Source organism: Oryza sativa, chromosome 6 (genome assembly GCF_034140825.1).
Source record: "Oryza sativa Japonica Group chromosome 6, ASM3414082v1".
Lineage (NCBI taxonomy): Eukaryota > Viridiplantae > Streptophyta > Magnoliopsida > Poales > Poaceae > Oryza > Oryza sativa.
In genome coordinates this window covers 6,667,591-6,811,391 of record NC_089040.1, presented here as the reverse complement: position 1 = coordinate 6,811,391, position 143,801 = coordinate 6,667,591, and the positions used below count along the sequence as shown (strand labels likewise).

Sequence of the window (143,801 nt, the reverse complement as noted above, 5' to 3'; positions counted from 1 at the left end):
TCCCATTGAGCATTAGAGAGAGAGGTAGAGATACTATGAAGAGATATGACACATGGGCCCATTAAATATTTTTATTATTTTTTTGTTGATCGGGTGCCATGTGTACGCTACTGAGATCTTAAACCACTCCAATCTATGTTAGGGGGTAACTTATCCGGTTTAGAAAGTTTGGGGTATGGAATATTCGGTTTTATAGTTCAGGGGTTAATTCGTACTGTCACGATAGTTTTTTTTAGGGGGGGAGTTAATTCGTACTTTTTTTCTTTTTGTTTCTACCTAAAACACAAAAAATTGGATAAGACTATAGCATCTCCACCAATTTCGTCGTCCTTTTGATTTTAATGACAATCAGGCTGGATGGCAATGGAGAGAGTCATAAGTTTCTCTCCTATTGTAACAAGTGCCCTTCACTGCAAACTTAAATTCAACTCCGCGTTAGCCAAAACCAAAGGTTTAATAGGTTGAGGGATAAAATGTAACTAATTAATTTGCAGAGGTGGATGATCAGTTCTAACGTGTTTGGAATTAATAACGAACAGAAAATTTTAACTCAAACAAAGTCATGGGATTTCTTTATACAAATCCTTCCTAGTAAATGTTTTGGCATAATCTAATTAAGCTATCCTCTATATCTTTTTTATCATCGTTAATATATAAGCTGGTATGAAGGAAAAAATTCCAGAAAAATCCTTATGCAACTATACAACTATGTTTTACATAGAAGAAATCACCACATGCACATTGATTATGTGTATCCTTGATTATTTAGTGCATAGTCCAAAGGTTATATTTTCTTTTATCATAAAACACCATTACACACATACACACATATGTTACAACCAGAGTTGCAAGCAGGGTTGTATCTTAAAATTTTGGGCCCCGGTGCAAAATAGACTTGTAGTTAAAAAATACGAGATAGAAGAGTAAATTTTATTTCGGGCTACTATATTATATATGTTCACCAAAGTTGCACAATAGATCATGCCAGACTCGCCAAGAAGAATTATATATGTCCTGACGTAATGATTTATTATTTTTAACTAGAAAAAGGAATCTATTAACTTATTAAAGGAATAGAAAAAGGAGCCTCCACGTTCGCTCTCACGGCCTAGAAATTCGCACATTAATCGGAGAAAAAGAAAAACAGAGTACATGTAGAAATACAATTTAGAAATAGTTGAAATTCGGAATTAAAAAAATAAGGAATATTAGAATAGGAGACTAGAGTCCATACAGAAATACAATTGAGAAACAATAGAAATTCGGAATTAAAAATAAGGAATATTAGAAGTAGAGTATAGAGTCCATATAGAAATACAATTAATAAATAATAGAAATTCTGAATTAAAAATAAGGAATATTAGAAGTAGGGTACAGTGTCCATGTAGTAATACAATTAAGAAATAATAGAAATTCGGAATTAAAAATAAGGAATATTAGAAGTAGGGTATAGAGTCCATGTAGAAATACAATTAAGAAATAATAGAAATTCAAAATTAAAAATAAGGAATATTAGAAGTAGAGTATAGAGTCTATATAGGAATTTAAAACTAACTAAAATTAGTAATAAATATAATAAAATTAAAAGTAGAGTTTAGAGTTTGTATAAAAATACAATTTACAAATAACTAAAATTAAAAATTTAAAAAAACATGGGAAGAAGAATCTAAAGTCAATACATAATACATGAATACAATTTAGAAGTTACTGAAATTTAAAATTAAAATTAAAGAATATTGAAAGATTAGTTTAGAGTCTACATAGAAATACAATTAGAAATAATAAAAATTCAGAATTAAAAATAAATAATATTGGAAGAAGAGCATAGAGTCCATATAGGAATATAATTTACAAATAATATTGAAAGACGAGTCTAGAGTCCATATAGGAATATAATTTATAAATAACTAAAATTTGATATTAAAAATAATTAGTAACTAAGACGTACTTCCTCCGTTTCATATTATAAGACTTTTTAGTATTGCCCACACTCATACAGATGCTATTTAGATTCATTAGCATCTGTATGAATGTGTGCAATGCTAAAAAGTCTTACATTGTGAAACGGAGGAAGTATATAAAATACAATATGAATATTACGCATTAGTAGTTTCATAAAGTTAGTACAAAATTTAAAATTATGTTGTCATTTTAATATATTTGAATAATACGTTGAGAAAACATATATGCTATTATATGAGAGAAAATATAATGATGCTAACCGCGCAATTTGTGCGGGCCACCATGCGACCATGTTAGTTCTTTAGTATTTTTAGTATTTTGAATGCACGTTCATATCATCATTATGAGCTACAGTTCTTTTTAGGTAGCCATATATATTACCATTGAACACTTATCAAAGGTGAAGAAAAGAAGCTTGTTTTAACCAAATCGGTAAGTAAGAGAGTGAAACTTTTTAAAATTAGAACGAGAGGCCTTTAAGCACGTTTGAACGCATTAGCATGGATTAAAATTTAAAAATACTGGAACCTTGTTCCGTCGTCCAACTCGCGCGCACGTGCTTATCCCCTCCCCTAGATGCAATATAATCGTGCATGCTTTTATCAGCTGACAATCCTATATATGATCGACACAAATCACACACACATATATATACTCGCAAAATTGAAACACTGGGCGAACGGAGAGGAAATATTTCTGGAAGACACAGTGGTAGGCGTTATAAGTTGGAGAGGAAAACGAAAGCGCATGACAATGCCACCACCACACGTGTACGGCATTTGTGATCAAGTCCACCCAATTAAAGAGCACGGCTTGTTGCTAACACTGCAGTGGCAACAAGTAGTCTTGGCCATGTTCTTTCCTCACCTTTCCCAACTCACCTCTGGTTTTCCACGCGCACGCTTCCCAAACTACTAAACGGCGTATATTTTTTTAAAAAAAATTATATATGAAAGTTGCTTTAAAAAATTATATTAATCTATTTTTTAAGTTTATTTTAGCTAATACTTAATAAATCATGCACTAATCGTTGCTCCGTTTTACGTATCGGGAATGAGGGTTCTGAACTTGGGGTGCTTGGATCGAGGGACTATACGTGTCCATGTCACATCGGATGTTTGGATAATAATTTGGAGTATTAAGCATAGACTACTTATAAAACTAATTAAATAAATGAAAGCTAATTCGCGTGACAAGTTTTTTAAATCTAATTAATCCATAATTAGCACATGTTTAGCCTAATTAATCTATAATTAGCGTATGTTTACTGTAGAATCACATAGGCTAATCATAGATTAATTAGGCTCAATAGATTCGTCTTACGAATTAGTCCATGTTTTGTCAATAGTCTACGTTTAATACTTCTAATTAGTGTCAAACATCCAATTTGACAGGGACTAAATATTGTCTCATCCAGCCAAGGTTTATTAGTGGGTACACCCAAAGCATTTTTTCCCCTACTGAGGTTGACCCAAAGCTGCTGAATAAAATATATGAGGAATTGTGTAGTGTACTTTGAAAGCACAGCGCTCAATCTTTTAACCGAATAAGATCGAGATAGATGCAGAAAATAAACTACTGAAAGTATAATTAAATATCATTGTTTTAAAAAAATATGTTTGTTATGACTTATGTTTAAATTAGGCACAATTAACGCTAGTTTGATATACACCAAACTCTAATAGTCAGATATAACACAACCTTCACTTCGAGACGTGCGTGCATGTACTATATCATTTTTCAATAAGGCGCCAGAAAATGGTTCCTAATGATCTAGTAGGAAGAAATACCACAATTATAAGTGGAAAAAAAGGAGAAAACTCCAAACAGTCCATCATAGCTGAATCAAATTAATTATAGCAGTATAACATTGATTTTTTTAAGTAGCAAAAATTAACATAGTTACATCTCTAGCCTTTGACTTCAAGCATGCAACCAATGATTCTATGTTAAAAGTTTAAAGAAAACATAACGAAATTCTAACTTCCTCTCACAAGCCAAAATAACGATAAAAAATCACAACTGCATATATAGCATGCTAAATACCAAATATTACCATCGTTATAAAATTTAGTAACCTAATATCAAATATGATATATCACAGTACTACAAATTTAGACAGAGACTGTACAAATTTATAGTTCTAATATATATCTCATTTAGTATTAGGTTATTATATTTTGAAATAGCTAGAGATGGTATAATTCTTTTTCAGGAAACCTCACACGATTATGTGTGGGAAATTCAACCATAAATATGTCCTCACAAGAAAAAGGGCATCCATATGGTGATCAACATCATCGAATTGAAGTATTTCCTGTTCCAGAGTTGACCGGCTAGTGCAGTCCAATAGTAAACACACATGCATATGCAGGTCGCACATATCTGCAGGTCCACATGAGGCAAAGGGACACCAAGACACAGGAAATCTCATTATCTAAAAAAAAAGACACAGGAAATCTTGCCCTCCACCTAAGCTGGGTTCCTTTTTGATAGGACTAAAAACCCTTCCTCTCTCGATATGTAAAACGAAATGACAACGTATGGTTAATTAAAATTTTTAAAAATAAATCAATACAATTTTCTAAAGCAATTTTTCTATATTATTTTAGAAAAACATATTGTTCAACCGTTTAAGAAAGATACAAGAAAGATAGTCCCTCCGTCCAAAAAAAGATAACGTTTGATGTCCGTCTTATATGAAATTTTTTTATAATTAGTATTTTCATTGTTGTTAGATGATAAAACATGATTAATACTTTATGCATGACTTGTCTTTTTAATTTTTTTATATTTTTTTCAAATAAGACGGACGGTCAAACGTTGAACACGGAAACACATGGTGTATTTTTTTTTTATGAAAGGAGTACGTGCAGAAAACAAGTGAGTAGAAATTGAGAAAGTGTCCCAACGAACACAGCTAGGCTCCCTCACAAGTCACAAATAGCTCCCACCTGCACCTGCACCTGCACCTGCAGTACTGGATGGCCCCATGCGTAGCCAACCATTCATCGTCCCAGACAAAGGAGCTAGCTATAGCCTATAGCTGACTGAGCTGAGCTGAGTGCGCCGAGGCGTCACACACCGCCATGCCGCGCGCGCGAGCGCGAGCGATCGATCAACCGAAGTGCGCCCGGCTGGGCGCCGACCCGCCCGAAACACTCGCTGTCACCGATCGCGCGCGCGCGCGCCGTCCCCACGCCGCCGGAGGGGGGGGGGGGGGGGGGCAATTCAATCATGCGCGCGCGCACGCACGAATGGACAGAAGAAGCAGCTGGATCGATCGAGCGAGCGAGCGACCTGCGAGCTAGCGCACATCATTCCTTTGCCCCCGGCCGGCTGCCAACATCACCGGGTTACGTCGCAGGAGGGATACAGGGTTTCTGGTCGGGGTTACAGTGACGGGGATGTCGAAATGTCCGCCCAATAATATCCACATTTTCGATTTCAGGATTTGCATGAAAACGGTCGGCACATGATTTTTTTTAATAATATTTAGTACAATAAGAAATGAAATTACTTCTGGCCTTTGCACATTAATGGTAAGGGATGCACACGACTTGGAAAAAAAATACTCCCTCTATTCCAAATTGATCTACATATAGTTTTTTTAGGTTATTCCTAAATGATCTATATATTTGTGTTCATTTATTAAGTCTATTCGTTATTTGTGTATTAGAGTAAATGGACATTGATGCATGCATCCATGCACACAACTATTTATAATCCACATGCAATATCTTGATTTGCTATTGGCTAGGAAATATTGGGGATGGTGAATGCATAGAGTTTGTTGATAGAGTAAATATAGTATGAGGGAGTTATTAACTTTTCTTGGTCTTGATGTACTTATGAAATATGTAGATCAATTTGAAATGAAGGGAGTAATAAATACAACGTGAATATATCATGTTGACTTATGCTCCTACATCCAGAACTATAACATAATGTCTATGACACTAAACAATACGGACTACTGCAGAAAAGGTCATAGGTGTTCGGAGACCCTCATAGGTGCCGGTTTCGGGTCCGACATCAATGACCCAAGTCATAATCGTCAGAACCAACTTAACGGTCACCACTAGATTTTCATCCATAGATTTCTATGTGGCAACACATTAAATAAAGAAATGACAAATGAACATCGATATGATATTGTCAGATCCAACTAACTGGATCAAAGTTACCAATAGAACACCATGCTAACGGCCACAACCATAAACATAAGTGGTAGTAATACCACCAGCGGTTGCCATCGACCAAGAAGCAAACATCCAAAATAACCAATGCATGATTATTTTAGCACCACCAAGACACCTTGAATTGTCGCTAAACAATTTTCCTGACCATAACAAAGGTCACTACCCATGTAGCATCCTCAGTCTGATCACCATTAGTTGAAACCCTAGCGGGACCAGAGACACCATCATCATCGGACGAATAGTTGACCTCTTCGATATGCCTCCACCATGTGGATGGATGGCGAAAGCCTTGTTGTCATGTATGTACGGAGCATATATACCATCGCCACCCATCTTGAAATCACAATCCTAGAGAAGGCCCTCTCTTTGAAGTTACAGAGCTATCGACGTCATGGAGTCTATGATCCACACTCGCAATTTTCTCTTGAAAAACGGAAGCTAGACGATGGTTTATCGCTCGCTAGTCACACACAAAGAGTGCATATGCATTAATTCTCCTACACCACTTGAACTCTCGTTCATATGACAGAAGCACCACTGTAGCAGGATGATGCATGCACGATCCATCAATCTAGGCTTGCAAACCATGTTGAGACTATGATAGGAGCGCCATCGCAACCACTTGATGTAGATATGTGCACAGTCCACGTGATGACATGAGCGCATCGCCAAATCTCCAATCCTCAATTGTCGATGAGTGCGTCTCTAGGTCACATACCATAGCTAGACAGCCCCCCCCCCGGGGGGGTGGTGGTCGGTCATTGTGTGATCCAACCCAAACTTCCAATCACCTTGTCGATCTATGTCCAGTTCTTTTTCCATCTATTTGGATCTTGCAAGTTGGTGGACAAGAGTTGCCGTGTCTATGAGAATGGCATTGGCAACGGTTAGGGGGAGGGAATATTGTGAGAGGCATCATTGGGGTTCCGTTATCACGTAGTGTTTGTTCTACATATTTTGGTCTAAATTTTACCAGTCTAAAACAATTATTTTATTAAGAGTTAGATGAATTCGATAGTAGTTTTTACAACATTGTACATATAGTCCACTATGACACATTCTTATTATTTTTTGTTTTCTTGGTTTAACAATCTCAGAAAGTTGATTAAATAAAATGCAAATATATGGTCTTAATTTTAGTTTTTTTATTGATTTAATAAATAATGTAGAATAGATGCAAAGTTACTATATTTTGGAGTCTTAGTTTAGTATTTCTATTATTTACTTATTTTTGATATTCAGAGTTAAAAAGTACCCAAGTGATATTGAATTTAAACTCTTCTGTTAATATGAACCATAGTCACGTTAAGATGGATTGATAAACGTTAAGATTCTTTTTCCTCATTCTACTAAGTATGAGTATGATGAGGACACAACTAGCTCAGATATGACCATGACTACCTCATGTATTCATCAACCAAAGGTGCATATGTTTTATATTAGATTCACTTGTTATATATTTGAACAACCGTTGCTACACAATGAGTTTCCTATGTTTTCTTTGCAGCGGTACATGCTTGGGTGATGAAAAAGAGACCAAGCATAAAGAATGCATGGATGATCAAAGAAGTTGATTGGGGACCAAATCAAGACCTTCTCCAAATCCACTTCTACCTCACCACGTCACTTTTGGTCCATAGAAAACAAGAGATAAAGTCCTACACGTTTTGGATTCGGATTCAGGCCTCCTAACAACATTAACTTCGAACGGATCTAACTGCTGATCTAGAATGAATTTCGGAGCCCATGAGTATTTGTTGGAAAGCTTATGGAGTATACTTTTAGATGGTTTTGGTCCACATCTAAATTCCTACCGAGCTGTTGGGAATATGAAAAATAAGCCACGTACCTCATCCAGTCTGAATCTGATTTGGGTCTTGAGCCTTGTAATTGTGTCGTGGGATAAGCCCAAAGGGGTGTGCGCCCTAAGGCAACCCTAGGACGTCTCTAATCATATTTATTCAGAAGTCGTCATCATTTAGAGTTGGGTTTTGCTTAGATTATTTTTGCCATTGCAGTTTCGCCGCTAGATCGGTTTGTGGAAGCCCAAATTCGAGTGCTTAATCGTTCATTTGCAATTGTGTTGCTATCTATCTTGTTATTGCTTGTGTTCTTTGATTTGCATGCAGTGATTAGCCTTATCGGTGAGGTCAACCGGGTTTCGGCATGGTTGATAACCAGAGGAAACGTGGTGCTGCGATTGCAGGGTTCGAATCGGGGTTGATCGGAAGCTGGATCATGTGTGTCAAGTTTCCACCAAATCGAGAGTTATCAATACCTATCGGAATATCAGGACCTAGTATTCTCATCAGGTATAGAACAGAGTTACAATTGAGGATCTTTTACCTTATAAGTTGTTGCCAAAACTTAATTTTAGAATTGATTTTGAGGCTTTTTTCATCATAATAGTGTTTTAATTAGTGCATGATACAAATATGATAGTTTTTTAACCACAAATTCTTATTTAGTTGCTTATATGTCGTTTTACAACTTATCAGCTGTAGACTAATGATCATGCTATAAGTACAAAGCAACACTATTATATAAAAAAGTACAAAGAACCATTGAATTTCAAACTAGTAATGGCGAGAAATATAGTTATTGCCTCCATCTTGTAGCTTAGAACTATCATGTATTATCTGGCATTCTGACGCTTGATCGATTATATTTCCATCGCACATAGGGAGAGTGTTATGTCGATCTCCACTATCTTTTTTTCGTGGATTAGTGGGCTCTTTCAGACCCCAATATTCTATTGTCCTTGCTCATCACCTTGATGAAAAAAAAGAACATAGGGCATATGCCCATGCAGTATAGTTTATAGATGTCCATCAGCCTCGTCAACCACATATAGCACATTCTATGGTCCAAGCTGACTCCTCAAAAAATCTCTTACAGTCGCAATTTAACCATTAACCCATATTTTTATTTTAATAATTGCCTCTTGGGTCGCCTTCCTGCGACTGTGGGACACGGGGAGGGGAGGGAGGAGTTACGATGGGGAGATTGCACTAGTTGTTCTAGACACTGCCGTCATTGGTTGTAGGTTCTCATCACCAAGTGGTAGATCAGTGCTTTGCCTTCATCGCCTGGTATGACCATGCCTATTGTAACGTCTCGCCTCCCGCCTCTCCCAGGCGGGCCCGCTTACATCTGATAGCTTTCATAAGTCATAGGTTGCCCTCACAGACCAACACAAGTCTTTTCTGCACACTTTGTCCTCACTCGTGCGCACCCGGGAAGAATTTCCCGATCGGTCACCCATCCCTAAATTGCTCCAAGCCAAGCACGCTTAACCCTGGAGTTCTTTGGAGATCGGCTTCCGGAAAAAAGTTGCAACTTGTTGATATGAGTATTCTATTAATCCTATTAAGCCCTAGGCTGGGATGTCACATCCTCACCCCCTTAGAAGATCGACGTCCTCGTCGATCAACCCCAGGCCAGGAACGTCCCCTCTTAGCCACGTCCGACGTCCTCGTCGATCAACCCCAGGCCAGGAACGTCCCCTCTTAGCCACGTCCGTGTGTCCAGTGCCAGCGCATGTGCCATGCTCTGATACCACTTTGTAACGTCCCACCTCTCCCAGGCGGGCCCGCTTACATATGATAGCTTTCATAGGTCATAGGCTGCCCTCATAGACCAACACAAGTCTTTTCTACACACTTTGTCCTCACTCGTGAGCACCCGGGAAGAATTTCCCGATCTGTCACCCATCCCTAAATTGTTCCAGGCCAAGCACGCTTAACCCTGGAGTTCTTTAGAGATCGGCTTCCGGAAAAAAAAGTTGCATGTTGATATGAGTATTCTATTAATCCTATTAAGCCCTAGGCTGGGATGTCACACCTATTGACCAAGGCAGCTATTGGAAGAGGGACAAATTAAACTAGTGGGAGGAATGCACAATTTTGTAGACTGGTGTTGTGGTGCGGAGGCGCTTCACCATAATCCAAACGAGGTTGGTTAGCCTGGTCAATGATGGAGAATGCTCCTCATAAATCAATGAATGACTTTCTTTGATTCTCCAAAACTAGGAGTTTGCCTTTCCTAAATCAAAAAAAATAGGACCTTGTCCTATATGACAAGGTTATCCTATTTGCCCAAATGGAGACAAATAGAGAAGACTGGTGTTTTATCCATGGTCTTTGCACATTGTTACTGATTTGTGTTTGTTATTGGTGATTAGATAAGGGATGATGACTTCCCTTTTAATCAGGAAGATTGGTTAGTGACAGCCGAAGTTGTTTCAGCGGCTAAGATCGATCGTGTCCATGTAAACCTTTTTCGAGATAGTTTTGGCGGGCAACAATCGATATATATGGACATTTGTTTTTTCTGACTTGCTAGCTTTAAGTAGCTGGACGGTAGCATGGAGTACTAGACGATGGCTCTAGGGTGAAAACACTGATATAGTTCATCTAGCATATTTGATAATGTCAATGCTTTTCTAGTCGGCTCCTTTGTTGAAGGTGACATCTCGTACTTTGGATGGAAAGCTAGTCCACTGTTAGAGGATAGTAGCAGACAAGTGTTGGGTCATTCTTTAAAGTGTTGTTCTATAGTAAACGTCTAGTTAGTATTTTTTATGTTTTGTCTTAGTTTTATGAGTGAATTGATGTAAGACAATATGATATGTTTGTGTTTATCTTAGTTTTTTTTCCCCTTTTCCTTTCTAGTTTGTGTACATTCATGGTAGATAATACAGAGGTAGGTTATAATTTCATTTTAGTGAAATTCTTTCATTGTATAAAAATGTATTAATATGCTTAGACACCCAATAACTTTAGTTGTAGATTCGCCACTGGCATTAGCCTAAGTTGATATGACAACCCATTTTCCTTGTACCAACACGCACTTCCATCCTACCCTTCAACTAGCACATATAATACACACACATAGAGAAAGAGATCACAATAATGCATATATTTATAGAGAAAGCACAACTTTTGACCTCTATGCCAACTAAGGATCCATACATCTCTATTTGTGAACACATTCTTACGTACGTATCTTTCTTTGGCCTGTTTGGGGAAGTTTAAGATTCTGAGAAGCAGCTAGTTGGTAGCCAGCTTCTGAGAATCTAGTAAATTTTGATCAAAAGCTGAATTATTTGGAGAGCTTCTGATTCTGGAAGAAACTGTTGCAGCGAGAAGCTACCCCAAACAAGCCCTTTATATTCCGATGAACATTACGGTTTGAATAGTAGAGCCATGCACCCGTACACCCACTACTCCACTCTCACACTATATTGCTTCCCTGATAATGCAGATAGATGATAGAGGAATATGCTAATGCCCATGCAATTAATCACTACATATATCCATATAGTATCTAAAATATTTGTGCACGTTGTTGTTTGATTGAGTCTCACATCGGGTATCCCCGGCCGTCCCATGCGCTGCCGGCCGGCAGGAGGGGGGTCCGCGGCCATGAGCCCATAACTAACGCATATATATGCAACTGCCAATATATCCACCGTCCGTCGTCGTCGTGGTCGTCGCCCTCAGATTTGAGGTCACGGTGGCGCGCGGGGCGCCATTTGCATATGGTCGATCGCGTCGTCGCCGCCAATGGTGGTCGACCGACCGGCGGTCGGATCGACAGACCAAATACCAACAGTCGCCATGACAGGGAGATGGTGCATGCATATCGGATTAGGATTAATCGATCTAGCTAGATGACACTTCTACAAAACGATTTTCCAAACGGAGAAAACTCATTTTTCCAAACCGTTGGGCCTCTCGTCTGTCCGAAAAGATCTGCAAAAACAGTGATTATTTTTTCATGCAGGTGACGCACCCGTATGTAAAAATCGGAAGTTTATGTACGGAACTCGATTCAGACACAATCAGCTATGATCCGTTTACAATATAAAAGGAGTCTTATCCAGAAAGAAATTCTTTTTTAGTAGTGCGATAAAATGCAATGCTGCACAGTGGCCATTGTTGTGTAGAACAGTAGTGCCTAGTCTTTTGGGACGCATGCAGTGCCGTCCATTATTAGCTAGTCGGGCGTGTGGTACTACGAGTTTGGAATAATTAACAGTAGTGTGTGTGCCACTAATTAATCCCTGTTCTGATTCTGACGATCGATCGATATATATCGATCCTTAGCTGGTGCATGCATGTACGACTGACTGGTCATGATCGATCGGGGTTTAATTTTCTCTTCCCAGCAAACCATCATTATTCCCTCGGAGAAAATTGGTCTATAGACTTTAGATTCCCCACGTTTTTTTATTTTTTTTCTTTCTTGTTATATTTTGAAAAGTAGTCATGTTGACATTGACTATATTCAAGTATATATATGTCTATAGAAGAAACATGAGTGTTACTCTCTTCCAAAAAGAATAAATCTAATACGAGATTTGACATATTCTAATACTGATATATCACAATTTGCACTAGGTGTATTTCTTATAGGACGGATGAAGTATACATACTCATGTGAGAAGCACTTGCTAGGGCAGTAGTAGGGGTGCTTGGATTTAATTTCAATGGAAGTGTCGTGTGTTCGACTCCGTGGACTTACCGGTGTCTATGTGTTTCCTCAATATTTTTTGAGAATACGTCAACTTAATCTAGTTCCTCTAGGGCACTATGTTTTTTCCCAAAAGACACTCCAAATTTAATTAAACATATTAGCTCAATTTAAATATTTTTAAAATATGTTTATTTTCATAATTTAAACATTTTTTGAATTTAAAAAAAAATATGTTGAAATTCAACAAATATTTGTTTAATTTAAATCTTACATGGTGGCCTAAGGGTAAATTCATCTTTTATAAAGTTTTATCTATCTAATAGAAGAAGATATATTATAATTAATAATGGTAAGAGTGTTTTTTCTTTAGCAAAGAACCATAAAACTAAAGTTTCCTTGAACAAAGATACAAAATTGTAGTGTCTTAGAGCATATAACGAAATTTAGAATCCCTATAGCAAATGTTGCTAGAAAATTAAAAAGTACTCTCTCTCTCTCTCTCTCTCTCTCTCTCTCTCCGTGGCTTTTTCTGGAATAGAAGAATTTTTCAAGATTTTTAATGAATTTAATTTAATCATAAAATACCCCTGTTTTACAGGAGCCCTAAGAATTTTTAATGTAAAATGTTAGCAATTATCTGTCCAATTATGAAGACAAATTACCTAAGCAATTTTTACACTCTCTCTTTTTTAAGAAACACGGGATAAACGCAAGCACCTATACACACGCTCGCGTATATTCACCCCATATGATAACCTCCAAGAGACTGGATCAATATATTTTAAAAGTTCTATAGTTGCCGCACTATCGATGTGGATATCAACTAGTATAGAAATTAATTACGAGTACATATGATAGGCTTAGGATTTGGACTCGAATGGATAGGTTCATATGTATGATAAACAAACCATGCAGCTCACTTCGCGTGGCATTCCCTCTTTCGTTATGAAGTCAAATCAATACTCACTTCGTATTGCATTCTCTTTTGTTATGAGGTCAAATCATCTCAATTACTTTTACCTTTGTATGATGGATTACGCATTTACGGGTGCGAAAATGTATAAAGCGCATAAAGTAAAACTGTCTGACTGTAAAAGTTAATCCGCTTTGCAAATCATATATTAACATTTTTGTCTTGCATTCTTGTTGGGCAATATATATATATATATATTGGCGGGGTTTCATCTGATATGACCCTCGATTGTCTCTCCCGTTGAGGGGGATCAAACCCCACTATATATGCTTCACTGTGATTTGTTATGTCGCATTTGCCAAAGCAAATCAAAATAGCCCTGTCCTGCAACGTGAATATAAATGGAGACGTACACTTTTTTTCTTTCATTGCTTGTAGGCAACGCATTTCAGATCAGGATCAACTGGCCATCATATCTCTTGCAAATTTTCCATCATTCAGGTATGGTCATATCTGAATGCAATGAGCTATAATTCAGTGCAATTACCCCTTTGAACTTTCATGCAACAGAGTACTTAGTGCTCAATCATGCATTGCACAAAATGAATCACGCTGAGCTATGAAAAAGTACAATGCATATCTATCTCACCGCAGGAAATAAATACTCTGCCAGCTGCTGGCTGTCTTTGTGATACGGTGCAGAGTTGTCCTGTTAAATGTCTAGTTTGCCTTGTCGATTGGTCAGAAATGTGTATGTACCCAAAGTTGCACACACATAATATCGCATCTTGTAGGCAAAGTGCAATGCACACACACTTTCTTTCTCTTGCGTCTAGTATATTGCAACGCCAAAAGATGACGAGACTACTGGATGTTAAGCTTGTCTACTTGTATAATTTTAATCTATCCGTTCACTGTTCATTTTGAGAAAACATATCTAAATGTGTGTGTACACAAAATTAGCTAGCACTCTTCGATCTTTAGTTTCTTAATTTCTTTCTCTTTCCTTCTTTGTTTCTATCTGAAAGAAAAGGCTAGCTCGCACACCCCCCACCATGATAAACTCTTTGATCATGAACCTACCCACGTGCACCTAATCTTTTAAGAGTCTATTTGACTCACAAATACACTATTCCATCCAACTCGTGTAAGCCGTATACATGTATTCGTACATGTAAACAGGGAATTAAATTTGAAAAGATATTGTTCATTCAATTTCTTTTTAGAATATTCGGGATGTAAATTTTTTTCAGAAATATACCGTCGGTCTCGCCCAACCGTTGTGTGAAAATGACATGAGAGTGACGTTGCAGGCGGTATCGCGAGATGAAAGTGTGAGACCGCGTGGTCCCGCTGAAAGAGACAGCGACACCGTCCCAACGCTAAAACAGCGAACGCCGAAACAGTGACTAATGACCTAGTTAACTATTACTCCATGCGTCCTAAAATATAATTATTTTTGAACTGACACGGTCTCCGAGATGCTGCTTTGACCAACAATATCTATAAAAGTAAGATGTTTTAAATAAAAAATAGTTGCATATTATGATAGTTTGTTTAATGATAAATCTAGTAACATTAATTTTACATGATTGCTCTTTTTTATATTTTTGTTATTAATAGTCAAAATTTAAAATATTTGACTTGTCACTATGCTAAAAATGTTTATATTTTGGGACCGATGGAGTAACTAATAATAATTAGTGATTAATTATCATGATTACCGGTTAAATAATAATGGCTAATTATGATAATTAATCACTAATTAACTATTTTGAAATCCGGTATCGCTGATTGGTTCAGCAAGACCTCGCTCTTCCATTCCACGAGAGCACATGGTCTCGCACTTTCCCCGCGCGATACCGCCCACGACGTCACGCCACGTTATTTTCGCACAACCAGTATATTTGTGCAAAGAAAATTTAAATCCCGAATATTTCTAAAAAAAATGAATGAACAATATATTTTCAAATTTAATTCTGTAAACAGGAGAGTAGCTTGTTATTTTCTCAAAAAAATTATATTTTACTGCCTCGTACTATTTTAGCAGAGCACTTACCCAACCCACTAAATTACTTTTAAGTTCATTGTAGGTACACCAGGTTCGTTTTACTTCTAAATGGTATTTCTCTTCTCTCTCTCTGTGCGCGCATAAAATTGATGTTTTGCACTGAAATTCGGTAGAATGAAAAGACACATTACAACTTATGTCGTGGTATTTCTTTTTAGAATTTTTATTAGTGTTTGCATAGGTTGGAAACACCTCAGATTGATTTAACATCGAGATTTTAGCTTAAAATATTTTTAAATTTGATAATAGTCACATATGGCTCTAAAATATTTCAACTTAAAATACAATCATAAGAAATAAAAAAAATTATTAAGGAGTAAAGTGAATATTTTCAATAGTTTTGGGGTAAAATGAACAAAGCACGCACAGAACCGGAAGCACCCCTTGTTTCAAAGAGAGGAGGACGGGTTATTCACATTTAAATTGATGGTCAGAGGCGAATTGAAAGGTTAACCGATCCAGTAAAATAGTTCGAGTGGTTAAAATAAACTTATTTTTCTCTCATATACTCTCTCTGCCCCCAAAAATATAATTACTACGAGTTGTTCATGGAGATTTAATTAGGAGAGAAATGAAACCAAATGAGGAATGATTGTTATCGATTCAGATAAAATAGTAGATGAAGAAATTAAAATAAAGATGGTTGTTATTGGTTTAGATGAGAAAGTAGGTAGAGACATTGTTATTTTGAGACATTCTGAACGCTAGAAGTTAAATGTATTTTAGGGTGGAGGGAGTGATGGTTAATTTCCTAATCATCCGACGTGGATTCAATGGTCGAAACAAGCTCTAACCTTTCATGATCCTAATAAAACACATCCATGCACCTTTGACACACAGTCATCCTTCTCCTACATCCTCCGTCACATCCACCACCGCAATTTTCCGTAGCACACTTTCTTCACGTCTCCATCTCTAAATCCATATCACGGATGAGGCTCCTCTAACATAAGTAAGAGAGACATGTGTCTTTCACTTGTGCGCCCATGAGTACAGGCCCCACCTATGAAGGAGCTGCTTTCCTACCACACCATCTTCAACTTCCCAATATTAAAGAGTAGTACTAGCATGTGTCCTTATTGTGGCATCCTAACCATTGGAACTTCCTCAACCAAGCTATTATCTCTGGCCACCGCCTTTCCATAAATACTTATCTAGTAGCCACAACCGCAATGCTAAATAATAAGACGTCGCTAGTATGTGGATCTGAGGTGCTTGCAGTATTGTAGACTATAAATAGTTTTGAGTAAAGTACACGGGCGGTCCTTAAACTTGTAGAGGTGTGTTATTTAGGTCCCTAAACTCTCAAAATGCATATCCAATTCCGAGAACTTGTCATAGTGTGCCATCTAGGTTCCAAATCACCACAACCCCTTAAGGATCGTACATGTCGCTGATGTGACATGGCACACGAATATGACGTGACATCATTTTGACTTACAAATGGAACCCATTTAAAATTTTCATTTTTCTTCTTTTCTTCTCTTTTTTTCTCCTTCTTCTATTTTTTTTCTTTCTTCTCCTTTTTCTATGACCCGAGCAAAAGAAAGAGAAAAAAAGAAGAATGAGAAGAAAACGAAAAAGAAAAATAAAAGAAGAAAAAGAAAAAAAAGGACACGTCACGTCCATGTGGCATGCCACATCAGCGTCATGTAGGTTCCTCGAGGGGCTGTGTCGTTTTGGGACCTAAATGACACACTTTGATAAGTTCTGTGACCTGAATCTACATTTTGAGAGTTTGGGGACCTATATGACACAACCCTACAAGTTTAAAGACCGCCAATGCACTTTACTCAATAGTTTTTTAGTCTTTGACTCATTGCGGAAAGAATCAAAATGACCGCATGATAGAGATAAGCCTACTATTTTAGAGGGTTCTATGCCTTCAATCAACAAAAGTGTACTTCAGAACAATCAAAGACTCGTTCAAACCATATCAAACACCCCTTCGAACCATCGAACACATTGCACTTGTAGACCACTTCTTTGACCCACCAAAGATCCATATTCTACCATCCAATACCTCTCCAGCCAGCAAAAACCGCACGCCACGGATCATCATAGCCCTAAAAGAATCTCAAGTAGTGATCAATAGGCAAGGACCGTACCAAAAAGACTCCATGAATGTGGTCGTACTCCTAGAGGGCCTTTATTTGTGTTACACATTGTACATTTTTTTTTCTAAATTTTGGTACACATCCATTGAGAGCACTTTTCATTGTACTACTGTATCTTAACGGAGTAAGGCTCCGTTTGAAAGAACTGTTTGGCTTAGCTTTTTTTTTGGTACGCGAAACAAGAAATATCATTAGTGTATACTTAATTAAGTATTAAGTATTACAATTATGGAAAATGGGTTTGTTTGATTTTTTATTAAAAAAACTTCTATATAAAAAGTTTTGTGCAAAAATACATCATTTATATTAGCAGTTAGAAGCGTGCTCATGATAAACGAGAAAAAGTTGTATTGCAATAGCTAAATGAGCTTTCAAGCTGAGCCTAAAATACATGAATCATCTTGAAAGGCACATCCATATGATCACTTCGGCACGCCACGCCACGCATGTATAGTCTTCACCATAAACTCGATCAAATCGATTACATACATATATTCGTCCCCCGAAAGCTACATGCCACCATGGAGATCTATAGCTAATAAAAGCTATAGCAGTAGGCCTCTCGCGCATCACTAGCAACGCAAGCACACGCACTGCGCCCAAAAACTAAAGAAACCCACATGGAAAAAACACACACACACATCGATCGATGCATGTACAGTCACCGTCACGCTCGCCGGCCGGCATGCACACGCAGGCGATGATATGATCCGTCGCCGTCGTCTACCCGCCGGCCGCGCCGCATCGAACTAGCTAGAGCTATAGCTAGTGCAACCCCGTCCACCACCATGATCGATCGATCGAGCTGATCGATGAGAGCCCCGCTAAGACCAAGTTTAATAGTATAGCCAACTGCTAGCTCCAATTTATCTATAGTCAATTTAATAGCTCATTCACACAATAGTTGCATACTATACTATTAATACCTAGTCTCACCTATCATACACACATTGCGTCTTAGAATCCGTGCTACAGCTGGCTGCAAATCTGTAGCCCGCTGCTCTTCTCTCTCCTTATTTATCTCATTAAAATATGTTTGCAGCTAGCTTATAGCCTGCTATTGTACCTGCTCTAAGAGCAAGTTTAACAGTATAGCCCACTACTAGCTCCAATTCATCTATAGCCAATTCATACAATAGTTGCTTACTATACTATTAATATATGGTCTCACATGTCATACACACACTGTCTCTTGGAGTTCGTGCTGCAGCTAGCTACAGATTTGTAGCCCGCTGCTTTTCTTTTTCATCTTTTATATCATTAAAATATGTTTATAGCTGGCTAATAGTATGCTATTGTACCTGCTCTAATAGTGGTCACGATGTGTGTGTTGCACTTGGAAAGAATTATGTGGGCTCTTCGTCGATCGGTGTCCTGTTCAGGTGTTCGTGTGTCGCGTTTGTGTCTGCACTGTTGATGTGTGATCGATCACCGGCCGGGGCTGGACCCATGCACTCTCAACTGCAGATTGAGACTCTCGATCGGATGAGAGGTGTACTGTTGATGTGCGTGTGTGCGTGTGCTGCCGGATGGATGGATGATTGTGGTAGTATTGTGTACTGTGGTGGAATGCCATATTGAAAGGTTTACAATGGGTCCCAGCTTATTGGCAGGGGATGACCCCCACAACAAATGAGTGTATGTTAATTTATGAATTGGTATGAAGGAAAAAATATTTATGTTCCTATAGGGAATTCCTATGAGAATCTGTGTTTCAAGTGTACTAACCATGCATATCCACCGCATAAAAAGAGTTCAACCATAGATTTTGCTAAAGCATTTCATTGTATATGCATGGATTCTAAAAATATTTGTATTGTGGATGCATGGTTAGGGGGACTAAAGATTATAAGGCCATGTCTCGCAAATGATTTCACCGTACCAAGCAAGAAGAGAGATTGTGTTTTATCAATTCCAACCACTTGAGAAGGCGAAGCTAGCTAGGAGCAAAGATTTGAGAATCAACTTGCATCGGTTCCAAAGCCATTAAAAATGAGTGGGCCCACGTATAACCAATGGCTAGGGAGAAAAAAAAAAGTAGATGAGGCTGTTACACAGGTGGTGCTATGGCTACATAGCCCGCTGTGGTGCTTGCTTAACTGTTTTTGTTGATTGCGGCGCAGCCACCGTCCAGAAAGCTAAACAATCCATATATTGGTAGCTTTCTTGATTCTTTTTTTTTAATATCTCTCGTGCGTTTCATATTTTGGGGAGTGAAGTAGTGATGCTAACTAGGAGTACCATATGCTGTGTTTAATTCCTAAAAAAAATTAAAAGTTTGAGGAAAATTAGAAGTTTATATATGTAGAAAAGTTTTGGATGTGATGTGATGTGATGGAAAGTTAGAAGTTTAGGGTAGTTGAGGGTGAACTAAATACGGCCAGAGTAAGAATAAGAATTTACGGAGAATGATGTCATTGAAGTGGTTGTTTTATCTTTAACTATACTAGGCATGTGCCCTAATTAAGACTTTCCCCTATTCACACTTTATAGCATTTCATATAAAAATATCATAAATTAAATTTATTTTTAAATTTAATATACTAAAATTCTTATACAATGATGTTACTCAAATTTGTACTCCTTTAATTTCGCATAAACTTAACTTGCGTTCCATGGAATGTCATGGAATCACTGGTTAATCTATGTGCTAATTGCAGCATATATTGGTTGGTTGGACCTACATGTCAATGAGACGCATTAAGAAAATGCAGGTTAATTGTTTATCCATGTAGAATGGTTACTATAACAGATCGTATATATCCAGAAAATTTTGGCCTTGTGCTATTTCGGACCTTAGGATGTAAAGTCCAAATTAATGATTGATGCATGGATCACAAGCGCACTACTACAAACTCAGGTCTCCATCGGGTCATTTTCTATTAGGGATGTCTCATGTATATATAGTGCTTGTTTACTCATGGGATCACCTTTGTGATGTGTGTTCCAATGGAGGTCTCCTGAAGTGGTGTCTGGAATCTTGGAAATTTTTTTATCATTGATAGGTTTATTACTGCTGGTAAAAAATAATGTGAAAAGCAGGGAGCACACGCAGCTTCCTTCTGTCATTTTCCTTCACCACAATTAAGGTGACTTTGGAAAGTCAGGGTTCAGAGTTCAGACATGGTTTGACATAAGTAATAATATTTATGTTACTAATCAACCCAAGATAATTAAGTGAGATTAATTAGCTGATTAAGCCAAATGAAAGTAGGAGGAAAGAGGGTGGCATGGCAAGTCCAGTACAACTCTGCTGGATTTGATAGGGCATGGGTTAGTGCGTCTAGCTTTATAATTAGATGGAACAAAAAGATTGGAATATGCATTTTGGGCCTCATGTTTTGCTTCTCCAATTCATATGGAGGCAAGCATATACATTTAGCCCGTTTATTATTAGCCTCTAGTTCATACTGGCCGTTTTGTTTCCAGACTAAGAATCTCATAAAGTTTTTTTACCAGGATTTTTGTAGGTAAGCTTTTTAGCTGTACGAAATGGTGTGCACCTCACAAGCGAAAGATGCTCTGTTTTTTTAGTTAGGATGTCACATGTAACGGTTCAGGTATACTTTTTAATTTTCTTTATTTGATCAATGCGTGAGTTTCTTTTTTTCACCTTTTCATAGAAATTTCCAGCCTTTTATCTTTCAAAGATTAATGCGGAGACTTCTAGAAGAACATGTCAATATGTACTATATATAAAAAGAAGATTGTTGCAGTGTTTTCCCACAATTAAGAAAATGACATGAACTTTTGAAACACAAACTTAATGATTTCTCATATGCGTAAACTTTGTCTCTAAAGGTGCTACCATAATATTTTAATTGAACTGGCTGTTAGTCTAGCTTTGCTCTCTATTTATTTTTTGTAGGTAGGATATGATCTCGTCCACAGATCCAAATGTTCCCGGTTCCAACAGCAAGGAACTATAAGTGCGCCTCTCTTTTCCAAAGAAAGTAAAAAATTTAATATAGATTAACCATTGATGGGCTAAATTACCTGGTACTTGATACACTCTCTGGTCCACAGATGGAGACTGATTAATTCTAAGCCACTACTTTAGCTTGTCATGCGTTTGTGTGTAGGTGATTTATACTTCGGTAAAGCCCACTTAGCTCGAATCAGAAGCTGTCATCTTATTCGACACGCAGCTAGTATATATGGATGTATCTCCATGATACTGACCTGCATCTCCATTGTTGTTGCCATTTTCTGAAAGCAATCCCCATTACCATTTTCTTCTCTCCTGGTGTTGGTCTTAGCAGGCCAACAGCAAACTAACCGTGGAGTTTGTTCGTTTTGAGAAACCACGTACATATATATAAACTTTGTTCAAAGAAATTAGCCAATTTCTTTGCTAGTGGTGAGGATACTGTTTAGTTTCTACGCACTTTGGTAGCAAATTCTATGATCGATTTGGGTGCGTATGTGCCATTCGTGTAATCGTAAAAGAAAAACATATATGATTGACTCAGTATGGATGTGCAAACACATATAATTCAAGCCTTTCAATCCACTGGTAGTGATCAGGATATATACTATTTAGTTTCTACGTAGTTTGGTAGCAAATTCTACGACCGATTTGGATACGTATGTGCCTTTCGTGTAATCGTAAAAAAAACATATATGATTGACTCAGGATAGATGTGCAAGCACATACTTCCTTAGTTGATAGATGATGCCGTCTTTCGAATATATGTTTAACCATTCGTTTTATTCAAAAAATTTATATAAATGTATAAGATATATATCATGTTTAAAGTATTTTGAGTGCTAAAACAACTCACAACGGAATAAATTATAATTACATAATTTTTTTAATAACACAAATTGTCAAACGTGTGATAAAAAGTCAATGACGTCATCTATTAAAAAACAGATAGTATAATTCAAGCCATTCCACTGGTGGCGAGGATACTATTTAGTTTCTACGCACTTTGGTTGTAAATTCTATGATTGATGCATGTACGTTTGTGTTTTCTATTAGCCTCACCTGTTACACATGTTCCCTAATAAGCCAAAATAGCTTATTAGGAAATAAAAAATTAATTTGTATGTAAAACTTTTGTATATATGTTTTTAGTGATTTAAAAGCTAATATAAAAAAACTATGTTGAAATATCTTAAAATTAACTTCAAAATTAAGTTTAAAAATCAAATTTTGATTTTGGTTTTAGCTTATTAGGCCAAACGGTGGAGCCCTATGTAATCGAAAAAAAATCAATAATTGACTTGGATGCATGCATACATATATAACTAGCCAGATGGGACAAACCCCCAACTTATGCCGATGATATGATCTACTAAAATAATATTTTTTTCAAAATCACATAGATACTATCACGAAATTCTGTAGGTACTACGCCATCCAAACTGGAATAAAAGTTCCTTAACTACTAATTCCAAGCGTGTAGCACCATTGCGCATAGTATCCTGTTATTCCTGTGAAAGCATCATACACCAAGAGTGGAGCCAATTGGAACACATGAAGATAACTTGCATGATGTTAGGCATTTTTTTATGGTTAAAAACTATATCATTACGGCAACGCCAAATTGACCAACATAAAGCACTAGCTCCAAACAAAATCGTTTTTTTTTTTGTCTAGGCACTCCCCTTAACTGGTCACCAAAAATATCTTTTACATTGTGGGGAGGGGGATGTTGAAGGCAAAGAAGACACATCGCCAAGCAAAATGTGCAACATGACAGTCAAAAAAAAAATGTTGGATGGTCTCTTATGTATTAAAAAACAACATTGCTTGTTTCCCCTCCAATTTCTCTTTATAAGATTATCTTTCGTTAAGATTACTTTATATGGATATATACCTGAAATTGACGAATGAAAGAGGATACGGAGCAGCACGGACAGGGATCGAGCTAGTTGGACAACCGTTAGCAGCTAGCTGAGTGAAATTGGCCGGTTCAGTAAGAAAATTAAGTAGAGTATGTGGATTTGGAGACAGCAGTAACCTGCATGCATTCCCTGTCCGTGAGGAGAAGGAGTGCGTACCAGACGAAAGGCGGCGGCAGCTGCTGGATCGCCGAAGAGACGAGGGCGGCGGTCGGCTGCGGCGCTTGCCCGATGGCTCCGTGAGAAGGCAGATGCCGCCGGCTAGCTCCGTGGCGACGCTGGTCCGGCGAGGGCGGCGAAGATGGCGCCGCGATTTCCCTCGCTGGCTCGACAAGAAAGCGGCGACGCTGGCCGCAGGCTCCGCAAGAAGGCGGTGTCGGCGCCGACGAACCTCACGAGGAGGCGATGAAGATTTGGGGATTTTGGGACGATGGGTGCGCTGATTGGTTAGGAGCGATGACGGAGGGGATCGGGGTGATGCGGCTATGAGGCGTAGACGGATGGATCGATGAACCCGTGGACATCGTCCCGGACGGTGCATCAAGGGTGAGGTCCTGTAGTACTGTAGCAGGCTTTCTGGGCTGAGAATCGTCGATTCACTGTTGGTAGTGGGTCACAAAAACTAAAGATTTAATATGATATGATATGATTCAAGTCAATGGTTTTTTTTTTAAGAAGGGCAAGAGCTTTGAGGATCTGAAAAGCTTTCAAGTCAATGGTCTTTTGGTGAGCATACTTTTTAGTTTCTACACATTTCAGTTGCAAATTGTCCTATTGATTTGAGTGCACATAAGCCTTCCATTTCATAAAGAAAACATCTGCAAATGACTCGGATGATATGCAAACCCATATAATAATTCAAGCCATCATGCTGGGACTTGGATGTCAGCGACAACCACTGTATAGACAGTACTGCAAGACAGTCCCTATCCATGTGTGTTGGTACTTGTAATGAGGATACTATTCAGTTTCTACGCACTTTGTTTACAAATTCTATGATTGATTTGGATGCGCATGTGTTTATGTATGCGTTTTCCATATAATATAATCGGAAAAAAAAGTTCTACGATTGACTCGAGCCAATTTGATTCGAGCCAATTTCCTAGTGGGCAGGATACTGCTTAGTTTCACGGTTTGATTAATTGCAAATTCTATAAATGGCGCTTGTTCGTGTTCTTGTTCCATGTAATCGGAAAAAAGAATATGATTTGCACATATACATTGTAATGGATCAAGCTCATACAATTGAAGATTGACTGGGTGGGTGAATTAAGAATAAAACACTGCACGGGTCAGATATATATTTCGGGATTGGCTCGGTTTGTGGTTACCTAAGAAAAGTACCGGATGACACTTACGGTGGGAAAGGGGTGCAAGAGGATGACTCCGTTTTCAAAATAGTAGACAAATGATAGAAAAGGTTGTGTGTGTGTGTTTTGGGCTAGTTTACCACACAGAAATCAGAAATGTTAACTTTCGGCCTTGCTGCATGGCTGATGGCTAGTTGATACCCAGACTGCCCAGGCCGTCATCTTATCTGAAGCAATTGGCCCATATCACCACATGCATCGGCCGAAAGGGCCCGACGTCCAACAGGAACTCACTATTTTTGGCCCAATATTAAACACGAGAGTGGCGACTGGCTGCTTTGGGCCGGCTCTATGGGAAACAAAGGCCGTCTTCTAAGCCCACCACTTATTTAAAATTTATTTGCATCTGATTCATGATCAATTTAGGGTGTATAGGTATGCAACATTCTGCAATTTATTTGGTTAAAAAACTTTCAAATGCAATTATATTATAATAAAATGTGATCAGCAGCATATTTCTCTCAACTACCCCATTGATATCTTATTTGTTTCTTGCATGGCTGCATGTATTTTTTTTTAGAATTACACTGAACAATACAGACACTCACAACGCACGCACACTCACCCCTATGAATGCACGCGCGTAAATCCTACCCCTATAAACATTTTCGAAGACTGGGCCAGCAAATCCTGTATTGGACAGCTGTGGGAGTGCATGTAGGATCGAAGAACATGGAGCGGGAAGACCAATTACCAAAGCGACTCCAGGACTGAATATCGATGCAGAGTTATGAAGTTTGATCACGCCCGCGTTATTTTCGTAGTCTCGCTGCCCATAACAAATGTGACGATCAAAACCGAATGGAAAACTATTTGACAGCTTGGTTGCGCTAGCACTATGAGCTTATACTGAAATCAAGGGCATGTTTGGAAAACTTAAAATTCTAAGCAAGAACTGGTTGGTAGCCAGTTTCAGAGAATATAAAAAGGTTGGGTTTTCCAGCTTCTGGGTCTGGGTTCTAGTTCATTTTCTAGATTCTATAACTATGGATTCTTCGAATTTAGACCAAATGCTGAATTATTTGATGTAGCTTCTGATTTTACGAGAAGCTACAGCAGCTAGAAACTCTTCCAAATATGCAACAAATCGGATGGATAATCATCGAAACTAGAATAATAAATTTTATTGTTTGAAACTGAGATATTAGATCACCTTGGAACGCTGATCTGGAGGCAAGTCGGATGGATGGATTAGGGATCGACTTACCGCCGGTAACCGCGCGGTTACCGTGGTTACCGGGCTTACCGCGGGGGTACGGTAATATAAATACCGCGGTAACCTCCTTAAATTCAAATAAATTTAAAAAATAATTTATTTTTTTGATAAATTTTGCGCAGTTTCATACGGTTTTCACGGTTACCGCGGTTACCGCGCAGTAACCGTGCTTACCGCCGGGGCGCGGTAACCCCGGCTCCGGCGGTTTGGGAAACCCTGGATGGATATTCATCGAAACCGGAATAAACTTTATTTGGTGGATAGATATCCATCGTTCATTTTGAGTTTTTTTAAACATTTAAACTATTCGTCTTATTCAAAAGATTATAAAATTGTTATCTATTATATTATTAAAATGGCTTTGAAAGGAGGTACCACGTTCGTTGTGGGGGCTAGAAATTCTCACATTAATCGGAGAAAAAGAAAATGAGAGTCCAAGTAGAAATAAAATTTAAAAATAGCTGAAATTCAGAATTAAAAATAAGCAATATTGAGAGAAGAGTCCATATAAGAACCCAATACAAGATTAATCTAAATTCGAAATAAAAATAAAATAAAATCCGAAATTAGAAAAGAAAATGAGAGTCCAAGTAGGAATACAATTTTAAAATTACTGAAATTCGGAATTAAAAATAAGGAATATTGAGAGAAGAGTCGATATAAGAACACAACACGAGACTAATTAATATTCGGAATAAAAATAAAAATAAAATCCAAAATTGGAAAAAAGAAAACAAGAGTTCAAGTAGGAATACAATTTAAAATTAACTAAAATTCGGAATTAAAAATAAGCAATATTGAAAGAAGAATCCATATAAGAGCCCACTACGAGATTAATTAAAATTGAGAATGAAAATTAAAATAATATCCAAAATTAGAAAAATTATAAGAGGGTTCAAGTAGGTACAATTTTGAAACAACTTAAATTCAAAAATAAAAAAATAAATTATGAAATTAGAAAAATAAAAAAGATTTCAATTAGGAATACAATTTATAAATAACTAAAATTGGTGATAAAAAATAGACTATTGAAAAAAAAAAGACCATATAAAACACATGATGAGATAAAATAAGTAACAGATAGGGATAGCAATCGGGCGCGACGGGCACGGGTAGTGCCTACCCATACCTGTGCCCATGAGATTATTTGTGCCCGTGGGTATACCCATTACTACATGACGGGTAAGGATGATTGCCCATGCCCATTGCCAGCGGGCGCCTTGTGCCCACGGGCGTGTCCGTTTACCCGACACAACAAAAGCAGTGGAACAACAAGTCTACAAGCTTCTAAGTTCGAATCGAACTTAAAACATCAAATATTCTCCGTCTCAATGTGGTGTCTCTCCTCTGGCGGCGATAGAGTAAGGGGAAGAGAAATAATAAGGAAAATAAAAGGGAAACCGTAGAAAACAAAGAACATGGCTTATGTATTCTAGTGGATTTTGCTCCTCGCCTACATGTAAGTTAGACTTTACGGGTAAACGGGCAAAACGGGCATGGGTAGTGATTACCCATACACATACCCATTTACCTATCGGGCATAGCTTTTGACCCAATAAGATACCCATGGGTATAAAATGGAGAACAAACCCAACCCTAATAGAGTTTTTACCCACGGGTAAACGGGCAAACGGGCAGAATTGCCATCCCTAGTAACAGGCCTATAAAGGAGTAGTGTGGTGGCGGTTGATACAACATATAAAAACTGTTAATAAAACACCAAATAGAATCCTAATGACGATTAAAATGAGGAACGACAGGCAGGCTGTAAAGCTGACGGGCAAGACGGTTGCTTGAACTTCTAGAAAGTAAAAAAATTAAAAGAGAGTTCAAGTAGGAATACAATTTTGAAACAACTTAAATTCAAAAATAAAAAATAAATTCTGAAATTAGAAAAATAAAAAAGATTTCGATTAGGAATACAATTTATAAATAACTAAAATTGGTGATAAAAAATAGACTATTGAAAAAAAAGACCATCTAAAACACATGATGAGATAAAATAAATAACAGACCTATAAAGGAGTAGTGTGGTGGCGGTTGATACAACATATAAAAACTATTAATAAAACACCAAATAGAATCCTAATGACGATTAAAATGAGGAACGACAGGCAGGCCGTAAAGCTGACGGGCAAGACGGTTGCTGGAACTTCTAGAAAGTAAAAAAATTAAAAGAGAGTTCAAGTAGGAATACAATTTTGAAACAACTTAAATTCAAAAATAAAAAATAAATTCTGAAATTAGAAAAATAAAATAGATTTCAATTAGGAATACAATTTATAAATAACTAAAATTGGTGATAAGAAATAGACTATTGAAAAAAAAAGACCATCTAAAACACATGATGAGATAAAATAAGTAACAGGCCTATAAAGGAGTAGTGTGGTGGCGGTTGATACAACATATAAAAACTGTTAATAAAACATCAAATAGAATCCTAATGACGATTAAAATGAGGAACGACAGGCAGGCCGTAAAGCTGACGGGCAAGGCGGTTGCTGGAACTTCTAGAAAGTAAAAAAATAAATCCCATTGATAATTATAATTGATTTTTAAATTCTTAATGACAATAAAAAGGAGAAACAGAGCGTGGGGTGTATAGGAGTGTAGTTGCAGAGCCACTAATGGTTGGCAAGACTTCTAGAAAATAAAAAATGAATTCCAATGATAGATATGTTCGATTTTTAGAATCTCAATGATAATAAAGAGTAGGCGGCGGATGGGCTGTAGAGGAGTATACAGGCATCGTTTGACGGGACTTCTAAAAATTATAAAAAATGAAACCCAACAAGACAATAAACTCTAAAAACTACAAGGAGAAAATTTTTATATGTTCGGAACTTCTAAAAAGTAAAAAAAACCCAATGATAATCATGTTCGATTTTAAACTCTGTGACAATAAAATAGGGAGGTAGCGGGCGAGCCACAAAAGGAGTACAATGGCAAAGCCGCTGATGGTTTGGCTGGACTTCTATAAAGTAAAAAATGAACCCAAACAATAATTATGTTTGATTTTTAAAATCCCAATAACAATAAAGAGAAAAGACAGTGAACGGGTCGTAGAGAAGTATAATGACAGCGTTTGACGGGACTTATAGAAATTATAAAAACGAAACCCAACGAAACAATAAACTCTAAAAACTATAAGATTTAATTTTTAGAGGTTTCAAGGTGAATGAATAGAAATAGTGGTAGATCGAGCAAGCAAATAAAGAAGGATATGACAGAAGTAAGGGGTAGCAGCTGGCGTGACTTTTGAAAACTATATAATTAGAAATACAGGGATGGTAAGGTTTGGTCTTTCAAAATTTTAAGACAACGACATAGCTATTTAATAAATTTGAAGTAAAATCATACTGAAAAATATATGATTTTGTTTAGGTGCTAGCCGCGTAATTGCACGGGCCACCCAGCTAGTTTATTTTATTTGTGACTTGCTTTATTATTAAAAGTATATTAACTATGATTTATCTTTTTTATATTTATACTAATTTTTAAATAAGACGGATAATCCAACGTTATAACTAAAACAAATCAAAATGACGAATAATTTATGGCGGAAGGGGTACAAAGCATGCGTGTGCGTTCATCCTCATGTCGGTACACGAAGACGTTTTCACGCCGACGCCGACGCGGCGGCGCGCCGCCTCTCCTCCCTCTCGAGCAGCCGCGCGAGGAGGAGCTCGTGCGGCACGCTGGTCCCGAACCCTGCGACGCGCTCGTCGAACGCGGCCATGCTGGCGTGCACGTGCGGCAGCGCGTCCGGCTCCACGACCTCCTCGCCGGCCATGGCGGAGATCGCCCTCGTCCCGGCGGCGCAGGAGCCCAGTATCACGTCGAGCAGCCCCGGCGTCGCGCCGTGCACGAACGGGCCGCCGACGACCGACGACGGGAAGTCCCTCTCAAACCCGGCCTCCATCACGGCCATCCGCGCCTTCATCTCCCGCACCGCCTCCGCCCGCTCCTCCGGCGTCGGCGCGAGCACCGCCGCCGCGCGCGACAGCGGCGACACCTCGCCGTGGAAGAACCTCGCCCAGAACCTGGCCGCGGCGCGAGCGCGCGGGGACGACGGCGGCGGAAGCAGCCGCGGCGCCTGTGGCCACACCTCGTCGACGTACTCGAGGATGACGAGCGACTCGGCGAGGGGGCAGCCGCCGCCGCCGCCGTCGTCGTCGACGACGACCAGCACCGGGACCTTCCCGGCGTGGGCGGGGTTGAGGCGCAGCAGCAGCGTCTCGCTCTTGCGCTCGAGGTCCTCCTCGACGTACTCGTAGCGCACGCCCTTGAGCTCCAGCGCGTTCCTGGCCATGGCGGCGTGCGCGCTGCCCCACGCGCCGTACAGCTTCACCTCCTTGGGCTGCGCCGCCGCCGCCACCGCCGCCGTCGTCATCGCCATGCTTGTGATCTTCGTCTACTGTGCTGGTGAGTTGCTGTGAGTTTCTTCTACTTGTCCATGGATGATAAATTCATCGATGAATATATATTCTTGCGGATGCTGATCTTCTTGCGGATTAAGAAATGGATTTGGTTTTTGCAATTGAAATTGGAATGCTATAAGGGAGGCACGTGTATGGTGTTAGAATGGAAATCTTTCGACGTGGCTGTGCTTGTTCGGCAAGAAAATGTTTTAATTTGTTGATTACTCTAGTCGAGTAGTGGAGTTGGTATCCGATCCTAAAATATTCATGCATCGAGTATAAGCTGGTCTGTTTGATAAGCCTACAAGATCTTTTTCCACGAATTACCCCCTCAACAATTACGTCATTCGATTTTTAACCCTGAACTCCAATACTAGTTATTTTTAACCCTGAAATTTATAATCCGGACGAATTACCCCCTAGATCGATCCAGGGTGGTTTCGGTCCTACGTGGACGCACACGTGGCAGTCCGGTTAGCCAAAACAAAAGAAAAATATATGGGACCCACTTGTCAGCCACAACAAATAAATATGGTGGGGCCCACTGTCAGCCCAATCCTCCTCTTCTCCCCCTCTTCTTTGCCCCCTTCCCTTCTCTCATCTCTGGCGCATCAAGGCAGGTAGCGGAGCTCGCCGCCGATCTCGCCGCCTCCACGGCGAGCTCGCAGCGGTGGCCAACCAGCGCACACGCTCGCCACGGAGGAGGAGCACGAGAGCGCCCAGAATGGAGGCAGAGACGAGAGAGGCGTCGCCGCGCACACGCTCGTCGGCGGAGGACATCGCTGTGCTGGAGACAGGGGTGGGGGAGGAGCGCGGGGCCAACGACAGAGATGGAGCGAGCTCGGGTGACCGACAGTGGCTTCCCCGTCCCCAACCTCCTCGCCGTTGACCGTGGCACCACTTGACCTCGGGGTGGCAGCGGTAGCTCGGGTGGCCAGCGGTGGAGGTGGAGGCGGAGCAAGCTCGGGGGCAGGAGGCTGCGGCGGGGCGCGCAGGGACGGGCGGTTGATGTCGGCGCGTGGGGGTGGGCGGTGGATGGCGGTGCGCAGGGACGGGCGGTGGATGGTGGCGTGCGGGGGCGGGCGTGGCAGGCGAGCGGGAGGCTGCGGCGGGGCGCGCAAGGACGGACGGTGGACGACGGCGCACGGGGGTGGGCGGGAGGGTGCGCCGGGGCGTGCGGGGACAGACGGTGGACGGGGACGGGATGCTGCGGCGGCACCATTCATCGCAGTCGCCCAGGTCTCCGCCCTCGCCTCCACGGTCGCCGCTCGCACCGCCCCCTCACCCCTGTCGCAAGTCCGGTGCTAGCCGTCACTCCCCTAATCGCAAGAGGACGAGGCCCTAATAGTGAGCTTGACGAGCCGGCCACCTCGCCACCTCCTCACCTCGCCTCCTCCGCCACCGCCTCGCCTCCTCCGCGCCGCCCGCCGCCCGGCGTGCCACATGTCCCGCCGGCCCCTGCACGCCGACCGCCCATCCACGCGCCGCCGACGCCGCCCACTGCCCGTTCACGCATACCCGAGAGAGAGAGATAGAGAGAGAGGGGGGAGGGGGAAGAGAGGTAATGGCAGGTGGGCCCTTTATTTTATTTTATTTCTTTTTGCTGATTGGATTTCCACATCGGCGCCACGTGTATGCCACGTAGGAGAAAAACCGCTCAGGATTGAGTCCGGGGGGTAATTCATCCGGTATCAATAGTTCAAGGTGTAATATGTCTGATTTTGTGGTTCAGGGGGGTAATTCGTACTGTCACAAGAGTTTAGGGGGTAATTCGTACTTTTCCTTTTCTAAAAAGTGAATTTCATTCTAGACCATCATTTGGACTATCTCTTAACCTGTATTTTTCCCTTTAGACTATCATTTCTTACCGTTTGTTTCATCTTCAACCTCATTCTTCTTCTCCAACTTCAACATGTCCTGGTTTGCTGATAACTTATAACTAACTTGTGAGGAGATTAGCAGCTTATATCTAGCTCTATGCCAAGAAATAGATAGGAGAGCTAGAGGACAGTAAGGGTCCAAAATCTATACTCCTTTAAAAAGGAATAGTGGTGGTGGTGAGAGCTGAATCTACAACCTCCACCAGTACCAACTCCCTAACTTTTTAAGAGATGTAGACAAAGAATAATGGTAATAACGAGGTTAATGGTAATTTTCATTGATTAAAATCCTATTGCAACGCATGGGTAAGAGTAGGTACAATAGCAGATTATTAGCCAGCTATAAACATATTTTAATAAGATAAAAGATGAGAGAGAAGAGCAGCGGGCTATAGATCTGTAGTCAGCTGTAGCACGGACTCCAAGACGCGATGTGTGTATGACATGTGGGACCATATATTAATAGTATAGTGAGCAACTATTGTATGAATTGACTATTAGATTGGCTATAGATTAATTGGAGCTAGTAGTGAGCTATACTATTAAACTTACTCTAATATGCTAGTGAAACAAAAGGCAAGAAAGGGGTTGTCTGAAGTGAAAAGATGGGTTAAGAGGTGGACTAGGTGATCCAATGTACAATTTACTTGTTTTTTAACATTAGGAGATATTGTGATGTTTTATATTGATATAGGAGATAAAAAGAAAACATAAGACTTTAATCAAGAAAAGTAAAACAAAATCACCATCACACATCGATAATGTCTATACGAACCAAAGGACTAGCACCACACTGACTACAATTAAGCCAGATCAGACATCACTAGAGCCATGGCAGATCCAAAACTGAACAACCCAACACGCCAAAAGACGATAAATACCAAAGTCTACCAGACAACCGAGAGGGGTTGCAGAGGGAGAGTGTGAGAAAGAACGGACCGTCGTCATCCAAAAACATAGGCTCAACTGTCTGAAAACGGAAGGCAAAAACAGATCCTCCAAGACAACGCCTTCAATAAAGATACAACACCATAGCACCACCATCGCCCGTAAAAGGAAAACTGAACATATGGTTTTCACCCTGAAATGACCGGTGGAAGGGAGAGCGAGCCACCTTGACAACGCCGTCTAGAGGGATCATTGCACTCAAAATTGTCACCCTAGCCTCATTGCTTTCATGGAGCTTCCACTGTATCGTCAATGTAAAGACATCCCTTCATCGGCTAGTCTCAGCCTATCCCTGCACCCTAGGGGCATCGCAACTGGCCAAAACCTCTGCAAGGGTGGCACATTTGCGATCTCTACACGTGGATCTATCCTATCAGTCAGCCTCGCCAACCTACATTGCAAGTTACATCGCTGGGGGACCGAGTACACATGTCGTATTCTGGTCCACCCTCTCGTATTAGATAAGTGTATCGATGTCTTGGTCAAAGAAGGATGTTTTCTATGTATATACTCCCTCCGTCCTAAAATATAGCAACTTTTGGTTGGATGCGACATATTCTAATACTACGAATATGGATAAGAGGCCTGTCCAAATTCATATTACTATGATATGTCATATCCATCCAAAAGTTGCTATATTTTGGGATAGAGGGAGTACCGAATACGTTACAATTGTATTAGAGTAAGCAAAACTAATTAACGGTCAGATCGTAACAACATTTATGTATAGGTTGGCTATGTTTTCGGCCTTCGATCACCCTTAGATCAATTGTTCAGCTAGCCATTGTCAAAGAATTGTTAATGTTTATTTATGTTTCAATAGAACAAAATGGAGCAAAATTCAGTGGAGTAGAGCAGGGGAACCGCGTTGACTATCCACTGTCGAGTGTCGTCGACACGGTACGTAGTTTAGAACTAATCTTATGATCGAATTTGATCTATTCTAAAATTGCGATTAGAATGTCTGTCTTGACTCCCGATATCTATCCAGCCTGGCCGGATCTTGCTCCCATGCATACTCCCACCTAAACCAACTACTCCCAATCTTAATACCTCACTGACAAGTGGACCCAATGTAACGAGCCCCACATGTCATTGACACGAATCACCTTCTCATGAATCCAACGGTGCCCCCACCAGTCAGTCAGTTAATCAAATGATTAATAATGTCCCCACCTTAATTAAACCCACGACTTAATCCACCAATAATAACATCCTATAAACAAATAACCTAGTAAATCTAACCTCACCGACAAGCCCACCCACTGTTTACGCCGGGATACCCGACCCCGCGCCCACTGACACCGCGGGCCCACCCGTCTCCTTCATCAGTCTCAGATCCGCGACGCGCTTCCCACTCCAGTCCCCCTCCCCTCCACTGCTCCGATGGCCGGCGGCCGCGCGTTCCGGCCGTCGGCGCCGCGCCGCGCGGCGTTCGCGGCGCTCCTGACGCTGCTCCTGCTGGCGACGCTCTCGTTCCTCCTATCCTCGCCGCCTCCGACGCACGCCTCGCACCGCTCCTCCTACCTCGGCGCATCGCCGCCGTCCCGCCTCGCCGCCATCCGACGCCACGCGGCGGACCACGCGGCGGTGCTGGCCGCGTACGCCGCGCACGCGCGGAGGCTCAAGGAGGCGTCGGCGGCGCAGTCGCTGTCCTTCGCCACGATGTCGTCCGACCTGTCGGCGCTCTCGTCGCGCCTCGCCTCCCACCTCTCCCTCCCGGAGGACGCGGTGAAGCCCCTGGAGAAGGAGGCGCGCGACCGCATCAAGCTCGCCCGCCTCCTCGCCGCCGACGCCAAGGAAGGGTTCGACACGCAGTCCAAGATCCAGAAGCTCTCCGACACGGTGTTCGCCGTCGGCGAGCATCTGGCCCGCGCCCGCCGCGCGGGCCGCATGTCCTCCCGCATCGCCGCGGGCTCCACCCCCAAGTCCCTCCACTGCCTCGCCATGCGCCTCCTCGAGGCCCGCCTCGCCAAGCCCTCCGCCTTCGCCGACGACCCCGACCCGTCCCCGGAGTTCGACGACCCTTCGCTGTACCACTACGCCGTGTTCTCCGACAATGTGCTCGCCGTCTCCGTCGTGGTGGCCTCCGCCGCGCGCGCCGCGGCCGACCCCTCGCGCCACGTCTTCCACGTGGTCACCGCGCCCATGTACCTGCCGGCATTCCGCGTCTGGTTCGCCCGCCGCCCGCCGCCGCTCGGCGTGCACGTCCAGCTCCTCGCCTACTCCGACTTCCCGTTCCTCAACGAGACCTCCTCGCCGGTGCTCAGGCAGATCGAGGCCGGCAAGAGGGACGTGGCATTGCTCGATTACCTGAGGTTCTACCTCCCAGACATGTTCCCGGCACTGCAGAGGGTGGTGCTCCTGGAGGATGATGTGGTGGTGCAGAAGGATTTGGCTGGGCTCTGGCATCTCGACTTGGATGGGAAGGTGAATGGTGCCGTCGAGATGTGCTTCGGTGGATTCAGGAGATATAGCAAGTATCTCAACTTCACGCAGGCCATCGTGCAGGAGCGGTTCGATCCTGGCGCATGTGCTTGGGCATATGGGGTCAATGTGTATGATCTTGAGGCATGGCGAAGGGATGGCTGCACGGAGCTGTTCCATCAGTACATGGAAATGGTAAGCTTCTGTTTTATCCGGTTATATATAACATATATGAGTAGCATTGGAGTGCGTTTGGTTTGATACGCGACTGCCGCTTATAGTTATGCTCAATGCCCAATCTCCTCGATTCGTGCCATTTGGTTGTGCATATGCATTTAGTTTGCAGTTTCACTAGCTCGATGGAAGTTCTTAAGATATTTTGTGATTGATCATCATGCGATTCAGGTATCTTGATGTTTCCTGCAATTTTTAAATAACCTGAGTGGGCATTTGGTATAGGAAATTATAGGGCAATACATTCCTTCTGTGACATACGAAGAATTATGTAGTCTCTTGGGTGACTATTCCAATTAGCTACTATCAATGATGTGTATGGATAATCAGAAATGTATCACATTTGTAAAAGTTTATCAACTAGCGAATTTCCCATGCGATTGCACGATGTGGTTATAGATATTTCTTGAGCCCCTAAGTATTGTGTTGCTTAGTCCACTAAATGTTGAAGATTGAGAGATGTAGAGATATGAAGGGAGAGAAGTAAAAAAATAGAGATATAGACATGAAGGTATACACTGCTGGTTTTTCATGTTGAAACGTATGGCTATAATTGTGAACCAAGTCATCAAACCTACTGGTTCTAGTTTAGCCGATTCAACCACAGTGTGGCTAAATCTTGTAAACAAGGATCTAACCAATCATGTCAGTTAGTGTATAATAGTCGCCTGATTGAGCGCTTCATGATCTTGACTTCTCAACTAGTGTTCCACAAAACACAAGATGAATTCATCACTAGGTTTCTATTGCCATGCATATGTGATACTTTTTTGCTGAGCCCTAAGCTTTTTGTGTTCATTGGCCATTGTGTAGTAATTAAAACAATAACAGCCCCGATATACAATTTATGTTTGCATGTTATCTTGACCTACTTTGTCCTGTCCTGTGTAATATACTATATACATATGCAGTTATGCAAATGATCTCATAGTTGTCTATTTTTGCATCTTACTAGCATGCGTTTGCACTCACCAAGGCACTGATATGTGTATGAATGTATGACCCATTATTTTCATGGCAGAATGAGGATGGTGTGCTTTGGGATCCCACATCTGTTCTACCTGCTGGGCTGATGACATTCTATGGCAATACAAAGCCGCTTGACAAATCATGGCATGTAATGGGCCTTGGGTATAATCCAAGCATCAGTCCTGAGGTTATCGCTGGTGCTGCTGTGATACATTTTAATGGGAATATGAAACCGTGGCTTGATGTTGCGTTGAACCAGTACAAAGCTCTCTGGACCAAGTATGTTGACACTGAAATGGAATTCCTGACACTATGCAACTTTGGTCTATGAAGGAAGTTAAAAAAAATACTCCCAATAATGAGGAAACCACTGATATGCTGTTGTTTTACTGGCCAGGAGAATTTTACGTGAGCGTTCTTTGTTATCTGTAACAAAATTTTCCTTTGTAGCATTTTCTTACAACTGTGCTGGGCAGAAACTTGTAGATTTTTCTTGCTGGTTTATGATAGTATTGTTTCATTAGCTAAACTGTACTGGACCATCATGGTGTAGAGTAATAGAGTATGTGGCAGTCTATTGGAAGGAAACTATAGCTGAATGCTCCTGTATTATTTATAGCAAACTTATCTCCCAATTGTATCTATCCAAAAAGGAGAAAGAGTTATATATCCAGTGACATTTTATTTTGTCAATGTTTCCCATATCTTTCTCCACTGCACTAATAGTTGGAGTATTTTATTGAGGTATAATGTTACTGGATAGAACTTCATTTGAGGGCAACAAATTTATGAATAATTATTGAAAGTTCCTGCATGTATAGTTTCGAAATGCCAGGTCAACTAGATTTTTCAACTGTAATTGGCACGACAGAATGCTCACTAGTTTCTGCATGAAATGGATAGGTATATAGTTTTAATAAAATTGTATGCGTTTAGCTTGGCTGCTTGATTTTTCTCCACAGATTTGATTATTTGTTCCTGGAAAAATTGAGTACGCTGTGTATAGATATTGTTGATGCATTTGATTTTATGACCAGGATTTTGTTTGTATTTTAGTTCTCGCAGTCTTCTCCTGAAACCTTCCCTGTTGACCTTCTTAGGAGAGGAAAATAATTTATTTCGATCTCTTTGTCATTTGGCATGACTCTATCGAATAATAGGAAAAATTGTGTCCGTTTGTGATGTTAGCTGAGACACTAACTTTTTATGTACTCCATCCATTCTAAAATATAGCAACCTAATATTAGATTAGACACAGTTTAGTACTATAAGTTTGGATATATTGCGGCGGAGGGAGTATGACACATGAAGCAGCTTTCTGTTCTGCTAGCTCTTATCAGCTGCTGCCATCTCAATCTTTAGGCTGCGTTCGGCAGCTGAAGAAAGTGAGTGAGTTTGTTTCTATTTCCGCGCGTACGCTTTCCAAATTACTAAACGGTGTATTTTTTGCAAAAATTTTCTATAGGAAAGTTGCTTTAAAAATTCATATTAATCTATTTTTCAAATTTAAAATAGTTAATACTCAATTAATCATGCGCTAATGGCTCACCTCGTTTTTTGTATCTTCCCAATCTTCTCAATCTCCTCCTCCTCAAACTCACCCTTAGTGGACTCACCAGCTGCCGTCTGTCCATGAGAAATATGTATTTGATCATGCTGTGATTCTTTTGCCAAGAAGTGGCTAGTCAATATTTTGAGTAATACGAAGAAAATATGGAAAGCTGCATCACATGTTCGCATGGATTGCCTATGTGCGGTGATGGATTAGAGCTGGTCAGCTAGATGATGCAATGTTGTTCTAATTTTCCCCTTTTTCTGCAGTGCTGAATCAGGATGGGAGTATGGGACTGTAAAAGGATTCTACCAAAGTGATTGGTTATGATGTCAACCTGATGCCCATGACTGCTTGAAGTTAAAGGCCATGCTTGTAGAGTATTGATGGTTGAGGAATAAAACTGAGGTTATGACAATTATAGGAACGCACAAATAAAGTAGTTAAATATTTGAAAGTTGAAAAATTAATTAATTTAAAGGATATTCTGAGAAATACTGATGAAGAAATTTTTTTTGTTAGCTTGGGGCTTGGGAAGTTTGTCCACTATAATCTGTCACATGTTATGTCACATGTTATGTTAGTATAGTAGCCTATACTTCAAAGAAACTTACATATTGGCCCCTTCATTTTATTGTTCAAGCTCCGCTCCATCTCCTGCCTTATGTATGTTTATGTACATGACAAATTCCTTTGTTACGAAATTGCTATTTCTTTCATAATTTCAGTTGAGATAATTGTCGATGTATTGATGCTTAAATCTTAGTTTGCCCAAAATAAGTTGTGCAACACACTCATGTCATTGACATAATGATGATGGTGGTTAACAGATTGTGAATTCATGCGAAGGTGAAAATATCCTCATGAATGTTAAAATTTTTTGAATGTCACCAAATAGGTACTTTATTCATCAGTTAGTTTGGCGTGTGCCGCAAGCTTTAAATTGTAGGGCTTTTATACCATTGGATTCCTCACATTCCTCCGGTTTACCAACAAGTGATAGCAAAGAGAAAACATCTAACCATATATTCAAACTCATTCGTATAATTTCCTATGCTCTTAAGCAACATGATAATCGTCACTATGTCATCGCACACTAGGATTTTAGTTCTTAGGATAGAATGAATGGCATCTCTCTTTGGCGGTCTTAGGGGTCCAAACAAGTCACCTCTCTTATTATGTTTGACATTGATCTTCAGGAATACCCTTCAAATTCTACAAACATCAATTACATTTTTCTCTTTTAACAACATCAATATGAGCAAGACATTATGATGTTAAGGTGTTGTAATTCAGATAGGTAAAAAAAATATTATTGATCGGATTTGCATAACATAGGCATGAGGTTTTAGCTAGTGAGGAGGTAGACTTTGGCGGGAAATTTATTGGCGGATACTCCATTAAAAACCACTTATTACTATTTATGCAGGTTCTTAGTGAGTGTTCCTAATAGTGATATCCATTAATCGGAATAAATGTCACGAAGCTATACCTATTTTATCAAGATTAGCATTTGGCAAAAATTGTAGCTTGACATATTAAAGAAAAACTATATTGCTTGAAAAACACTTTACCTTTAATATTCACCGTGCAATTTTAGAATGGAACAGAGGAAGTACATATGTAGATATAAGAGTCTTAGGCCCTGTTTCTTTCAGCTTGGGATTATTATAATCTAGATTATTGAGTTAGATTACTATAAGCTAGATTGTTATAATCTGTAGTAGAATAAGCGGTTAGTTGTTTCTTTCCAGATTATTAGAGCCTAGATTATTGAGTTTGCAAGTCTAAAAAGGGAGTGGGGTGGCATGGTGAGTAATTTTTCACTCAATAATCTAGAAAAAGCTCACCTAAATGAGTTTATCAGATTATAATAAGCTGGGCTCTAGATTATAATAAGCTACTTCAATAAGTTATCCGTTTCTTTCAACTTACTCCTAATAATCTGGATTATAATAATCCCAAGCTGAAAAAACATGGCCTTAGATGAGTCATCCTACTTGTGGCATATATATACCCATTACTAGCAAGGCAAACGAAAAGTTCAAGGAAATTGACAGTTGAAGAAAAAAAGTTTTCTAAAATGTGCTAAATTTACTAATTTGGAAATAAAGGCCCATAAAGCATTTCCCCTTCCACACCTCCACCCCTCTCTCCGTCTCGCTTTATCTTCGATTCTCCGTTTGCGCTATCGTAACCCTTGTTTGCGAAGAGAAACGCCGTTCCCGGCGGAGGCACGGCCGGAAAACTTCCGCCGCCTCGCCTCGCTCCGGCGCACGTCGCCGGCGACGAGGGGCCGGGGGCAAACCGGTGGTCGGTCGGCCTGCTCCTCTCCTCCCCGCCCGTGCGCCTTCTCCCCTGCTGCCCGCGAGCAGGTGCGAATCGAATCGAATCGAAGGTATTTTTCATCTCTATCTCTCTCGTAGCCCTCCCTCGTCGGAGATCCAATCCGGAGTTGGGATCGATTCGATTTGTTCTTCCTTCCCGATTTGGTTCGTTTGATGCGCGCGTGGTGTAGCTTTTGATGATAGGTTTTCGTTCGTTTGTTTGCCCCCCATTTGGTCCACGCTAGGTCAACCACGATGAAGAAGCCCAACGTCGCCGCCAAGGTCAAGGCGGCCGCCGCCGGTGGGGCGGATGGGGGGTCGTCCAAGGGGAGCCCTTCCACCCCTGCATCGCTCAGGGTGACTAAGTTGGTCAAGGGGAAGGCGAAGGTGAAGGCGAAGGCTAGCCGGGAGAAGGCTGCTGCGCCAGCCGCTGCGGCTGGTAAAGAGGCCGCGTCCCTGGGTGATGCTGGTGGCAATGCTGATGCATCGCCTGCGGCTCCGGCTTTGCGACCGGCCGCGGTGGCTGATGCGGACGGGGCATCCAAGGGGAGCCCTTCCACCCCTGCATCGGTCAAGAAGACATCTAGGTTGAATAAGGTGAAGGCGAAGGCGAAGGCTGCAGCAGCTGCTGCCGCTTCAGGGTCCCCATCCGTTGGTGCTGCTGGTGGCAATGCTGATGCATCGCCTGCAGCCCCGGCTCCGCGATCAGCTACTGTGGCCGATGGATCAGCAGCTCGGGTGATATCGACGCCAGCGGCAGCTACGGCTGAAGCATCAACGCCAAAGCGAAGGCTAAAGCTAAAACCAAAGCTGGCTGAGGCTAATGCTAATGCTAATGCTGTAGTTGCCACCAAGAATGGTGTAGGTGCTGATAACAACGATGGTGATGCCATCAAGAAGAGAAAAAGAGAGATTGCTGGGGAGAGGACTAGCAATGTGAAGGAAAGGAGGAAGGAGGAGGAGGGAAGCAAGAAGGAAGAGAGGCTTGACAGTAAGGGAGGAGGGCTTATATTCATGTGTAATGCGCAGACTAAACCAGAATGCTTTCAGAGCCGCTTGTTTGGGTATCCCAGAGGGAAAATCGGAATAGTTGAGAAGATCCGACCAGGGATGAGGTTGTTCCTCTATGATTTTGACTTGAAGCTACTTTATGGGGTGTACAAGGCAGTATCAAAGGGTGGGCTTGATCTTGTTCGAGATGCATTCAGTGGAAAATTCCCTGCACAGGTAATTCTGGTATTCCATCGCTGTAGACAAACTCATATGCTGTGAATGTTTTTTTTAAAGAGGAAGTGAATATGGTTTTTTGGGGTTTATGTTTTTATACTTAAGGGTGTACATACTATTTTGGGGATTGATTGATACTATGGTGCACCAATGATTTTTGTACACAAACCTATGATTGGCGATAGTAGAAATGGTATCTTTCTGGTTCACACTGTTTCTGAGAACAAAATAACCCTGTTGTCGATACATATTGCATTTCCATTTTCGGAAGATTGATGCATATGCATTAGACATCATCATCAGCTGTAACTTGAATTGTGCATTTGCATTGGTTATCTGTTGAAACAGATGTAGATATACTAGCTAGCTATATTCATCTTTGCTTTAATTAAGAAAACAGGTGGTGCTGTAAGTAATGTGACTGAATGATTTGATAGACTGCTAAGAGAACATTCATTGCCCCTGTTTCTTAATAACAGGATTTGCTTGTGACCATTTATGTCCATAGAGTTCTTTGATGCTTGGTTTATATTCAAGTTGTCATTTCAGATATAACTGTAACTCTGTGAGGGTCGATTTGTTTTTACTGCACTTCCATTGGTTAGTTGGAATTTACCATATCTGGGAAACCATATGATGGAAAGTCACGAAAGTTTGTACAAGTGGTTCTTACATAAGACTGTACAGCATGTATATTAGGACCACCATTGCCAATTCCGTGCACAACTTTTAAGACCTCACAATTGCATATTTGGACTGTTATCTACTTTCAATGATCAAGCACGAATTCATGGGCACAAGATTCCACACAACCTTCTGTTTGAAAATGGGCTTCATCTAGAGTAGTTAGTGTTGAAGATTTGATATTTTCGTTGTACTCAAAACTATTTTTTGTGCTTGAGCTCGCCACAGGTGAAATTTAAGATAGATAAAGATTGCCTTCCACTTCCTGAGAGCAGATTTAAGGATGCAATCAGAGAGAACTATAGTGCAAAGAGCAAGTTCAATCCCGAGCTCAACTCTAGACAAGTGAGTGTCATTTGAATTTTGTTCAAAACAGAAAGTTTTAAAAGAACAAATCATAGATGTTAGTATTTACTTTATCTTATGTATTACATGATATTGTGCAGGTCCATAGGCTAATAGCTCTATTTGAGTCTGTGAGTGTACCTCAACCAGCTCCACAGAAGCCTCTTGAAGAGATGCACCACTATGAAGGAAAAACACAGCCACATCAATATGAAGAAAGACGATCTTCTTTGCCTGTCATGCATGTTCCTCCCCCTAAAGACTTATACAGGGCAACACGCTTTGATCCACATCCAGTGGATTATAGGATTGATCATTCTTTGTCTAATGCTCATGATGGTCCCCACATACATTATCAGCAAACACTTGTTGCACGCGAGTCTCAGCGTGTTCCTCTTGACATAGAGCCTCGTCTTGTGCCGCATGCCCTAGAGCCTCGTCATGGCCCTTCTATCCCAGAGATTCAGCATGTTCCACATGCATACTACCGCCATTTGGCTCCATCTGATGTTCCATATTATCGTTCTCAAGTGGATCCACTGCCTGATCGGTACGTTAATGCACAAAGCTTCCTAAGTTGTGGTCCATATTTATTATTCGTAACATGTCTTGTAGAAATTTTGCGAGAGCTTCTCTCTCTTGCATGTTGGTCTGTCATTGTGGTTAATAAATACTACCTCTGTCCCAAAAAGACTGCACTTTTATACATGAATCTGGACAAGAGGCATGCCCAGATTCGTTTCTAAAAGTGAACTCTTTTTGGGACAAAGGTAGTAAAACATTTGGAAACGCATAGTGTTTGGAGACGGGAAAATACTTACTAATTCAGCAAATTAAGTTGATCTTTCCATTGGTTAGTTAAATATTTGAAAACTGACATAAAATTGATTAACTAGTTATTTTTTGTAGATTAACGCTTGAAGCTGTGTTTTTTCCGAAATGTAAAGATACCGTGTGAGAAATGTTTGGACTTGTTACTATCAATGCATGCATTAGCAACCTAGAACATTTTTATTGTCTTTTATACGAATGGAACATGGCCAGTATCCTGGTTTTAAAATAGAGTATATATCCCGTGAAACACTTTCTTAGATAATTGAACCGAGCCCAAATGCCTTCACCTCTCTTATCATTCAGCTCTGCAAGTGCAATTTTATGTTATCAATTAAACTGAAGTGCTCATAACTTATCTAATCCACAAATATTTCTATGGTACAATCTTGAGGTTTAAGAAATATATTACGATTTTTTATTAGCATTTCTTTAGAATTGTTCAACAGAATTCTGATACTTGATAATAATGCCATCTCTAGTTTATATCATGGTTGTTAAGGCGTCGCTATAGCTCTAGGGCTCCCTGAGGGTGTTAAGGCATCCCTCCACCTTAAGGGCTTAATGCCATAACCCAGAGAGGGAGAGGGAGAAGAGGTGAAGGAAGCAGCAACTACACCATTTTCCCATTTCTCTGCTCCATGCCATCGCCATCTTGCTCCCCCTTAGCTCTGGTTTCCTCTCTTCTTCTCTCCCCTGCACCAGATTCATCTTGACTCAAGGGAGCAGCATTAGATCCATCCAAGGGAAGGAGCACATACAAAGAGAAGCACTGGATTCATTCTGAATCAGGGGAGTAAGGAGCACAGATAGAGGAGCAGAGCTAGCACAAGGAAGAAGCGATACAGGCGTGAGGAAGAAGTGACATTGGAGGCAGCGCTTTGAGAGGAGAGAGTGTGTACCTGGTGTGGGTGTTAGGGTTATTTCTTTGACTTTGGGCTGGTATGAACGTTATTGGGCTTTGTTGGGCTGGCCTGAGTTTTCTTTCTCTCTCTCTTCTGATGCTGCTAATCACTTAGGTTATGGTGTCGCCATACCTTAGCGGTTTTACACTATAGTGGTAACTAGTAAGGCGTGGGTGGGTCGCCTTACCCGCCTTAACAACCATATAGTTTATATATTAGGAAATGTAGAAAAGGAATCCATGGAAGAAGCGTGTCAGATTGTCAATAGACCAATGTAACACAAAGCAGTTCTGAGCAAAAGAAAGGTTAACGTGTGTTATGTACATGATGGCCCATTTATAGTTCATCTTAACTGTTCCCTTGGAGATATAGCTCTCTAAGGTGTGAAAAAGAGAAAAGTTCCGTTTGCAACTTTGCAAGAGAAGTTCCATTGGTTGCTTGATCGTCATGAATTTGTCTAGTTCAACAAAATTAACTAAATGCACCAGTCAGTGACCCACGCCCATCCTTAAATTTGACCTAATTCCTTGTGGAAACTTAGTCTTGTTAGTTTATTCCTGACGGAAAAATATGTTCTAAAAACATGTTGTAGTTCATGTTTTTTTTTCCCAACATACCACCGGAAAAGTGCTACAATACTCCCTCCGTCCCAAAATAAAACAACCTAGGATGGGATGGGACATATCCTGTCTAGATTTGTTGTACTAGGATATGTCCCATCCCATCCTTGGTTGCTTTATTTTGGACAGAGGGAGAATAATTTTAAGTTTTTGACAATGGAGAGTAAGGCTCAAGTGGGTCAACCCGTGAACCCACTTATTGGCTAAATAAGTGGGTAACCCGCTTGCGGAGAGTGGATCTTATTATGACACTATGTTAGTTTGGTAAACTATGAATCCACCAGTGAAAACAAATTGGACAAATGTTTTATGCACTATAGTATTAATAAATTTCTATCAGCGTATCATCTATATTAAGCATGTTTTGTTTGCTGTAGGTGTACACTTGAATACTAACCCAAACTAACTATTACATCCTATTTTGGTTATTATAGGCTTCAATTTTCTTACTTAGAACAATACCATGCTTTTGGCTAACAAATTCCTTGAACTTCAGTGTTGCTGCCAGAACTGTGGCTGATCCATTTCTTTCAAGAGATTATACAGCAGTCCCAGCCACAAGATCTGATGGTGCTGCCCGTGTTGAGGAACTCAGGCGGATAGGGGATATTGCTTCACTTGGTGCTCGGGTGGAGGAGCTCTACCGTCCAGGAGAGCTTGCTGCTCGCGGTTCTCGTGTGGAGGAGCTCTACCGTCCAGGAGAGATTGTTGCTCGTGGTTCTCGTGTGGAGGAGCTCTATCGTCCACGAGAGGTTGCTGCTCACAGTGCTCGCATGGAGGATCTGTATCGTCCAGGAGAAATTCCTATCCGTGGTGCTCGTGTGGAGGATCTGTACCGTCCTGGAGAAATTTCTGCTCGTGCTGTTCGTGTAGAGGATCTTTACCGTTCTGACCAACGCATCACTCATGCTGTGGACCTCCCTCTCCACGCACCCTATCCAACAGCTCATTATGAGGTCCCCAATCCCGCATATTCTGATATCAGTCAAAGGTATGCCTCTACAAGGCTTAATGCACCTGGTGCATCGGTTTCGTCTCTCTATTCCTTTCCTGGCGCGCCAGCGTATCGATGATTGGTACTCTGAATTTACCATGTTTTTACCCTGAGCCGGTTATACTGCTAGATGCATCGGTGCCATTTAGAAGTTGTCCAAACCTTAGGAAACCTGGATGGTTGTCACAGTTCCTGTCACTGTGGTTTGCTTTACCTGTATTTTCTGTCCTCGTTGATCTGCTCCCTGCACAAATGATGTCCTGGTCCAACCTTGTTCACCCATGCTGTTGAATTGTGCTGCAAAGTTATATCCATGAATCTTAAGCTCATCTTTTTGTTTGCGTGTTGCCGCATTCTTTTGGCCTTGGCATTCCGCCAAGGCAACAAGGCTCAAGTAGGGCTATGAGGCTGGGTGGTTTCGTTTGTGTTCTTTGAACCTTGGATGATTATAAACTCTTGATCCAAGACTAGGGATGAAAGTGTATTGGATAGTGTATATAATACAAACCCAGGATCTGGTACAAATATTGTCCTCCTGATTCCAATCTGATTTCATCCCTATCCAAGAAGAAGGCTATATATGTGATATCCTTGGGCTGATTGCATCATGAAAGCTGAGAATTTTTTTTCGAGTTCTCAATCGCATTGTTGTGGAAGGTGATGCATTTTGCCTTCCTATAAATATTATAACCCTTGCTAATTCGCTGGGGATTGTATTCTTCAATTATTTTTATTACTTGTGCCCTTGTGTGCTTCATCAGTTTTGTCCGAGGTGACGTACGTATGGACGTATGGCCGTGCCGTGCGGTTAGCAGTTACAGCAGTCCCATTCTGACCTAGTTTTTGATGGTGGTCAAGTAGAGCTTAGTAGCTGATTCTAGACCATTATAAATTTTCAATCCTATGGAAAATTTTCCTCAATGGTCATTTGGTTCATAGGAATAACTATTAAAAAAATTCCTATGAAATTCCTTTGGATTGGCTCAAATCATAGGAATTCTGGAGGAATTTTAACATGGACTTCAACCTCTTGGAGAAAAATCCTTAGGGTCTCTCTTCTTAGGCTGTGTTTAGGTCACACTGAAGTTTGGAAGTTTGGTTAAAATTGGTACGATGTGATAGAAAAGTTATGTGTGTAAGAAAGGTTTGATGTGAAGTTTGGAAAAAAACTTGGGTTAATTAGACCCATGCCACTGCAAATGTGGCAAATCAAAAAAATAACACTACTATTCGCGTTATCGACTGGATGACACTGAAAATTTTTAAAATTAGAACCATACCACTCCGTCACTCTTTTCATTCACCCCGTCACTCTTTCCATCCTCCTCGTCCTCTCACATCGCCGGCTGTCCTCACCGTTTCGCCGCCCAAGTCCTAACACCACCGCTGCGGCCGACCTCGCTCACTCGCTGCAGAGCTCCTCCTCATCGGGAGCCGCAGCCGACCTCTAAACAGGGCCTTATTTCTATATTTTTCCTGTGTTCTATCCAAATGGCTATTCATATGTTTTCATGTGTTTTTTCAATCCATGGGATTTGAGATGTCATGACACTTTAATCTCTCTCTGCGTTTTGAGAATCCCGCGTTCCAAAAAAACGCTCTTATATTCTATGATTCAACTTTGGCCCCTACCGTGCAGAGACCGGAGAAGTAGATTCATGGCATGATGCTATCTAGCCTTTCTAGAGCCAAGAAAAGTGGGTGCGGATATGTGTATTATCATTTATCAGTAGCATCTAATTAATAGATTAGGCACGTTGATGAGTGGTGGATCAGTCGTCCAAAACTTAACGTAATCAGTGTGAAGCAGTTGTGCCATCTGCCATGGTAGGAAGCAAAAGGCCAACAAGTCTATTATGGAATGGTGACATGCACTAGCAACCAGGTTTATCAAACCGTTCTCAAGTCGACGGTTTATTCTATGAAAACCGTTGACTCTTGGTAAAATTCGGTTAAATTTTGTCACAAATCTAAAATCCAGTTTGATTTTTTTTAGAACTCGAACCAGTTAGGAAGTCCGGTTCTTTTAAACCCTGGTAACGACAGAGCGAAATTAGTCAAGGGAATGGGCTTCTGTTGCTGATTTTTTTAAAAATATTTTTAACTGCGCCATTGCTGACCAAGCCATCACCGAAGATGTCAGAATAGATGAATGGCCGGTAGAGCAACATGGACGCGATGCTACTGTTCCACGGAATACAACGCCGTTCTGTTTTTTCGTTCCGTTCCGGACGATCTGGTCTAAACTGGTTGGCCTTTGGAGTTGAAAGCCTCGTTCGGTACGGTAGTACTTCTCCCTAGCGTGGAACACTATGGTTCTCAAACACTACCTTGTTTTTTAAATAAAAGGTAATCTTAGAATCACAGTACAGACGTATACGCTCATAGCACGCGCACATATCTTGATATTTACATGTGAGTCTCTCTATTGACATATACGTTATCTATCACGGAAAGAATAATTAACCGTAAATACGAACACCCGTGTTTTAGAATTTATCCGAATGAGTTGATTCCACTATAAAGAATCTAATCAGTTAAGTTGCGCTTACTTAATTTTAATAAAATGATTTTATTCTAATTACACAAAGATGTATATGCATACATGCCCACTCCATACGCTTATAAATGTGCATTCCATACGCGCACACGTGGGCTCTATCACGCACTATTGAAAGCGAAAATGTACACTTTTTTACAACAAAAGGCTCGTATTTTTTATCACACTGACAACATGGCTAGGCGGCTCGAAGTAACTCATTAAAAAACTACTTCCTCCGTTTCATAATGTAAGTCATTCTAACATTTTTCACGTTCATATTGATATCTATCTAAATTCATTAACATCAATATGAATGTGAAAAATGCTAGAATGACTAACATTGTGAAACTGAGGGAGTAATTAAATTTGCAGCTTTATTCTGTCCGGGCAAATAATTTTGTAACGCCTGCCTTAATGGAAAGGCGTAGAGGAAGGCATATGCCATTTGTCAATTCCAAGTTGTCCAATTCATCCATCAAAATGATCATTGATTTGAATCACCGTAGAAGATTTGGGGCAAAATTACTCGTTAAGAGTAGTATAGTGCTTTGGTGTGATGGGATGTGATAATGTGACATCCTGCGACGAGAGGTCAATCTCAAAATCTCACGTGGAATGATATGTAGAATCATGATAGTATATATGATGATCCTGTGGTCTGTTATCCTGGTTTCTCCAAGTTTGACCAAAAAATACCAAGCAAAAAATGTGACGTGCTCACCATAATTAAGTGCCTTTTCAACATAAAAATACCCTAATTTGTGTCAACCTACAAACCTGCCAAGTGATACTGTTATTGTCCACTTGAAGATATATTTTTAGCTGCGACTTATTAACTAAAAATACATTACTAATATAAAATAATTTTACGATAAAACTTGTACACTTCTATTTTTAGTTTTCATAAAGCCAAAACTAAGTAAAAACAACTAAAAACATCTAATTTTAGTTACAAAACTAAGTTTTAAAATTTTAAATTGTACAAATAATTTCTTTTGGACGGTACAGGCTGGCATAAAACAACTCGAGTAAAAAAAATAATGGCCTGGTCAAAACATCCCAGCACGTGCTATCTCCTTCAAAACAGTTAATGCATCTGAGAATCCATTCCAATCTCCTGTAATCCTGTGTGCTAGCCGGCATAATTTTCTGTTTGACAATTGTATAACAGTAATCACATTCGCCACTTACCACTAGGGTTAGTTATCTAGATTATAGGTCTTCTTTTAAAACGTGGAATTGTGAAAATACAAAAATGAAAAAGAAACATATAATAGAATATCGTGTTTGCAGTAACCTGAGTAGCACCCAATATCCTGAGTTCAAATCTCCATAGGAGCGAATTTCAGATTGGGTTATTTGAGAGTTAGTTCCCTGTTCGATAGGCTAAGTTCCTATTAAAAAAAAGCTGCATATATCCAGTTGGATATAGAGGCCGAGTAAAAAAATACCCTTCTCTAAAAAAAATAATAATAATAAATAGAATATTGTGCTAATTAAATTCCTATGAAAACTAAAAACTTAGAAAAGCCTCAAAACTACAGTTTCAATTATACATGGGAAAAACACATGAGCTTGAAATTATAGAAAGATGAAGACATGATTATTTTTCTCCACAACTCCTCTATAGTAGCCTAGTCCACTAAAATTTCAAAGAACTTTGTAGGGAATCAGTTATTTGTTCTAAATATTTTCTACAGGAAACTTTTCTATATAATTTAAATCCTAGAATGCCAGATGTATTTGGAAGTAGGAGTTGGGGACTTTTCCTTCCCACATAAAAAATGAGATAGCTTATTAACATATAATTAATTAAGTATTATCTTAAAAAAATTTAAAAATAGATTTAAATGATTTTTTAAAGAAACTTTTCTATAGACTTTTTTTTAGAAATATATACCGTTTAGCAACTCAGAAAGCGTGCATGTGAAAAAAAGTGCGTAGAAGATAGTAAAGTGGATTTTTTTTTCATACCTTCCTAATTTTTAATTTTAAAAATAAACCCTTCTAAAACTTATTTCCAAAATCCGAACGAGCTGGCGTGTAGTAGGCTTGACAGTTTTATTCTACCACGCCAACCAGACCGACATGACAGTATTATTTTGCGTGGCCAAAAGATTCACATCTTGGAAAACAACTTTTACAAGAGTTTACTTTTAATACTAAATATTCAAAAATTTCAAAAAAAAAAAAAACCCCAAAACACAACCTAAACCGGAGAAGCAGCAACCAACCCTTTGTCCAGCTTGAGAAGAGCCCTCCTCTCCTTCCACACAGATTCCAGTGAAGTCAAGACAGCAACAGATAGGAGGAGTGGACGGCTCGCCTTCTCTCCTCTCCTCTCCGAGCCGGTCTTCCTTCCTTCCTCGAGTGCGTCTCGCCTCCGTCCAAAAAAAGAACAAATCTTTGTACGAGTCGCCGGTCTCGCCGCCCTTCTCAGACCCCGCCCGCCCGCCACCGCCACCGCCTTGGCCATTGCCCCCCCTCCGCATTGCTTCGCTATAAGTACTCGCCGGAGTGGCCGCCCTGCACCATATCCACTCACCTCGGAGCAGCAGCACAAGAATCAAACAAAGGAGAGCCTTCTTGCGTTCTTTGCTTCCTCCTCCTGGTAAGATCCGAATCGATTCCCTGCTTTTTGTTTTTCTTTTTTTGGTTTCTTTGAGGGTTTTGTGCTCGGTGCCCGCCAATGCCTGCGTATTGCGATTCAGATTGCTCATTCAGATTTGCGCCTTTTTTCGATGGCAGTGTGTAGAGGATTTGAAGGAGATTTGGAGTGTCTTGAGAGGATGGCGTTCGCGGTGTCCGACGAGCTGCTCGGCACGTTCGTCCCGATCGCGGTGTACTGGCTCTACTCGGGGCTGTACATCGTGCTGGACGCCATGGGGATGGACGACTACAGGCTCCACCCCAAGGGGGAGGAGGCCACCAAGAACGTCGTCTCCAAGTGGACCGTCGTCAAGGGCGTCCTCGTCCAGCAGTCCTTCCAGATCGCCGTCTCCCTCCTCCTCTTCACGGTAACAATCCCTCTCCTCACATTTGTCTTAGCGCTGCTGTTAGTTCTTGTCATAGGGAAAAGAAAATTCAGTTTGGGGATGGATTTGAGAATATGTCATGAACTAGTCTGAAACAATAGCTTTCTTGATAACTGTGAATGCGAAATTGGACAGTTTTTTGTAGCATTTGTAATGTGGGGAAAAATTAGCCTGGTGATAGCAAACAGAATTGGTGGGGTTGCATGTTGATTTTGGGAGCATATGAGCTTGAGTTTTGTCTCACTGTTGAACATGCCTTAAACTGTAGTTAACTCTGAAGCTAACCTGTTAAGTAAACAGGGTTTGGTTGGTTTCTTTAACATGGGGAAATTTATTATATTGGATTTCAAACATTTTGCGCAAGCTAATATATGAAGATCTAGAAAACAATAAAGTTTGAAATAGTATGCAACGGTTCCCACTACTAATAGAAGTTTCTCTTTGAACCTACTTTCGTTCTACTTGATGAAACTTCTTATGTGATTATTGTACTTACAATCTTGCAATTTCCCCAAAATGTAGATCATTGGTGATGAAAGTGGTACTGTGAGGAAGCAGCCTCCGGCCCTTGTGATAGCATTGCAATTCATCATTGCGATGTTTGTTATGGACACATGGCAATACTTCATGCACAGATATATGCATGTCAACAAGTTCTTGTACAAGCATGTCCACTCCAAGCACCACACTCTTGTAGTCCCGTATGCCTTTGGAGCTCTCTACAACCATCCCCTTGAGGGCCTCATCCTGGACACCATCGGCGGCGCCCTCTCCTTCCTCATCGCCGGCATGACTCCTAAGACGGCCATATTCTTCTTCTCGTTTGCGACCATCAAGACCGTCGATGACCACTGCGGCCTGTGGCTCCCGGGCAACATCCTCCATGTCTTCTTCAGCAACAACAGCGCCTACCATGACATTCACCACCAGCTCTATGGCAACAAGTACAACTTCTCGCAGCCCTTCTTTGTCATGTGGGACAAGATCCTCGGAACATACATGCCTTACACTCTTGAGAACCGCAAGGGAGGTGGATTCGAGGCGCGCCCGATTAAGCTCAATGTGGCAGAGCAGAGCAAGACCGATTAAGCTCAATCTAGCAGAGCAGAGTAAGGCCAATTAAGCAGTGTTCTTCCTGCCAGTGCACAAAGCTCATGTCATGTTGTAGTATTGCCTGATTTTTCTAACTACATTTGTGTTGGTAGTCAGTAGAAGTCTTTTTCATGTTCATATACACAAACCCTTTTGTGGGGGATGCCATCTTGTACCAAGGTATAGCAAATAAAGCATTGTGTTAAAAAGAAATATCTAGTCAGATTTAGTTTCCTCTGAATTGTGCCTGTTGCTTCTCCATGCTGATGGACAAAGTGAGCTGAAAACAGCATTACATGCAGCAGTGAGTTGGCCATCACATTCTCAAAGCTTTATTTTTTCTGTCACGTACTCTAGCTAATGGTGATGCTTTGGCTGTCATTGTATTCTAAAAGGAGCAGTGAGCTGTGCTCATGGACCAGGCTGTCGGATGTGCAATGCCAGCTTGACTGAAGTGGCTCAAAACAGCAATGCCCACAGAAAGCAAGTGCTCCAAACTGAGTCAGAGCTAGCAGCACACTGAATGATATAATCTTCAGTATAAAGACTTTACCTTGAAGAGGGATGGCATTTGTATATTGAAATGGGCCTGTATTGTTATTTCTGAGTTCTGACTTAGACTGTCTTGCATCTGTGTGCTCTTGCTTTTTTTTTTTCCCTTCTATTGCTTGGTCAGGATGGCATTTGGAGCCTGTCTGTGGACCAAAGAAATCCGTTTTAGTTAATTACACAGTGCAGATCATGCTGTTTTCTCGGGAAGAATTTAAAATTACCCATCAAGTTCTTCCGTTGCTTGCAAGTTGCCACACATGATGACCTCGCTCTGAATAATATGGTCAGCCAATGGAGTTCTGAACTTCTGATGGACCACCATTTTAATCATGATGACATCACACTGCTAGTGCCAAGTAGAAGTGATAAGGTTAGCACCATTTGAAGGCTACTTATCATCTGGCAACTGCTCTCTCATGGTACAATTATCTCTGCTTAATTAATCGAGTGATAAAGGCACAAATCAGCTTAGGAATCTGCAAGCTATATTTAGCCGTATACTGTTGGCTGCCATGAAACAGACGGCGGCTTCCATTCCATATGCATCAACAAATCGCCATCTGTAAGCAGACACAGCCACAAGCTGGTGACATGTGCGTCTGTTTCAAAGCTCGATCGGATTTTATAGGATTTTCTCCCGTATGATACGAATAGCTGTTTAGACGGTTTTTTTTTTGAGGGAAAAGCTGTTTAGACGGTTACTGTCGATATAATCTCGTCATGCCATATCTATACACAATAATACTACATATAATTGATCGTTTGTTTAGCTACAACAAACTTAGACAATTAACTACTGATTCTATAGTGAACATGACACGTAGTACTACCTACCTCCGTCCTAATATATATCAAACCACTCAGTACTACAAATCTGGATTGGGGGGAGAGAGTACATGGTAATAGTATCAGGTAGGAGTAGTTTTTCTATGAAACCATCTGGTGATCAATAGTTCAACACACGTTATTCTTCTTCCTCCCTTCCATATCATAAAAATACTACTAGCCCCATTGTTTCGCTTAGGCTCATATTTATAAGCCTAAATTTAAATTTTAAAATTTATTTTTAAGTTGATTTGTGTTTTTCTTCATTGTGATTTTTTTAGCCAAAATCTATTTTAAAAACTAATTTTGAAGTTAGTTTTTGTGGTATTTTTTAATCATTGTTTATTTTATAACATTTGCTTATAAGCAATCCATAAAGCCCGCGCCAAAGTTTCTTATGAAAAGTTTGAGAAGAAAAATTTTCAAATGAAGTTTCCAGATGAAATTTTTACATATAAAAGCTTTCACAAAAAAAGTAGTAAAAAATGTGTGTGCTAAATAGCAATCCCCTGTACATTAACACTCTGAGCTTGGTAATGGCCTCCCAAAGGAATAAGTTTATCTGAGGTCCCTTAACTTGTCAACGAATTCGACTTTTGTCCCTCAACCGAAAAACCAGACACAACGGGTCCCTCAACTATCAAAACCGGTGTAAATTAAGTCCCTCGATGGGTTTGAGGGTGGTTTTGGCTGACGTGGCGCCTACGTGGCTAATTTGACTCGGTCTTCATCTGACGTGGTGCTTACATGGCAATTCGATCTAGAAAAAAAATAATAAAACCCATGGGACCCACATGTCAGTTTCACACACAAATTAATAAAAAATGGTGGGGGCCCACGTGGGACCCACATGTCATCCTCGCCCCTCCTCTTCTTCTTCCTCTCTCCCCGACTCCCCTTCATCTCTCTCCCCTCTCCTTTGTCCTCTCTCCAGGCGCGAGTGAGGAGGGGCGGCGCGCGGCGGCCGACGGGTGAGGAGGGAGCGACGCGCGGCGCCGGCGGGAGACGGAAGAGTTGGCAGCGGCGCGCGGCACCAGTGGGAGAGGAGGGAGTGACTCGCGGTGGTCGACGAGATACGGGAGAGAAGGGAGCGGCTAGAACGAGCGAGCTCCTCGCCCTCTCCACTGCGCCGGTGCTCCACGCGCAGCTCCAGCAGGCGGAGGCCGCGGCACAGGCGAGGGGCAAGGCGGTGGAGGACGACGACAACCCACGCCGGCGCCGCGGACGACATCGAGCAACCGGCGGCCAGCCCACAAACGACGGCACCTCCTTCTCCCTTTTCCCCTCTCCTCTCGTCGCCGTGGATCCAAAGGGAGGAGACGATAGCCTCGCTCCCCAGATCAGCGTCGGCGACTCGGCGGAGCTCGGCCTAGGCGTCGACGACGCCGCGTGGCCACGATCCTAGCATTTGGGATGGCATCTGCTGAGAAAGGATCGTGTCCGCGTAAGTTGGGTCATCGTGCCCACGTTCTGTAATCGCGTATGGATAAAAGGGAAAGAAACAGAAAATGTCGCAAGCAAGTAATATGCAGCGCCAAAAAGACTTTCCCAATTGGTTTGTTCTTCTCGCGTCCAAGCGTGTGTGTGTTGCAGGTTTCACTGCAGTTGCCGGAGTTTAGCTAACATCGTCCCCCACCTCTTCATCGACGGCGGCGGGGATTGAGATGACGACGACAATGGCGACGGCCGTGAGGCGGTGCCGTGGCGCGAGGAGAAGCACCCGAAGACGGCCAATACCCATATCTACACCACCATTGACGCAATCCCGGTGCTGTTCAACGGTTTCCCCCTCCTCAAGGGTGTGGATAAGCCGTACTGGTTCGAGGACACCGACGACGACGGCGGCGTCCTTTTAGCCTCATCCCGTCGCCATCTCCAGGAGCTCGCCTGCCACTCGCCCCCTCTCTGCCCGCCGCCCCTCTGCTGTGCCCGCCACCTCTCGGCGCCGCGGTGCCGCCGCCCCTTGCCCGTCGCTTGTGCCAGCTTGCTCCAGCCGCCGCCGCTTAGCTCCACCGGCCAGCCACTCCGCTCAGACCTGCTCCGCCCAGGTGAGAGAGAGAGAGGATGGAGAGAAGAGGGATGACATGTGGGGCCAAATGGGTCCCACCATTTATTATTATTTTGTATGTAGCTGACATGTGGGTCCCATGTTTTTTATTTTTTAAAATTAAATTGCCATATAAGCGCCACGTCAGCCAAAACTGGGCATAATACTGCCGAGGGACCTCTTTTGCACGGTTTTGTAAGTTAAAGGATGTGTTGTACCTGGTTTTGCACTTAAGGAATGAATTTCAAACTCGGCGACAAATTGAGGGACCTAGAATGAACTTATTCCCCTCCCAAACCAGGCCTCGGCCCCTCAAGATAAAAACTGCCGCCTCTGGCCCCATTTCGGCCCACTAAGGTTTTCAGCCCAATTTGTGGTTCGGACTCTGCTGGTAATCATCAGGACACAATTACACAAACATCAGGCGATCAGACAGCTGCTGCTGCTTAATTAGGAGTGATTCGCTTGCTCTCCTCCTCTCACCGTGCTGCACTTGTTGGTGACGACGGATGCCGGCAGCCGACCCGACCGGAGGGCGACGTCTCGACGTGATCGATCAGCCGACGGCGACGCGGCCGCGCTGCGTGCGTTCGTTCGTGTGTACGTCGATCGAGACGCGGGGGCAGTGTTCCTTCGTTTACGTGGGGCGACAGCCATGGCCAACGTCGCCGTCCGCCGTGTCGCCCGGCCCAACGCCGCTTTCCTCCCCTTTCCCCGCAGCCACCTCTTGATCGATATCGCTTAGGCTAGAGAGCTTTATCCCTTCATTTGTTTCTGCTGCAAGGACACACACACACATGCGCCAGCTGATAGGGTTGGGATGATATATACAGGTAAGCTAGCTCCTGGATTTTTCTGTCAACCACCAGGCATAACCACCAACTTTGATTAATTTGCTCAGTTTCAGTTTTGGTAAGTACTACTTCCGTTCAAATAAAATAATTTTACTTCCTCCGTTCCACAATGTAAGTTATTCTAACATTATGTCTAGATTCATTACCATCAATATAAATGTGGGAAATGCTAGAATGACTTACATTGTGAAACGGATAAAGTATATGGGATGTAACATATTGTATTGTATATATAGGGCTATAGGAAGCTTGTCCAGATTTATAATCTTAGACCCTGTTTGGTTCATAGGACTAATCTATTAGTCCCTCTATTCTAGGCTCTGTTTGTTTCCATCGCTAACACTGGATAAAGTTTTGGATTTTCGTGGCACGCTCTTCAAACTGCTAAACGGTGTGATTCGTGCGAAAACTTTTAATATGAAAGTTGTTCTAAAATATCAGATTAATTTATTTTTCAAGTTTGTAATAATTAAAACTCAATTAAACACATGTTATTACCACTTCGTTTTACGTGAAATACCTCATTTTCATCTTCATCTTCAGGAGATTCAAACACCACATTAATCTCTTTTAGTCCCTAGAAATTCAAACAGGTGTGACTAAAAGAAACTAAAAGTGCATATTGGGACTAAAATCTATTAGTCCCTCTTGGAGGTACTTATAGGGACTAAAGTGGCAGCATCTCCCTTGGTCCACGTGCCTTTAGCAATTTTTAGTCCCTGGATCCAAATAGTATATGGGACTAAATAATCCAAAATATATCACATTTCGTACTAAATTTATTTATTTTAAACGAAAGGAGTATGGATGGATGCATGCACATGTATTCTCGGGTGGGCTTGGCTGCCCTTCGTAAGTACTTGGAGTTTTGTTCTTTTTTTAAAAAAAAAGAAAATAAAGATACATATTTTTTAAAATATAATTTTCTATATTTTGTAATTGAGGATGTGGTGTGCATGGGTGTGATGGGTAAAATTGTGTCTTCCGTGGTGGGATCTCAAAATGATAGTACTCAAATCCCTCCTTCAGTCACGAACAAGTGGCATTTTTTATGCGGTTAGCACATTTAATTTTGACAATAAATACCCCATCAAAGTTTTCCAAATTTTGGTGCCCAAGGAGCTCTGCCACCACTGCCTAGCTAGCGCTGCCCGAAGGAGCTCCACCGCCCCGAGCTCTAGCTAGCCGAAGAGGGCGTTGCTCGCTAAATTCGAGCGCACACTCGTCGTTGACTCATCCAATGCGTCTCCAACCTAGGCTTGCCTCTACCTTGTTCGGCTTTCTCGCAAGACACCGCAGTAGATATGACAACGGGGAATTCCTCGCCGGAGAATGCATCCCCATTTTTATCGATCCACATGAGTCAAACCTTTATGTGTCCTCGTCTCAGCGAAAAATAATGGGGGAAACTTTATTCCCATCCCCACCTCCGCATGGGAATTAATCTCTCTGTTCCTGCTTAAAACAATACGTACATATCAAATTATATATGCGAACGTAAAACGCATATTCACACTTTATATTAATATATCAACATATATCTACTAATTCACATGATAAAAAAATAATATTAATATTTGCCCCCGTTCGTTTCCACTTACAAAAATGGATTAAGTTTTGGATATTCGTGGCACGCTTTTCAAACTGGTAAACGGCGCATTTCATACGAAAACTTTTTATATGAAAATTGTTCTAAAATATCAGATTAATCCTTTTTCAAGTTTGCAATAATTAAAACTCAATTAATCACACGTTATTACCATCTCATTTTGCGTGAAACACTTAATCTTCATTTTCATCTTCAGGAGATTCAAATACCCCCTTAACAAAGATTGAAACCTATGTGGGTCTCCGCAGGGGACGGGGAATGATCGAATGGGGGATCATCTTTGCCCCCATGAAACCTGACGTGACATAATTTATCTCGTTCGACTTCTTATGCGGAACCAATTCTAACCTTTCCCGTCCTAAAGAGAATTTCCCGCACATAAATGGGAAATGAGGCCCCATTGCCAACATGGGATGCGGAGGAAGGGCGGAGACAATGAATTTGACCGTCAAGGAGAGATAAAGAAGATGGTGTTGGCCATCTAATGGATAGAGCCTATATGTCATGATGTACAGTGAAAATAAAGTATTGGGGAGCTGCAAAAGTAGCTTCCTAATAATAAAAAGTGATATTGGGATAGTTCAATATCACTTTATTGAAGATGGATTATTAGGAGACTATTGAAGGTGCTCTTGTAGACCACTATGGTCGACTTTGTTCCCTTCTATTATATCATATTCTTCTCACCGTGCACATCTTATACGGATTAAAGTTATTTTGACTTTGGTCAAAGTCAAATTGCTCCAAATTTAATCAACTTTGTAGGAAAACTAGTTACGTTTTTATCCCAAGAATAATATATTATGAAAACATGTTTAATTATAGATTTAACGAAACTAGTTTGGTGTTATAAATTATCTACAAACTTGATCATATATAAAGTGATTTGATTTTGACTAAAGTCAAAATGACTCTAAAACGGAGAGAGTAATAATTTAGTGTGCCAAATTACCATTCCCTCTGTGCATGGTACTTTAAACAATGAAGTTTCTGTTTTTGGGTGAGACTGCGTACGTAAGCACAAATGGCACACCTATAATTTTTAATCAGATAGTTCACTTTCTCCAGATAATTTAGGTCCCAATGACCATATCCTGAGCGCTAAGCATCAAAACGGCATGGACCATCCAAATCTAATTAAAAACGATTAGAGCCTTCTAATCCAATTATAGTGCCTAGGAATATTAATTAGCACCACACACTAGACACTACCGGTAGCAGCAACAATAGCACTATAGACTATGAATAAATCAATCGATACATATACAATATGGTGATTATAGTAGTACTATACATGATGGTCACAGTAGCATATATTATGACTTTGATTCCTTTTAGACGCGACCAAAAACGCACTAAAATCCATGGCACTTTATTTTGTATTTTTCGCAGGAGCGCCCAGCAACGATTCTCTGCGACCCGTGTACTCCACCGGCCAAAAAGAGTACGCGCACGCACGGCGAAATGGGATAAACATGCAGAACTGAAACTGCATATGTTTGCTAGATTTTCTTTTCTTATTGAAAATTGCTTCAATAATATCATCACCACTACGAAAAGTTTGAACAAAAGGGAACATGCCATGTTTAGGGGCTGAAGATTCTAAAACATTGGTGCCTGTAAGTATCCAGCTGGTGAAAACTTAAATTAGGCCTTTCACAGTGCACTGAGCTGGTACGTGATCTTGTTGCGCCAGCTCAGATTCGGGTCAACGAGGCGACCATGCCCGCACCTCAGCTAGGTTTCTTATCCCCTACCTAAGCGGCGCAAAACTTTGTTGCGGCGAGGGCGCGAGCGGACGGGGAAAAGCGAGGCAAGCGCGCTGCACCTATACAAAACCCCAAATCACCCTCCAACGGAATCATCGACGAACTGAAATCCCTCCAAACGCACAGCGAATCCCCCCCCCCCCACAAAACCACCACAGATGCAGACCAAACCAACAAAATTTCTCAAGTAATTTGGTAGAGAAAAGGAAAAAACCCACCACAGATGCAGACCAAACCAACAAAATTCTTGAGTAATTTGGTAGAGAAAAGGAAGGGGAAATCGGCGAGGTGGAGAAGCTGTCCGCTCCCGCTGCTCGTCGGCGTTGTGCCGTCCACTCCCGTCGACCCCGGCCAGATCCAACGCTGAGCCGCCGGATCCGGTTGTGGCGGCGCCGGAACCGCAGCCCCACGCTCCGGTTGCTCGCCGCCACACCGTGCCAGCCGCCGACGCCGGGGACGCCTCCCGCCACTACGCCAGCGCGCCAGCCGCCACCAACGTAGTCTGCCCTGCTTCGGACCGCGTCGAGCACCAGCATCTCCTCGGGGAGAAGGAGGGATGCATCGCGTCGTTGCCACGGACACCGAGTCCGCGCGAGCACCAGGCTGTCACCACGAACACCGACGCCCTACCCCCCCTCCCGCACGCTGGCGAGCCCGATGTGGCTGGTGACCGACCTCCTCCGGCGGGCTGGTGCGCTGCGCTGTGGAGAGAGCGAAGGCGAGGGGTGTGTGATGCATCCGTGCGTGGAGAAGAAGCGCTCGAGGAGAGGGTAGGTTGGGGATAAATTTGGTGCATTGTGGAGAGAACGAAGCGGTTGGGATAACGCTCACTGTGGACTCAGTTTCCTCCCAGAGTACCTTCATCCAATTAAGCCACACAAAATAGGGTACTTGCACTGTGGGGATGTGTGTCTTTGGGCCAACCTTTTGAGCTAGGACCCGGCAACTGGTGCTTGCACTGTGAGTGCCCTTAGGAGGACAACTTCTGTCTGCTAGTTTATTTTTCGTATTCCGCTATGGAGTCACATAATTTAAACGCTAATGGTCTATTTGGTAGAGCTCCAATTCCTAAATTTAGCTCCAGGAGTTGGGTCTAGAGTGGGGTTGTAGAGCTGCCTAAATCCAACTCCACAACTCTAGTTCATTTTGTGAGAGAGCCACCCAACTCCACTCTTATTTTAGGTGGAGCTGAAACTGTTTGGCTGCAGAGAGGTGGAGCTGGAGCTATGCCAAACAGGCTCTTAGGGTCTGTTTGGCACAGCTCTAGCTTCAGCTCCGCCCCTCCTGGAGCTGGAGCTCAGCCAAACAGTTTTAGCTCTACGAAAACTAGGAGTGGAGTTGGGTGGAGCTCTCTCACAAAATGTACTAGAGTTGTGGAGCTGGGTTTAGGCAGCTCCACAACTCCACTCCAGACTCAACTCATGGAGCTAAATTCAGGAGTTGAAGCTGTACCAAACAGGTTCTTAGATTGTTTACGGAGTTAGAGATTCTCGAAGTAACTGTAGCTATTTAAAGTTCCCTAAAACAGGGCCAGCATGGGAGCTCTTGTGACCGGCGAACAGCAGTCAAGACATGCAAGAGGGGGGAAGTGATCCATGGACGATTGGTGTGATGCATGCCCGCCAGAATTTGCTGTTGGACGGTCATCACCGGTGCATCAAACGCAAATCATGCGATGGCCCGGATCGAGGCAGAAAGGAGAGGGATAAAGGGCAGCATCGATCAGAGCGGCCGACAAGTCGAAAGCTAGCTCAGGAGCAAGCAACATAGGAGTACTAGTGTAGTACCACCTCCGTTATAATTTTTTACATTATAAGTTATTTTAATTAGTCTATATATATATATAAAAATTAGCAATATTTATAATATCAAATTAGTTTTGTTAAAACTAATATTTAATATATTTGGATAATATGTTTGTTTTATGTTAAAAATGATTATATATTTTTCTATAAGCTTAATCAAACTTTAGAAATTCTAATTAGAAAAAACAAAACAACTTATAATATGAATGGGTGGGGTAGTATCCATCTCTACTCTCTCTCACGCACTGGAAAGGGGAGGTAAGAGTAGAAGTTGTACTACTGCCACCACGCAATAACACAATACACACAACCCTTAGGTCTTGTTTAGTTCCTCTAAAATGGCAAAAGTTTTACTGTTTTGGAGTACTTTTTGTTAAAATGGATCTAAACACTAGTAGAAAATTTAGCAATTTAACATTTGTTATTTGGGTGTCTAGAGTAGTAAATTTTACCAAAAAATATGTTGGGAGCCGTGCTATCTCTCTTTACTAGTAAAATGATAAAACTTTACCATGCATCTAAACACCAACTAGAAAAACTTCAATACCAAATCTTTTACCACCAAAACTTTTACCAAAATAATTTTTCCACAACAAACTGATCTAAACATGCCCTCAGTATCTCACACTGACATGCACATGTACACTGTGTGTGTGTGTGAATGCTCCGTATTTCACCACGCACATAAAGCTGTTCTTCTTCCCGGCTTAAGCTCAGCTCAGCTCAGCTCATCGATCAGCTGGCCACAAAAGCGACGGGAGTAGAGGGAAAGCTGTGCCCTCCTCTCTCTCCCTCCTCCTCGGCTAGCTAGCTCCTCCTACTCCCATCCTGTTCCTCCAGCATGCAGTGCAGTGCTAGCTACTGCATGCAGTAGAGATCAGGGAGCAAGCAGCCGTGTCTGCGTTTTGCAAACCCAACCGTGGCCTCTCTGCAGATTCCCCTCTCTCTCTCACACACACACACACTCACGCAGACAGAGAGAAAGGAAATGATGCAGAGGAGAGGAAAAGGACTGGACGCAGCAACGGCATGAGAGCTGTGTGCTTAAGCTCATTGATCCCTATGAAAGGGGAGAATTTTCCCTGTGATTTTGTTGTCACCTCGGTAGAGACGCACACATGCGCCTGCCTGCCTGCGTCGACCCTGCCTATCTTTTCAAAAGAGGAATGCGCGCCACAGCTAGTCCTGACAAAAGCCACCTAGTGCAACATGAGGAGGTCAAATTCAGAGTGAGTGAAATACTCTCGCCCGTTCCAAAATATAGCTACGGCTAGCGTTTAAATTTTATCAAAAAAATATATAGTACTATGTAATATATTCATCAACTTAATTTCTCATTTTAATCGATCACAATCATTTTTCATTTATTTCTCCCTGTATCTCCTATTTTAACTAACTACAATATTGATCTTAATTTAACTTCACATCTCTCCTCGTTAGTCATGTACCATGACAAACTTTAGAAATGCTTACGTCCTAGGAAGAACTCCAAAAATATATATACAACTCTGTTTTAAAATATACGTATTTTTTTTAAAGATAAACACGGATATTAAAAAGAAGTTAAAATAATGAATAAACATTGTGATTCGTTAAGAAAAAAAGTAGATGAAGAAATTAAGTAAATAATGGTTATAGTTGGGTGAAAGGAGAGGCTATGGAGAAATAGTTTTATTTTGAAACAAACTGTCATGTTAGAAATAACTTTTTTAGGATATATAGATATAGTATATGGGATGGAGAAAGTATATACTCCCTCTGTACTCGTAAAGAAAGTCATTTAGGACAATGTTTAAGTCAAACCTTGGAAATATAAATCATGAATAACTCTCAAGTTATTGAGTTTGAAAATGTAAAAAATATATGAATAGATTTGTCTTGAAAAATACTTTCATAAAAGTATACATATATCACTTTTTAATAAATATTTTTATAGAAACAAGAAGTCAAAGTTGTGTTTTGGAGACCGTGTCGCTGTTCTAAACGATTTTCTTTACGAGTACGGAGGGAGTATGCTCCCAACATAGTAATGCCGACCTTGAGATCAGATACTATCATTAGTATCATACTGATACTGAATAAACTGACACTAGTTTAATTAGTCAGACGATTAAATAAGTGTAGTAATGTCGTACTACTACTGCAGTACTGCTGCTCTCTAAATTACCATAAAGTCGCACAAATTACCGAGCAGTACTAATTCTGCATGCGCCCCGGCATGACTGATGAACCAACATGTTCCTAGGCCTCTCGAAATCACATGACATGCTCTCCCTCTCGTACGGGTGTACGATTGCATGCGCATTAATTTGCGTCAAACAGTGCACTCATCTCGTCTAAGCTATGTGACTCGTCGTTTACCTTAAAGAAATCAACCGCAGTCAAAATTTAAATTTTAAAATTTAATTATAAAATTAATTTGGACTGTTAGGTGGGTAAGAGTATATATGTAAATATTTTACTCACAAATTATTTTATATCGTAAACACACCGTATTGATTTATTTATTTTTAACAAATCGGCACCCGAATGTGCATATTTCATATTAAACATAGCGGAAGAAAAGGAACCGTACGAAAGTAAAGAATTGTAAATTCACATGGAGAAGACTAAGAGCATCTCCAGCAATAGCTCCTATTTTATAGCCCCTAAAAATTTAATGGGGGCTTTCCCCATTTTCTAAGTACCTAAAAAATACCTTTAACTCCAGCAGCAGTCCCTTTTCTCGCCCCTTATTTCATTTCATCTTCTATTTTAACATATACTTTAAAGTACAAATCTATAGTTCTATACTCTACGCTACTCCTAGTATAAAACCATAATAATCCAACCATATTTAAATTTACAATTCAAATTCGATTCTTTTAAAAAAAATAAAATGGAAATACAAATCCTAGTAGCATGTATTCATAGCTCGGGTGAAACGAGCTTCTGCTGCTGTGGCGCTTCCATGCATTTTCTCACATGTGTTGATTTTTCCCGTCTTCTCATCCACCAATAGACCAGCTACTTCTCTCACGAAGCAACAACCAAGCAAACAGTTAGAGCATCTCTAGCAGGGACACTAAATATAGCCCCTAAACAGATTTTGGGTGTTGAGGCTAAAAAACTCAATCCAGCAGAGCCCCTATCAAGGATCCTAAATTAGGTAGGCACCCAAATAACCTTTCCTAGCCCCTAGTCTCAGGGGCTCTACTGCACAGCCCCCATCCACGGTTGGAAAAGCGCGGGAGCCGCCCGACGTGGTCTTGGTCCACCGGCACCTCCCCTGCCCAGTGCTCATCCCCGGCCGGTGCGGCTCCTCCCTGCCTACCATGTCATCCCTCAGGTGCATTCCTCTACCCAACGCTCCTTCCCGGCCGACGCGTCTGCTGTACCTGGAGTCTCCTCTAGCCTGCACCCTCTACCTGAACTCGATGAAAAACATGGCCCAGTGGCCGAGTCATGCGATGGCGTCGAGGCACTGGATGATTCAAGTGTTGTTGCAGGCTGCGAAATTGAGAAAGTAGTAGCAGGGTAGCACTAGCAGCTGCGATTGTGGGACTTAGAAGAATGGGGAAAGTGATACATGCGATGTGCTATGCAGCTTTTTTGTTGCTTTGCTTGGTTGTTGCTTCGTGAGAGAAGTAGCTGGTCTATTGGTGGATGAGAAGACGGGAAAAATCAACACATGTGAGAAAATGCATGGAAGCGCCACAGCAGCAGAAGCTCGTTTCACCCGAGCTATGAATACATGCTACTAGGATTTGCATTTCCATTTTATTTTTTCTAAAAGAATCGAATTTGAATTGTGAATTTAAATATGGTTGGATTATTATGGTTTTATACTAGGAGTAGCTAGAGTATAGAACTATAGATTTGTACTTTAAAGTATATGTTAAAATAGAAGATGAAATGAAATAAGGGGCGAGAAAAGGGACTGCTGCTGGAGTTAAAGATATTTTTTAGGTACTTAGAAAATGGGGGAAGCCCCCATTAAATTTTTAGGGGCTGTAAAATAGGAGCTATTGCTGGAGATGCTCTTAGCCTCAACATCCAAAATCTGTTTAGGGGCTATATTTAGTGTCCCTGCTGGAGATGCTCTAAGGGATGATCTGGGCTAGCCTCTTCTTTTATCTTCACAGAGAGGGATAGCATTGAGAGTTCGTTGAGCTGAAATACCCTTTGTTTTTTTTTCTAGATCTCCCATGTCACTAGGAAGTAGGAACATTAGGGTAGTAGTGTGGACTCCTTTCCTAGATGTCCCTGGGTGTGTTGCCATCACCGTCCACCCGTTTTGATTTATAACCAACTCTTGGTTAATTGATGGGATCATAATCACTTTTCTAGAGTTTTTTTTTGAACTAATACTTTTCCAGAGATGTGTTAGCTCTAAGCTGCTAGCTCGAAACGAGTGGCAGTATTAGGGAGACAAGGCGAGGCACGACACATGTGCTTCACTGGTGTGTTTAGGGCGCTGCAGCAGCTGCTGCTGCTACGTGCTGCGGCCACTAGCTAGGCAAGGCCACTCAATGCGGCCAATCAGCCGGACATGTGACGGCTCCAATTTGGCGCAGAGAACAACCGACAGCTCCAGCACGCACGTTATTGGCCTCATCCTCTCACCTCTCTCCCCTCTTTCCTCCCTCCCACCTGCACGCACATAAACTGTGCACTTGTGCAGTCACCACATTGTAGCTCATTATGTGGCCAACCCCAACGAGGCAACGACGCGTAGTCTCTCGATCGATCGTCTTCATGTTCATCAATGACCGCATCCATGCACAAACGTGTCACCAATTCAATTAGCTGGTCAAGCTAGTGCCAACCACACTAGTCGAAGAAACCGGGTTCCTTAAAATACAGGAATTAGTATAAAAAGATATATGATTAAAATGTTATAACTTGTTTCTTGTAGCAGGAAACAAAACCGCAAGTATTACACAAAATAGTTATTTGGATGCCTCGTACGATCGAAAAGTGGAGAAAATATAAGATTATGTGTTCATTTATCAGAGAGAGAGAAGGGAGAGATAGGTATATTGAAACTTTCAAAGCAATTAATTTGCTAGAAGAATTTATACAAAATGTGAAAGAATTTTTCCTAACATATAAAATTTCGAGTACTGCTATATGTACAACCTAGTTGTATAACTCATGTACAATTAGGGATATGCAAATAACAAAGAAACATATGTTTATATACACTGCAACCATTGATCAAATCCAGTTGGACGGTTTGAGTCGTATATATGTATATAGTAATAGTTTCTCAAAATTTTCTATGAGGGAACCCTACCATCCAAAAGCCTCTCAAAGAATTTTTTTTACCAACAGATTCAATTCCTTCATATTCCCTACTAGCTCCATCCCGGAATAATTGAATTCTACCATTCGAATTTATAAAAAAAAGTTATTTTTTTAATAAAGTGTGGAACCCAACAAATTAATTAGATGAAGATATACTCCCTCCTACCCACCATCTTTCCGTTCCCATCGCCTAATAAAAGAAGTTTACGTATATATATTATAGAAAATGCAGTGTGGTTATTAAATAGGTTCATTGTGATCATTTGTGTGTGTGTTGCTAATCTATCTCCAATCTTCTATAAATATATTAATTTATTCTGAGATGAAAACAGTACTAATTAAATTCCATCGATCCAAAGGGGTAATAATTGTCCGCAAAATATATGCAAACGTACGTGTCTCGCCCGGCTGATATATATACGTAACGTACCCTTTGGTGGAGCATAGCATAGCATGCATGCGCGATGCGATGCGGGGTACATGCTCCGGCCCTCCACCTGCAGTGTACGTCCGCGCAGGCGGGCGATTGTATTGATGAAGCTAGCTAGCCGCGGGGGAGACCGGCGCGACAGTGCCCCCCTGCACCTGCAGGCGGGCGGGCACAGGGGCTCCGTTTGCGCTTGCGCGCTGGCGGAGAAAGGCGTGGACCACGCGCTTCCCGCTCCATCTCCCCGCGCGCTATCGATCGCGAGATCGGTTTGCAGCCAGCCAGCGCCAGTAGGCGCGCGTGGGCCGGTCGCGCTCGCTCGCGCGATGTACGATCTCTTCCTCCCGTCCCGTACGTACGCGCGGGGCCGCCCGCATCTACCCATCCATCCCGCGGGCGCACGGGCCGCCGGGCGCGCATGCACCGTGGCAGGCAGCGTTTCGTTTCGTTTCGCTCGATCGGTGAGACGTACGCGCGCCGCCTCGCGGTGGGGGGTGGGGATCAGTCGGCGTTGGGGGCCTCGGTGTGCTCACGGATAGTCGGATGGATGGCTTGGTGTTGGTGGTTGGTGCCTCGATCGGGGGTACTGGATATATAACCTAAGCTAGCTCTCCATATTACAAAATCCCCACCCACGTACGTACGTTCCTCCACTCCGAAGATACGACGCGCGGACAATTTCCAGATGTTCTGGAAATATTTGGTACTCCCTCCGTTTCACAATGTAAGTCATTCTAGCATTTTCCATATTTATATTGATGCCAATAAATCTAGACATATATATATATCTATCTAAATTTATTGGCATCAATATAAATGTAGAAAATATTATAATGACTTACATTGTGAAACGGAGGAAGTAACATTGATATATACATGTATGGTTGTGGGACGTACTAGTGGTGTGACGGTAAAGTCGTGTGGGTACATGATTTCAACCACGGATTCAAATTTTATTGTACATGAATGTTGTGAATATGTAGGTGTGCTTTCAATAAGAATTTAGTGAAATGTGTTATGGACGTATTTGCGGAAAAGATATACATGCATGCTAGCAACAAAAATATCAAGTCTAAACTAGACTGATGACACACCGAGGAAGGAAAAAAACAAATACATCATATATATGAACAATACCTAGCTGCTATTCACACAGAAATTTGTTCAAATTTTTCTTGATGTGTAGGTAGATTAAGTGTAAACTTGAATTTTGCTGAAGTCTATATTTCAATGTTGTTTTTGAACTTTTTTAACTATTTGTATCAAGTTTGACAGGTGATTAAAAACAAGTCAAGGATATTCCTAGCTCTCGATGGATTAACCCATCCTCTGACCAGCGGATGACTAATTGACTAATTGTCACCGCTAGTAGAGGTAGTACTATTTAACTTAAGGCTATGTTTTTCTTCATAAAATCACTATCTAACTCCTATGATACTAATAGTGTTATGCCCACTGGAACTTTGACACGTGACTATAAATATAAGCATATTCTGCAAATTAGTAAGAGTGCCCCCACATTTGAAAACGTGTGTTCCCACGACTGTAAAGGAGTGGGCCACTGGTAGTAGCTGGATTGTAGAAAGTAGATCTATTTTTCTTCACTGTTAAACTATTTTAAAAATTATATTTGATTGATGAAGTTCGTCGTCGATGCTTACCCTCGGATTAACCCAATGCAATCCCTGATTGCTACCGTGCTACCTTGTCTTGGTTTTTGGCAACCTTTGCCGCCCGGCCAACCGCTAGCTAGCTAGTAGAACCGTGCACTGCATATGCATTCAAATGAAAGGAACTTTGTCGAGGTTATATGCATGCATGCCGGTAGTACAATTCGAATGAAAAACTTTTGTCTTGCAAAAGCTATATACGGTGACAGAGAAAAGATGTATGAAATGTGTACGCAATAGATAACCAACAAGAAATTATTTAGAGTGGCAGATCGAATGGATGCTAGCTAGCTTGCATGCATGCATTGGATGAGGATTAGTTGGTGGATAATCCTCATCGATCGATCAATATACCAAAGCAATGATTTATTGATTAATGATTCTAGGTTCTCTAGCATTCTCATTTTCATTTTTTTTAAAAAAAAGGTTCTCTAGCATTCTAACCAAACCCTACCACTTGCAACTTGCAAGAGCTTTATCATGGTGAAATTGGTGATCCATTCTTAAGAGCACACAATAAGATATTTTTATGCAGATGGCATGGAATGCAACTGTATGATCCTTGCATGAATATATGATGGGTCGAGGAAGAAAGCCATAGACATTAGTAGACAACAACTCAAACAAAAACGGAGAAAATTAAAGAAGAACAGATCAAAACCAGAGAAAATGCGGGGCACACACCGGACGGAACGGAAGCCCTACGAGTCGCTGGCGCTCATGCTCTCATGCCGCTCGTCGCCGCCGCCGCCGCCGCCGCCGTGATGCTGATGCTGACGATGCTGACTTGAGCCTTGCGCTCCATTCTGCGCCGCCGCGCCGGCGTCCGGCTGCGCGGCCTGTGCGCGGTAGGCATTGAGCGCGGCGAGGATCCCCGGGTGCCCCTCGCCACCCCCGCCGGCGCCGGCGAGGCCGAGCTGCTGCCCGCCGGGGAGCAGCGCCATTGGTGTCGCCGGGAAGTTCATGAAATGTAGTCCGCTTGGCACGCCACGGTACACTGTCGCCGCGCCGCCGCCGCCGCCGCTCCCTGACTGCGGGAACGTCCAAATCGACTCGCCGCCGCCTCCCGGCGGAGCGCCGCCACCGGCGGCCTGCGCGTTGCTGCTCGGCACCATCCACACCGTGCCCGCAGGAATTTGGCTCTGCGTGTACCCGGCCATCTGCTGCTGGTACTGCTGCTGCTGCTGCATTTCTTGCTCCCACCGCCGCTTCCGGGAGAGGTCGGCGGCGGCCGGGGAGGTCGACGCCGACGGCGGCGACACGTCAAGGCCGACGCTACCGGAGTGGAAGCTCAGCAGAAGCGGCGACGAGGAGGAGGAGGTGGCGGAGGACGGGGCGTCGGCCGCACCGCCGAACCCGAGGCCGACGACGCGGTCCCACGCGTCCGCCGCCCGCGCGCCGCCGCCGAAGCGAGGGCCAGCCAAGCCGGCAAGGCGGAGGTGAGAAGGGATGGAGAGCGACGAGCCGGAGGAGCGGAGGGAGATGTTGAGGGAGGTGAAGTTGGCCGGGATGGTGCCCGTCCCGGTCGCCGCGATCACCGCCGGCTCCGCCTGCTGCAGCAGCCACTCGATGGTCTCGCCGTCGGTCTTGTGCCCGAGCTCCCGCGTCAGCTGGAACACCCGCGCGGCGCAGATCGCCGGCATCCGGATGCGCCGCCCCCGCCCGTCCACCTTCGTGTGCCGGTCCTTCGTCGACGTCCGCTTCGGCGGCGCCGCCGCCGCCGACCCATTCGCGCCCACGACGCCGCCGCCGCCCGCCCCGGCAGTCTGCGACGTCGAGCACGTCTGCTCCTCCTTCTTCCCGAGGAGCTGCAGGGGGAAATTGGGCCGTTGCCCTCCTCCTCCGCCGTCTCCGGTGACATCCATGGCTACTCTCACGCCATGGTATATATATACACACACACCCACACAACCACAAAGATGAACTGATGATCTGATTGGTGACCTACAAACTCTTCTTGTGGGGCTTCCCGCTAAGCTGGTCAGGTGTACGTGATGATGTAGAGTGGTGCGGCCGCCGCCGCCGCCGCCACGCCGCCGGTAGAGCTAGAAAGAGATCAAGCTAGAGCTATTAGGGAAAACCAAGCTACCTAGCTACCTACCTATATGCTATAGCTAGGTAATTTGGCAAAATCGAATTGGTTTTTCTTCTGGTATGATGTGTAAGTGTTGTGTCAGGTGTGTGTGTGTGCAAGAGAGAGGTGAGCTTGTGGATTGGGATTACTATTTTATGGTGTTTTTTGGTTGCAAGAGGAGGAGGACGAAGAGGAAGAGAGAGGATTTGAGAAGAAGAGTGGAGAAGGGAGGAGCATATGATAGGAGGGAGAGTGGAGAGATGGGAATGGGAGAGCTAGCATCGAGGCAGGAGGGGGAGACGATGGTGTGTGTACTTTGTCGGGATTGGAGGGGAGAGATCACGACGCATTAAAGGTCTCTGTTTTATGAGAGAGAGAGAGAGAGAGAGGAAAAGCCGACCGAGGACTGATCAGGATAAGGAGGACAGGAGCAGAATTATTAGGTTCACTAAGCTGGCTCTTGTAAAGCAGTGAAGCCCGGCCCAGCCCGGCCCGGTTTTGCTAGGGCTAGGGTTCTCGTTTTAAATAAGTGAATACCATATATGTAAATAATAAGCAAACAAGTGATACTGATATATTTTCGATAAAAAATATGTTTTATCTATAATACTGTCATAATATATATTCCTTTACATGGAGCAAAGCATGAGCATTATGCTAGTATTACAATATATCGTCAATGGAGTGGATTTTAAACTCTCCAAAGGATATCCCATTATTGTTTGCATGTCATACAAATAGTTATGAAAAATTAAGAAAATTGATTAATATATGATATATCACTGCATAAACATGTAAGTTAAATTTTAACTTCCACAATCTGCAAAAAAAAAAGCTAGTTAACATATATTCATAGTCAAATTTGTTTTTTTTCTCATTGCAACATGTTGAAGTTAAATTTAACCTTGCATGCTTGTGGAGTGATTTATCACATATTAATTTATCTTGCTTATTTTTTAAAAAGAAAATTATAATCATTTGGATGACATGCAAACAATGAGAGGATATTCTCTCGAGAGTTTAGAATAGTTTCCTGTATTGTCAATGGACAAACATCAAAATGAGTGTCAATTTACCCATAGAAAGTATAGCATTTTGCTATTAAACTCATTGTTAGCAAATTGCATTGATGGCATATGAATTTGTTAGTTGGATGTAATTTAGTGTACAAACTTATAAAACGCTCATGTATGCACAATCTCTTCTGGTGTTTGCGAACCAAGATTGGATGATCATACCAAGTTGGATGTTGATTATAATGTGTGGTGCACATATGAGGAGGGAATTAGACATGCTATATTTGCATATAAACTTGCAGTTAGTTTCTACCTTGTCTTTTGTTTATATTCTCTACATCATCCTCAATTTTTTAATGTTTTCTCCATATAACCGATAGGCTCAACTCTACCTTTTATTGTGTGGATGCTGAAAGTCCCTTGTAAAGCCTAGAGAGGAGTGAATAGGCGAAAACTGAAATTTAAACAAACTTTTGTAGCGGATTAAATTATTTCTCAAAGTCTCCGGTCAATTGTTTGGAACCTTAGGTTTCAGTCAATTCTCCGGAGGTTCCGAGATGATATGGATAAAAACTGCTTTAACTAAGTAGCTATCAAGCTACCACATGCATATAACGACTCAAAGTAAATGAAATATCCCTTGCACCACTGTGGACTTAAAAGTCGATCAACACCTGTGGAGGGCACGATACCCGGGTACCTCACGGAAGGCCTTTGTGCCGTGTCACATAGAGCAGGCCGAGTAGCCAGGTCCATGCGGCTATCCTTAATGTATAGGAAGGGTCCCCACAAAAAAAAATGTATAGGAAGGGATAAGAGATAAGAAATATTATCCAATCCCATGTAAATAGATTGCACGTACCCAGATTATAAGGGATATTGTGACATGCATGCCGCCGGAAGCCCTAACGTTATATAAAGGGCTTCGGCAAGAACCCTGAAGAGTTACTCACACACTCCATTACACGTGCCATCAGCCACTCCATTGCTGATCTCCGCACCTCTCGACATAGATCCAATCTACACCAACTGCACTAGGGTATTACCTCACTCGAGGGCCTGAACCAGTATAAATCTGTGTCACCATCTCTCTTTGATCTTGTGCACCCTATAAATTATATTGCCGAACATAGAAATTGACAGGACTTGTTCCCTGGTCCAACGCAACTCCATCATGCCCACCCTCACCTTGGTGCCTGGGAGAGGAGCGAGCTGTATTATAAGCCCAACCATTGATCACGCTGGCGTGCTAAGTACAATAATATTTTACAAGGGTTTCTGACGAATTAGTCCTTAATTGCTATAGATGCGTCAACAAAACCATGCACCGAAAACTCACCATTTAGTCATCTTTTAGTTGGATTAGTCATCCTCATGAACCATGTGCAAAGTGTCACCATTAATTAATTCCTAGGTATAAAATAGAGAGGTAATTATCCCAATAGTGAGCTAGTTGATCTAACCATCCTAGGCAAACATCTAGTCACATGTTACCCAAGTCATCGAGGAAATGATAGTATTCGAACTATAGCTTACAACTACATATAGGTCATTGACATCCCATGTGAAATTGTGAAACAATGAATGCTTACTTCAAGTAAGCAAAACATTTGCTTAATTCACGTAGAATAGAGTCAAGAACAATAGTATAACTTGCCTTGCTCTACACTTGGACCTTTGCGATGATCTCGAAGTACAATGGCGCTTCGGAAACGTTAGAATATAATGAAACAACACATGAAACCAATTTATAATTAGTTGGACTTTTGGCATTTTTAGAATTTACTGGAGTTCATATGAATTTAGTCATGATTTTTAGAATATTCACTATTTTTTTATTATAAACAAAAAACCCTAAATCGAATTATTGTGCATTAAAGGGGATTTATGGCATCCATTGAGGGGGAGGCAACGCCGGGCTACCTAAGACTCATAGGGAATGGCCTTGAGATACTATCTCACTTACCACAATTCACGAAAACTCTTGTGAGAAATTATTGTACTTACCATAAGTCAGTGTGGATAATGGCTAGACTTATAGTATAGCTCAGCTCTCTCATAGGCACCAAGGCGAGGATGGATGTGGAGTTAGGGCGAACCGAGAATCAATGCTAATCGACTTCCGAATCTAACGTAGCACAAGGATGATAGCCTACCTGATAGGTGTGCCATGTGCGGGATCTCCAACCTTAGATTGGTTTGAATGGTTAGGGAAGACTAGAAGGATCCTTCCATAGTCAGTTTCTATGATGTCGTGGTGGCATGTCGGCGTATAAAAACGAGTATTCTTGGCTGTGTACATCCGATCGGATGTAGAGGCCGGGTTTATCCCATTTTCTAAAAAAAAACGAGTATTCTACTACAAAGATCCCACTGTTTTACTATAGATAAGTTATTTTTTTCTAGTTTTCTCTCTCTTTATCAAGGATATGGATTGCTAGTAAATAGAAATAGATTAAAATGTATCATAAGACTACGTACTAGGCACAAGTCCATGAGGTGGTTCAAAATCCCCATTAATCAAAGGCACATTTTATATGGTTGTCTAATACAACCTTAGCTATACATGAGACTCTTTAAAAAAAATTAAAAACTTGTATGCGATGATTTTCAAGTTTGCACCCAAGTTTTTGTTTCCGATATATATTTCCTCGTATAGTAGCTAATTGTAGATTTGCCTTTACCTGTAAGAAAGCTGGTCGGTCGATGCCGTGAGCCCAACTGGTAAGCTTTTCATGTGTGCAGCGTCAGTATATCCTCTTTGCCTGTCTCGTGTTACCGGCCATCAAATCGATCCATGATGTCTTTGCTGATTTATGGAGTAGTAGCTATGTGAATCCTCACATGTTTTCTTGGCCTTGTACACATCTAGGAGTAGCTATATATATGGAGGGGAAGAGGCCAAACAACTTAACTACATGTACAACAAAAGCAAGAAACAGGGGCCAATGCACATCTCTAGGCGCCCAAGAGGAGTGGCAAATAGATATGCTATATATGTGTACTCATGCCATAAACATACTTTTCAAACATAGATTTTTCACAATCACTTGTAACTAGTAGCGCTAATTAGTGTTAATCCTTTGACATACCTGGATATAGATATATATTGTTGATTAATCAAAGCGTAATTTCTTGGTACCTCCTGAAGACCGTACAAAATCCAGTTAGTTAACAGAAAATATTACTCTTCCAAAATATTGGATTGAAAAGTATTGCCGCTAAAATAATTAATTAAATTAAGGAGAAGGTGTGACCGTGTGAGTCAGGACCAAGGAGAGGGGTGGTAAATTGGAACAAGAATTGATCGATAGGAGAAAAAGGACACGATGAAAGACATATGAAATCACTTCTGTCTTTTAAACAGGCGGTGCCATGTGATTCTGGTGTTTCCTGTGAACCACAGGAATTGCTGTGTGGTCCATGAGTCTCCATCGTGTTAGATATATAAACCTCCTACATGTTCCTTTCTTACTTATTAGAGTAAATTTAAGGAAGCCCCCTAACCACATTCTAGCCTTTAATGAGCTAGCACTCCTTTTGGATAATGGAAACAATTTCCGACATCTGATCTACAACACTAGTAATACAAATATGTTCCAGAGTTACTATATTGTGATTGTTTCACATTCACTATAACGCTTATGGTGATAATCCATATTAATTTCTAATGGATCAGCAGATGCCACATGTGAATATTTATAAAAAACATCAGTCTTGTCACATCTTTGTGTATTACTAGAATTTCAGTATCACTAAGAAGGTTAACCACTTGAATAGCTCTGAATTTTGTTTGTGATGAGATTAATTAACTTGAATAGCTCTGCATTTTGTTTGTGATGAGATTAATTAGGTTGAGGCATATGTATTCATATATGGATGACTTCATAGATAGACCATGTATCCTTCTGGAACAAGCATTCATAATATATATTTGCAATTTGTCTCTTCACCCTTGTCTGGACAATCAATTGTTTGCTCACTACACTACGTATAATAATATCAGTTTGATTAAGTTGTTAGCAATGACTAATTGATGCATGAGAGGACATTTCTTATCAAAATTAACCGGGGGAGTTCACTTGTCTAATCAATGGCCGGCCCCACATGCAGGGAGAGTAAACTAACTAGACAAACACAAGGTAGCCATGCCTGAATTGCCATGAATACTGATCGATTAGTTAATGTGAATGTATAGGACCTAACATGGAGAGGAATGATAAAAAGCAAAAGCTGTTAGTTGTCACAGCCTCACAGGTAGGCAGAGCTATTTCTCCCACTACTAGTGCTCAATCTATCATACATGCAGACTGCCTATCGTCTTCACATGTTTAATGCAAACCAAACAGCTTGAGTGTAGATACATATAATTAAGGAACTATCACAGTAATTAATCCCATAGAAACAAGAAAGTCACAAATTAAGACAAATTAAAGAGCTCTCAGCATTGTAAACAATTAATAGTTAACATGTGCAAGCCTTGGTGTACTTATAGCAGCACTGCATGGTTTCCACTTTTTTTGGGGTGAAGATTTGATGCATGGCCACCAATTTTTAAAGCCTTTAAAGGGTTGAATTCCATATCACTTTTGTGGAAAAGGGTGGTAAAGAGGAAAAGATGAGGGAAGCAATCTACACATGTACAGTTTCTCAGCTTTTGATACCCCATCAGTCTGTAATAGTAGCAGCAGCAGCAGCAGCAGCAGCAGCATAGTTGATACTCCATTACATTGCTTAAAAAACTTAATTAGGAAGACAAGTTGCCAAAGCCTCCAAAAAGGAAAAACATAGTCTACAAGCAAATGGCAGCAATATTGTAAGCTGAGTGCCACATTATTTTAGGTTTGGACATGTACCTGAATTGTGGGTGAGTGGGTGGACCATCTTTGACTTGTAAGAAGTGTTCACCCGCACATCTTTGACCTGTACAAATTATCAGAAATTCAGAAGGAATCTCTCTTAAATTAGGTCCCCGAAAGGCCACTTGCAGCATAATATTGCTGGGTGCGACAACAATATTACTATCAAAGTTTGAACAGCATGATTGCTGCAAACAGTCTGCAGCTAGCTCACTAAACCAACACATATGTACGGAAACCAGCTTCCTTAATCGGCTCAGCAAGTTGCTTAATTATCAGCACTGATGCACAAGCTAATGAATTAGGTGCATTAGAGCATTACTATTTTTAATGATCTAGCATTAAGTTCCTAGTGATGATTATATATATCTAAAAATAATATTGAGATGCATGGCATGATCTCAAAGCTTGAAAAGTAATTAATCCTGATGTATATAACAACAGGGCGGAATATAATTCATATTCCCCAATAAAATGCCAAGCAAGAATATTGTAAGTTAAAGCAAGAGCATATGGCATTCAAATGATTGAAAAACTAGCTAGCACAACAACTTAATGATGCATCAGCTGTTCTGATGGGAAAAAGGTACTTAGTTTGTGCAGGATTTAAATAGGTAAATACTGCATGCCCTAATGAGTGTGCATGATGACTTGTGCCCTTTTCTTCTGGTACGGATAGGGGGAGATATCTTATCAAATCTCCTAAGCACAGCTGCGACTGGTGCTATGCTAATCATCGCAGCTTGTGACTAGTGAGAAGAGAGGCTGTCTTCGATTAGTTTACTGAGAGTCCATCAAGTTTCAGTAATGATCATCGTCTCTCGCTCTTTCACGTTGTTGATAGCACTAACTAAGACTTCCAAATTAATTAAACTTATGACATATATACAATCTTCGGCTCTTGTTCATCTTCTCGCTCTTCACATTGTTTGGTTTAATTTCCTAGTTCGTTCGTTGAGATTTGCGGCTGAATTGGCTGGCCTGAGGCTTCTGAATTCTGAACTTATTCTTGCCTATTTTGGTCGTCATCAACTTTTTGGACGGCAACCAGCCAAGCCAATGCATTATCGGCTGTGTTTAGTTCAGCGCAAAGTTTGGATTTTGGTTGAAATTGGAGATGATGTGACTGAAAATTTGTGTGTATATGACAGGTTGATGCGATAGAAAAGGACTGAAGTTTGGATCCACTTTGGATCTAAACACAGCCGATATGTAGTTTCTCTGAAATTCAAAAGGGGTGTCACTGTTCACGTCTGAAAACTCGATAAATATTCAGACTTGTAGCAGATTGTCAGATACAGATAACCTCTGCCTTGGAAGGCAGTGCCGCAGCCATCAACCAAATGAACAATCTGATCGAGATGACGACATCTGATCTAGCTCGTAGAAATCAATATTCAAACATTCAACAGGCCGACCTAAGATATTTAACACGAAAAAAGGGAAAAAAATACTCAAGCATATAGATAAAAAATTCAAGAGCGCTCATCTACCTGCGCCATGGTTCTCCGGCCGACGCCGCCGCCGCCGCTTGATCGTCCGCGCCCGCCGTCTCCGCTAGTCGCCGGCTTCCGGTGCTTCGCCGCCACCACCGCCACGGCGCCACCGCCGCCGCCGCCACACGGAGGGAAGCCGAGGAGCGTTGTGCTAGCATTTGCAGGTCCAGCACATCATCGTTGGGCCTTTGGACCACCCGCTTCACGTCGCCTAAGGCCCAACTAGCCCACTTCTTAGATGGGCCGAGAAATCTGGTCCCGAAGAAGAAGAAGCAGCCTGGAACCTTCCATGGTTGGCCCAGCGAATCTCACTGTCACTGACACCACCAGCGGCAGAGTAGCTGACCTGACCGACCAGCCATGGCCATGAACAGCGGAGAGAAAGGAGGAGAAAAGTAGTAAAGAGGAAAGGGGGGAGTGAGTCTCCCGAGCAACGGCTCTCCACTACTAGCCCACAGCTCCCAAGAATCTCTGCCATTTCTTGAGCTGGTCGATCCATCGGGGAGGGAGAGAGGTCGAGGAGGCGGCGGAAGGGGAGAGGATGGGGTCTGGATCTTTCCTCAAGCTGCTGGCCAACAACTTCGACGTCCTCGCCGGGTACGGGCGGGGTTTCTTCTTCCTTCCTCTTCTTGATTTCGTTCGCCGCCGATTCGTTGGCTGTGGCTCGTCGATGTCGATTTGGTGGTGGTTCTTGGTTGATGATGTGTGGGGATTTGGGAGAAGAACGAGGGGGGATGTGGGGAAAGTTGGGGGGAGAATCTTTGGGCGGTTTTTGGGTCGTCGTGGGAGGATCGAGGACGCGTTTGACTCATTTAGGGATCTTTCTGGCGCTAGAAAATAGGCCTAAATATATTTCGGAGAAATGGAATATGGGGCGTGTTATTCATTTGAGGATCCTCCTTTGAATTTGTTTGTAGGACAGTATGGCAGTAGGTGTTATGGTACATGTGAAATTGGTATTAGGCGTGAGAGTTGCGAGGGAAAGATTCTTCGTATCTGCGTATGATTATGCAGTGCATGGTGGTCGTGGAATGGAAATGAACTTCACTGCATAAAGCGACCAATCTTTAGAACTTGTCGTATGATTTGTGGAACTTTAGCAAGTTAGAATATGATTATTTGGAGAAATGGTAGGCTTATTTTTGTTACAAAAATTTTACCAACAGCTACTCTCATCTGAGTTCCTATTTACGATGCTGAATGAAACTTCACTATTGGTAAAGGTTTTATAAGATTTTTTTTTGTGTGTATACTATTGCTCCATTGTTTATTATGAAGTCAATCCAAAGGCCATTTTTTTATGGGTGACTAATGGAGCAGAGTTCAGCATAGTATCATAACAGTCAATGTCCTAATATCAACATGGAATGGATATCCTTGTAGTGATGCTTCCTCTGGAAGCATGAAATAATCTTATTTGTGTAGTAGTACTATCATGCATTGCTGAGTCAGTAGTTTTGATATGCACAACTTGGTTAGTTATCAAACTGGTGGCTTACATGCTGTGCTACCATGCAGTTGGGGATAATAGAAATGGATGTTCCTGAGGAAAAAAGTATAAGATAAACATTTTTACTAATTGTTTGTCGACTGCTGGGTCTCATGAAAATCCAAAAATTAGCTTGCCCATGGCAGGAAATTCTGCAGTGATATTAGTTGATGTTGGGTAGCAGACAAGATGAAATTTGAATTCCTATTTTTCTGCAAAAGCAGCTTCATTGAACTATCTGCTCTGCTGTCATGTGAACTACAATATTGTCTGTTATTTTTTTTATTATCATGGTAAGCTGGGGTCTTTATGTGCATTGTAATTTGTTGTTTTGAGAAAGTAATAGAAAAAATGCCTCTTGGTTAACTATAGTGCAATGTGATCAGTGATCATGACATGCATTATCTAGAGATTATGAAAAAACTTCGAGAGCAGGTGGTCTTTATTATGAAAAAACTTAAAACATATTGTTTTTGTTAATTATATATTTGAAGCTATTGGTTCTGAGGCAATTCTGTTGTTTTACCTTTGCAGGCCATTAGTTTCACTTGCTTATCCATTGTAAGTATTATTTTGTTGTAATTCAATATTTTGCCATTTTGATTGTTTGATTATTTCTGTTATTATATATATATATATTTACTTTTCGCACTTCTGCAGATATGCCTCTGTGAGAGCAATAGAAACAAAATCTCCTGTTGATGATCAGCAATGGCTCACTTACTGGGTGCTGTACTCGTTTATCACTTTGTTTGAGCTTACTTTTGCTCCAGTAATTGAATGGTAATGACCATTTTCCTGGGTCAGGAGATTTTTTTTTTGTCTTACTCATTTCCTTTTGTTTAGCATTTGATTTCCCTCAAAAAGTTCAGATTTAGCAACATAGCCTGTGAGTCCCTTGCAGCAGGGAGTTCATAATATAGAAGACCAATAAAACAGGATTGGCCCTGGTCTAGTGTTTTCCTTGTTTTTTGTGGTAATATTTGTGATTTTTTTTTTACTATTGATGCTGGAGATAAACATGTTCACACATCAAGAGGATAACAAAGGATTAGATATGCTTACTTCTGACGGTTGCTTGCAGGCTTCCTTTTTGGTCCTATGCAAAGTTGTTCTTCAACTGCTGGTTGGTCTTACCTTGCTTCCATGGTGCTGCTTATGTTTATGATCACTTTGTGCGGCCAATGTTTGTGAATCGTCAAATAGTAAATGTCTGGTATGTTCCAAGAAAAGAAAACCTGAGTAAACCTGATGATGTGCTATCAGCTGCGGAGAGATATATTGAACAGAATGGACCAGAAGCATTTGAGAAACTCATCAGCAAGGTATTCTTGTTCAAAACTAAAATCATCACAACTATTAGGGAAATGCAACTCTAGTATATGGATGTTCATGCTTTATTCCATCCCTCCAAAGTGTTTGAGGTCTATGCGAGGACTTTAAAATAAATATAACATGAGATGTTGATTTGAATTTGAAAGTTTGCATCAACCTCAAGGAAAACAAATGTACAGGGATGGTGCATATATTATCTTTTATGCAGCAATATATTTCTAAACGGTACCTCTAATCAATGCAAGGCAGCTGTACTTCTATGTATGGTCTCATTTTCTAGTGCTTGCTGCTTGTCAACATTCTAATCTGATCATTGGTAACATCAAGCAATTATTATTTGGTGTAACATAGGCTGTCAATTTTCCTTTCTTCTGAGTGCTTTCCTTAGTATTTTCCAGGAATGCTTTTTAGGTGTTCCTCCATCACTGTATAATTGCTACAGATATCATACTTTTTACTTTCGTTAGGCATGTTGGTTTATCTCATCTTTACGTTGCTCCTCTTTCTTAACCTATGCTTATTCACTCTTGTTGCAGTCTACGAGGCCTTCAACCTCCAAAAGAAGCACAAAGCAATCTATCTTGGAGGAGGTAGAATCTGAACACATGGCCAGGGCTGAAAGAGAATCATGGGGCGAAAATCCATTCTATGATAAAAATTATCGATGCTAGAACAATCTGTTGTTCACGACCACATACTCATCAGGTTAGCATAACGTTTACCACCAATTATAGTATTTGCACTTGTGGTACCTGGCAAAATCTAGGATCACATGTGGTCTTACAGAGTTACACCTCTACTTCCCAGGTTGCCGGCTTATCTGGGTTGAGGATAAAGCTTTCCATGTATCTGACTTCAGGATTTGTACTTTGATGCATCATGCATCCACTGAATGTCATTCAGTCCCAGTTCCCAGAACCAATTGTGCATTGGCTGAACTATTGTAAATAGGTGCTAGTGTTGACAATATCCCTTAGTTCTTAAATGATGTTATGTAATTCTGTTAATCTGCCTTGCGTGGTAGTGACAACCTCTGGACTTGGTTGGCAGTTATATTTTTCCCTTCTTGGAGAAGGGCCAGAATTCAAAAATAGTCCTGATATCTATATTCTACTGCTTGCAAGGCAGAGGAGCTGTTGACATCCCCTGCATGATCAGTCTACTCTGTCATTACATAGCACATTGTTCACCTGAGTACAGCTAGATCAACTCTTGCCTGATGCCTGACGGTGACACGGAGTTGGCTGTTAATCACAGCTTTCCATCTCTGTACAACAGGTGGATGCTGACATATTTTGTTTGGTTGTTAAGCTCACTACAGACAGTTGCATTCAACTCAGCCCGATTTACAGTTCTCAATTTGCGTTGAATTTATTTAAGACTTCCCTATGAAGTTTCCAAACAGAGCCACAATGTGCACATTGTACAACATAAACAGCTGGTAAGCTGTTCATCAAGTATTCGAATCTGATTCCAGTGGGTCTGGGCTAAGAACAAATCTCTGCATTTCTGCAACCTGTCAGCGATCAGATCGGTCACCAAGCACCTGAACTTTCTCCCTTTCTTCTTTTCATCTCTGTTTCAGCAGGTGACACTAGTCAGCATCCTCCCATTAGCTCATCTTCACTCATCTCTTACTGTGCCTAAGCTGAACTTTCGCTTCCTTTGACACTGCCATTTCCGACTTCTGCTCCCTTATTTTCCAAACTGTTTAATGGAGTGTTTTCTATAACAAAGTCTATAGAAAAGTTATTTTTAAAAAACAAATTAATTTATTTTTAAAGTTTGTTAAGCTAATACTTAGTTATCATATACTAATGAGCCATTCCGTTTTGTGTGCAGTATGAGCATATCCTAAGAGCAAGTTTAATAGTATAGCCAAATGTTAGCTCCAAATCATCTATAGCTAATTTAATAGCCCATTCATACAATAGTTATCTATAAATCTATAACCCGTTTTTTCCTCTCTCTTCTCTTTACTTCTCGATATGTAGTTATAGCTGACTTATAGCCTGCTATTGTACTTGCTCTAACATGATCATCGGAAAACACCCTTAAAAATTGTGTAAAAGGCCCAAAAATTGAAAACGTCGACAGTTGAAAACACGACGGCATTGTCGGCCATCCTGTCAATTAACGTACTGGCGTTTTGTGTGGCCGTTGATGGTAACATCCTAACATGCATATGCTTTGCTCTCCATCACGTATACAGTACAGATGAGAGCAAAAGAAGATGGTAACATCATAACATGCGTGCCTGCTCCCCATCACGTACAGAAGAAGGCGGCATAGTCTAGTCCACACGCACATTGCTAAACAATAATAACGACTATAACAATAACGGCAACAACAATAATAACAACAATAACAACCAGCGCGAAAAGGTCACCGTTGTTGCGAACTTTCTTATTTTTAAACGGTTCATTTCTTTCGCCAGAACAAAACGACACGTGCAAATAACCGTAACCGTAGTGTAACATATAGCGGGCAAGTACTAACTCTGTCGTATAGCCAAAAAATTCTTTATATTACGAGACGGATGTAGCAGTAGACAACTAGTGCACTGGCAGCCTGCAGTCCTGCACCAATGGCCGGTCAATTCCTCTTCCCTTTTCCACACAGGCAGCCACTTGATCTCATCTACCGTACGGTTGCAAATTAACCCAATCTATATAGAAATTAAAGTGTCCGATCAATCAGCATCGTCGTTATTTGGCACGAAAAGAAATAGCTAGCTTCCACATCTTCTGGGCTGGAGGTCATACTCGCGCGAGGACAAACGTAACGGTGTGAACACCATAATTCTTCTGATTTCGATTGGCTTTTAATGTGTGTGTTCAAGCGATCGAGCAGTAGTAATGACTAATCACATGGTATAATGATACTCAGAATGTGTCATGTACGCAGCACAAAAATTCGATTAGATTGATTCAGAGTTTCAGACACAGTAGTACATGCGCTGATGGCGGTGTATCGATGGGTAGCTAGCGGTCGGTCGGTTGTCTGGAGGAAAACAACTCGATCCAAAACCGCCAAAACAACAATAATTAAGCTCACAGAAAAACACATGAAAAGAACAAAGAGGAAATGAAACAAGAGGAGATCAGCAAAGCTAGATCAAGAGATACACACATATGACGACGATCATCGATGAAACAGCTGGGACGACTCTACTGCATCAAGGATTAATTAACTTAACCACATGTCATATGGCTCATGAGGAGAGATGAGATCAAGCTGGCTACTACAAATAATAAATTACTTAATTACTTAATTAGGCAGCCGGCCCTAGCTAGCTAGCTAATGCCCCTACTGAACTGAAGTGAAGTAGTAGTAGTAGTACCGATCATCAAGCCAGCTGCATGCCTTAATCATCATCATCATCAGTAGTACACCGAGATGAGTAGATTTTCTACTGAGCTAGATCAGATCTAGGCATATGCATATCATGTACTGTATGCATGTATACATATGTGTATATTTATACGTAGCTACAGGGCACGAGCTGCATTCATATCATCCTTCATGTACGTAGAATAACACGAGATCGATCGATCATCGAGGAGGAAGAACAGATGAGAAGAGATGAGCTAGCGGAGGAGGCTGCGGATGATCTCGGCGCCTGGGCTGTTGTGATCCATGCCGGCCATGAGGTCGGAGAGCCTGTCGCTGAGGTCGTCCACCTCCCGGTGCAGGCTCTTGATGTAGCTGCACGTCTCCTTCAGCAGCTTCGTCGTCGACGCCTGCATTTTATTTTGCATCCGCCATTAACAACAATAATTAATTAGAGAGTTTTAAATAGCGGGCTAACACATTTAACGGCAGACCCTCTATAGTGGTTAAATAGCTAGACCCTTCTCAAACAGCTGTAGCCGAAGATTTAGAACCCCGACAAATCTACACATCGTCGATCACTCATGTAGCTAGCTTGTTCATGCCGCTAGTGTGCATGGTGGTTATGTGAACTTGTGGTGATGAGAACGGTGAAATGTAGTACCTGGTTGGCGCCGCGGCGGCGGGAGCTGGGGAGGAGGGACTGGAGCTTGGAGATGAGCTCGTTGATCTCCTCCTCCGACACGGAGGAGCGCGACGACCTCCGGCTCGACATCGTCGGCGGCGGCGAGGGCGAATGCGGCTAGCTGATCGAGCTGTATCGATCTCTCGTTCCGGTGGCTGGAGCTAAAGCTTGTTGCAGAAGTGTGAGGTAGGAATTGAAGCAGAAAGGGAGAGGGGGCAGGTTATTTATAGTGAGAGATCGACATGTATGGGAGCGGATGCTGCTGCTGCTGCTGCTGCTGCTGATCGATCTGAATCTGATTGATTACTTTCGCTGGAGGCCCGGAGGAGGCGAGGCGAGATCGAGCTAGCTAAGAAAAATGATTAACTAAGACGATCGACGATGTGATGAGCAAAGACACCCGTGCCAGATCAAGCTTGCAGCTTGCTGCCTGCCTGTTGCGAAGAAAGGAGAGATGGGGGGCCGGGCCCACATGTTCCTCTCTGGCTCTTCACACAATCACACTGGATGCGCCCCCATGGCCCACCTGGTTTAGCCGCTATGGCCTATGGCCAAATAGGATATTTTTTTTCTTTTTTTTTATCTATTTCAGTTTCGGGAGGTTGGTATGATTAATTAAGTATTAGTAAAAAAACGAAAAAGTAGATTAACATATGATTAATTAAGTATTAGTAAAATTTTTTTAAAAAAATAGATAATATGATTTTTAAAATCAACTTTCCTATAGAATTTCTTTTAAAAAAACATACCGTTTAGTAATTCCGTAAGTGTACATGTGGAAAATGAGGAAGGAGAAGTTGGGAAAATGTTGTATAGAACAAAGCCTAATCTACCTCCCTTCATTTTACTAGTCATTTTGGACATCAATGTAGCCTCCAATGCAAATATTTAAGTTCTATGTTTTGCAAATATTTAAGTTCTATGTTTTCTTACTATATGTTTATAAAATCTATTAAAAATATAACCACATTAAAATTTTTGTTATGTATATCATTTTCTCATGTCAAATCTTAATTTTTATTTTAATTAATTATTTAAGGTTTCGATATGTGCCTATATGTATTTTAGGACAATATCTATATGAGAACGAAGGTAGTAAATCATAGCTGACATTGAAGTATAACTTTTTTTTCGGCTTCCATTGTTAAGACTCATTTTAGATTTTTTTTTTTACTAAAAGTATAATGTTTTGCCCTGAAATTATTTTTAGTTATATCGTGGATGTATTCTTAGAGCATTGTCAAGAGTTACCCAAAATTTAATCCCCTAAATTTCTTCTTAGGATTCTATAATTAGGATTTAAGACATGAAAATATGTTTCTCTCTATATGAGTTATCAAATCTGAGCCCGTAAAAAAAATGGCCACCTGTAAAAAATCGTTCCTTCCCCCTCCGTGCGATCAGTTACCCACCGCTCCACACGATCAAGTGCGGCCTCCACCGATTGGGAACGAGTGCCGTGCTGTATTTGTGAAGAGCGAGATTTTTGATATAGTGGGGATTCCAGTTTTTTTTTTTGGTTTTCTGACACTGTTGGATTAGATTATTTAAAGAAATCCAAATTTCTAGGGTTGGGTTTGATTTCGAGAGTATGTTGATGACATATACGCTCTTTAGCACAGAATACAACCGGAGGCTAAAATACCCTCCAATTAAACAAACCCATAAACTGCACACAACCAACCTTCCCTCCACTTGCCACGTGCCCTGCCTTATCGATTTGTTCTATCAATGCTTAGAGAATCAACCTTAGTCCAAGTGTCCAACTGGACTACAATGTACTAGTACATATTAAAAGAAATTTAGTTGTTGTACGTTATATATTCAGAAGTATGATCACATATTGTGAGTACTACCAGCCTCGTGCATGTATCTGATAATGCAGATCTTTTCCTTGTCCCATACCAATCTAATTATACATCCCATATATTCTCTACTCCCTGTGATCAATATATAATTAATTTACATTTTTTTGCGTCATTGACCTGAGCGGGAAAAAAAATAAAACCTCCAGACTGGTCATGTCTAAAATGTATTAATACATCTGTTCTAAAATATAAAATATAATAATTTTTAGCTAAACATGTACAGATATATAACTTAAAAATTATTATATTTTGAAACGGAGGTAATAATTCTCTTGCTTTGTTGTTGATGCACATCTTGCTAGCTGCATCATGCACGGCATGTCAAATTGTCGAGTGTGAAACATGCAATGCATGCATGAATATGCTGGATTAATTGTTGGCTAGTCTCTAATTAACTAGCGGGAAAAAAAATTCAGAAAGTCTCTTGCAGGTTTGAACAACTACACGCACGTCTCCATCAGGGGAAACAAGCCAAGTTCAAGAACCCACAAGATGCCCTTGTCCCCTCTATGCCCGGTGCCCGGACAACACCTCACCTCCATCACAACCTCGCCGCGATATGATCCATCGCCTCCCTTTGATCCCCTTGTCCCCATCTGTATACTCCCTCCATACTCGTAAAAGAAGTTGTTTAGGACAGTGATACGATCTCCAAAACACAACTTTGACTACTTATTTCTATAAAAATATTTATTGAAAAGTAATATATGTATACTTTTATGAAAATATTTTTCAAAACAAATCTATTCATATAATTTTTACATCTTTAAACTTAACAACTTGAGAGTTATTCATGATTTATATTCTCAAGATTTGACTTAAACATTGTCCTAAACGATTTCACGGAGGGAGAACTACCTACATCTACAATATCTTAACAGCAGCGGCCATCGATCAAACTACATTAGAAATCGGTCTATGATCACTGTCGGTTCATATATATTACGGAGTTTTTTTTAGAAAATTACTGTTTGGACTACTAAGGAAAACTTAGCACCCGATATTGATAAAGAAAAAAAATAGTGAGAAAACCCACGTTCAAAGGGATTCAAACTCATATAATGCAGGAATTTTTTAGAAAATTTTTCGAGTACTAAGGAGGAATTTTTTTTTTAGAAAATGTTCGGAATACTAAGAAGAAACTTAGCATCCGATATTGATATAGAGAAAAAAAGGTATTTCGAGTACTAAGGAGTTTTTTTTAGAAAATGTTCGGAATACTAAGAAGGAACTTAGCATTCGATATTGATATAGAGAAAAAAATATGATGAGAAAAACTGTGTTCAAAGGAATTCGAAAGCCGAGCTAGATGTTGTTCTCGCTATATGGGATCTTTTGAACTAACGTGTAATATCACCGTTGGTTCGACAAACCGGCAGTGATAATACAATACTGCTATACCCGATGTTGTTTTCTGTACTACTCCCTCCGTCCCATAATAAATATAGCGACCTAGAACTGAATAGGACATTTCATAGTACAATGAATCTGGACACACTACTGTCCAGATTTGTTGTAATATAAAATATTACATCCAGTCCTACGTTGCTATATCATGGGACGGAGGGAGTATTAGGTGACTGGAATACTCGGAACGTACGCCGTACCACGTGGCATATAGTACCAACATACACGTCGTCAGGTGTTGGATCGGTATCTGGGGTTGGAAAGCGCCGCGCACACTCGCGTCCACGTGACGGCGCGTGGGCTCGCTCGCTCAAGCTAGCGCGCGACGCCATCGACGCATTTATGTGGGGTGTCCGTGAATTTTTTTCAGAATTTTTCATAACCGTTTAGATGGTTTTTGAGCAAACGAGAGAACTCGAGGGGATTAGAATAGTTTCCCGGTGTCCGTTCGTCGGACGTACTACTCCCCGATCGATCGGCGAACGCGCGCGCGCGCGCCGTCCCCTGATCCCTTCCGTCCGTCGCGGCGCGACGCGGGCGGGCGGCAGCCGGGTGGCCGCAGGTTCCATCCCGTGGCTGCGGCAGCGCGCGCCGTCGCCGTCTCGCGCGCCGTCGCCGTCTCGCGCGCAGAGCGCGCGCCCTCATGCACGCGCGCGACGTACTCGTACCACGCGTGGGTGTCGCGTGCGGCGGGCGGGGATCGGGGGAGACCCCCATGTGAGAGGATCGATCGGAGTCGGAGGCCGCAAGTCGTGCCCGCGCGAGGGGGGGGGGGGGGGGTACGTACCCCGGCCGGTGTGCGTGGGCTCCAGTCGCGCGCGCGCCTCCGCGCCGCGGGACGGCGACGCGCGCGCACGCAGCGGTCGCGGTCACGGCGCCCCGGTTGACATGCGCGCCCGCGCTCGCGTCGCGGGACGCGCGCGGCACACATATCTCGGACTCGCGATCGGACACGCGCATATGCGCCATAACTCCCCTGCACGTTTCAATTCGTCGCGTCGCCGTCGCCGGCCAGCCTCGCCTCGCTACCTCTCATTCTCATCGATCCTCTCTCCTACTCGATTTCTCATCTCCGGATTATTCATTCGTGCAGTGATTGAGATCGATGCATCATGCATCCATCCATGCATCCAAACGGGGCCGGCCGGTGTACATGCTAACGGCCTATAGCGATATCGCGAGCGTTATTCCGATCGGTTGGGGGCATAATTGTTGCCGATAAATGCACCCGATCGACATGTGTCGATCACAAGATCACTTCGATCTCGCTACACATAAATATCCGCGATCTAGCTGTGTTGACCGTGTAACTATCAACCGTCCGTCGTCTTTGGAAGAAAAGTAACTATCACCACTCACCAGCTAGCTAGCAACAAAGTTAATTTCCTGCCCATAAGGTGACAAAACTAATTCTTCCTCTCTTCGGTCTTAGTGGTTCTAGAGTCCATCCTTTTAAAGATTCATGACAAAACTAATTCTTCATCTCTACCGTCTTAGTGGTTCTAGAGTCCATCCTCTCAGAGGGTCATGTGTGGTTCTTGGAAGTGTATCGTGACTCTGCCCCTTCCCGCTGTTCAGAGTTGCGTTTAGCTGCCTAGTTCTTTTTTTCCTAGCTTCAGCTTTTGTTTTGCTTTTTTCTCTCTTCCTTTAGTGTAAACCGGACTGACTGATTGCATTGTGTTACAGAAACTCTTATTTTTCTAATATATTAACGTGTAATCCTTTTACGCGTTCGCAAAAAACTAATTCTTCCGAATTAATTAAAATCTGTGTTATCATTCTAAACAACTACTGCCTCCGTTCACAAATACAAGAAATTCAGGCTAGCTATATACACCTGGACAAATACGTACGTCAGAAATGTTCTTGCTAGTAATATATATAAGGGGCATTTGCAAATTTGCTATTGGTTTTTTCAATATTGTAAGGATGTCACTCGAATGGCATTTTTAATGGTATTTTTGCAATTTTCTAGTAGCAGTCTTGCAATAACGATTCAAAACAGTGGTAAATTTACAATTGCCCCTGTATATAATTAAACTGGATGGAAATTTTCGTTATTGCACTAGACCATGCATGAGTGAACAGTAGTAACTAGTTATAGTACAGTGCTAGTGGCATACGAGATGTTACGCTTGTGCATGCGGGTCGCGGATCGAGAGCGGCCGTCGCGGGCGGGGCGCGCGCATGCATGCGTGGCGCATGCTCGCGCGCGCGCGGTTGGTCCTCGGCTCGTCCGGGCGATCGAGCGTCTCACGCATACGTACGTAGTACTGTACGTAGGTAGAGATGGGGACCAGAGCCGACGGAGGCCACGTTGTGGACGACGGATCGATGGAGCGAGATATCTGCGCGTGGCATATGCATTGCACGCATGATGATCAACCACACTGCAGGCACGGCCGGACGCGGCACCCGTCGTAAGCTGCTGCGTTGCAGGGTGAGGTCGCCGTCGTGGGCGTTTATTGCGTGCATGCCGCTGCCGGACGACCCCGCTCCCCACGGCCCCACACTATTTTTTTAAATGATATTTTTTCTGGCGTCACCTTTTTTTCTTTTCTGGCTGTTAGTATCGACTATCTACTCGAGGATTATATTGTTTGGTTGATCCTTGACGGTTAACTTTTGTTAACAAATCGTGTACGATATGTGGCTACGAACTAAATAACTCCTTAGTGCCAGAGCTAGCAACAATTTAGACTTCTACCGCTAATACAAAGTAGCTTCTATTGATGCGATGATCACTATTTTTTTTTTTACAAACTTAGGCAACAAATCCGTATCTATGGCTCGATCGCTCGTGACAGTCTTATTATAGGGTGACACGTCTAAAGAAGATTGCATGTTGTCAGTGACGGAGCTAGAATAAAATTATAATGGGGGCTAAACCAAAAGTGGCCAATAATAGTCGAGACATGTCTCATATAGATTGGCTATATGTCTAATATAAAGTATAATAAATATATAGAATTAACGAAAAATAAACATTATCCATACTGGAATTGGGTGGGGTTGTGGGGATTTTTTGGGCCTTCTCAGCCTTTTGGTCCTTCTAAAAATCTCAGACAAAGTCTATCTTAGACTCACATGAGGATTAGAATTTTAGGGGGTATTATGGGAGCTCTAATGGTTTATTAGGGGTAGTGGGGTCTAAAGACCCCCGCCCCCACGCTATCTCAACCACTGCATGTTGTGGTGTTCTTGACCAATTAAAGGAGTTGGGTTAAGGGTGAGAGGAATAGCTTAACTCGCTCAAAATGTGGGAGGAGTAGTACCGCGGCACTACGATAAGGTGGTGCTCATCGAGTACCAGTTTCTCAACTCTAGATTTAAACCCTTGGATCTAGCTTTAGTTAGTTGTACATGGCAATGGCCCTATTTGTTTCCTTGTTGAAGCTATTGTCTAGAGTCCAAAAAAATTTACTCTCTATAGTGAAAAGCAATGGTCTAGTATGCTGATTAGATCATGGTGGCAACAACGACACATGCATGTGACGTTCCCTTTTTGGAGGGCTTTATCATACGCGAAGTGTTGCTTAAGTGAAGTATGAGGATAAAGATTCATTTGTAGTTGTGGCTTGCTATGACATGATATTTGTTATCATGTCATTCTTTCCTCTCTTTTTTTTCCCATTCTCCAACAATCATAGACTACGTGCATCTTAGTTATGTGGAGGTAAAAAAGGCTTTATAGTAATTATATTATCATGATGTAATTATTTAAAAATCAATAAATTATTTCTTTATTGAAGAAAAACTCAAGTCAAATGGTTTGCACGACACCCTCAAAATGGACAGAATGTACATTAAAATAAGCTTTGTAATTAGTCATACGCATGACAAAGTCTGCTCTCAAACTTCAAACCTTTGCCACAAGGTCAAGATGCACATGCCAAATTGATCGACAAGCCCCTTGTACATGTAGGCCAGCTTTGTGGTCGTCCCCATCCTCTGCCCACAGCTCCCGCTTAGCCCACATCTCCCCGCCATGGCCAACCGGCTGCATGCCAATGTTTGCAGCTTTTGCATCATCGCCAATCAATAATCCAATATGTTAATAAATCATCGTTGCGGCTCTGAGCATTATACAATCCTGATATCTTCTCAATAATACCGGCATTATTTCGTGTGTGGTGTTGGCTCTCCGAGTGTTATTATTGGGAGTGGTAATAAACGGTGACTGATCATCATCATCCGGTGCAAAGTGTGTGAATCCGACCAGATCAAAACACAAGGCTGACCCACACAACACACTCTCTCTCGTCGACGTCTCAGGCTACCTCTGATCGATCTGATGATCTGGGCCTTACGTGACAACATGCAATGCACTGCCCAGATGCATGCATCTCGGCTCTCTCATCTTGCTGCAGAGCTAGCCGACCGGACAGCAGCAGGAGCTATAGCTGCTGCAGTCTCTGCTGCGTCCTCCTTGGATCGTTTTTTCTCTCTGCAGACTGTATAACTTGATCGGTTTCTTGTCTCTCTGATGAGCTTTGACTGTTGGAATTGTCAACAAGATGCATGTCTCTCGACATAGCGCCGTATATTTGCAGCTAGCAAATTAAAGCCCAATTAATCCGGCATGGACTACTGCCAAAGAAATTCGGCAAATGTCTAGATATAGGTCTAAAATAAAGAGTTTGTTGTCAGATTTTGTTGATGGAAATTTGTCTGGCTAGCTAGACTCAAGAAGCTTCAGAAAAGCCCAATGCTAGCTATGGAGATGGACTACGACAATGCAGAAAGAGCCGACAGAGCTGGCTCTCAAGTTTGTCGATTCAGTATGTACTCCACTTCCTTGCTTGTTGACATGTCCAAATAACAGTCACTTCCGGACTTAGCTATATCTGGCATCGCCTCAATTTCTCCTCCAATGAACATGCAAAGCTGGTACTGTAGCTAGTACTGTACTTACAATTTGCATCTCAGGAGAACGACAATAAGTTTGGCACGCTAAAAGTAGGAGGTAGGCATTAAAACCTTAAGGACAAATATATATCTGCCCTGTTTTTCATTTTTCTAATTCTGAATTTTTTATTCTCGTTTACACACTTTTCAATCTTCGAAACAATGTGTTTTGTGTAGAAAATTTATATGTAAAATTTTTTTGGAATACTTTTCAAAGGCAACTTTCCAACTTTACACTGTAGTAGTTAACTCATTCACTTATGCACATGAGCTGTTAGCTCGGCGGTAGTGCTTCCAGTTGAGAAGCCGTCAGTCCTGGGTTGGAACGCATGATTTGTGAAGAACAAAAAACTTGCTAGTTATTCTGTGTAATAACAGATGTAACCAATGCAATTGCCTTTAGTGAAATGCATGTGTCCCACATGTCCTGAGCAAGTTGGCCTTCGAGCCGTTTTCTCGATGTTACACGATGTTCTACCAGGTATATCGGAATTGTTTCACTAAGTAGATCAAAAATATTTCACTCGTTTAAATCGGGTGTTATTTCACCTTATATAAAAACAATGTTTCAGCAAATAGCGAAAGAATGTTTCAGTTCACTGCAACATTTGATCCATACATAGTGAAACATTATAAGTACACTAGGTGAAACATTTTTTAGTGGAACAAAAAATAAAACGAATTCCCTTAATATAGGGTTTCCAAAATATGTGTGTTTTTTATTGCAATAGAGTATTTCAGTTCACTACAACATTAGATCTATATATAGTGAAACATTGTGAGTACACTAGGTGAAACATTTTTTGTGGAACAAAAAATAAAGCAAATTCCCTTAATATAGGGTTTTCAAAATATGTGGGTAATTTGTTGCAAAAAAATATTTTAATTCACTGCAATATTAGATTTATACATAGTGAAACATTGTAAGTATACTAGGTGAAACATCTTTTGTGGAACAAGGGGAGGGACAAGTGGGTGGGTCTAGCTGGGTGCGCGCGTGGGGGGAGGGGGAGCGACCGATTTTCCCATGTCCCCCGGTCGACCGAAACAGAACATTCTCGTGCTTATTACTTTCTTAGTGCAAAACCGTGGGGGTTGTCTTTCCTCCCACCCGTCAAGTTTTTAAATCATTTATTTGTATGCCCTCAAACGGCTATAAAAACAAGTCAGATTATTATGCTTGCATCAATCCATCAATTTTCGCTATACATCTCAAACAGAATTGACAAGCCGGTACCTTATGCTTATACTATGCTAAAAAAAATTAAATCGAAAACTTGATCTGTACATCAAGAAAAGATCGACAAGTGGTCGAAGTTTGTAGATAAGTAGTACCTAGAGACAAGTATTTGCAAACAGAAGAAGCATGACTGTAGATAAAAATGGTCCAAAAATGAATTATGGCAAAACAAATCTCTTTCAAATGATCTAGACGACGGTCATACCATCATATGCAAGATCTAGAGGGATGATGAGATCATGATTGAACTGTGACCACAGCAACCGTAACTCTAATAAATATATATGAACTTTTGCAACTGGGCCAATGCAATACGCCGCCAGATCTTGGTCCTGAACCTATATATATCCATCTAATTTTTGGTTGGTCCCAAAGATACCGAAATCTCACATCATTCCCAGCTAGCATTCACCGTACTACGTCCCTAGCAGAACGTCTCTTAATTAACCAACTTTTGGCGGTGTAACTAATAATCGAGTGTCCCGCGTTTTTAATTAATTAATTTGCACACGTCAAATCAAGTACGTACACACAACCAGAAAAATTGATTGGGTTGTGCAATGTTCAGGAGACTGAAATTATGCCTCTGCAAAATCTCTAGTTAAGCGCACAAAAGTACACAACTTTGATCGATCGCCAGCGATCGAGAATTGACGACCCTATCCGTTCCATGTACTGGCATAGGCTGGCATGTCTACACATGCATTGTGTCATGTAGGACACATTGTCATGCTGGTGTGTACAGGTACAATGCAGCATTCATGGGCCTTAAATTGGGCCCATGAATGTGATCATATCAAAACCGATGATGATAATGGTGATCTTGCGATTAATCAATCGCGACTTCAAAAGCTATAGTATGTGCATGCATGGTATCGATCGATCACTTCAATAATTAACTACTGGATCGATTGATCAGTTCTTGCGTTTGATGATATGTACTCTCCCTTCGTTTCTAAGTATATATAAGCAATATATAAGCACCACGGGTGGAGAAACCTTTTTTACTCCCGGTTGGTAACTCCCCTTTAGTCCCGGGTTTCCAACCGGGAGTAGGAATCCGGGACTAAACATGTCCATCTTTAGTCCCGGTTGGTAGCAAAAACCGGGATTAAAGAGAAAGATCTTTAGTCCCGGTAACACCAACCGGGACTAAAGAGGGGATAGCGGCAGTCTAGATGGTCCCTTTTCTTTTTTCTGTTTCTTTTTTATTTTCTCCCGAATCGGGTGGCATGCACATCCCAAATCAAACCCCAAATCCCCAAATCAAAGTAACATCCCTATCCACATCACAAATCTTAAAGTTACTAATATACACAAATCAAATATATCACAAATCCTAAAAAAAATTACACACAAATCAAATACATCACAGATTATACATCTCAAACCCATACAATCAATCACAAAATTATACATATTAGTGAATCACAAAATATATATAAAAAAGAGAAAAAAAACAAGCTCCAATCACGGCGCCACTACTACCGCGCGCGCCCTGCAACCGCACGTCACGCACCCGTCCATCCACCACGCGTCCGCGTCTTCAGGGGAGGGAGGAGGAAGGGGAGGGGAGGGGAGGAGGAAGGGGAGGCCTGGAGACGGAGGGAGGAGGAAGGGGAGGACACGGGAGGGGAGGAGGAAGGGGAGGAGGAAGGGGAGGAGGGCGTCCGTCTCCAGGGGGAGGGGAGGAGGAAGGGGAGGAGGGCATCCGTCTCCAGGGGAGAGGAGGAGGGGAGGGGAGGATCTAAGTGGTTGCGATTGTGGAGGAGAGGATAAGGGATAGGGATTATATACAATGTGTTAAATTTTACTCCCGGTTGGTAATACCAACCGAGAGTAAAGATCTACATGATCTTTAGTCTCGGTTGGTAATACCAATCGGGAGTAAAGTGACGATCTTTACTCCCGGTTGATGTCACCAACCGGGAGTAAAGATCCTCGCCCCCTGACATGCCTCTGACACGGAATGAACCGGGACTAAAGACCATCTTTAGTCCCGGTTGGTAACAACAATCGGGATTAAAGATCATATAATGGCTGTGGGGTTTTCAACCGGGGCTAAAGATCATTTTTAGTCCCGGTTTTTTTTGGAACCGAGACTATTGTGGTTTTGGGTCGACCCAGCAAAGATCATTTTTCCAGTAGTGCACTTCTACAACACCTAAGCTTAATAGAAATACAAGAATTTTCAGCCAACCAGATATTTAGTAACAAAATCCAAATAATTTAAAATTTGACCAATGATAAAGTTATAATATATATTTTCCCTCAATCTTAATTGTTACTCCCTCCATCCAAAAAAAATCCAACCTAAAATGAATGTGTGACCCCCTCCTAATCTAAAAGGAGATGTGACCTCTCATGATACAACGAAGGGAGTAGTTATACAACATTCGAAGGGAGTAGTTATACAACATTCGACAGTTTTTTGAATGAAAAACTTTCAATTGTAACTACTATGTAATTACAGTGTAATTACATTGTAACTACTATGTAACTACAATATAAGTGATATGTAACTCATATATAACTCTGGAAAATTGGATGCCAATTGGTTAGTTGAACGAGCATGCAAGCTGCAGGTCTCGGGTTCAATCCTTGCCGCGAGCATCAAGTTTTTTTTTCCATTTTTTCCTTCACAGCACAAATCTCAAAGCATATTGTACGGTTAAAAATTCGACAGTTTTCACCCCTAAAAACTTTTTTTCCATTTTTTCCTTTAGAGCACAAATCTCAAAGCATATTGTACGGTTAAATTTTTTTTTTATTTTTTCCTTCACAGCACAAATCTCAAAGCATATCGTATGGTTAAAAATTCGACAGTTTTCACCCCTAAAAACTGTCGACAGTAGGATAGCAAATCCGTACAACGAATCTGCATACCCTCTATCCATATTCGTTATACTAGGAGAGATAGGTGGTTTTTTTGACGGAGGGAGGGAGGGAGTATTTACTAAATAACTTGAAAATGTTTATATACCGGTGGAATAATATGCACATATATAATAATCCACGTTTCTAATTATCAGAGTTGTTAATTACACTGCATACGCAGAGTGACACTAGACGCGTACTAGTACGTTCAGCTAGGCAGTCAGAGCTAGCTTAATTAGCCTCCATGCAGGGCACCGGCCGGCCGGCGTTTGCACAGAATGCGGCGGCGGCCAGTGGCAAGCAGGAACACACGACCTGCCCATGGACCAGCGATGAATGCACGCATCCGGTGGCCAGGGGGCACGCATGCAGATCGGTCGCCGATCGACGAGCTGGCGACGTACGAGGGCCACACCACACACCGGCCGCCGCCGGCCTGCACGGGTGGCCGCGAGCACGGTGTCTGCCTGCCTCCGGGCAGCCACCTACCAGCGCCTCACGCTGCCTGCCTGCCGCGCGCTCTCGCTCGATCGATCGTTGATCGATGAAACGGGGTATGATATGATCCGGCTCGTTCGTCGCGACAGCGGCATGTGTAGGGGATATTGGTATGATCTGATGGATGGCCTCTCGCGACTGATTTGATCCCCATGTTGGTGGCCGGTCCGGGCCTAGCTAGCTCCATCGCTCGCTGGCGTCCGGCCGCCGGGGAGCTAGCTGTCCATGCATGCACGATCAGCGATCGAGCTAGTGATCGAGTGAAAAGGTGTACTCCTCCCATCACAAAATAAATACGAAATATGGCACATCTAGTATCACGAATCTAAGGACCTGTTACGAATCTAAGGACATGTTTATATTCCCTGGCAAATTTTTTCACCCTATGACATCGAATGTTTAGACACATACATGAAATATTAAATATAGAAAAAAATAATTACACAGATTGCATGTAAATTGCGAGATGAATCTTTTAAGCCTAATTGCTCTATGATTTGATAATGTGGTGCTAAGTAAACAATTGGTAATGACGGATTAATTAGGCTTAATAGATTCATCCCGTAGTTTACAGGCGGAATTTGTAATTTATTTTGTTACTAAACTACGTTTAATACTTCAAATGTGTATCCGTATATCCAATCCAATATGACACGGTAAAAATTTTCACCCCTAAATCTAAACACAACCTAAGCGCGTATATATGTTACTTTTATTTAGATTCATAGTACTAAAATATATCACATCATGTGTTGAATTTATTTGCTTTGGGACAGAGTGAGTAGGGTGAAAGGGTAGCCTAGCCCCACGAAATGCTGCAGCCTAAAGCTGGTGACCTAGTTAATGTGCTGCATGCCTGCTTCGAATGTAGCACGTGTCATAAGTCAGAACATTGCTTTCCAAACACACAGTTGTGAGTGGTACTTGTACTGTGTTGTACGGTGCACTACTGGACAAACTATTTTTGATCAGTCGCCTAAAAACTACAATAGTCTCGGTTCAAATAGAAACCGGGACTAAAGATTATTTTTAGTTCCGGTTAATTTTTCTTTGATCTGGGACTAAAGATCATTTTTAGTCCCGGTTCAAAAGGTTGTCGGGTGAAATTTAGGCCCCAATTACCTTTAGTCCTGGATGGTATAAACAACCAGGACTAAAAATAGATTTTTAGTCTCGGTTGTTTATACCAACCGGGACCAAAAATAAAATCACCTCAAGCCGCGCGCGCACCAGTCTTGATCTTATCGATATCCCTCCCCCTTCCTCTCTCTCCTCCGTCTCATTAACAGCCAACTCTCCTCCTCTCAGATCTCAGCCTCCTCATCCCACACCCGAGCGAGCCCAGGCAGCCGAGCTCAGGCGGGGACGGCGGCCGATTCAGGCGGCGACGGCTGGCGCAGAGGGCGCCGCAGGCGGCAAGCCGCAGGCGACGGGACTGGCGTTGTGGCCGCGCGGAGGGCAGCAGGGAGCACGGTGGTGGGCAGATGGGAGGGCGCCCTCCCCTCTGCCGGAGGGGAGGCGGGAGGTGGCAGTGGTAGCCCTTTTTCTTTTTTTTTTTTGAATTTGTGATACATTGGATCTGAGAATTTGTGATTCATTGGATCTGTGAGGTTTTAATCTGTGATGTATGTGATTTGTGATGTATTTGATGTTTGGATCTGTGATATTTTAATCTGTGATGTATGTGATTTGTGATGTATTTCTTTTAGAATTTGCGATGCTTTTTTTTTAGAATTTGTGATGTGAATCTATGATTCGTTGATTTGTGATGATACTTTGATTTGGGGATATCCAGATAGATTTGGGAAGGAACAACTGGATTTGGAAATAAACAATAAAAAAGGGAAAAAATAGTGACCAACCGGACTGTGTGCTATCATTTACTAAAGATGTATGTATTTTTAGTCTCGGTTATTTTAATCGGGACTAAAGATAGCGATATTTAGTCCCGGATTTATAGTCCTAGAAGTTACTAACCGAGACTATAAAGGATTTCTGCACCAGTGGTGGCAGTTCATGCACACTACTGATCCAGCATTGTAACATGTACGTGTTTGACGGGTGACACATGCAGCCCAAGAGATGCGTGTAATGTGGCCTTTATGGGTGTCTCCTAGTCTCGTATGGCCTGTTGGGCTGAGGATTTTAGGCACGCAGTACAGTTTTCCTTTTAACGCGAGAGAACAAGAAGAAAAAACAGTCACGTACTCACGTCAGTCTTCGAAAGAGGGGGAGAAAAACGTACTCACGTTCACGTCGTCCCGTCCTCCTTTCGCTGCAGCTAGCAAATTCTCCTTTTTCGCGTCTGCATCGTCGTCGTGTTTTTTCTGCGGTTTTTGTGGGAGAGGTCAGTGGGAACGCTCTTGACGAAGCTGTTTCCTGCGCCGATCGCACAACTTTTTGTGCGATGGAGATCTATCGACTGTTTTGTTGATGTTCCCAAAGTGTTGGGATCATTATAGGACCGTTGACAGCCAGGAACGATTAGAACAAGTACAATATATAGATTTACATCAGCAGGTTGCAAGGTAATTTATGTTATATTTATTCTGAGTTAGAAGAAAGAGAAGATCAAGAGAGAGACGGACGACTAATTTACCGCTTAGCTGCACACATGAATGGTCGATTTGATTGATTATTGAATCCTTTTGTTTATAGAAAAGGAAGATATTTATTTCGTCAATCCTCGTGGTGTCCTCTACGAGTAGAAATATGATTCGGGTACTGAAAAGTATAAGAAGAGATAAAAGACTAAAAAAACGTAATAAGAAACAAAGACCAGACGTCACGCAAATGTCAATCTTAAAAGAGTATTGCTCTTAATAGATTTGTTGTGAGAGAAACTAATGGTTATGATGATGATACAGGAGAGATTGATGCTAATGTTGCCCAAGGTGATGATGCAGCAGAGACAAATACTAGGATGAGTCTCCTCTGACTCTCACTGCCCTCTGACAAAGGTTGCTGACATGTGAGCCCACGAGCTATGGGACCCACATGTCAACCGCTCAAGCAATAAGTTAGAGGATCTATTTCCCATATATTGATGGAGATGATAGCAGTAATAATGGATTTGTAAAATTTAACGGTCCAATTTGCATTTTGTTCCGGCCAGTCCCAACACACTCTTGATAGTGTAGCGGTAAGTGTGTGGTTTCAACCTCAAGGTTCCATGTTCGATCATCAACACGCTTATAACTTTTTTCTTTAAAATATATTCGGATGGATATCTTTCCCTTCAAATCTCTTTTTATTTGTTCTGAGCCCCAAATTTCTGGAGACGGTGATAAACTCCAGAGTCCGTATATATGATAAGCTGTGTGCGGTTTTGTCGTTAGTCTCTTCTCGTGGGCAGTTGAGCACCATTTGCATGGATATGTTGTGTACCATTTGGATTTTTTTTAATGACTCGCACAAGACGGTGCGAAGTTCTATTGATATAGCAGAAGAAAAATTACAGGATTACAATCCTGAAAGGTTAGTAACCAGAAAAAAAGAAAAAAAAAGTATACCACAACCCACACACCGACAGCGCCAGCACACTATACCAGGAGAAGGCTAGCACGGCCGCCGCTAAGCGTGACCGACCGCCGCTAGGCCAACAAAAGAACACGACTAAGATCGCCCAAAACCTAACCCTGATGAGGACATCCTCCACAATTACCCGCTGGCAAAGACGCCAAAGTCGGGTGGCGACCGTGTGAGCCTCTAAATAATCCCATCTTGCTTAGCTTGGGAAGAGGAAGTCACCTTAAAAAGGGAGAGCCACCCTTCCCCTATCGGACTAGTTTTCTAGGGAGATTAGGCCTTTCCCCAAGTGGGTGTGCCTATGAACTGTTGGGGTCTAGGCAACCTTAAGTTATTGGGCCTCGGCCAACCCCACCTGGGCCGGATCGTTACCATTTGGTATCAGAGCTGGGCCCTTGTTAAGGGGGTGGAAATAATGAGGACATCCTCCACTATTATGCGCTGGCAAAGACACCAAAGTCGGACGACGACCGTGTGAGCCTCTGAATAATCCCACCTTGCTTAGCTTGGGAGGAGGAAGCCACCTTAAAAAGAAGAGCCACCCTTCCCCTATCGGACTAGTCCTCCTCCTTAAAAAGGAGAGCCACCCTTCCCCTATCGGACTAGTCTTTTAGGGAGATTGGGCCTTTCCCCGAGTGGGTGTGCCTATGAACTGTTGGGGTCCGGGCAACTTTAAGTTATTGGGCCTCGGCCAACCCTACCTGGGCCAGATCGTTATCAAACCCTTACAATCAACACAAGCCTCACTCTATCCAAGCCATCAGGAGTTAGGGAGAGAGGGTGAGAGAGAAGAATGGAACTCCTCTTCCCCTAGGTCCTCCGACGTGAGGGTGAGAGAGAAGAATGGAACTCCTCTTCCCCTAGGTCCTCCGACGTAGCCAATTTGTAGAGACTAGGACGCTGCCACAAGAGGATGAAATCTAGAGTAAGCTTGTAGAGACTAGGACGCTGCCACAAGAGGATGAAATCTAGAGTAAGCTTGCACCAATTGGTTGTGTGGTTTCGGCTAGGAGATGCATAAATGCGTCTCCAAGGAGATAAGTCACGGAGAACACCGCCGCCGCCATCCGTCAAGGCCTCGAAAGAGCTGAGACTGGGCTTTCGCCCGGCATCCACGCATGAGGGATGAGATGACGGCACGACAACGTCCTCAGGAGGGGCATGACGCTTCAAGCGTCATCGTTGCCGACCTGGTCGAGGCCGGGCTGGGTTTTCACCCGCCGCTCACCACCTGCGAATCCACGACTAACGCCGCAAAGCTCCACCACCGTCCAACCTCTGCCGACATGTGGGACCACTGCACCGGCGTCCCCCGCCGGCCAGCCTTCGTGCACCGTAGACCGCACCGCACCCACCGGCAGCTCCTCCTCCTCCTCGAACCGTGCCCGCCTCCGTCACCTCTGGTCGCGCCTCCACGCGCCATACCGGCCTCCACCGCCGGCCGCACTGAGTGACTCTTTCGACAAAATAAAACTCGAATTCATATAGGACTTGTAATTTTTCATCTTACTCACATACGGAGTAGCACTGAGTGACTCTTTCGAGAAAATAAAAATATGGATCATTACGGCATGTATACCTACTACAATTCTACAATTACAAACTCTCTTTATCTAAAAATAAAACAATTCATAGCATCTAGAAAATAATTAGTGCATTAGTAAGTAGGAAGAGAAAAGGCCAAAATATCCCTCAATATAGAAAAATAGTATTGGTGGTGGTTCGTTGGAAGTATTAAACGGATAAAATTTCGCTATTTACCAATCGATGGCAGGTAAAAAAAGAATAATTAATTTGTTTTGAGACAAAATTTAAACTCTAGTAATAGATCTATTGTCGACAGAGGAATAGCCATGTAGACTGTAGACCTGGGTGGACTAGCGTGGTTTTGCAGTCGACTGCGCGTGGCACAGTGGCAGAGGCTCAATCGTGGTTACGGCCCAATCAGCCAGCGTTCATTTCTCCAACATGGTCACTAGTCCCATGGAGACATGGAATTATATTGATTAAGTCTAATTTACCTCCCTTAACTATTACCCGTGGTCCAATCACATCCCTCAACCGCAAAACTGGCATAGCGCATCGTCTAACTTCGAAAACCGGTGCAAATACACTCCTTTGGTGGTTTGGAAGGTGGTTTCTCCTGACATGGCAGGTTGACCATAGTCAAACTCACTGATGTGTAAACATAGGATCACATGTGAGTGACAAAGAAAAAATAAAAAAAAACTGTAGGACCCACGTTGTTAGCTACTCAGCTCCACTCTTCTTCTTCCGTCCCTTTCTTCTCTTTTTTTTCCCAACCAAGCTGACCAATGCGAGGTTGGACAATGAGCCTCTCCGAGCTCGAGGAAGAGATAGGATAGAAAGAGATGGCGATGGTTCCCATGGCGGGGGTTCACCTTGGCTCCCACGGCATGGAAGCTTAGCGATAGCATGCTCTTTGAGGCTCGCCGGGGATGACGGTCGAAGTCTCAAAGAGCTTGTAGGTGGTGGCAACGACATGGAGGTGGTCAACGGGGAGGACGAGCGCAGAACGGCAAAGCACGATGACAGGGTTGAATGGGAAGCGGTCGGTGTTGGCAGCAGCATGGGCAAAGGTCGGCGGGTGGGATGAGGGAAGAGAGGTGGGACGCCTCTTCGTCCCCTCATCGAGCTTGTGGCCTTCACTGGCCGGAGCAACGCAGCTTTGTGGCATATTAGAGGCCACCGTCACGGAGCTGCTTCTGCACCACCAGCGTCATCGCTAAGCCACCTTCCCATGAAGTCGAGCACGTCCTGCATCTAGACATGGCACCCACACACGATGTGAAGAGGAGGCACACCCTCGTCGCCCTAGATCTGATGTCGGGCGACCGGCGACAAACTCCTCTTGCAGGGCTAGCGAGAGGGGATGGTGCAGCGCCCGACAGAGTGGGAGGAGGTGGGTTGACATTGGCCCATACCTAGGAAACTCTTGTCGCCATATGTGAGCACGCCTAAGCCGTCGATAAAGGCATCGTTATCCTTGCTCTACTGCCGTTAGGGATGGAGGGGGAGGCCAGCATCAACGGGTGGTGGGCAGCTGGCGGCGGTCGACAGGATCTGGCACCCCGGACCTCCCCCCTAACGAGCCATAGGGAAGAGAATTGAGAAGGGGTTGGAGAGAAGATAAGTGCGGAGGACTCGCTAACATGTGGGTACCACCTACTGACTCATGGAGTCAACCCTGGTCAGTCTACCACGTCAATAAAACCGCTTCCCAAACCACCGAAGGAATCTATTTGCATCGGTTTCGAAGATGGGAGAGGCATCATACCCGATTTTGCGGTTGAAGAAAACAATTCAATCAGGAGTAAGAGATAAAGGAAGCAAAATAAGCTTATTCTAATTTTTTCTCTAAAATGATGATTTTCTCTAAAATGATGGTGACTTAACCATGGGCCGGCTTACTCCATAAAAGGCTGGATTATTAGCCCAAACTATCGTAACCCTGTTCACGGGCCTCATGTCTGGCTCAGTCCTGAGAGCCTACCAGTTTGTAACCGTACTATATGTCCTGGGCCCTAACCATTCCCAGGACTGCACGACAAGCAGAAAGGCTGGAGTTGCCAGGCAAAATCTCTCATGTCCCATCCAATAGCATTGATTCCCACAATTCGTACAAGTACAGGCGTACAGATGCAGTACACGGCCGGAGTCCCAGAGATCCTTCAAGTTTGTGTCCGGTGTTCTTTCTCCCGAACGATTGCACACATCAATGGCGGCAGCCGTCGTAACTCGTACGTCGACTCCTCGTCTTGCCGCCGTGAAGTCATCGGCTCGTAAATGCGGTGAGAGCGCGGGTAGAGTACACCATGTCACTGCCAGGTGGTGAGACTATCTGATTTGTCCATCGCAACGTCATGTGTGAGCTTTTCACAAGCGTTAGGTAGCCAAGTGAGTGTAACTGATTAGGGCCGAGTTTAGTTCCAAACTTTTTCTTTAAACTTTCAACTTTTTTATCACATAAATTTTTAGCTTTTCTATTATATTGTTCCAATTTCAATCAAATCTCCAACTTTGACGTGAACTAAACACACGCTAGGCTACTCGTGGTAGAATCAGTCCGCTCGGATTTTAAGTTTATCGTCAGATAGCTATGAGTTTAGCCCACATGATTCACATTGTTAAAATTTCGTAGTGATTTTTTTTTACTCTAATGAAAGTATACCTTCTCGTTGAATGCGTTGTAGGTTGAATGGATCCTGAACTGCTAAACAGTACTCCACCATCTTTGGGAAAACTTTATACATGTAATTTTTTCAAAATAGTTAAATCTGCTTTTTAACTTTGTAGTTAATTAACTTGTTTATACCCTTGAATAATATCACAAATTCATTCATATGTTGAATCATTCAGCACAGAAGAACACACCGGCGGAATGGTTAGAACTTTGGTTTTTTTTATGGCGATTGATTTGCTATGCAATGCTCAAATTCACAAGCTAGAGGGACTCTAAGTTACACTTGCCATTGCAATTTGCAGTTTTGTCTACAGGGATGTCTAAATTTCGTGTTTATCTGTACAAATTACGGCACAAACTGGAACAAATACCTCAAGTCGAAAATCAAAAACCTCGAGAAAAGGCATACACCAAAAAAAGGCAAAAAAAAGTCGGAAGAAATGAACCAATTTGAGAACGTTTTACTAGCAGACGGGGCATCTCACTAGCCCGTTCTCGTTGCACTCGGGGCACCTCCTGAACGCGCCGCCGTCCTCGTCGTCGTCGACGAACACCTTGCAGCTGCCGGAGCACGCGTCGCACGGCACGAACCGCACCCCGCCGCAGCCGCCGCACGGCTCCGACGGCGGCGCGAGCTGGCGCCCTCCCTTGCCCACGGCGGCGACGGCGGCCGCCGCCGTGTCGCAGGCCTTGAGGAGGGTGCCCGTCAGCTCCCCGGACTCGTGCATGCGGCGGACGTCCTCGGCGCCGCCCACGTGGCAGCCGTCGACGAACACCTGCGGGAGCGGCCTGCCTTGCCCGGGCACGCCGCCGCCTCCGCCGGCGCCGTCGCCGAGCGCGGCACGGAGCTCGTCCTTGTAGCCGGCGTGCAGCGACAGGTCGCGCTCGTCGACGCGCACGCCGTAGCTGCGGAGGATGGAGGCCGTGGCGCAGCAGTCCTCGTACGTCTGGCGGATGCCGCGGAGGCTGGTGAGGTACACCACGACCCGCCGCGCGCTCTCCGGCGGCGGCGGCGGCGGCGCCTTCTTGGCCAGCTTCGCGTCGATCTCTTTCTGGAACAAGATGATCCGCGCGCGCACCACGCCGGGGAACTTCTGGATTTCACCCTTCTTGTTGTCGTCGTCGTCGGCGGCGGCGGCGGCATCCCGAGGAGGTGACTCCGGCGGCAGCTCCTCGACCGCCTTCCTGAAGGCCGCCAGGACGTCGGGATCGAACGCCGGCGATCCGGGCGCCGACTTCACTTGCCGCTCCCCGCCATGGCCATCCACCACCACCTCCTCCTCCTCCTCCTCCTCCTCGTCGTCGTAATCGAGCCCAGCCATGAGCTCCCACACATTAATCTCCTCGGGCGCACGCAGCGGCGTCTTGGTCGGCGTCCGCGGCGGCGCCCGCCTGCACCTCTTCTCCTGCCCCACCGTCGCCGACGTATACCCCACACCACCACCACCACCGCCCTTCACCAACATCACCCCGTCCCCGACGCCGGCGGCGAAGGAGACCGCCGCCGACCTCACCGCGACGGATCGCCGCGAGGAGCACATCCGCCTCTCCGCCGCCGCCGCCGCCGCCGCCGGCACCCCTCCGTGCAGCGCGTGCTTCGACCCCTTGCACCCCATCCGCCACAACAAAATGGAAAAAAACGTAACAAGAGAGCAAAAATACGGCTCAAAAAACTGTGTTTCTGCAGCAGACGACTCGGGACGAGGCGCGCGAGCGAAACCGGCACCACCAAACGGGAGGAAAAAAAAACGATCGTTGGACAGCGGCGAGATCGGTGGTGGTGGTGGTGGAAAACGCATAAAAGAGAGGGAGGCGGCGGCGGGTGGTGGTGGTCGCGGGTACGGGGCCGTGCGCGACGAAAAAATGGGGGAGGGGGGGGGGGGGGATCACCGATCACGTATGTTGCCGTGGGAGTGTGGAATTAATCCTCGCAGTAGTACAGGGCTGTACAGCACGAGTGACCCTCCTGGGATTCAGAAATGTCGCGGCAGCAAATGGCGACGGGTTGGATTGGGTTGGCCCCGCCCGTGCGGTCTCCGGGCACTTAGATCATGCTAATAGATAGTATGGGCTCGTTTGGTTTGATATCAATTTAGTGTGCTTCTAAAATTTTTGGTAAGTTCAATAGTAGCATGCGCATATGTGGTTTGTTACCAAATTTTGCTTACAATAGTTCAAATTCAACACTACCTGATTGATTTGGTAGTGCCAAAACTTACCAATATTTTAGCACTATCAAGATTTTAGTAGAGCAAAAATTGACTCCGATCCAAACAAGCCCTATATACGGCCATGTCGTGGCCAAACACCATTTACACACAGTATAAACGCGAACGCTCGTATACACACACATGTTTAAAATTTAGAATAGTATATCTTGAGATTGATTTAGTCACATAGGATTATTTATCTTGAGTTAAGAAATATTAGAATATTGATGCCAGGCAACAAACGGTGGCAATACTTTGATACTTTTTCTCATGCATGAACAGTAATTCTACTACAGTACTTTGGTATGTTGATGGCGTGGCAACATGCCCATTTTTTAAAATACGTTTTTTTTAAAAAAACTCTTGCAAAATGTAAAGAAAAACTATTCTTGGTTGGTTGGAACTTGGAATGTTTTGATTTAATGTCAAAAATTAGTAATGTCGTTATTGGTGATAGCTTGGTGGCATAATTAGGCTTTGTGCCCTGGGGTTTGATCCACTCTACCATTTGCGGAACAATCAAGCGGCGATGTGCACGCCTTAACGGCAAGGTGTGTCTTTGAAATGTTTAACGGTTAATTTCACGATCTTAATTATTTACAGATAACATCAGGAAGCTCGACAGGGTGTGAAAACTACCTGACCATTTTGAATTTTTAACGGTTATGCATGGGGGAAAAATAGATGTGGCAGCAGACTTTCTGCAATGCTTCTCTGAAACTCCCTCCGTCCAAAAAAAAAAGAGAAACCCTGGTTTCCGTGTCCAACGTTTGACCATTCGTCTTATTTAAAAAAATTACGAAAAAAATAAAAAAGACAAGTCACGCATAAAATATTAACCATATTTTATCATCTAACAATAATGATAACAACTATGAAAATACGAATTATAAAAAAATTTCATATAAGACGGACAGTCAAAGTTGGATACGAAAACCCAGGGTTTCCTTTTCTTGGGACGGAGGGAGTACGTTCCAACATCTAGAATCAAAATTCAACTGGCACCGGCAAAGACACGGCCAAACTTTAGTTAAAAAAAAGGAAAGCGATCTAAGCTAGTCCGACCTTTGTTCAACATATCGCGACAGTTCTTTTGTCCAAACCCAGATATGCCATTCAGAACTTTGCCCTGTTTTACTTCGAATGCATCGTCAGGGCTGGACCAATTCGAATCACCTTTCACGGTCGGTAGCTGACAACACAAATTTAACAGTTCGATAAAGGCAAATCAAGTTTTTAAGGCAACGTAAAAAATAAATTACAATAAAAACAATCTCAAGATCAACTCTCAAATCAAGTTATGGTTAATAAGCCTAAAGGCAAATGATAACGATGAGATACTGTGATTTCTTCATTGGTACGAGGTTAAAATGTTAGGCTGATTCAAGTTTGTATGAACCACAGTTCGATGTTTTAATTCTACTGTTGGGTTTTGGATCGCTAGGAGTATAATTGTAGAAGTCTCTTTTTAAAATTATTTTTTGTTACATCAGTTCGCACTAAAAAATTATCTTACGAGACCGTCATTGTCGACTCGAAGAGAGTAGGCAGGCGTCAGATGCTCAGATTGTGAGTGCAATACACGTACAAGTGGCTACCGGGCTTCTCAGCAGCCGGTGGCTGGCTAGTCTCTTCTTGCTTGGATCGATAATCATCCAGTGCAAAATCTTTCTCTGCTCAATGCATCTCAAACATTAAAAATGTGATTGGCTTCGCTCTTAAATTACATCGCTGTTGCTTGTTTATCAGAAAGAGGGATGAGTAATTAATCGCATAAATAAAGAAACAGAGAGAGAGAGACGAGAGATAGACGCGTATTTTCGAAAGAACGTAAAGGGAGCAAGAGATGCGTACTTACTACTGTGTTGTATTAGTCATGGTGTGTTCTAACAGCTTATAAATGACGACACGGAATTCTTACACGCTAGCTGTCAGTGGCAGGACGACGCGATGGACATGGATCTGCACGGTTTGATCTGTTTTCATCCTTGTCGGAATTGGGTTAGGAGAGTATCCATGCATGAGATTGGACCAATCGTAGTTGGTTAAACTAAACCTGTCGTTAGTTCATCACGGAATTGGGTGCAGGTACGTGCAGCATGCAACGTGGCCTGACATTGTGGTCTTGTGAGATACATTGTTACGGGCTGTTCAGATTGATATCATTTTCAACCATATCATTTTTTTAAGTATAATTATTAAAAATGTGTCTACATTACATTTAGTTTGTTGTCCGACTTTAGTAAATACATAAGAAATCCGATCAATATTTTGATATATTGTCAACTTGTCAAAATTTTGGCAATAACAAAATTTGGTAAGGTTTATTTTGTTTATAATTTGAATAGACTCTTAATAACCAAATTATTAGAGAATCTATACTACATTCGACAGAAAATCACCTCTAAAATCTGTCAAATATTACTCTTAATATAATTATATGGGTATAAACCTATTGATCTTGCGACTGATTTAGGGTTTAGGGTTTAGGGTTTAGGGTTTAGGGTTTAAATAAAATAAAAAAAGACAAACATGTAAAAAAACCATAAATAGAGAAAAAACTATTCTAAATTCTAATTTCGATGTACTATAACTTAGTTTAAATGCAATGATATGCAACTGGGTGTAACTGTAAGTTGGATATATAATAACATGAATCTTAATGCAAGATTAAGATATGAGCGATAATAAGAACATGAATTTTATACAAGACTAGAAAAAATGCTCTTACGTTGCAATGGGTGAAAGCTATTTTAATCTTATTATTGTTATATTGTTTAGTTAAGGTAAAATTCACTGTGGCAATTCGTTTAGATGTATTATTTTTTTAAAAAAAGTCATGAGCTGCACTTAAGAGTCTGATCGTCTTAAATTAGCATTCGAGTTTTTTTTAAGATTTCTTATACGACTTCTTCTGTATTTCCAAAAACAAACGAACTTAAAAATCGACTCAAATACAGACATGTATTTTCAAATACGAACGAACTTGAAAACCGACTCATAAACAGATGACGTATCAAAGTACCGGTAAAAACATCTTCAATTTTTATAATAGTAGAGATTAAAATAGAAGCCCAAAAATCTGTCACAATTGAAATAACAAAACCGTAAAACATAGCAACTCAAAGATTATTATCTCGAATTGTTACTAAAATAAATATCTAAATAACACGGTTGAACAAACATGATAATAACCCGATAAAGTAGCAAAGAACACAGCTACGTCAGCTGCTCAAAAGTCGTAGGGAGTGGGGAAAGAACAGATGTAGGCAAGGAAGCAGAGCACGAGAGACGACGGCAGCAAGCGACCCGAAAGTCGTTGGCCGGATTCGACTGGGTGGTGTGGTGGCTGGCACGCATGACGGACGGCACGAGTCCGGGCGGTTAGGCCGGCTGAATTACGGAGGTTCGATGGATCATCCGGCGAACGTGTTGGTCGGCACGTTCTCACCGTTCTTGTTCCGTTTCCTTGGGTCATCTCGGATGACATGCAGGGGTGATGCTAGAACAAATTAGAGACGATGCCAGTCGCCGATATAAGTGTTTATTGAGAGGGGTGTATCCATGATAAAAATAAATAAAGTATAAAAACAAATTTCTTGACCGAATTTGTAGACACCTCTTCGTATACTCTAGCTAGCTCTGGCCCTGTTGACATGCATGGGGCGTGTGTGACGTTGAATGATAGGAGTAGCTGCGTGCAAATGGGAATCTTGATCGTCGGATTAGATTGCAAGGATGTCGGAAACATTGTTATCTGGAGTATTAGTTTTTTGGTGAGGAAGTATTTTTAATCCTAACAAGTACTATATGTGAGAGCATACATGGTGGTGGTGTGTGCGTCAGTGCGTGTACAATCATGAGTACTTTTTTTTAAGGGAAACATTGATTATGTCTAGAAAATCTGGTAACTCACGATGGTTTTGATTCTCATCCTATCAAATTGTTGCACTGACAGTGTCACCTCTCGAGCAGGTTTTAGCATTACTAAATTTTCTCAACTCTGATGAATTGGTATTGATTGACTTCAGTGCAAATAACTGGCAACTACTATTAAAAGTTCAATACTACCAAATACTTCTTCTGTTTTCAAATATGAGCATATCTAAGAATTTGTACGTAATATAAAAATTTCCGGGACACCGCTTCACGCTGGAATATAAGGATTTTCAGCTAATCATGTGTTTAGGAGTGAAATCCACGTAATTTAAAATCTGGCCAGTAAGATACTTAAAAGGAATCTTCCCACATATCTCTAATCTTTACTTAAACAACAAAAAAGATGCTTATACTGCATTTAGGAATACTATCAGAGCGAGGATTTAATTCAAACTGACCCTTCAAAGATCATACCCATCTAAGAAAGCTGCGTTTGGAGGTGGATGTTGTGAACTTCACTTCCCCACACGCAAAATGAAAAACGATCTATTATCACATGATTAATTAAGCATTAATTAAAATAAAATTAAAAAATAAATTAATATGGTTTTTAAAGCAACTTTTCTATAGATATTTTTGGTAAAAAGTAGACAATTTAGTAGTCCCTCTGTTTTTTAATAGATGACGCCGTTGACTTTTTCTCACATGTTTGACCATTCGTCTTATTCAAAAAATTTATGCAAATGTATAAGATATAAATCACACTTAAGATACTATGAGTGATAAAACAACTCATAACAAAATAAATTATAATTACGTAATTTTTTTTAATAAGACGAATGGCCAAACATGTGAGAAAAAGTCAACGGTGTCATCTATTAAAACGGAGGTAGTAGTTTTAAATAGTAGTTTTGGAGGAGGTTAGGAAGACATATGGTGCATATGGTACTGAATTCAGCCGAAGTGCCTAGTAGAACTGAGGTCTAGACCTCGTGTGCAGATCAGAACCACAAGCGGCCCAATGAATGCTTCCTAAGGCCCAAGCCCAACAAAGAAGAAGTCCACTTAACTCATCAAACCAAAACCCAAAGGAAAAAGTCCACTTTGACTTTCTTAAAGTAGGCCAAATTTAATTCGTACCTCTCAACCAAAACCGGATAGGACGACTCCCCGAACTATTGAAACCAGTGCAATTTGACTCCCTCAGCGATTTTGGATGACGGTTTTGATGACGTGGCGGTGCTGACCTGGTCTTCGTCCCATGTGGCGCTTACGTGGCATTAGAATTAAAAATAATATCTATGGGACCCATCTGTCATTCACACACAAAATATATGATGGGACCCACATGTCATCCTCTCTCTCCAACCCTTCTTCCTCCTCCCTCTCTTTCTCTCCCCCTTCCCCGTCTGCATCCGAGGAGGCTGGAGATGAGAGTGGTGACGGCGGCGGGCGGGCGAGGGCGTAGACGATGAGGAAGCGAAGAGGAGGTTGGCAGCGACGCCCGCGAGACGACAAGGAGGCGGTTGGGGACGGGGCAGTTGCGGAGGAGGTCCGGGTCATCGGGCGCGGAGCCGGAGTCCGGGTCATCATTGGAGAGATGGCGGCGAGGAAGTGGCCCGACTCATGACGAGGACGATGGCGGCAGAGGCGATGGACTTGACGCTGGCGAGGAGATCGAACGGGGCGGCGGAGACGGAGATGGGCCTGTGTCACGCCCAGAAATTCACGAACTAGAATTTCTAAGCTGAATATGTATTAAACCCCTGTCCAGGACCAGCCAGGGTACACAAACGACAATTGTTGACATACAGATCCACGTCTTACGAAAATATAAAAGATTACAAATGCAGCGGAAAAGATAAAACGAGCTAGACTTGGAAACTTGACTTCTGTAGCGGGGCGACTCCACTCCACAGGCAATCCTTGACGTCAGCGAAGAAACCAACTTCGACAAGACAGCTCCCACTAGGAAGATCTTCAGCTCTGGTGTGGGGGAAAAAGAGCAAGGTTGAGTACTACCCACTGTACTCAGCAAGTCATACCGGGAGAGGAGGTATGATGCAGGATATATCCAAAGGAGGCTAAAGACTCATTTGCATAAAGCTAGCATTTAAAAGCAAAAGTTGAAAGCAGTAAAACAGCTGTAGTGATTTATCAATATTAACCAATCACTGTCCAACGCTACCCACGTTGCAATAGGCCCAAACCACCTCCTGAACTAACCAGTTCCATAAGCTAACTAGGGGTGAGACTAATCACGGTGAATCTGGTCGACCGCCCATAACCGCGGGCACGGCTATTCGAATAGTTTTACTCTGATAAGAGGTGTACAACTGTACCCACAAGACACAGCCCCACGACACGTTCCCGTGCGCCGACATGCCACCACGACATACCGGAAAGAGGCCGTGACAGGACCCTTCGCATAACCCCCTCTAACCGATCGCACCACACCTTAGGGTTTACCCCCGGCCCCAGCAGGCAACAGGCAGCCCCCCTTTCGTGCCGCGGTGAATCCGGAAGCCGATCAACCGGACACCCCGGCCGACCCAACTCCATCATGCCCACCCTCGCCTGGGTACGTCGGCTAGAGAAAAGCTACACTACAAACCCATTCGTTGCCCACGTTGGCTTATGGTAAGTACGGTAAGTTCTTCCAGGGCATCCCGCGAACCGGTTCTTAATCGCCATGGGCATGACTAACAAAACCATGCACCCACAACCCACCATGTAGTGTATTTTAATTAACCAACACCATTACGGTGGCACTAAACCAAAGCTATGCCAATAATCAAAGTCTATGCTTTAATGTGATCCCCTTTTGTGCACTAGTTGAACTAAGCATGGCTAAGCATCTCCTAAACCAACATCTAGTCATTTTAATACCCAAGTTATCAATGGCGTAAGGGAAACAACATATAGTTGAGTAATAGGACCTATCCCACATGATATTGTAAAACAATGCAATATTTAATAGAAATGCGGGACATTTGTAAATTGGGTATAATATGATCAATTGTAATGTATGACTTGCCTTGCTCTCGCACTGATGAGACCACAGCAACTTCTTCGAGAAACCGTGGATCGACGAAACGGCCGAAATCTACGCGACAGACAAAGCACACAAGCAAAACAGGCTATAAGACTACTGAAACAGGAAACAAAACCATTTTTAATGGATTCTATGCATTTTTATGAATTTACTGATACTTGAATGGACTTAATCGGAGCTCGAATGAATTAGTTATGATTTTTAGAAGATCCTCTATGTTTTTACTATTAAAGAAAAGCTTTAATGTATTTATTGCGCAATATTGCCCCAGGGCTGACATCAGCAAGGGAGGGGGCGCCGACATGCGGGCCCCACTCGGCAGCGGCTCAAGGGGCCGGTCCACCATGGACTGGGACCACGCGGGTGGTCCACCGCCGGTCCACGGGACCGACGGCCCGGATCGGCCCGGGGCCGATCGGACGGTGCAGGCGGTGGCCTGGCACGGCTCGGCTCGGCACAAAGCCGGCCGACCGGCCATGGGGTGCGGCGGCGGCGCACGCGACCACCGGCGACGGCAAGCGGCGGCGCGAGCGGCGGCGATGGATGGCGCACAGGTCGACGGCGGCGGCCGAAGGTGATGGCAAGCGCGCGGAGAGCGGCGGCGCGAGCGGGGAAAGGTGGGAAGGAGGGAGGAGAGGGGCTCCTCACCGGAGGGCGGCGACCGGAGCGGGGATGAAGGTGGCGGCGACGACCCGACGACGAGGAGGGGCGGATGGGCGGCGGCGGCACCTAAGGAGGGAGAGGAGAGGGGTTAGGGGATTGAAGGAAACCCGCGGCGACAAAAATGGCCGGCCGGAGTTGAAGGGAATGGAGGGGCTCACCGACGTGCGAGGAAACCGGAGCTCCCGAGGGGTTCGGGCGATGTGAGGCGGTGACCGAGGTGCTCCAAGCGGCGGCGAAGCTAACGGCGGCAGCGGCTTGGCGTGGTGGTGGCTCCAGCGGCGGCGGCGCGCAGCTGGAGGCGGCGGCGAGCGGCGGCGCGGCGGCGAGCGGCGCGAGCTCGGTAGGAGTCACGGGAGGGAGCAGCGAGAGCGGAAAGGGGAAGAGGAGGGCACGGGGAACGTTTTATAGGCGGAGGGGGAGGCGGACGTGGCCGGGAGGACCTCCGATTTCGCCGGCGACGTGGGGAGGAGAGAGAGGAAATGGGGGGATTCAAAATGCGTATCCCGCCCCTTTTCGGGCGCACGCGCGGGCCGGGAGACGCGGGGAGAGGGTGGCGTCGCGGGGAAGACGCGTGGGGTGACGCGGCGTGGGCGCGGGAGGAGCGGCGGAGGTGGGCGCGGCGGTTTCGGCGGTGGTTGCCGACGTGGGGCGGGCGGCCGGAGGAAGGGGACAACCCCGACAGTTGGGGCCCACCTGTCGGCGTCTCGAGGAGAGAGGGAGGGGCGGCTTGGGCCGGCCCACAAGGAGGAGGGCGCGCGCGGCGGCGGGGTGGACTGGGCCGACGGCCCAAGAAGAGGAAAAGGAGGGAAAAGAAAAAGAAAAGGAGGAAAAGATTTTCCCTGGGATTTAAAGATTGCACTTTGCTTATTTTAATTGGTTAAAATTATTTCGAGAGCTCTGAAAATTCCACTAAAAATCTTGTTAATGTATTGGAGCATGGGGAACTCAAGAAAAATTCCACCACGCCGAATTTGATTATTAAATGCATTTATTAATTAAGGATTCAACTTTAGGTTAATTCAACAATTTCTTTAGGCGATTTATTTAACAAATTTTAAAGCTGGAAAGGGGAACTTCAGGGCGTGACAGCCTGGAGGAGGGGTGGCAGGTGTCGCCTGTGCCGCTCGCTGCCGTCTCCGCTTCCCTGACATGTCGTCCCCACAGCCACAGTGGCCGCCAGATCGGGGAGTCATCCTATCCGATTTTCTGGTTGAAAGGTATGAATTAGATTTGGCCTACTTTTAAGCGAGCCATAGTGTTCTTTTTCCAAACCCAAAAAGGAGATCCAATCAAACAGAGCAAATCATTGCCGCCATTCGTCAAGGCCTCGGCCCTTGGGCAACCAACTCCGATGCCATGCCACCCCCGCCGTCCATGTCGGCATGTTGGCGGCGGCAGCGGCAACGCAGCATCTGGAGTCCTTCCTCCCACACCTGGCCTCCCTCCCCTACTACAAGCAGTTCCACGCGCGCCTCCTCACCTCAGGCCACCTCGGCGCCCACCCGGGCCTCCGCGCCCGCTTCCTCGACTGCCTCGCGCTCTCGCTGCGCTCCCCCATGCGCTGCTCCTCCTCCACTCCCTCCCCGCCCCGGCCACCAACGACCTCAACGCCGCGCTCAGGGGGCTCGCCACCACGCCGCACCCGGCCCGCTCGCTCCTCCTCCTCGCGGGCCGTCTCCCCTCCCCCCCACCCCCCACCCGGCTCCCCCGCAGGAGTTAAGGACTCATATACTCTATTATCAATCAAGATGAATCTAAACTAGTCTGAGTCCTCCCCAATCTACAGTGTCCTCTCATCTCAACTAAGTCGCCACCACCCAGCTCTCCTATTGGGAGTGTTTCTCCCAAAATGAATCATAGACCATAACATCTGGAATCAGGACTGAAAGGGTCAATTAGGCCTAGAGAGGGATGGGGGTTGAATAGGTGATTAAAATTTTTAAGTAAATGCGGAAATGGTACTTTCCGGAAGTTCTGAAATGAGATTTCATAAATTCCGAAAATCATAGAAAAACTGAAAAGCACAAACTCAACTAAATCTAGCAAGGCACAAGTATGGAAAGATTGCACAAACAACGACTAAACTACTAGTAGCACAAAATAGCAAAGCTAGAAGAGTACGGGAGTGATATCACCGAAATTCTTGCAAAACAATGTGTTCCCAAAGTTTGAATCCTTAAGGTATTTAGTCTCTGTTGAGGAGCTCACAAAGAGTTGGATCTTCGCTAACCATTTCCCCTTGAGGTTGCATAATATACTCCTACTTCCACTAGTGATATGTTTGACGATTTCTTGGCCGAACCCGTCAAAAAGCTCATATAGTTATCGGCACTCCGCAAATTGGCCTGGACAAAAGAAAATCCAATGACCCATATTATAATCTAATTATGATGGCTTCATCCGAACTTCAATTACAACAAATATGCAATCTATTTCTCAATTGAAAGCTCTACACATCCAAATGTATCATGATTGTCTATCCGAACAACGTTAGAAACTAAAGTTGAATTTTTGAGATGTTTGTCTAATACTCCCTAAAATTACTTAATGAAGGCGCATAGTATTGCATCGTGTACACTATTTTAAAAGCTCAGAGTATTACAAAATTATACATGTACTACTCTGCACACAAATATAAGCTCATCTCCTGGTACCACGGCACTTTATTCAATAACATAGTTGGAGAATTACAAGACACAGGACTTTTGAAGGGATCATGTGATCAACACACGTGGGATCCCCTAATCTCCGAATGAAAAAGAAGAAAACATAGGACCCCTAACCTTATTGCAACACCACCCAGATTACACCACATGTGAAACTATAACATTGAGGGGTCTTTTACCAATACATATAACAAATTTTGATCCTCACGAACAATTATACTAATAACAAAACCATATTACCAATACATATAACAAATTTTGATCCTCAACAATGATACTAATAACAACACCATGGCATATGTAAGAGCTCATCGTTCCGCTTATGCTTATGCTTATTCAAACCATTTATTAGCAATTACAAAATAATTTGTGAGTAAAACTTTCGTATTTGTGTCCTTAGCTATTCAAAATCAAATACTGTAAAAATAAAATACGATGAAAAACACAAAATTAACTAAAAATTAAAATTTAAAACTTAAATAATTTAAATTATAAGCATAAACATAAACGAAACAATGACACTCTAACGTGGGTAGGTAATGTGAAGCATCATGGGCGGGTGTAGATGCCAATCGCATCCATGAGCACTCCAAAGCGTCCAAAGAAACCAACAACATGGGCACCGCCCTGCAGCGGGACACTGAAGTCTGTTCCACTACGCACACCGAACTCATATGTTGTAATGTCGGTGACAATCTTAAGGTACGTCACAACATCAGCTACAGGTCCAAACTTGCCATGGGTTCCAGAAACTTCTATCACATGCTCCGTAGGGCCTAACATGATCTGCAAGAACAAACGAAGAGTAATTAAATTATTGAGTTGTCATACTTTTGAGTATATATAGACAAAATTTCTTAAAAAAGACGAGCGGTCAAATTTGACTAGTAGTAAATATTAGTATCTAGTGACAAATTAATATTTGAAAACAGAGGGAATAGGAATTTTGTTAAAGGAATTAAATTAATTTGAATGGTGCCTGGCCTCAATAATCACCCAAACAAGTCTAATGGTGATTAAATTTTTGAATGGAGGTATCCTCTGTCCTAAAATAAGTGCAGTTTTACACTGTTCATGTCCAACATTTGACCGTTTATTTTATTTGAAATTTTTTTATGATTAGTATTTTTATTGTTATTAGATGATAAAACATGAATATCACTTTATGTTTAACTATTTTTTTATTTATTTTTATTTTTTTTAATAAGACGGACGGTTAAACGTTGGATACGGATACCCACGGCTGTACTTATCTTGTGATGAAGGTAGTAGTAGTTATTAGGCCAGTTAATTTGGAATATGAGAAGCTTAATTATTCAAGCATTGAGAATTTTGCACTGTACCGTGGTAGCGTGTCCACCGTTACCACCCCATGGGCCCACGACATGCTCCTGTCCGTCAATGCCACTGTAGGAGAAGCTTATGGAATCGATCGCATTTCCGCTACGAATTGTCATGCCGGTGAGTTTGATGGGTGTCACAGTGATGTCCTGAGCTGACCCTCCATATCCACCCCACTGCCCGATCTTCACCAATGCCGGCATATTCTGCGTATATGAGCCAATTCTAAGTAGTAATTAATCAATCCACTCACAAGAGAGGACTAGAAAAATTAATCATTGACTTATTCGGCTAATTCCACCTATAAGGTTATTTAATTAGGGAAGAAGAGGAATAATGTGTGGAATTAATCCCCTCTAATTTCACGCATATGGGATTAACCGAATAAGATCTAAATGTTTAAGATATAGCTATCTACTTCTCCAACAAGCAAATACATGTAATGCAAAACAAGCAGAGGGGCAGAAGCTACACATATATATTGAAGTGCAAAATGTAACTAGACATATATTCATAGTACCGTTTCGTAAGTACTTGACACTTGGAGGAATGATAGCTAGCTTGTTAATTTTGTGATTGTATTGTGCATAAGAGGCCCCTATTTATAGTGCTTGTTTGGTAGACTACTGATCTCGATCATATGAATGTGCATGCATGCGTGCAAATTCAGTTTCCCCTGGCTCTTTTTGATATATACTCTTTTATGTACGTCTATATTAATTGAACTTAGCGCAGTACAAGTACATGTACAGTTTCCATGTGCCCTCAAACGTTTTTTTCACTTATGTAACAAGTAGTAACGTGAGCAGGAAAGCTTTGTTACAAGTAGTAACGTGAACAGGACATGCATGCAAGTATACGTATTAATTGTCAGTAACTTGCGTTAAGCTGGCTAAAGCCCTGTTTATTTCAGCTTTGGATTATTATAATCTAGATTATTAGAGCCTAAATTATTGGGTTTGCAAGTCTAAAGAGGGGGTGGGATGGCATGGTGGGTATTTTTTCACCCAATAATCTAGAAAAAGTTTACCTAAATAAGCTTATCAGATTATAATAAGCTGGATCCAGATTATAATAAGCTACTTCAATAAATTGTCTGTTTCTTTCAGTTTACTCCCAATAATCTGGATTATAATAATCCTAAGCTGAAAGAAACAGGGCCTAACTTGCGTTAATGCCTATGACTTGATTAAGCTCATGGCAATATAGTGTGTTGAGCTGACATTAATTTTCAAGCTCTGGCTGATGGCTTTTAATGTGGAGTATGATCGACTTAGTTAAGCTTATGACAATAGGCTGCTCAACTTGCCACGTTACGTTGCTTTAATTTACCGCATGTTCTTGACATCTAGCTGGCGCACGTAACATTTATTTACAAGACATATGGATATTTAATACTCCTATTTAATACCACCATATGGATATACTCCACAACCTAATTAAGAAACTACTCTTTACCCCAAGCATAATCTATATAGGTGGAACCAAATACTTAATTACCTCATCCCCCTCTCTCTTTCCATTCACTACTTCGTGTATATGCCACCTTGATTTCGATACTATTATTTTAGTTTGGGCGAAGAGTCAAAACGTTCTAGGGTCAATTTAGTCACTGATATTTTTAAATTGTTCAAAATAATTATCGTTTGATTTACATAGTTCTTGAGAAAAAAAATACAGCGTGAACATGCCACATCATCTTCACATGCAAAGTTAACAATTAAATATCCATTCTACCCTTATATGGTTTCTCCCTTTCACCCGCGAAGTGAGCGTAACTCGATAGATTAGTATCCTTATGGTGAAACCAATACACCCAGGTTCAAATCCTGGACTTAATAAGGGTGATCGTATTTACGACTAATTATTCTTTCAGCGGTAGGCGCCATACTCGTCGACGTCGACAACGAGGCACTAGTGGTGACTTCGACAGCTTCAAGATATACCGGCTCAGTTTTCTGGAGGTGGCTTATAGGGTAGGGTGTGCACATATGCGTTTGTAGGGGTCGGTATGCGTGTGTTGTGAGCGTGTGCGCTTGTACCGTGTTTGTAAGAAGAAAAACTTCCTTACCTCGCGCGTCAGATCTAGTATTACATGGCATGTTATTAGTTAGTACCATGGGAAGCATCCGAATCCTCTACCAATTGTTGGTAAGCGGATCCATGTATAGTTTTTGTTTCCTAAGCTCTGTTGCCCTGTTTGGGGCCTGTTTTTGGTTTTGAAAGCATCAATCTTAAGCTGGTATCTATAGCAGTTAAGACCTGACGCAGTTATGCTGGGCGAATTGTCTTCTCCAACGAAAAAAAAAAGAAACCAAAACTTCGATCTGGATTTTTTTTTTACTTCTAAACGAATTGTCTCATTCTTTTTTTATTAAGATATAGATTTTACCTCGATTTTTAATTGCATGTTTTTTAAAATGTTAAACGGCGTATTTCGTGCAAAGGCTTTCTATATATAAATTGCTTTATAATATCAAATATATTCATTTTTTAAATTTGTAATACCGCAATCAGTCATACACTATTATCTTTCTCGTTTTGCATACTCACACTTAATCGAACGGGTTAGCCATTGGCAGTTAGCACTTGGTAGAACATATGAAATTTCACTATGCAAAAGGGAAACCAACCGTTATGGTTTGATTCTTTTCCTCGCAATCTTTCTGAATATTCAATCTTGGCAGCACAAATGAAATTTCGGTAGACAAAGGAATTTAACCATTGGGGTTTGGTCAGTTCCCCCTGAATGCCCAAATGAAAATGCATATATGATACTGTCGTTAGTAGTTCTTGGGTGACTGGAATTGCTTCCATCATACTTCGTCTCATAAAAAAAACAAATCTAATACGTGATACGACACATCATAGTATTGTGTTTAGATTTATAATACTAGTATATGTTCTATTAAGATTCATAGTACTAGAATATATCGTATCCTTTACTAGGATAAAGGGAATAGTACGCATGGTCAAATTGTGATTCCCCATGTTGCTTCCATCATACTGGGTCTGTTTGGTTCCCGGCCAAACATTGCCACGCCTAAGCTTAAGAATTTGTCACAATGGTGGCTAGCCATACTTTGTGGCTAAGGGTCTGTTTGGTTCCCGGCCAAACATTGCCACGCCTAAGCTTAAGAATTTGTCACAATGGTGGCTAGCCATACTTTGTGGCTAAATTAGACTGTTTGGTTTGCAACTAAGGTGTGGCAAAAATATTTTGGGTGCTGTTTGGATTGATGCCACAAATGTTTGGCAAAAATTTGTGGTAGATGTTTGGATTGCAACCACATCTTGATAAAAACACCCAGTGGTAAGATTACCCTCCTCACAAAGCAATCACATTTCAGCAGCAAAATGTATATAAGTAGATTGGAATTAAAGTGCACATATATTGAAATATTAGTCCAGCTAAAGATAACACTCCAGTAACACTAGTTGAGCTATTACAATAATATCAGCAACCATCCAACTAAAACTATTTCAATGACATTTTCTAGCCATTTGTCATGACCACACTGCTAAAATTAGACAACCAACAACTAATACATATATTCTAGCCATCATTCCTTATAACACAAAGCCAAAATGAGTGCACAGCCATACAGAAGTTCATGTGCACATCACACAGACAGTTCGCCAAAAAACTACTTTAACAAGCTATGCTTCACAGGTTAAGCCCATCTTTCTCACATAAGAACTTGAACACCCAAGCATTTAGTGTAGCATCACTCGCATTGCACAACCAACCACGCTTACCTTTATTCTCCTTGTCAGACAAATACTCACCAACAAGAACCCTTTGATCAGGTGTCATTGGGATTGCCTCTAGTTTCTGCCACAGAATTGCATGTGGATCAGTAAGCTGTGGCATTGGTGGAGGAGCTGTGGTAGCAAGTGTTTCTCGAAGTGATTTCATCGTAGTAGCGATTTCATCATTGGACTCGGCAAAGCGACTCTTGCTTTTTTGTGGCTTTTAGTTGGTGATTTGTTGCCTCTTGGACGCTTCTTTTTACCTTGACTACCGCTGGAAGAGTTGTCAACAGTTGCATTCGTGGTTGGAGATGGCAAAGTGTCAGAATCCTCACCAGTTGGCTCTTCAGGTTGTGTGTAGCAGTTGAGGTCAAGCATATCTCTTGAATCATCGCTATTTGAACCATCACTATCGTTCATGCATGTGTTTTGATCCATAGCCAAAGAACCATCGGCACTAGATCCCGTGAATAGCTCCTGCATCTCATTAAAGAATCTGATGGGCTTAGAGAGTAGGCGTCTTGCTCTATCCTGCATAAAGAGCAAACATGTTAAATTGCTATATGCAGTTCAGATTCTAAAATGTAACATGCAAACATGTCAATTTTGTAGAAAACTTACACATAGCGTTGCCTTTTCAGATTCTGAAATAGTCACCAAGAATCTTGTATGGTCAAATGCGTTGCCACTCTTGCTCAATGCTGCTGCAATATACTTCCAATTTTCTTTGTGATACCTGTAGTGACGATCCACTTGATCGGCAGTCACCCCCATACCAAACTTCTTGTTTAAAGCATCAGCACACAACATGTGGTGACTCTTTTTTACCTTAAAACCTGCATGTTGTTTTTTCAAGTATTCCATGTACCACTCTAGCATGAATTTTGTTTGATCCTCATGCCAAGTCAAGGACCTCTCATGAGAGGTTGGAAAAGCATCAGCCTTCGCCTTTCCTTTAGCCATTCTGTTTTCATTCACAAGAGACAGCTCAATACATTAGTTACATAATTTAGAGAACAACTTAAATCTAAGGTACAGTTTGTCCTACTTTATCTTCCCACATCTTTTTAGCCGTATCATCTCTTTTCTTTGCCCATGACAAATTCTCCTGGTGCATATCAGTACGGTTTCTTACACTCCGTGGCAGCGCTGCATACCAAGCAGCATCGTCATACACATAGACATCAGGACCGTCCTCTATAATCCAGTTATGAAGTGCACAACAAGCCATCACAATTTTCACTTGTGTTTTCAAAGGAAAAAATGGTTGGCATTTAAATATTCTGAAGCGGTTCTTCAAGGCACCAAATGCTCGCTCAATAGTTGTTCTAAGAGAGGAATGCCGAAGGTTGAATAACTCCTTTGGGTTCTCTGGTTCTCTAGCGCCCTTATATTCTTTTAGGTGATATCGGGTACCTCGGTATGGGGGTAATACACCAGGTCTAGCTGCATATCCGGCATCAGCTAGGAAATATTTACCTACATATTTTTTGTGCATATTAATTAGCTAAGAACAGAATTGAAGTTTCAGATATGGAGCTATTAGGATATGATGTGAATAATCCTACCTTCTGGTATTTTAAGGCCATTAGTACGTGATAGAGCATCTTGAAGCACATAAGAATCATGGGCAGAACCTTCCCATCCAGCAAGAACATATAAGAACCTTAAGTCAAAATCAACTGCTGCTAGCACATTTTGTGATTGAAATTTCTTTCTACCCCTAAACCGGTCTTGCATATGCATAGGTACACATGCTGGAATATGTGTACCATCCAGGGCTCCTATGCATCCCTACGAAAATAGACAATTTTGTTTAGAACAAATATAGGTGAATATGGCCCTAGACTCTTAGGGTATACTTAAACAGGGATTATCAATTTTGATGTACCTGAAAGTAGGGGTGAAATCTGCCATGAGAGCTTGTTATCTTTTGATGTGTGTCAATGGATTTGATGCATACAAGGTCACGGGCAAGGATACAGAGGGCATCTAAAACAAGATTGAAATACCTACTAACAGTCTCACCCGATCTCATGAATTCAAATGCAATTGGTCTATTTGACCAATTGTGACCCACAACGTGAATAAACATAGCGACTTGTTCCTCTATTGTGACATGAAAAGTCTCCTCTAGCAGGGCACGTGATCTAAGCTCAGCACACAACTTATGGAAGACAACTTTCCTCATACGAAGCTCACTTATGCAATGTGCTTCGGTTCCATGGTATAAACGGTCTAGACGTCTTAATCTTTCAACATCTCTATCAAGCATGGGAGCATATGTAATGGCTCTTTTCCTTTTTCTTCTATTAATCCTATACCAATACATGGTTAGGCACACCAGAATTCCAGCAATCAATCTTCTCCTCCATATATAATGGCAGTAGTCCAAGTAATACTGTAAATACAATTTTCTTTGACCCATCTAAAACATATTTTCAGAAAAAGTATGGAATCAGTAAGAGAAAAAAACTGATAGTTGATATCTATCTATTAAGGTCACTGCAAATACTGTAAGCACACTGTTACTGGTTATCAGTATCAGTAAGAGAAAAAAAACTGATAGTTAATATACTGTAAGCACACTTTGAATATCTTGAAAGCAACAACATGATATGGATATCTATCTATTAAGCTCACTGTTTATCATATATTAGTCAAGAATGAAATCTATCTATTACTGCATACATATGCATAAAACTAATAGTGAAGAACTAGTATATATTAGTTCAGATCCGGTCCACATTCTAGTGCCACACGATTATTCAATCACCATCAATTATACAAGGATGCACATGTGCCTTAGTGCTAATCAGGCAAAAAAAAAAGGCACAGCTAAAGACTTCAGAAATCAACACGAAATCCATCAGATCGATGTCAGTGGAAAAGAGAGAATATTACCTTCCTTTCCGGCTGCGCGGAAGCGTCGTCGCCGCACACAAACGGCAGCTCCTTTCGACCCGCACAGACGCGTTGCTGCACACAAAGAACTTGATGAAGACGCAGCTGCTCCTCAAACACAGAAGTTCTTGTGTCCCTTTAATCAGATCTACACATGAAAAAATTAAGAGATTTAATAGATGTAATGGATCTAGGAGAGGAAGAAGGAAAGAACGCACAACCTACAGGAGAAGGTAGCTAATCACAAGATCAACGAGCATGGCCGCGGGAGAGGATCTGCCATGGAAACGAGGTAGAGAGCAGCCATGGATGGGAGATGAGGAGAGATGGGGGTGGTGATATATCTGAGAGTAGTTGAGGGACGGTGAATTTATCGTGGTTGTTGGGGAGTTTTTTGCGGCAGTGGCGCGCCACAAATCAGTGTGGCGGTGAAAATGTCCGCCAAACTTTCGGGGGAAAAAAGTGTGGCGGGAGGGCTTATGAGCTGTGGCTAGCCTAGCTTTAGTTGTCAACCAAACACCTACCAAAATACCCGTGGCGAGCCTTAAGTTAGGCGTGGCAATGTTTGGCCGGAAACCAAACATGCCCTAAGAGCCTTTACAATGTAGGTCATGCATAGGCTTGGCCCAAGACGCCACTAAGGCTTACTCCCTCCGTCCTAAAAAAGACCAACCTAGACATGGATCCTAGGACAATGAATCTGGACATGAGCGTTCGATCCATGCCTATGTTGATTTTTTTTTGGACGGAGGGAGTAAGACCCAGGAAGACCACAAGGTCTATAGTCCATGTAGGAAAAACAAAACGGAGCCACGTCTTTCGCAGCGCGTTTGTAGTCTTCTCTCCTCACGCCAAGAACGGGTGACCAACGAAGATCACGCGGGCTTCAATTTGGTGAGCCCATCCATGAACGTGGCAAAGATTCATACCGAATCTGTGACGTGAAGAGATCGAGCTAAATGACAGCTTGCCACATTATAAAGGCCTTAAGAGGAGAGGAGAAGAATTTCTTCTAATACAACACTGAATCAGCAGTTCAATTCAGGACTAATAGTGACAAGTTGTAGTGGCAGAGCCAGCAAATTGCTCAGATCTTGACGTGGCCCAGCCCAAAGAGTTAGGGCCTGTTTGGTAGAGCTCAAACTCCTAAATTTATTTTCAGGAGTTGGGTCTGAAGTGGAGTTATGGAGCTAATAAACCCAGCTCCACCTCTCTAGTGAGAGAGCTCCATCCAGCTCCGCTCCATTTTTAGTGGAGCTGAAACGGTTTGGCTGAGCTCCAGCTCAGGCCCTTAACCTCGATAGGAATGAAATTTTCTGGCCCAATACGGTAAACTCGGCCCGTTCTTACAACTCTGTAGATAGGGTTGGTCCAACTCGATAGTTCTGGTCGAATCTAAAGAAAACTCCAAAGCCCAGAGATGACACGGCCCAATCCGAAGCGAAGCTAACCCACCCACCCAAATCGGCGAGCCGTGCAGCCGCCGCCGTACTCCTCCTCCCGAGGCGTCGCAGCCGCCGCCACCCTGACACCTCTCCCCGCCGTCGCGCCGCCGGCGCTCGCGGCGCCCATCCACCGTCCACCTGTTGCCACCGCCGCATGCGCCAGAGGGAGGCCTAGCGCGCTCGCGGATCCCTCCTCCTCCTCGCCTCGCCCGACGACGACGCGGCTTCCAGCGATGCATCGCGCGATGCGGCTGCGCGGCCTCCTGCGCCCGCAGCTCCTGCGCACGCATGAGACCGGAGGCGCGCTTGTCGTGGGGCTCGGAGAGCCTGGCGGGAGCGCGGTGGCGCGGAGGCCGCCTCCCCTGCCTTTCGGCGACGGGCGGCGGCGGCCGTCGTCCCGGTTCTACTGCTCCAAGGGCGGCGTCGGCAGCGTGGAGGCGGCTGTGGGGAGCGGCGGAGGCGGTAGTAGTAGCAGCAGCAGCGAGCAGGAGCACGCGCGGCTCGGGGAGAGGGACCAGAAGGAATGGCTGAGCGGCGAGCGGTTCGTCACCGGCTGCAGGAGGCGGGAGTCTCCATTCCTCACCAAGCGGGAGCGCTTCCGCGACCAGTTCCTGCGCCGCGTCGTGCCATGGGAGAAGGCCACCCTCTCCTGGCGCAGCTTCCCGTACTACGTCGAGTAAGCTTGACGACGAACTGGCCCGAACACTCTAATCTGTAAATGTTTTGCTCGTTGAACCAGACTAACTTAGATTGTGTGCTCTCTCTTTGGTTGCAAGTGAGGACGCAAGGCAGCTGCTGAGTGATTGTGTGGCGGCACACCTGCGCCACAAAGATGTCGCTCTGGAGTATGGTTCTCGGCTGCAGTCCTCTGGTGGGAGGATATTGCTCCAGAGCTTGTCAGGTGCTGTGTGCAAATGAGGTTGAATTTTTCGTTAATATGTGTGTCTTATTAATCGGATGTTGGAATGCTGTTATTTTTGTTTCTATAATGCAGGAACTGAGCTCTACCGGGAGAGATTGGTAAAAGCACTTGCCCATGAGCTACGCGTGCCACTGTTGGTTTTGGACAGCAGTGTTCTAGCTCCATATGTAAGATTTCCCCTCATTATGTTGTACTAAGTATTAGATAATCCTTTTTATGAGCAAACCTAATGCATCATTTTATAGGATTTTGGTGAAGATTGTTCAGAGAGTGAGGAAGAAGATGATCATGCAGAATCTGAAGATGAAGGGTCTGTGTCAGAGGTGGAAGATGAAGGCGATGATGATGAAGAAAAATCAGGTGAAAGCGATGATGATGATGCTATTAAATCCGTGGAAGACCTCAAGAAGCTTGTTCCATGCACTCTTGAGGAATTTGCAAAGGTGTTTGTTTCTGTTAAGCTGCAGAACCATATTGAAGTCTGACCTTTTAAAATTCTTAGAAAAGCTTTGTTCTGATATATGTTTATACCACTACTTTGTATCAATACATTTGTTTAATGAATGAGAGAAAGACCTTTTAGACAAAGAGAAAAAAATCCCTGCAAATACATAAGTGGCATTATTGTTAATAACTTTATTCAAGCCGAATTGTTCCCATCTTTTTATTGCAAACATCTTTTAGTGCAAATTATAATCATCCTTGTTTCCCCCTGTATTTGTTTGCTTCTATTTCTGGCACGTGGCTTATGCCTTGATCACTTATGCTTCTAGAGAGTTGCTAGTGCCCAGGGAAGTTCATCAACATCAGAATCCTCTGACACTGCTGAGTCTCCTGAAGATGGGAAAAGGCCGCTCCAAAAGGGTACATGAGCTACCTTTCTTTTTCATCTTGTTTTTTAACTACTTATCAAAAGGAGTTGGTGTGCTCTACGCCCCCACTTCACCAGATCTTTTGTGGACCGATCTATGTAAACATAGATGTGTTATTTGTAAAAACATTTGGTAATACATTCAATTCTCTATACTTAGCAGCTGCCAGTTGATCTAATGTGAATTAGGCATGCAATTCTTTGAATATGGGGTTTATTATTATCTCTTATTTATGTATGGCTAGACTTATGGAATGTTTATTTGAGAGCTGTTGCAACGCCCTGGCAAATATGCTAAGTATTGGCTTAATTGTTCATAGCATTGTATCTACTGGTGAAATATGATATTCAAGCTAGACCTTCTTAGGGCCTGTCCAAATGAGCTTATCCGCTCATTAATTAATACATGGATTAATTAAATACTATAGATTATAAAGGTAACAATAGCTTAGAAAAAGTTATTGAAGCAACGGTGATGCAGAATGTTTTTGGAGAAATCGTACTTTTGAAAGCGTGGCATGGCACGAATAATCCATACCTCCATTAGCTAAAAAGAACGGGGCCTTAGTACTTACTGAACTTGAACAAAGGTCGAAAAGTTGCCAAAGGTCAAAACAACTTTTCTAATTGTTTGTTTAACTATTTCAGGAGATAGGGTCAAGTATGTTGGAGCATCAGTGCTTGTTGAAGCAGATCACAGGTACTTATTGGGAGTTAAGCTTACCCATGTTTGGTTTATTGGCTACTTGTGTCATGGCATTCATGCTTTTGTATTGAAGTTCTATTGGTCTAATTAGATCCAATATTATGGTGCCTCACTTGATCCGGTACCTTTTTTTTTGTGTTGTTTGCAAAGCTGACCTTGCAATAATGATGCATCAGTGCCGTGTGCAACAAGTTGACATAGACTATTAGATGTTATATGATGCGAGGAGTTTGCCTTTCAGGTTGTTTGGTTATCTAGTCTTAAAAAAGTGAGTATGTTTCTGAAAGTTGTTGACAGCCATTCACATCGGTTAACAGATCTGAAAGATAATAATGAAATCTAATGGAACATAAATAACTTTTATAAACTCAAATTTTTCCAATCCATTTGGTAATTTGGATGGGTGGGCTATGCATATGCATATGTAGACATTACAAGCAGCAAGCACATGAAACCATGGGTTGGTTTAGACGACGTGTGTTAGTCTAGTTGGATGCACGCTCTTGCATTGACAGTTGAGTATTCATGTTCATAATGCTGGTGAAATTGGTGATTCAACTTCTTGTTGCGTCAAAAAGGCATGTTGAACTTGTTTGTACTGCATATTATCCATCGAACCCTTTCTTCTTACATGGTTTTAGATCTTCGTACTTCTTGATGCTATTCATGATTCATAACATATATCTTTCATATCACAGGATCAATTTGGGGCAAATTCCTACTCAAGAGGGAGGAACAAATGCCTATACTTCTATTAATGGCAGGTGAGTTTTGTGTAGGTTAGGACTAGAAGGTTTAGTTGGAACTTTACTCCATGTTACTGCTGTTACATTTTGAGCAATATATGCCTAGATTCAGTTGTTATTTATGGTGGAAGAGTTACTCCTGAAATGTATATCATTTGCTGGCATGTTATCTTAATATTCTACAAGTTTTGCTTTAAATCTTTGTGCATAAAGTTCTTGCAGTTTCAGGTGTGACGTAGGTGCAAAATATCTTAATACTTGTTAGTGTGGTCTCTACTCATAGCCACTAGTCATATTTATGTTTGTTTCCATCTCAATAGTCCTTTGTATCACCATTGTTTCTGATGAATGAGTTCATTTTACATTTGATATTCCTTATATCGAAAACTAATCTTTTAGCATTGTTAAAAGGCACAATTTGTGTGAGAAGTTTATTTTTTAACACCATATTATGTCATAATTGCAGGACATTATCAAATGGACAGCGTGGAGAGGTGTATGAGATCAATGGCGATCAAGCAGCTGTTATATTTGATCCTTCTGAAGACAAGCTGTCTGATGATAAAAAAGATGAAGCTAGCAAAGAGCATCTTGCTAAACCAGCAGTTTGTTGGGTCGACAGTATGCTTCTATTCCCAGTCATCCATAGTTTTGTAACTGACCTGAAAATTCTGCAATTTTAACACTGATCTCATTTGTACTTTTAGCTCAGGATATTGAGCTTGACCATGATATACAGGCAGAAGATTGGCACATCGCAATCGAAGCACTTCGTGAGGTAATTTGACAGAAATTATTTTTTGTCTAAAACCTATATTTTGTTGAATTTTCTTGTTGTTTGCATTGCATAGTTTTGACGTCTTGTTCTATGTTGTACACTTGGTGAGATATGCAGATGCTGTAACTACTATACTTGTGTCTTGTATGATCTGCTAATGAACTTAACTGTACTGGGTCTCTTATATAAATAGGTACTGCCATCTCTACAGCCAGCCATTGTTTACTTTCCTGATAGTTCCCAGTGGCTGTCTAGGGCAGTTCCAAGATCAAATCGCAGGGAGTTTGTTGAAAAGGTAGAAGAAGTGTTTGACCAGCTTACTGGGTCTTTAGTTTTGATATGTGGACAAAATATAACTGAGGCAGCGCCCAAGGAAAAAGAGCCGGTAAATTTTAGATACACTTATTGTTCCAGCTGCTTGCATTTATATTATAGGCAGTTAGGCACTTCTTTTGGATCTTATTTGTTTTTTCATAATGCAGAAGACGCTAGTGTTCCACAATCTTGCTCGCCTATCTCCACTGGTAATGTCTTGTTAATCTATCAAAGAAGTTATGTTTAGTTTATGGTACTCTTCAAGTTCTTTGTTCAACTGTTCAGAAAACACTTGCATTCTCCTACATTTGCTCTGCTGCTCATCTTGATTTTATGCATGGAAAACCATGTGAGGTTCCTAGGCCTTCAGACTATATCCAGCTAGAGGGCGGGGGGAGGGGCAGTGATCTGGCCCCCTCTAACATTTTTTTCCACACATAACCACCTTATTAATTAGATAATTAACCTAAATAACAGTGTATTAGGCCCCTCCCATGTCTGAATCCTGGCCCCACCACTGCTTGGGAATAAATGAAAAAAACAGTTGCTCATCTAACATATAACATATATATATGTGCTGAATAGTCCCATAAACTCCAGTAGGTTAATAAGATTGGCTTGACATCATGCTGGTTTTTGGAAGAAAACGCAAAGGGATGCTGATATATGTGATCCTGTGCCATATCAAGCTGTGTTTATAGTGCTGTTAGAAAGCAAGATCTGGCTCAGCCTAGTCTGAAAATGTAGTGACTTTCACTACTAGGTACGTTGGGAACAGCCAAATATAGCAAGGTTGATGTGTACCTGTTTGCTGCTGCTACAATGATGTATTGAGCTGTGATTAGTTTCAAGTACTAGTAATTGGCAAATTGTTGCTGTTGCAATTATTATTTTTTAGATAATGGAATATAACATCCCGGCCTTTGCTCAAAACAATGGTTACCACTTACCTGTTAGCTAATAAGAAAAAGGCAAAATGGAAATGCTTTTTAAAAAGACAACTTAGGTTTTCCATATGCAACCTTTAAAACAAACAACGCTACCAGGAAATACTCAACTGTAGTTTTGCCACAGGAATAGTTAGAAAACAAAGAAAGGTGTTTTGATAGGAGGAGCTTATTGGTTTTGCTGTACATCATTCTGTGTTTTGCTGCTTGGAGAACTTGAATGTTCTAAAGAGCTGCTTTTCTTTCTAACACCATGCATGGTGGGTTTCCCGCAACCTATAGTCACAAAAAGTCTATTAATCTGTAATACCATATTTTCAGACATCATCCTTGAAGCGGCTGGTAGGTGGGCTAAAAGCGCGGAAGCCTTCAAAGTCAAATGACATATCAAAGCTCTTCAGAAATAAATTCTTTATTCCTCTTCCAAAGGTAAGTTGACATCTTTTTAGTACTGATTCTCTGAAGTTTTCATATGTGAATCCTTCCAAAGGTTTTGACTGCGGTTGTTCACTGACATGTAATGATCATGCGTCTGTGTGTTACATTATGCCAATAACTAAATGCAATTCCTCTGTGATTAGACAGCTGTTGCCTTTAGACTTTACAGCTGGGACTTTAATACTCATGTTATTTCCTTTTATGTGCAGGATGATGAACAGCTGAGAGTTTTCAATAACCAGATTGAGGAGGACAGAAAAATAATTATCTCAAGGCATAACCTTGTAGAAATGCACAAGGTATTGGACATGCTGATTACATGTGCTTTAATCAGTAATTTTGCAATTGCTTTTGAATTTCATTTACTGACCTACAAAACCATATGGTTAAAACATCACTTCCTCAAAGTGCTTGCCTTTAAGTAATGACTGATTAATGTAGGTGCTTGAAGAGCATGAGCTATCATGTGAGGATCTTTTGCATGTGAAATTGGAGGGCATTATTTTGACAAAACAAAGTGAGTGTGCTAGCTGGATCCATATTATGATGCGTATATGCTATACTTTTACCTGGGTTGCCAGTGTTATATATGCTTTGTTGATCATATGAAAATTTGAAGCATAGTGTCTTCAAGTTGAAGTTTGTTGGAGTTGACGTTTGAATGTTCTGGTTGTATGCATTTTTATTTGATTTATGCAATCACATGTGAAATGTTACTGCACAATTACCCCAGCAGAAACACATAATATAGTATGCAACCACTGTCTGCCAACTACATGGCCCTATCAATTTGTTTTGCACCTTCTTGTGATGAAACTTAACACACTAATAAATACTTCTTTTCTAATACTGCATAATGAATGCAACTCGCTCAACTAATTTATTGGAGTGATAATTAGGACAGGTTCTTACTTTATGCATACGTAATTTCATATACATTGAAAATTTGGAATTCCAATTGCAGGAGCAGAGAAGGTCATTGGATGGGCTAGAAGTCACTATTTATCATCAGTGACGTGTCCCTCTATAAAGGGTGACAGGCTGATCATTCCCCGTGAGAGGTATTTCATCATTGATTTTGGGATTCGGTCATCTCTGTTGGCTCTGCACTGACAATGCTTTCTTGTTTTTTTTGAAGTCTGGACCTAGCAATTGGAAGGTTAAAGGCACAGGAGGCTTCATCGAGGAAGTCTTCTGAAAAAATTAAGGTAATTTAGCTTTAGTTGTTTAACTTTTCTATTAGTTGCTAGTCTTATTTGTCCTGCTGGCAAGTCATTGTACTGCGTTACTTCCAAGCTCAAGGGGGATCTTCACTGCAGATTTTGGCAAAAGATGAATTCGAGCGCAATTTCATTTCAGCAGTTGTACCTCCCAATGAAATTGGAGTAAAATTTGATGATATTGGTGCTCTTGAGGATGTTAAGAAGACACTGGATGAACTTGTTACTCTTCCAATGAGGAGACCAGAGCTTTTTTCTCATGGGAACTTGTTAAGGGTATGCCTTCCTGTTTTTGTTATCGTGTCTACCTGCACCTTTTTTTGATCTTGTATATAGTGTTTTTGCTTCATTGTTACCACTTGGGTGTATAAAATACCTTGGAGTATGTTACCAATCCATAGCTTAAAATCATGGAATGTTATGTTCTAATGTACAAAAAATTTAGTGCTATCCCTTTCTATATAAAGAAGCTTGTAACTTGTTGGGGCCTTTGGTGTTCTGACTCGTGACTCTACAAGTTTGTTTGCAGCTATGTCACTATTGCTTGATGTTGTTTTATAATCAGCGATTATCTGATGCCAATTTTAATGGGGACGTCTTTTCTGTATTATCTGCTTTACCTGTTACAAGTTATGTCTTGAACATATGATATAATGGGTCATAGTGAGTCTACAGTACTATTACATGTTTGCACTAGACGCAAAAACAACAAAATGTTAATTGGATGGAAAATAAATCCTTAAATCAGGTCTCTAAATAGTTTTGTCCCTTTATAGCATAAACTTTGTTCCTGATTTCCTCTAGGTGAGTTGGTTAGGTGGCTCTAGTAGCACTCCTTAGGTACTGGGTTCGACTCCCCGTGGGAGTGAATTTCAGCTTGGGGTTAAAAAAATTCCCCTCGTCTGTCCTACACCGAAGCACAGGTCTAAGGCCTGGCCAGGTCATTGGTCGTTCTCACATGGGCTATGGTGCTGCTGTGTAAGGTTGGGGCAGGGGTTCGGGGGTTTTCTTGACCTGCATGAGAAGGTCTTCTTAGCAAAATACCCCGGGGTTGTCTTAACCCCCCCCCCCACCCCCACCAGGTCGAGTTTGAACCTACTTGCTATGGCTGTTGCACGTCAAGGCGCAAGTGTTGCTATCACAGATGAAAATGCGAAAATCATTAGAGATGTTAATGAGATTATTGTTTTATGCCATACTGCTTGATTCCACTGTATTTGCCAAGTTGGCAAACCTGAAGTTCAAGGTCTCATGACCATCTTTCTTAGTTCAACTGTGCCCTGTGTGTCAAAAATTGTATGATAGGCATTCATTTCAAAATTCAAACTTCGCAAATTTTTACCAGGCTAACTATATATAGGTTTAATCATACAGAAGTGGTATTAGTAGATTTGTACATTGTACATGATATTCTTAGTAACAACATATTCCAAGAAAAACTTATGGTCAAACTGCTAAATAAATGGCTGCAACAAGTCGATCCATGCCTTGCAAAAATTGGAGTATGAAACAAAATCTGGATATTTAGCTTTGCTTTGTTGGGTGTACTTCCTTATTGTTATGTTCTGTTAATTGTTTTGCATATGCATAAAATTTTCATTGTTGTAATTTTAACATGACATGTTTGTATGGACCTTTGTTTAGCCTTGCAAAGGTATATTGCTTTTTGGACCTCCAGGGACAGGGAAAACACTTTTGGCAAAGGCACTTGCAACAGAAGCTGGAGCAAATTTTATCAGCATAACTGGTTCTAATCTTACATCAAAGGTTCTGTCTGACTCTTTTGATTCTTTTTAACTGTTTGGACTTGGAGTCATGTACTCATGTTAAATCTTTTATTTATTTCACCATAGGTAGATTTCTATGCCCTTCTGTATTTAGTTTTCTCCCCTTCATCAAAGTTTTTAAGTGAATGAAAGACATGATAATGCCAAACATTCTTTTATAAATGGTGACTGGACAAATTACTGACTATATGAACTGTGCTGGTGCTGCAGTCTGCACTGAATCAAAATCTCTACTAGCTCCCACACCAATTTCAGTACAGCTTTTATTTAACGTTTTTCCCCATCTTTTGCGAGTGTGTGCCTGCCACTTGAAAGAAATTAGGAGGCAACACAGAACTTAGCAGTCCATCCCTTGCATAAAACTTTTCTCATGGAGCCCTTGTCCATATATTTCTCTGTTTACAGTGGTTTGGAGACGCTGAGAAGCTCACTAAGGCCCTTTTCTCCTTTGCTAGTCGGCTAGCACCTGTTATCATATTTGTGGACGAGGTAAATTTTGCTTCCGTTAATGAAACTGGCATAGTCATTTATATTCAGGAGATTATCTTGTGGTTTCCAATTTCATACGAAATCTCTTTATTCTAATGCAATTTGTATTTGATAATGACAGGTTGATAGCTTACTTGGTGCAAGAGGTGGTGCATTTGAACACGAAGCAACAAGAAGAATGCGGAATGAATTCATGGCAGCTTGGGATGGTTTAAGATCCAAAGAGAACCAAAGGATCCTTATTCTTGGTGCAACAAACCGTCCATTTGATCTAGATGATGCAGTAATTCGGCGTTTACCTAGGCGGTAAGATCTGCAATCGTGTGATTTTACCAAAATTATCTAAGCTTGGTCAGTATATCAAAATGACGGTCTGTCAATGTGATATGTAGGATATACGTTGACCTTCCGGACTCACAGAATCGAATGAAAATTCTGAAGATTTTACTTGCAAAAGAAAACCTGGAATCTGATTTCAGATTTGACGAACTAGCCAATGCAACTGAGGGTTACTCTGGTAGTGACTTGAAGGTATTGCTAAGCCCTCCATAGCGGTTCAACTCTTAACCTCCTGCTTTCCAAGAAAACATCTACTAGCCATGTTTGTTTTGTGTATGGAGACTAACGTGGCACTTTCTGCAGAACCTATGCATCGCAGCTGCGTACAGACCAGTTCATGAGCTTCTAGAAGAAGAAAAGGTGATTTGTCCTTGCTTGTAAATATTTATACTTCAAGCTAGGTGATTTGTCCATGCTTGTAAATATTTGTACTTCCGTTCTTAAGCTTTGTTCATCATCTTGGATGTGGTGTCCCCACGTTTGTTCATACGATCTCCATTTTTTTAGGGAGGCGTTAGTGGCACAAAAATATCTTTGAGGCCCTTAAAGTTGGAGGATTTTGTGCAAGCAAAAGCAAAGGTATAACCTAACCACTGGCTACTGCATCTCCAATGTTTCACTGTGCTGTGCTTTTGTGATACTTATCTGGTTCTTTTGCCCCCTATACAGGTAAGTCCATCCGTCGCTTTTGACGCCACGAGCATGAACGAGTTACGAAAATGGAACGAGCAGTACGGGGAAGGTGGAAGCAGGAGTAAATCACCATTTGGGTTCGGCAGCTAACATTGTTCTGTCAGTATTTTTAGTTCTCACATTGTATCATCTGCATCATTAGCGAGCTCCAACTTTAGCCATAGGAAGCCAGCAATAGGCGCTTCTTTCTCTGATGTGCCCGCCTCCTTTCCTTTTCACCTATATCCTATTTCAGAGTTATGTGATCCCTGTATCAATAGAGAAACACCTAATCACACCAAATTTTCCTGAGCCTTTTTGAACAAGTGCTCCGTCCTCCTGTTGTAATTTTGATGCATCCCTCTGTTGAAACCTGACCAAACTGTAAATAGCCGAAGAAGAAATTTTGTCCCGAGACAACAGATAATATGCTGTTACAACAAAATAAATCCCATATTCTTTCCATTTTGTCAACTGCTGAACTGCAGCTACTGCTCTCCATGGCAGCTCGTGCATTATCATTTCATCATTGAATTTTTCTCTACCTTTGCAATGTGGCTGCTCATTTTCCATGTCTTGCGTTGGCCGTTTCGCTCTTGCTTGTCCATGTTTCCGGCTTTGCCGGCCTGTAATGTAGTTCTACCTGCCATTCGATGCCGGCGAGAGCTGGGACTCGGTGAGCCGTCGTCTTGTCTTGCCGTTCTGTGACCGGCAAGTGTTTCCGCCTGTAGACTGTAGTGGTGCTGCACGCCTTCATTGCCTTTTTGTCTTCTGATTACGTGCGTGCAGCGAGCGAGTTGGACCAAAGCACTAGTACGTGGCAATTTGGCACGTTTTGGAGAGCGCGACTATGCGGCGAATGGAACTCGACGGCGAGATAAGCGAAATTTTATTGTTTTGTTTAGAACTTTTTTAATTTTAGAAATAAACCTACCCTCTTGAAAATTACCACGTCACCTCGCCGGCATGCTGAAATAACTCACACCACTTGGGGTTGGTATATATACGGCCTGTTTGATACGACACCAATTCTAGCTCCACCTCTCATATAGCTAGAATTCAACTATTAAACTTGCTCTAAGCTGGATTAATTGTATAGTATATTTTTATAGATAATTATTATATAAATTGGCTATTAAAATTGACTATAAATGATTTAGAGTAGATAGTTGACTATACTATTAAACTTAGCTCTAATCTGGGTTAGGCTTCCAGTATACCTAGCACTACCGGGAGGACTGCGCGTAGGGGTGGAAACGAGCCGAGCCAGGCTCAGTTAGGGAAACAAGCTAAAACTTGAGCTTGGCTCGGCTCGTTTCCTGGCTCGAGCCAGCTCGAGCTGACTTGCAAGCCTTCATGTTGAAACACCTCTTCATATATATTTTTATAATTATTAAGAAAAGCAAGGACAAATTATCATCATATAAAATTTAAATAAGTTTATATATTCAATTCTTCATAATCTTAATGATAAATTTTAAGTTGACAAATAATAACACCATAAAAAATAAAATAATTGATATAAACACATGATAGCCTAAGCTCGCGAGCTAGCTCGGCTCGGCTCATTTCAGCCACGAGCTGAAAAGGAGGCTTGGGCTTGGCTCGTTTGGCTGACGAGCCGAGCCAAGTCCGAGCTGAGCTCACGAGCCCGAGCTTTTTTTTTTTTTCCATCCCTAACTGCGCGTCTGCCGCCCAGCCCACCACCGGCGACGGGTTGACACGTGCGGCGAGCCGCCGTTGCTTGACTGCCCAGCCAGCGTGGCACATGACATGATGATCATCGAACCTTCAAGCCTGATGACATGATCTCTCTACCATGATTTGTGGATCCTTGTAGTCTGCGCTTCTTTTTTGTACGTTAAAAAAAAAACTTGTAGTACGCGCTTTTGTGAATAAAAAGTATCAATGGGCACCACAATTTAAACTATATTTTATAACTCCTATCACAATCATATATACCTTTGGTGTTTGCCCATATTTTATTAAAATTTAGCGTTGCTAATTTAATAAGATAATAAACTAAACTAGTCAAAACTCATAGTATAAGCCTGTAATTGTTACAGATTTCTGAGAGGGGCTTGAAAACGAACCAGAGCAGCACAAACAACATCTGGTGCCGGCTAGCGCTAACATAACAGTCAAGTCTCAAAATTGGCAGCGCCACCTACTCCCTTCTTTGGTCTCCATGCATGCCACCAACCCAAAAACTCACAAGTGACAATCCGACGTGGCACCGTGAAGTCGTCTCGTTCAAAAACCAGTCCTGTATGCAAAAGGTAGGGAGTGCATGGTACAGGCTTAACAAACTCCAAATTTCATTCATTGACCAGAGTTAAGTATCCCCAAATTTCGAATAAGAGCTTTTATATGTATGTAAGTAACCAAAGAAACAATTTTTGTTAACCTTTTCACCTTGTATCCGATGATTTTTTTTTGTTTTGTTTTGCATTGAGGATAGGAGAAAATTATCGAGAACCAATTTTTCACTTTGTATAGGCTACTTTCCATTCTACTCCCTCCGTCCCAAAATATAAGTATTTTTAGAACAGTGCGAAGTCAAACTTTTTAAATTTTAACTATTAATAGCAAATAAATTAAAAAGATTAATCATGTAAATTTGATGTTACTATATTTATCATTAAACGAGCTATCATAATATGCAACTCTTTTTATTTAAAACATCTTACTTTTGTAGATATTGTTGGTCAAAGTAGCACCTCGAAGACTGAACCGAGATAAAAAAAATCTTATATTTTCGGATAGAGAGGGAGTAGCTCTCACGCATTGATTGTCTATAAGAACTATGGAACCTTGGAAAGTTGGTGCTCTTACAGTCTTACCGTCAGATTACTTGTTGTTTTTGTTTTTTATTTCTAACTTGGATTACAATTTCCAAAATATTATGGGTCTATTTAGATTAGTGCCAAGATAAATGTTACCAAAATTTGGCAATGCCAAAATTCTGGCAAATTGGCACATTGCCAATATTTAGTAACAAACTAAATATAGCCACATAATTATTAATTTTATTAAATAATGGTATTGTTAAAAATGTCATCAACATGAACAGGTCCTATATATTTATGTAGTCTAACAGCAAGTGAACTCTCTATATAGCACTATACAATACCTATGTTTTTTAATAGATGACACTATTAACTTTTGGTATACGTTCAACTATTCATCTTATTAAAAAATTGTGTAATTATCATTTATTTTGCTGTGAGTTTTTTTATCACTAAAAGTATTTTAAGCATGATTTATATCTCATACATTTGCATAAATTTTTTTTAATAAGATGAATAGTTAAACATGTGTCTAAAAGTCAATGGTGTTATCTATTAAAGAACGGAGGGGGTATATCATGAAAATATTACTCACGGTGAATAAAAGAATAAATCTTATGGTGTTAAACAATACAAAATTTTAAAATTTAATGATCAAAGTTAGTCATGTTTGACTTAGAACAAATCTAAAACGACAATGAGTTTGAAATGGAGGGAATATTTACATAATCTTACAATTAATTATTACATGGTCTAGAGAAAAAACACATGGAATTATTGAAAACCAAGTGTAAACTTAATCTGTGTTATAAATAATAATCCCTTAGGTACAACTTTCGATTATATTGAAGCCGATTTATGTACAGGAGAAGAAGTTGATATATATGACCATAATCCATAGGAGACACTGATAATACTCTCTATCCAGAAGTCTCAACGCACGTTGTTACTAAAACCAAAGAACAATTAACTAATCCCGCATGTAACAAATATCAATGAATTGTACACATACATGCATATAATGACAAATGAGTATTTAGATAGCTACTCGGATTCTAATTAACAATTTTATCTAGCACCGCAAAATAAAAGGCAAATATTTGATTAAGACTTTTGGATAGAAAATAAAATATGATTTAGACTTTTGGATGGTGGGAACCATACGGAGGTAGGCTGGATCAACTCGTGGATATTCCTTGACCCATGTTTGTTTTAGATTACTGCAAAAGTGAACATTTTAAAAATTTGGCGACACCAAAATTTTTATAAGGTGGCAGCATTGCTAAATTTTAGAGTAAAGTCCATCACCGGTCCCTAAACTTGTACCGTTGTGTCATCCCGGTCCCTAAACTCGCAAATCGACCGTTCAGGTCCTTAAACTTATTCGACTGTGTCATCCTGGTCTCAAAACTTGCAGATCACTCGTTTAGGTCCTCCAACTTGTTCAGTTGTGTCACCCCGGTCCCTAAACAAGACGGTCTAAAAACTTTATACCAAAAAATAATTCATAACTTTTTCATGTGAACTCTAATGATGACAAACTTTATATCAAAATTGTAGCCCTCGACACGACCTACAACTTTGTAGTAGAAAAGTTTTTGAATTAAAACTGTTTAGGGTCCCAAAATATTGTTGCATGTTTATAGATTTTGAAATTTTAATTTTAAAATTATATTTTGGGACAAAAAATGACTTAAAATAAAAAAAATCGACTACAAAGTTGTAAATCGAGGGCTACAAGTTTGATATAAAGTTTGTCTTCATTAGAGTTCACATGAAAAAGTTATAAATTATTTTTAAATATAAAGTCTTTAGACCGTTCTATTTAACCCAGATGATATTTAAATCCAAGTTTAGGGACCGGGGTGACATAACTTAACAAATTGGAGGACCTAAACAAGTGATCTGCAAGTTTAGGGACCGGGATGACACAGTTGAACAAGTTTGAGGACCTGAACGATCGTTTTGTGAGTTTAGAGACCGAGATG

The 143,801-nt window shown here is 42.1% G+C and overlaps 11 protein-coding genes and 2 long non-coding RNA genes across 13 annotated transcripts; 5 read left to right on the top strand and 8 right to left on the bottom strand.

The window, feature by feature from the left end:
* Window positions 1–23,314: 23,314 nt before the first annotated feature.
* LOC107281169 (uncharacterized) lies at window positions 23,315–24,053 on the bottom strand. Its single transcript, XR_001546400.3, has 2 exons — window positions 23,755–24,053; window positions 23,315–23,647 (listed from the first exon to the last, which is right to left on the bottom strand). It is a non-coding gene; the product is annotated as an uncharacterized lncRNA (long non-coding RNA).
* A 5,587-nt stretch (window positions 24,054–29,640) lies between these two features.
* LOC107278714 (glutathione S-transferase U10) lies at window positions 29,641–30,660 on the bottom strand. Its single transcript, XM_015785782.3, has one exon. The coding sequence runs from the start codon at window positions 30,578–30,580 to the stop codon at window positions 29,801–29,803; it is 780 nt and encodes a 259-aa protein (XP_015641268.1). The 5' UTR covers window positions 30,581–30,660; the 3' UTR covers window positions 29,641–29,800.
* Window positions 30,661–34,730: 4,070 nt separating this feature from the next.
* On the top strand, window positions 34,731–37,753 carry LOC9266709 (probable galacturonosyltransferase 9). The gene is made up of 2 exons (XM_015785780.3): window positions 34,731–36,052; window positions 37,113–37,753. The coding sequence occupies exons 1-2, from the start codon at window positions 34,817–34,819 to the stop codon at window positions 37,389–37,391; spliced, it is 1,515 nt and encodes a 504-aa protein (XP_015641266.1). The 5' UTR covers window positions 34,731–34,816; the 3' UTR covers window positions 37,392–37,753.
* Window positions 37,754–40,769: 3,016 nt separating this feature from the next.
* Window positions 40,770–46,874, top strand: LOC4340554 (uncharacterized). The gene is made up of 5 exons (XM_015788261.2): window positions 40,770–41,010; window positions 41,185–42,166; window positions 43,079–43,195; window positions 43,297–43,745; window positions 46,048–46,874. Exons 2-5 carry the CDS (start codon window positions 41,195–41,197, stop codon window positions 46,622–46,624), a joined length of 2,115 nt encoding a protein of 704 aa, XP_015643747.1. The 5' UTR covers window positions 40,770–41,010; window positions 41,185–41,194; the 3' UTR covers window positions 46,625–46,874.
* A 4,495-nt stretch (window positions 46,875–51,369) lies between these two features.
* LOC9268279 (sphinganine C4-monooxygenase 1) lies at window positions 51,370–53,427 on the top strand. Its single transcript, XM_015786002.3, has 3 exons — window positions 51,370–51,698; window positions 51,836–52,104; window positions 52,645–53,427. Exons 2-3 carry the CDS (start codon window positions 51,877–51,879, stop codon window positions 53,209–53,211), a joined length of 795 nt encoding a protein of 264 aa, XP_015641488.1. The 5' UTR covers window positions 51,370–51,698; window positions 51,836–51,876; the 3' UTR covers window positions 53,212–53,427.
* Window positions 53,428–70,604: 17,177 nt separating this feature from the next.
* Window positions 70,605–72,501, bottom strand: LOC4340553 (transcription factor TCP15). Its single transcript, XM_015786271.3, has one exon. It carries the CDS (start codon window positions 71,924–71,926, stop codon window positions 70,763–70,765), a length of 1,164 nt encoding a protein of 387 aa, XP_015641757.1. The 5' UTR covers window positions 71,927–72,501; the 3' UTR covers window positions 70,605–70,762.
* Window positions 72,502–77,571: 5,070 nt separating this feature from the next.
* LOC107281155 (uncharacterized) lies at window positions 77,572–79,668 on the bottom strand. The gene is made up of 3 exons (XR_010741946.1): window positions 79,504–79,668; window positions 78,008–78,074; window positions 77,572–77,884 (listed from the first exon to the last, which is right to left on the bottom strand). It is a non-coding gene; the product is annotated as an uncharacterized lncRNA (long non-coding RNA).
* Window positions 79,669–79,878: 210 nt separating this feature from the next.
* On the top strand, window positions 79,879–83,487 carry LOC4340552 (HVA22-like protein a). The gene is made up of 6 exons (NM_001421471.1): window positions 79,879–80,103; window positions 81,530–81,556; window positions 81,656–81,778; window positions 82,080–82,320; window positions 82,867–83,035; window positions 83,138–83,487. The coding sequence occupies exons 1-5, from the start codon at window positions 80,048–80,050 to the stop codon at window positions 82,999–83,001; spliced, it is 582 nt and encodes a 193-aa protein (NP_001408400.1). The 5' UTR covers window positions 79,879–80,047; the 3' UTR covers window positions 83,002–83,035; window positions 83,138–83,487.
* A 1,931-nt stretch (window positions 83,488–85,418) lies between these two features.
* LOC4340551 (transcription factor ILI4-like) lies at window positions 85,419–86,716 on the bottom strand. Its single transcript, NM_001421470.1, has 2 exons — window positions 86,328–86,716; window positions 85,419–86,073 (listed from the first exon to the last, which is right to left on the bottom strand). Exons 1-2 carry the CDS (start codon window positions 86,436–86,438, stop codon window positions 85,921–85,923), a joined length of 264 nt encoding a protein of 87 aa, NP_001408399.1. The 5' UTR covers window positions 86,439–86,716; the 3' UTR covers window positions 85,419–85,920.
* A 20,430-nt stretch (window positions 86,717–107,146) lies between these two features.
* LOC4340550 (uncharacterized protein At3g28850) lies at window positions 107,147–108,768 on the bottom strand. Its single transcript, XM_015786658.3, has one exon. It carries the CDS (start codon window positions 108,675–108,677, stop codon window positions 107,343–107,345), a length of 1,335 nt encoding a protein of 444 aa, XP_015642144.1. The 5' UTR covers window positions 108,678–108,768; the 3' UTR covers window positions 107,147–107,342.
* A 10,552-nt stretch (window positions 108,769–119,320) lies between these two features.
* LOC9269817 (salt stress-induced protein) lies at window positions 119,321–121,266 on the bottom strand. The gene is made up of 3 exons (XM_015787101.3): window positions 121,213–121,266; window positions 120,695–120,898; window positions 119,321–120,137 (listed from the first exon to the last, which is right to left on the bottom strand). The coding sequence occupies exons 2-3, from the start codon at window positions 120,893–120,895 to the stop codon at window positions 119,901–119,903; spliced, it is 438 nt and encodes a 145-aa protein (XP_015642587.1). The 5' UTR covers window positions 120,896–120,898; window positions 121,213–121,266; the 3' UTR covers window positions 119,321–119,900.
* Window positions 121,267–124,064: 2,798 nt separating this feature from the next.
* On the bottom strand, window positions 124,065–127,496 carry LOC4340549 (uncharacterized). Its single transcript, XM_026026297.2, is given in 6 exon segments — window positions 124,065–124,661; window positions 124,664–124,976; window positions 125,067–125,181; window positions 125,274–125,409; window positions 125,494–125,594; window positions 127,350–127,496. Coding segments are annotated over 4 exon segments (744 nt in total). The 5' UTR covers window positions 125,288–125,409; window positions 125,494–125,594; window positions 127,350–127,496; the 3' UTR covers window positions 124,065–124,359.
* Window positions 127,497–128,781: 1,285 nt separating this feature from the next.
* On the top strand, window positions 128,782–139,498 carry LOC4340548 (uncharacterized). Its single transcript, XM_015788880.3, has 24 exons — window positions 128,782–129,470; window positions 129,571–129,695; window positions 129,789–129,883; window positions 129,962–130,159; window positions 130,490–130,580; window positions 131,236–131,287; window positions 131,992–132,057; window positions 132,506–132,660; window positions 132,747–132,817; window positions 133,011–133,202; window positions 133,300–133,341; window positions 134,401–134,508; window positions 134,727–134,816; window positions 134,959–135,034; window positions 135,482–135,578; window positions 135,656–135,725; window positions 135,837–136,013; window positions 137,382–137,504; window positions 137,930–138,013; window positions 138,135–138,319; window positions 138,406–138,544; window positions 138,656–138,712; window positions 138,860–138,931; window positions 139,022–139,498. Exons 1-24 carry the CDS (start codon window positions 129,028–129,030, stop codon window positions 139,133–139,135), a joined length of 2,922 nt encoding a protein of 973 aa, XP_015644366.1. The 5' UTR covers window positions 128,782–129,027; the 3' UTR covers window positions 139,136–139,498.
* Window positions 139,499–143,801: the final 4,303 nt, after the last annotated feature.

Coding starts and splice junctions, on each gene's coding strand:
- LOC107278714 (XM_015785782.3), bottom strand. CDS start 30,580: ATGGCGATGACGACGGCGGCGGTGGCGGCGGCGGCGCAGCCCAAGGAG.
- LOC9266709 (XM_015785780.3), top strand. CDS start 34,817: ATGGCCGGCGGCCGCGCGTTCCGGCCGTCGGCGCCGCGCCGCGCGGCG. Junction 36,053..37,112: donor TCCATCAGTACATGGAAATG/GTAAGCTTCTGT, acceptor TTTTCATGGCAG/AATGAGGATGGTGTGCTTTG.
- LOC4340554 (XM_015788261.2), top strand. CDS start 41,195: ATGAAGAAGCCCAACGTCGCCGCCAAGGTCAAGGCGGCCGCCGCCGGT. Junction 43,196..43,296: donor CCGAGCTCAACTCTAGACAA/GTGAGTGTCATT, acceptor GATATTGTGCAG/GTCCATAGGCTAATAGCTCT. Junction 43,746..46,047: donor GTGGATCCACTGCCTGATCG/GTACGTTAATGC, acceptor CTTGAACTTCAG/TGTTGCTGCCAGAACTGTGG.
- LOC9268279 (XM_015786002.3), top strand. CDS start 51,877: ATGGCGTTCGCGGTGTCCGACGAGCTGCTCGGCACGTTCGTCCCGATC. Junction 52,105..52,644: donor TCTCCCTCCTCCTCTTCACG/GTAACAATCCCT, acceptor CCCAAAATGTAG/ATCATTGGTGATGAAAGTGG.
- LOC4340553 (XM_015786271.3), bottom strand. CDS start 71,926: ATGGATGTCACCGGAGACGGCGGAGGAGGAGGGCAACGGCCCAATTTC.
- LOC4340552 (NM_001421471.1), top strand. CDS start 80,048: ATGGGGTCTGGATCTTTCCTCAAGCTGCTGGCCAACAACTTCGACGTC. Junction 80,104..81,529: donor AACTTCGACGTCCTCGCCGG/GTACGGGCGGGG, acceptor TTACCTTTGCAG/GCCATTAGTTTCACTTGCTT. Junction 82,321..82,866: donor TTGAGAAACTCATCAGCAAG/GTATTCTTGTTC, acceptor CTCTTGTTGCAG/TCTACGAGGCCTTCAACCTC.
- LOC4340551 (NM_001421470.1), bottom strand. CDS start 86,438: ATGTCGAGCCGGAGGTCGTCGCGCTCCTCCGTGTCGGAGGAGGAGATC. Junction 86,074..86,327: donor GCCGCCGCGGCGCCAACCAG/GTACTACATTTC, acceptor AATAAAATGCAG/GCGTCGACGACGAAGCTGCT.
- LOC4340550 (XM_015786658.3), bottom strand. CDS start 108,677: ATGCGTTTTCCACCACCACCACCACCGATCTCGCCGCTGTCCAACGAT.
- LOC9269817 (XM_015787101.3), bottom strand. CDS start 120,895: ATGCCGGCATTGGTGAAGATCGGGCAGTGGGGTGGATATGGAGGGTCA. Junction 120,138..120,694: donor ACGGTGGACACGCTACCACG/GTACAGTGCAAA, acceptor TTGTTCTTGCAG/ATCATGTTAGGCCCTACGGA.
- LOC4340548 (XM_015788880.3), top strand. CDS start 129,028: ATGCATCGCGCGATGCGGCTGCGCGGCCTCCTGCGCCCGCAGCTCCTG. Junction 132,818..133,010: donor CAATCGAAGCACTTCGTGAG/GTAATTTGACAG, acceptor TTATATAAATAG/GTACTGCCATCTCTACAGCC. Junction 136,014..137,381: donor CTCATGGGAACTTGTTAAGG/GTATGCCTTCCT, acceptor ACCTTTGTTTAG/CCTTGCAAAGGTATATTGCT.